Source organism: Chrysemys picta, chromosome 11, assembly GCF_011386835.1.
Source record: "Chrysemys picta bellii isolate R12L10 chromosome 11, ASM1138683v2, whole genome shotgun sequence".
NCBI classification, from domain to species: Eukaryota; Metazoa; Chordata; order Testudines; family Emydidae; genus Chrysemys; species Chrysemys picta.
The window spans coordinates 35,165,804-35,309,982 of NC_088801.1; the positions used below are offsets into that span (position 1 = coordinate 35,165,804).

Genomic DNA, 144,179 nt, shown 5'->3' on the forward strand with positions numbered 1-144,179 from the left:
AGGAGAAATTCTGGTGTTGCTCTCCAGCAGCATGAGACAGGGTCTTTTGGCCTGGATGGGACCCTAAAGCTAAGCCACATTGCAGTCAGACAAAAGCCTGGGTTGTAGGGTTTCATTCCTATTGAGTTTCCCAGAGATATTACCAGTTAACAACTAATTAAGTACAGCTGAGTCTATTTAGACTAAACTATTTAAAAGTAGGGTGTTGCTCTCCAAGCAAAGAGAGAGAATGGGTTGAATTACCCAGGGGCTAGGACAGGGTGTGGTGCTCTAGAGAAACAGAGGAGTCACCATTGATAATTTGTACTTTTTCTTTTGTATATTTGAATGCACCATTTTTGAAACTGCATGGGAAGAATGTGCCATGAGAGGCTTTGGCCTCTTTGGTACCAATTTGAGTTAAACTACAACTTCTGACGCCAGGTCTACACTATACACTTACATCATTATAACTACTTCACTCAGGGGTGTGAAACATCACCTGAGCGACGCAGTTATACTGACTTAATTCCCAGCGTAGACAGTGCTCCCATCAACATAGCTATTGCCAATTGCAGAGGTGGATTAACTACACTGACAGGAGAAGCTCTCCCGTTGGTGTGGTGGCGTCTTCACTGAAGTGCTATAGCAGAGTTTTAACTTTAGACCTGCCCTTAAATACACCATATCGAGAGAAGGTTTCCCCCAGTCACCTTTCAAACCTAATCCTCTACTGAACTCACTTTCCTCTAGTGTCTTTACACTCCAGATCAGGGGTGGGCAAACTTTTTGGCCCGAGGGCCACATCTGGTATAGAAATTGTATGGCAGGCCATGAATGCTCACGAAATTGGGGTTGGGGTGTGGGAGGGGGTGAGGGCTCTGTCTGGGGGTGCCGGCTCTGGGGTGGGGTGGGGATGAGGGGTTTCGGGTGAAGGAGATGCTCCAAGCTGGGACTGAGGGGTTCGGCGGGTGGGAGGGGGATCAGGGCTGGGGCAGAGGGTTGGGGCACGGGGTGGGGTGAGTGCTCCAACTGGGGGTGCAGGCTCTGGGGTGGGGATGAGGGGTTTAGAGTACAGGATGGGGCGCTGAGCTGGGACCGAGGGTTCGTAGGGCAGGAGGGGGGTCAGGGCTGCGGTGGAGGGCTGGGGTGTAGGAGGGGGTTCAGGTTCTGGGTGGTGCTTACCTCAAGGAGCTCCCAAAAGCAGCAGCATGTCCCCCCTCTGGTTCCTATGTGGAGGCGCAGCCAAGTGGCTCTGCGTGCTGTCCCATCCGCAGGCACCGCCCCCGCAGTTCCCATTGGCCATGGTTTCCAGCCAATGGGAGCTGTGGGGTCGGTGTTTCAGGTGGGGGCCACGTGTGGAGCACAGGAGCCAGAGGGGGCACATGGCACTGCTTCTGGGACCCATGCAGAGCGGCCTCCCACCCTGCTCCCCAGCTGGAGTGCCGGAGTGGGCCAAGCCCCCAACCCTGCTCCCCAGTGGGAGCTCAAGGGCCAGATTAAAATGGCTGGCAGGCCGGATGCGGCCCACGGGCCATAGTTTGCTCACCCCTGCTCCTGCAACACAACCCCTTTTAGATGACACAAGGTGCACTATAAAAGCATCCAGCCCTGCTCCACCACAGAAAGTTGCAGAGTGTGGAGCCTTTGAGAAAGAGTGAAAGACAAGGGGAAGGTATCTTGTGAGTTTTTAAAATGGCTCAGATGTGTCCTTTAGCAGCAAAAGAAAGTATTTCAGTTCAAAATATAGATCCTGTTTATCAACAACAAAAGGAAACACATTTTTCCTGAGTGTGAACAGCATGTGAAGAATGAGGCTAGTGGAGAAGAATCAGATGTTTCAAAGAGGCTAGAGAATATGATGTACTTGGTACAGGAATGGCTTGGTAATAGAAGTAACGGCATAGACCATGGGCTGGACAGATAGGCAGCATGGCTCGTCATAAATGTGTAGTGAGGCCATAGTTTTCCCAACCTTGAACAAGATCTGTACTTTCCAGAACAGAGTGACTGCTGACTCAGTCACCATAATCACTGTGCTTTGTGAATCACAGCTTTCACTTGCACCAGAACTTCTATTTGATTTTAACTAGATTTATAAATAACTTTTTTTAAAGCACACTTTCTATGTTCTTGGTGCCACTGACAAAAAAGGAGATTATATAAATACATAGACAAATCCAGCTGCTAACTCATCCATAAACCGAGAATCAGAGGCTGACCTGAACAGCAGGCACTCCTCAAAACATTCATTGATGGTTCCTTTGATCAACTGTCTCAGACCTTTTTCAGAAACCAAATTTAAGCCAACTTGTAGTATGGGAAGCAAAATGATTCAGACTCATCAAGCAACTATTATTCCCGTCTAAACTTGCAGCCCTAAATAACAATAGAAATTAGATCTTGGGTACTGAAATACTAGTCCTCTAACCCACTAAGCTTCTGCACCTAATTCCATGGAAAACTATTACTTTTAGTTGAAGATATGATATATAAATTTAAACCACTTTTCTCCTTTCTCTTTTTTTAAAATAACTTATTTAAGCCTTTTCTATGAAAAATAAATTACAGCAGGGATGACAGAGTAATATATATCTGAAGGGGAATGGGTTATATGCTATATAAAAGATTTAAGCCATTAGCTAGAGTTGTGCCAGAGGATATTACTTTAAGTATATGGAAATGTGGTACCAAATCTCATTTGGTATATCTTTGCTAGTTAATCTGCAAAAATTCTTTATGCAGTTAGGATGTTGTTTACAAATTAGAGATCAGATTAACATAAAGTACTATATTGAAACAAGGTAAAGAATATCAAAACATGGCATATTCTGAAAACTGAAGAGTCAGACATAACAGTCACCATTTCTCCTGTAAGATTTACGGAAAAATATTCTTTAATAGGAATAGCTTTTTTAAATGAGCATTTTGGAATAAGTTTTGCAGTAACTTCCATTCTATTGATTCCAGCAACGTAGGACAGTTATACCTGATGGGTGAAATCCTGGTCCCATTGACTTCAACATAAACCTGCCCATTAACTCCAGCAGGGCAGGATTTCACCCAATATTTTTAAAAGGCACCTAAATGGGTCACCAGTTCTAAGAAAAGCCTTGAAGTGGTGCACAATCTAAGCCATGCTTTATAATGCAGTGCTATCTTGCATACATTTCACTTGACCTAGAGTGATCTAGCCAGCATGGTATGTTTCTTGCGCATGCTTTATGAAGAAGACTTTCATTAGAATCCTGCTCATCTGTGCAAGGCTGGCAGCTGGGAAAGTGCTGTGCCACCTCAGAGTGCATTGCTACCATGACTGCTTTCAGTGCTCAAAACATGTCCTGGAAGGCATGAATTGCAGTTGCTGCTCATTGCAAAGCAGTTTTGGTAACTACATAGTTTTGACTGAGCCACATACATCTTTCGTTATCAACAAGGTTTGAACCACAAACACAACATGAAAACATCCACTAAGTGAATTTCAGCACAACGTTCTACCTCTCCTCCTTATTAATGTAGTTCAGAATTGACGCTTCACAGCTTGTAGGTTTTTCTAGCTTTAAAATTAATTCAGTTCAAGGACAGAATGAAATAGAATGGGATATCAATCCGTTTACAATGGAATATGCTATAAATTACCTCTGTGGAAGGATCCCCGAAATCAGGGACTTGTTATGAAGAGGAAGGCACTTCCGGAAATTTAAGTAAAACATATAATGGCAGGCAAATTTATAAATCTCAAACATCACTGAGAGACTCACTTTGATGAAGAATCTGGCATGTAGTTACTCCTTGAAGCAAACAGTTTAACTAGTTGTTATGAATGTGCATCCTAGTCATACATACGTTCTTTAAGAAAGATTGAAATCCATAAGTCAGCTCTCTGTGCTGACTATGCAGTCGGCCTGTCAGCCACTTAAGTGAGAGAGTGCTGCATTGTGGGAGTGTAGGTGCTTCAGTTCTGCTCTGCACGTGGGAACTCAGAATATGCTGAATAGGGAACAACGTGAATTTAAATCCCTCTCCACAAGGTATTCTTCCCAGCCAGTTTACTACTTTTTACCCAGCAAGCCTGACTTTCCAGAGATTTCTCCAGGTTATACCACAAATCAGACAGTAACACACATTACAAAATTCATATAGTAGACATCAATCTGATTAGAACCTTTACATTTCATTTGGAAACAACTTATTTTAGTTATAGATTAACAGGAAGTTTATCATTTAATAAAGAGGTAGAATTAACATTAGTTTGTGGCTTCGTGAATGCAAATTATCAAAAAGGTCTATTGTAAAGTCTAATAAAATACAAAGACATGATTTTATTGCATATTAGGACAGTGCTTGCATCCAACAATGTTATTTTATGATGTGAGAGACAAGGTGGTGAGGTAATATTGAACCAACTTCTGTTGGTGAAAGAGACAAGCTTTTGAATTTACACAGAGCTCTTATTTAGGTCTGAGAAAGGTAAAGTGTCCCAGCTAAATAGAAGATGGAACAGATAGTTTTGCATAAGTAGTTAACACATATTCTATGAAACTATTGAAGGTGAAGTGGCCAGTTAACACCTCTGCAGTTATAGGGTAAAAAAGGGGGGTTTGCAGGTTATAGATTGTTGGAATAACACATAAATCCAGTGTCTTTATTAAGTCCATGATTTTTAATGTCTGGAAAAGTTATGAAATTAAGCTCCCAGGCTCATCTTTTGAAGGTGTTGTGCTGGTGTACTTTGAGGGAGAGAATTGAGAGGTCAGATATGGAGTGATTGCTTTAAGAAAGGTGTTCACCCATGGGTGATATGGTGTTTTTGTCTTTTATCATTTTTCTGTTTGAGTTCATCAGAAGTGTAGTGATTGTCTTGTTTCACCCATATAGTTGTTATTGAAATATTTAGTGCACTGGCTGAGGTACAACACATGTTGTGATAGGCATGTATAGAACCCAAGGATCTTGAAAGGGGAGTGTTGATCATCATTGTAGCAGTGGAGATATGTCTAAAGCTTTTGCATCTTTGGTTATAGTAGGATCTGGTGCCACTTTGAGTTGGTTTGTCCTGGTTTGTGGGGAGCTTACTTTTGATGATGAGCTTGGCCAAGTTGGAAGGTTGTTTGAAGGACAGAAGAGGGGGTTCGGGAAAGTTTTCATTCAGGATATAGTCAATTGCTACTGCCTAGAGGAAACTAATAGTTCCACCTGTCCAAAGAGAAAACATAGTGACAATAAGGGCATGATTTTTGAGAGGTCCAAAACACCAGTTCACAGCACCTCTGTAAATCAGGCCTTAAGTTCCATAGCAGGCTGTTGAGCTCAGAGATAAGTTTGCAGTTTTAAATTTTTGCTTTTCTTATTATTTCTTGTTTTAAGATAGAAATAAAAAAAAGTTTGAAATAACAACCTACTCTGTCCCTGACAATAGCAATGGAATGGTCCATTAGCCATTACAAAAAACAGAATGTTCAGCCACTCTATTGGCTTACACTGGCTGAGTCTTGGGGGCTCTATAATAAACACATGAAACATGCACATTTATCTCATGTGTTAAAGGCTTTCTTGTACATTAGGTTGAATACAACAAACTTCTAGTGACTCTTAGTGCAGAGATTTTAGCACAGCAAGCCTAGAGGAGCTTTTCAAAAGTCACAAAAGGAGGTTAGATATGCAACTCCCCTTAACCACCATGAGAGATGGGTATCTAATTGCCTTTGTAGCCTTTAGAAATTCTTTCCTTCCTGTTGTGTCTTTTCTTCATTATGCAACAAAAACAGCATGAAGAAACTACATAGGCACAGCTGGGTCCCAAACAGCCATGTTTATTAAATATAGGCAAACATGACAGGCCTTGCCAGCTACTTACATATTGCTGTTCTGATTGGTTACTGGTGGCTTTTAATATCAGAACCCAGTGAGCACCCCTAGTGAATTACATCAAGTGAAACTACCTACTCCTCTGCAACAAAACAAGGTGATTTTAATAACTGGTGAGGTAGTAGACGGCTTTATTTTCAGATTATATTAATTATGTAAAAATGTGTCTAGATGCGTAATAGAAAAATAGATATTAAGGACACACTGTGCAATGTTTTCTATGCCATCTATTCCCATGACAACTAGTCTCTTGTTTGAAGATTGGTTATGTAAAATGTTTGTTCCTTATATGACTGCTGTATCCAGAGTAAGCTCAGCAGCCTTAGATGTTTGTTATATGGTACCAAAGTTTCACATGGACCTTAAGCTAGAGTAGGGATCTGATCCACAATGATAGTTGCAGCAATGCCTTTCAACTCACCTAGATGAAGAACAGCATGAATATATCTTACTTACGATAAGAGATAGGGTGAAGAAAGGTTATAAAACAAAGAATTCCCTCACTCACTATGCTCTTGGATTCAGAGACCAGGTTTACTGTCTACTTCCTGTTACATATCTTAAATGCTCTGGGTCTGGTTTATCTACCTGTAGACTAAGGCCAGATTCCTATGTGGTGGGGTTGGTCACCTCCCCCAGAAATTATGGGTCCCCTGGGATCTATGTGGTCTCCACATGATACACAGATGTCAGAAGCATCTCCTGGAGGCCATAACTCCTCTGGCTTCCACGCCGGGCCGTTTCTTTGGAGCCATTCTGCCAAGGATTCCATTGCCAGCAGCCATTCCTGGAAGCTTCCATGACAAGGGCTGTACCACACAGGTAGACATGGTGGGGATGATGGAGTTATTTCACACTTTGGGTACATTAAGCTTTTTGTGATTCCCTGAGGGAGCTTGGGGTTGGGGTTGAAGGATGGCAATGTGCAGTCCCAACTCTACCTCAAGTCCCATCCTTGACCTGCTCCCACCCCAGCTGTATATCACACCTGAACCCCACTAAAGAGTCTCTACAGTGTCTGGAACAGGGGGCAGTTAGTAGATGAATAGCCACAAACCTCACTTCCCCTCTTAAAGATCCTTAAAAACAAAAGAACCAGATTCCAACATTAACCCCCCTCCTACCAAGAGGCCTAGAAAGTTAAACCAAATATTGCAGGATCAGCCTTATCTATGAGTTATTAGTATATTTATGGGTATATTTCAAGGATGAGCAGTTCCACAGAAATGTTATGTCTGTCAACAAGAAAAAAGTTTCCTGACTCTTCTAATACTTGACAATCACTATGACCCTAGTCACTTTTCAGATTTATAAGGCTTATAAAATATTTTACTAGAAGTGTGAATAATCAGGACAGCCTCTGGATATAAAATATGACTCAGAAGAGCAAGTCTGAGCGCACTATCTTCAGCAATCGCACTCAAATATTTATTATGCAAGTTTCACCAAGGAATGATCAACAAACTTTGTCAGATAACTGACAGGAAGGAGTTCAGAGGAGAAAGCTGTCCACCAATCAACTAGTGACAGAATAAAGAGACTGCAGAAGTATGTGCATTCAAGATGGGATCTGTCAAGCACTTGGTAGTTGGAATGTCACATTATGCCACTCCCTGTGTAAGGTTTATTGAACAAGAATGTGGCAATTCATTTGATTTTCACATCCTGCACAAATTCAAGTTACTGGAGAACTTAATGAAATCTGGGGAATGTAAATGTAAATTAATAGTACTAATTTAGTAAATTCTATTGTAATTTCAGTTGAAAGTGCTAGGTAATTCAGCCTGCATTTCAGGTGCAGCAGAAAGTTGTCACAGCTTGAGAGAATTTTCAGCTGTCCTTTTGACTGCATTCCCTTTGAGAACCACAGTTTATAAACTGTTTCCCTTATTTTCAAGGCACAGGTAGAACCACCATGGCTTCTGAAAGTGAAGGAGCCATCCCTGAAAATAACTGTGCTCTGTGCCAGCTCAAAGCTTCTGTGCTGACACTGTCATATTTACTTCAAACAGTCATAAATAGTGGTTTGTGTTCACTCTTCACTAGCGTAGATGAATGTTCCAAATGATGTGCATGCCCTCTAGAGGTATAACAAGAAAATACTGCAGTTGTAGCTTTATTTCAGGTTCCCTACAGGTAGTTTATTTATCAAATCCCTAATACACCTCTATCCCGATATAACGCGGTCCTGGGGAGCCAAAAAAATCTTACCACGTTATAGGTGAAATCGCGTTATATTGAACTTGCTTTGGCCTCAAGCATTTCCATCAAAATTGTATGGAGGGCTGAGTAGGGAAGGCTGTGCCTCCCCAAACAGCCTGGCCCCGCCCCCTATCCAACCCCCACCTACTTCCCGACCCCTGACTGATCCCTCAGAACCCCCGACCCATCCAACCCCCCCACTCCTTATCCCCTGACTTCCCCCTCCAGAGACCCCTCACCCCAACCACCCCTCCCAACACCCCACCCCCTATCTAAGCCCCCCTGCTCCTTGTCCCCTGACCGCCCCCTCCAGAGATCCCCGCCATCCCTAATCACCTCCAGGACTCCCACGCCCTATCCAAACCATCCAACCCCTCCTGCTCCCTGTCCCCTGACCGCCCCCGGAGACCCTCTGCCTTATCCAACCCCTCGGCCCCGGCCCGGCCCCCCTAACACGCTGCTCAGAGCAGCGTGTTGGAGCCAGACACGCTAATGCGCTGATCCACTGGAGCGTGTAGCCCCGTCCCCCATAGCGCTGCTTTAGCGCATTTTATCCGAATTCGTGTTATATTGGGTCACGTTATATCGGAGTAGAGGTGTATAGAGTAGTGACAATTTGCATAACTGGTAAACTGTTTATAATTGTGCTGGCTGATAACTCATCACAGTCACTTCCCCACAATACACTCAGTGACCACTGGTTGCCAAAAACCACTATAGCAGCGATTCTCGAACATCATTGTACCTCAATCCCCTTCTGACAACAAAAATTACTACATGACACTGGGTGGTGGTGCAGGGAAGCAGAGCCGGAGCCCCGCTGCCCTGGGCAGTGGGGCTTGGGCTTCAGCCCAGGCCCCAGCAAGTCTAATGCTGGCCCTGGCGACCCCATTAAAATTGTCCTGACCCACAGTTTGAGAACCACTGCACTATAGTATAGTAGTGATCTCTTGCTGTCCACAGAATCTGAACAATGCCAACAAACACACATTGACTAAATAACTATAACATGTCTGAAATCCTTTATTTTCAACTCCATGGATTTGGTCTCAAAGTCTCTACACTGGAAACTTCAAAGCGCTGCTGCAGGAACACTTCCGCAGCAGCGCTTTGAAGTGCGAGGGGATTAGCTCCGAACACTGGGAGTGCGGCTACCAGCACTCGGAGACTGTCTACACTAGCGCTTTAAAGCGCTCAGACTTGCTGTGCTCAGGGGGTGATTTTTCACTCCCCTGAGCCAGCAAGTTAGAGCGCTATAAAATGTAAGTGTAGACAAGCCCTAATACTCATATTGGTCAGACCTGCCATGACCAAGATCACTAAAAGATATACATACTTTATTTAAGTAAAGAGTGAACTCATTCCCTGGCCATAGAGGAGTATGAGCAAAGCAGGGAGCAGGCTATTATGTTTCCAGGGAGAGAGTAAATGCTTTTTAAAAAAAGGACAGGAAGAGAGAATGTAAAGTGACAAACTTCTGCCAGAAGTTAATGGGGAGGAAAGAAGGGAAACATGACAGAGAGGGTAAAAAATCTGTGTCTTTCTCCAAGTTTATATTTTGTCAGTCCTGCTATTCACAGAAGTGCTTTTAAATGTCTCTGTGATTAAATGCTTCCAGAAGTTCCCAGTTTTCTATGAGTTCTTCATGTTACGTGTTACCAGTTCTGTTCAGTCAGGTTGCAAATTAACCACAACTGAAACATCAGGGTGATAGTTACAGTGTAAGAATCTAGATGGATGGATAATTGAATTATTTATAAAACACCTCCATCCCAAATTTCATCTAAGTACTTGGGGTAATGTATATAATTCATAAAATCCTAAACACATCAATCTTAACAACAACGAAAAACCAAAATGAAAACAAATGGTTGGGATACTACCTGTGCAGAAGGGGTTCTACATACAAGAGCAGAAGCAGTCAGTATTATAGGGAGCTGGGAACAGAAAGCTGTTTGATATTGTCCTCAGATTTAAAAAAAAAAAAAAGTGCAGTGGAATAGTGCTCCCATGGTGAGTTACTGAGAGAGGGCATTTCCAAAATACATCTCCTATGGATCAATTTTCCCTTCATGTCTCCAGCAACAGGGGAAGTCAGTCCATCAGTTTTTATATGGATTTGGGGTTATAATACAGGCTCCACACAGGTCTTAACTCAGCAAAGCACTGAAGCACGTGCTTAACTTGATTTTAATGGGAATTAGGTATATGCCTACATTGAAAAAGGGCCATAATTTGTAATTGTATACTCATGTCATCTAATGCAACTGAAAGATATATTTTCTTTGGAGAGTAACTGACTTGAGTCAGTTTAGAGCAGGACACATAGCCCAGGAGAGGTGTGTCTCCCAAATTCAGTAGGTGTTCTTTTCCCACTATCCAGTGGGGGCAACAGAGTAAACAAAGGGGCTGTGACTGTCTGAAGAGTCTTTTGCAAAGGTCACAGTCCTGTGCTAATGCCTCTACTCCTTGCATGGTATCTGACCGAGCCAAGTGTCTTGGGGTTTTCTCAGTGCATCTGTAGAAACATTTACAGAATGTTTTCTGGATGACCTGGGAGCATAAGTCTGTTATAACAGTAGAGTTTTATTTAATACCGTGAAAGTTTATTTTTAATTATTTTTCCTGTTTATAAATTTAGTCTTTGCTTCTGTCCAAAGAATTTATAAAGTGTGCGTCTGAAGCCATTATTTCTGCGCATATTTAGCTTGTAGCTTTTTTTTTTACATTGTAAAGCTCAGAATAAACTTGCTTTGATAATACTCTGCTCACTTTGTGTCCGCTATTTATAGTTAAAAGGAACAGTGAGATAAGGAGAGAGGAAAGTAACCTAACATGACTACCCTAAACAGTGTAGAAGAATCACAGAGACAATGCTTAGCCCTGAGGATTTCAAATAAACAAACTAACTTGGGGACAGTTTAAAGAATTTCATTACTCTTTTAGAAGAAACCCACCAAAATCCTTTGCTATTGTTGACTTTGGGTCTTTGTGACATGTAGACAATGTAGAATTTAAAAAATCCTTAAGACAAAATTCAAAATTTTGTTTCACATTGGAAATGTAGTAATAATACCTAGCTCTTCTATAGCAATTTTCATCTGTAGATCTCTGGTACCCAAATAAGCTTAATTCTGCCTTCATATACCCCCACTCGCCACCCAAAATACAGACAGCTGTGTACCTAGATTTCATAAATTTCCAACCTTACACATTCCCCTGCTGTGTAGCTTATTTGATATGTTAATATGTGCACCACCCATTATGTATTTCACCTACTTTATCAGAGGATTGCCACTAACCCAACACACACTTCCTTGACAACATAAAAAATATAAGAAGCAAGATAGTTATAAGTACCAAAGGCCTGTCACACATCTAACTCTGCTTTCTAATATATTTCTCATCTGGCAGGAGCTGGAAGCTTTACTATTATTATTTTATGCCTTTACTATTCAGAGGATAGGATCCCTGAGTTTGTCAATGTCTGAAATGAAAAACAATCAGACTATGTAACATGAGTGTTTTTCTTCAGAAGCTCCTAAATGAGTTAGGCTGACTACCAACAGAACTTGTGCTGCTAAGTCACTTCCGCACTTTTGAAAATCCCGCCCATACTTTGCTGCACAAACAAAGGCGAGTGCTTATTAAGTGTCTGTAGTGAAATAGCAAAGAATGTGGGGTTTATTAGATAGTTTGTCCAGGTGCTTTGGCAGCTAGCTATCAGTGGTAGCTAGAGTATAACTTGTGAACAAGCTGTAATACTCTCAGTGCTTGTTATAAGCAAGTATCTGCCTTACAAAGAGAGCAAACAAGGGTGGGGGGAGGGCTAAAAGTACGAAGTTAAGGTTACCATCATGCTGTACTTCCGTACTTTTCAGTGCTTGGAGATCTGTCTGTGTTTTGTTACGTGTAGTAAACTTTGAATTTCCTGGTTTTCAGATATTTGATGGTTAACAAAATGTTTATGAAAATTATGGTACATGTTTACAGCCTTAACTTCAATTCAATCAAGACCTTAGTCTGGGAATTTTGTTTTAGTTTATCTGAAGTTTGATAACTGCTTATCATCTCCAACTTCCTCCCAACAATAATATTATCATTATAATTAATTTTATGGTAAAAGATGGGGGGCTTGAGAGAAAGCTGTTGCCAACCTTACATTTGAACTGAAGCTATAGTAATTTAATCAAATAAATAATGAAATTAAAAACAAGTGCCAAGCTGGAAAATCACTAATTATTACTGACACAAAGCTAGTAACAATTCACAGATTAAGTGCTGAAAGGTGTTGGGTATTATGTGCTTCCACTTGTCATTTCATCACATTTTTATTGATTTGTGCACGTGTCTATGACATACATTTCTTTTTCTTTGCAAATGTTGATCATATTTTGAACCAAATAAAAATGATGAATCATTTTACATCCCTAAAAAAGGTTCATATTAACTCTATTAAGCCATGATTAACTGTGCACCACCTGGTGGCTTGCTCATACAACAACAGTCTGAATTTCTAAGCAACCAGCTGCACCTTGATGTGTTGCTCTATATTGATTTACAACATATTTTTGCAGCACACCGAACAAAAGATCTTGAGATTAATGACAAACATGCATTATCACTTTCGTAGGCAAAAGAATCTGTAGAAGTAGGTTCAAGTGGTTCAAGTAAAACTGCCTATCAATGGGTGCAGTGAGCTAAGAATGTGTGACATTGCAATTAAGTTTATAAATGGAAAATGTTTCTAAAAATACGCCAGAATGGAAGACAAAGTGAGATAGTTGTCATCATTTTGTAAGTACCATATATCACCCTCACCATAATTCTTATCAGCAGGGAAAGAAGAGATATCCTTGTCATTTTATTTTTGGGAGACGCTTAGATACTGCAGTGGTAAGGGCAATATAGGAACTCACATAGATAAAAACTCTGCCCCAAGTACACTGCTGCATTCATTTCTTCCCATTCTCCCTTTGCTCTCTTAGCTGAAAGGCCTGGATGTAACAAACTGTTCCCTTGTTTTCTTCTTCTATGTTATACCGGTCCCCACCTGCATTCCGCAAAGGGGGATTGAGCTCTGTATGAGGAGCTTACCCTCCATGCATAAATCTTAAAGTGGATGATCCGACCATTGGTACTTAGCAGAAGACTCAATAACATGTCACTTGTGACAGGATGACAAGCTCTATTGTTAGAAGCCTGGATTCAGAAAGCTTTACGTATTCACCAACCCCTATTTGTGGTTTGGTTCTCTCCTCCTAAAGCACGTCCAAGTTCCCAGCATATATAACACTAACACAGACACACACACAAAATGCTGTAGGATACTGGGCTGCTCCATCTTCTTACACTGATAGTCTCTTTCTTTCACGACATCCTTCATAGACTTGCATCAATATTGCATTGCTATTATTAATGCTTTTAGATCTTCGACATATAACATTATTTTCTGATGCTGCACTGGCGCTGTGAAGGAGTGTTACAATACCATTACTAAATCTAATGTGCATGAGCAATAACAAATTGTAAGACTCCATTGTTTCAACCATTTTAAAATATTGCCCATTGAGATTCAGCCAGATGCAATGGAGATAGAATATTAGACATTACAAGCAAGCGTTACAAGGGAATTGACAACATAAACCTAACTATAACAGAACTACCACAGTACTTTTTTTTTTTTTTTTTTTTTTTGCTCTAGGTTTGGCAATAGTAACCTTCAGTCAGGAATGTTAAGGCATCCTCCAACAGAGTTCCTTTCTCAGTTCCAGAAGGCTTCTCCTCTGATGTCCTGCTAACATTCCAAGATGTTTCTCTTACAATATCCTGCTTGAATTCAAAGGTGGGCAACCTTCCCCCCACATCCCTTATGAATTTCACAATATTCCAAGATAAAAACCTACCAGAGAATGTCCAAACAAGGAGAGACTTCAGCCCAATGTGAGAGGATGGGGACGCTTAACAGAAATAGCTATGAAAAATTAGTAATCAACACAATTTACTGAGCCTTTTAAAGTCAACTCTCCTCTAAGATGTCCACAATTCATTAGTGTTAACAGAGATACCTGTAAAGTCAGTGCATAAGTTAAAAGTTTCATTGCATCTCCCTGCATAAAATCATGGCTATTTAGACTCTACCTATAATGGTCAGTGAAGTGGACATAGATGACTAAAACACTTCCAAAACCAAATATTTTAATTTGATTATAGCAGGCAGACCTTTAGGGCTTTTATAAGCCAGGCCAGTATTCTGAAGAGAGGGGAGAGTTATTTGCAAAAAGTAAATAAAGTTTACAAACCTTCCTTTAGAGCACAATACTTGACACACTTTATATGTTTAATGTAAAGAAATCTTCTCTAAGACAAAAGGTTTTATATATGTCACATAAGCCATTGCCACACAAGCTCATCTCTCTGTCACTTAAGTGATTTCTTTAAGGCAGCTTTTTCCTGATCCAATCTGCAGAATGAATTTAAGCATACGGTATGAAAAATTGTTAAAAAACAACAACACATTTTACAGGTAGGATTGGAAGTACCCACAGCGGTTCCTGAAAAGCCACAGCTATATGGTTCAGGAGAGGGTTCTGGGGAAGCATATGCACTAGGCAATAATGGGTTTCTGAAAGTCTGGCAGATATTGGCACTAGACCTTTCATCCTTTGGAATGTTTTGCACTAGCCCCAACTGAGCAGCAAGACCTCAGCAAGGTCTCTGAAGCTATTAGAAGCATCAACATATTAATAACCATACTGTAACAATCAGAAAGTCAACAGTTTGTATTTGCCCTCACAAAAGCAGGACTTTGAAAGACACAGAGCAGTATATATCTAAGGGAAGATAACAGGATATTAGTTAATCCCAACCCGTCTCTGGGTGAGGTGGACCACACCACAAACCATTTGTATAGATTTAAAGTTTGTATAGATTTAAAGTTTCTTTATTTTTAGGCCAAGTCACCAGCTGAAAATACTCCATTTAATAATATGGGGATGGAGTTGGAAGTGTGGCTTCACCTGTGAAATGCCACCTCATCCAACTCTATGGTGAGGAGAAGCAATAGGAATCCTTGTGTGGCTCTGTATATGTAAGTAAAAGACTGAGCAGAGAAAATAGCTTAGGGAAGTGTAGTTAGTAAGCAAGCAGTGGCAGTATTTTCTCTGAACTCACTTGCTGATAGAGGTCAGACAAAGGATGTTCATTAGTGCAAAATATATGTATTACTTTACCTTCTGTGGTTCAGTTTTAAAACCCACATACTCTCCATTTAAAATGGTGATTTGCTCTCGCAGGTATGTACATAAACATAGGGAGGAAACTCTTAGCAGAGGTTCTCTCATTGTTTTGTGGGAGCAATATGATATGTTTGCTAGGTCTATGAATGGATCCTATATGCCTACTTCTTTCAGACTTTGTGAGACAAATTTGGAATGAATATTTGATACCCTCATACACCACCTCACTGACAAAAAAAAGCTATGAAAGCTAGGCTTGGTGGTGTTTAGAGCATAAGTCTCATGTCCCAGCCCCATTTTCCCTCCACATATTTTTCTTTGGGACCTGTCTCTTCTCTGGGGCATACCTGCATCTGAAAGCTCCTACTGGGACCAACTATGTCCATACCTCATTTTTATTTTTCATTTTGTAAATACAACCAGTGGTGCAGCAGCACAGAATATACAGAACAGTACTCTGTACTCAAACATATCCTGCAAATACATTAAGCTTCTTCTGTCTTGTTAAGTGCCATAATACTTTATAGACCTAAATCTGAAAAGGCTTTTGTGATGGTTCGCCAGGTACTCAGGACTGTGAGTCACCTTGTCATCCCCCTGCCTCTAGCAAGAGGGAGTTTTGCCTGTTGTGACTGGGGTTTAGCAAGCTAACACCACCAGCCTTTCAGCCACTCAAGCACTCTCTTCTGGGCTATGCCAGCCCCATCTCTGCTTAAAGGTTAACAAGAGGTACATCCTGGTCCCCTTGAATCATTCCCCTATGATATCCAGCCCCTCACACTGACTACTCATAGAAATCCCAGCTCTTCTGCTCCCAAAGGAGCAGTTTACTAGTTTTACCTTCACTTCTCCTGGATAAGGCACAGCACTTCTAAGCACTTATAATAAACCAAAAGGAGGTTTATTTAAGAAAGAATAGAGAGTGATGGAAACAAATGGTTACAATACAAAACAAAATAATGAAACTCAAACTGGGGCCTACACTTATCAATTGGTACCCTTTCCTAATAAAGCGGGTTTTCCTCCCAAAGTTCAGTCTATTGCAGAGCTGTCTGACCTCACAGGAACCAGGATCCAATCTTTCATGAAACACACTGCTCAACAAGATATCTTCTCAGTGACCGAATGTAGAGAGTCTTTCCCTACCCTGTGGTATACTGAGTCAGTCTTTTGTCTTTATTCCCAAACAAACAGGGTAATCACCCTTCGGTTATAGTGTTCCTTTTTACCTCCATGTGGTTTTGACGTTTATAGTTTATCTTGGATGTTTTTTTCCGTTGACTTTTTTCGTATTGGTGCAACTATGGGCAATTGAGCAAACCTTGCTGCCTGCCAGTGACGGGGGCAGAGGGCAGGCCCGTCGACAGAAATTCTGGGCCCCAGGGCCAGTGCCATCCTTAAGAGGGTGTGAGGCCCAGAGTAGAAGTGACGAATTCATCACTTCTGGGACCGACCGCGCTGGCCAATCGCACTGGCCTGCAGGTTCCCCAAAGCACAGGGCCCAGAGCAGTCGCCCTGATTTGCCATACCCTAGGGACAGCTCTACCCAGCGCAGAACAGTCAATGGGCCCCCTAGAAAGGTTTGCCTGACATTGGGTGGTGCTGCGCCTGCACTGGCTGGTGCCCAGTGAGCTGCTGCTGGGTGTGCTCTTCCAGCACGGCCAGGGCTTCCACATGCCCGCGTGGCTGCCTTCGCTGCTGCTGGTATCACCCCATGCACATCTAGGAGCCCTACGACCTGCCCGGGCGATTTAAAAGGGCCCAGGGCTCCTGGCCGCCACTGCAGTAGCGACAGCGGCAGCCAGGAGCCCCAGACCCTTTTAAATTGCCCGGATTCCTGGGCAATTGCCCCCTTAGCCCTCCCCGTCGGCGGGCCTGGCGGAGGGGAGCCCTCGGCTAGCAGGCCGAGAGGAGCGAACAGTGGGCGGGGCCGTGGGGGAGAGAAGCCAGAGTCTGGAGAGGAATCAGCGGCAGGCAGGGCCTTGGGGTGCAGCACAAGTGGAACAGGCCGGGCCAGGACCCCTTCTGAGTGTGGGCCTGGTGCCACTGACGCCATTGTAAACCTGGTACTGACATAATCAGCTGGCCAGGGAGGGGTGACAACTCCCTCCCGCTTGAATGGGCCATTACTGAGAAATACGATTCCCTGGTGACTCACTTTCTCTCCAAGACCATAAGGCATAGTTTTCACTATAGTTACATTATTCTTTAAATATTACCCATATACACATCTCAGAATTACCAGCTATCAGTAGAGACCTCACATGCTACCTTTCATAGACAAATACCAAGAAAGCAGTGTATTAGGTGCACTGAGTTTGTCAGGTCTGAGACAGGAGCTGCTTGTAAAGAACAGTGAACCGGTTGCCCATTGACATCACTAGACTTCTGTGTCACAGCTTTATAAGACAGTACTTTTGTGAAAAGATAAAATAGAGAGATGGCTATGGGAAAAGTAGTGAATGTATATAATTACATTTCTGGGGTACGTACATCCTTCCTATGTGTCCAGATATTATTGTATCTTTTCCAGTTGCTCCTGTTAGTTTCTCCATCTGTTCCATGGTAGATAATGCTCTAAGCGAGGCAGCATCTCACAGACCCTTCTAGCCAGGACTGATTAGAGCCTGCAAGCTATTCCTTGGTGTTGATTGGAAGCACTTGTTCATTTAACATCTACAGCACACCAAGGTTAGGGTAAGGGCAAGCTTTTAGTGTCCAGCATTAATGGAAGTGTTTTAAATATACAGCCCAGTAGTCATGTAACTTTTCTCCCTGTAATCCATCTATAATTGTTCCATTTTTATCCAGGCAATTAGTTTTAGCTTTTATGACAGAAGCTACTTGTCAATTTGTCCAAAAAGTCATAATTTCAAATGAATTCTGTGAGGAGGAGGTTAGCGATCACACAGCCATCATGTGATCCCCCTCCATACCTTAATGACTAATTAGGTTTCCACAGAGCCAGGACAGAATTTGAATACATTTTGTGCAGTGGTCACTATACAGCAATATCCTGTGCTGAAGCAAATATATTGCCTTTCTCACAAAAGTTCTCAGTATGCTATAAAAATGAATAAGTGCTAATCCTTTTTGCACTATCTGTTAGGGCTTTGATGACTGCTTCCTCTTCAGATAAGCTGTGAAGCACAGCACACAGAGCATGAAAGCCTCCCGGCCCGCCTCCTCCCATCCTTTTAAAAAAAATATTTGAACCACTGTTAGCAGTAAAAGCAAGAGGGACCATCTGTGATCCAGTAACATATTTCTCTCCCATCACCATAGAGCCTCTTCACAGAGATGCACTACCAGGGGCGGCTCTATGTTTTTTGCTGCCCCAAGCACGGCAGTCAGGTGGCCTTCGGCGGCATGCCTGCAGGAGGTCCGCCGGTCCCGCGCCTTTGGCGTACCCGCTGCCGAATTGCCACTGAAACTGCGGGACCGGCGGACCTCCTGCAGGCATGCCGCCAAAGGCTGCCTGACTGCAGCCCTCCCAGCGACTGGCTTGATGCACTGGTGCCTGGAGCTGCCCCTGTGCACTACAGTGGCACAGCTGTGCCGATGTAGCGCTTCTAGTGTAGACCTGCCCTCAGTCTCTCTAGTTTTGTCAACTCTGACTAGTTGGGTGAATTCTCTGGACCGTGCAAGCTGCATTTTCTTTTGAGGACTTTGGTGGGGGTGTTTGCTGGTTTTGCTTTCATGGTGTCATTACTTCTCCTCACATTGCATATTATATTATTGCATTGTGTTCAGAACCAGAACCCTTGCATGGGTGAGTGGGGAAGGGAAATGGTGGTGGAAGGAGGAGTGCAAGGAGCCTCTCTCATTTTGTACCTATTCACAACATCCAGTCTCCCTCTGTGGGGGTCACAGTGATGAGCATCAGTCACACAAAAGCAACAAGGAAGGACAAAGTTTTTCCATCCCTCACCCAAGGGGTGATGCAGCAGGCATACTTCCTCTGCAAATCCAGGAGGCACAGAGCTCCTCCAGGGTGGGAGATCAAGTGCCTCCCATAACACATACAGACCTGGCCCTTCCTCTTTTCTTCAAGGTGTTTCACAAAGCTCTTGCCATTGCATACCACATAATGGTTCTCATTGGACAGTGACTGTGTCGGATTGCTGGCTGAGTTCTGCATTTTATGATGTATTAGAACTCAGATATTAAATCTGAAACAGCAGATCATGGTTATGCCCTACAGTGAGTTCTGATTTCACACTTCTGCCAGTTACATGAGCTGCAGCTAATAGCCTAGAAGATGGAATGCTCACCCTGCTCCAAACAGAATATAAAGGGGGAAAGGAGTCCAGGAGAGCTGGCTGTATTTTAAAGAATCCTTATTCAGGTTGCAGGAACAAACCATCCCGATGTGTAGAAAGAATAGTAAATATGGCAGGCAACCAGCTTGGCTTAACAGTGAAATCCTTGCCGATCTTAAACACAAAAAAGAAGCTTACAAGAAGTGGACAAATGACCAGGGAGGAGTATAAAAATATTGCTCAGGCATGCAGAAGTGAAATCAGGAAGGCCAAATCACACCTGGAGTTGCAGCTAGCAAGAGATGCTAAGAGTAACAAGAAGGGTTTCTTCAGGTATGTTAGCAACAAGAAGAAAGTCAAGGAAAGTGTGGGCCCCTTACTGAATGAGGGAGGCAACCTAGTGACAGAGGATGTGGAAAAAGCTCATGTACTCAATGCTTTTTTTGCCTCTGTCTTCACGAACAAGGTCAGCTCTGAGACTATTGCACTGGGCAGCACAGCCTGGGAAGGAGGTGACCAGCCTTCTGTCGGTCCTGGGGCTTGTTTTGTTCAATATCTTCATTAATGATCTGAAGGATGGCATGGACTGCACCCTCAGCAAGTTTGCAGATGACACTAAACTGGGAGGAGGGGTAGATATGCTGAAGGGTAGGGATATCATACAGAGGGACCTAGACAAATTAGAGAACTGGGCCAAAAGAAATCTGATGAGGTTCAACAAGGACAAGTGCAGAGTCCCGCACTTAGGACAGAAGAATCCTATGCACTGCTACAGACTAGGGACCGAATGGCTAGGCAGCAGCTCTGCAGAAAAGGACCTAGGGGTTACAGTGGACGAGAAGCTGGATATGAGTCAACAGTGTGCCCTTGTTGCCAAGAAGGCAAACGGCATTTGGGCTGTATAAGTAGGGGCATTGCCAGCAGATCGAGGGACGTGATCATTCCCCTCTATTCAACATTGGTGAGGCCTCATCTGGAGTACTGTGTCCAGTTTTGGGCCCCACACTACAAGAAGGATGTGGAAAAATTGGAAAAAGTCCAGTGGGGGGGCAACAAAAATGATTAGGGGGCTGGAGCACATGACTTATGAGGAGAGGCTGAGGGAACTGGGATTGTTTAGTCTGCAGAAGAGAAGAATGAGGGGGGATTTGATAGCTGCTTTCAACTACCTGAAAGGGGGTTCCAAAGAGGATGGATCTAGACTGTTCTCAGTGATGACAGAACTAGGAGTACCTGTACCTGATGACAGAACAAGGAGTAATGGTCTCAAGTTGCAGTGGGGGACGTTTAGGTTGGATATTAGGAAAAACTTTTTCACTAGGAGGGTGGTGAAGTAACCAAATCCTAATTAATGATTCTGTAACATAAAGTGAACCAGGCATCAAACTTTTTAAGGGTATATTATTGAAGACTCACCTCTGAGGATTACTGCTAGTTGCTTGAGCTGGGTTCTCTCTCTAACCCACAGCATCATACAGCAACTCAGCATCAGTCTCTGTGGAAAAGATTTCAAATGGGTAAATACTGAGATCCCAGCGATTAGATAAAAGTCACCTTTCACCACCTCTCCATACGCATCCTGTGCCCATTCAAATCAATAGAAAAAGTCCCATCAGTTTTAATGGTACAGTTTAAATGAATGGGGCCAGATCCTGTAAAGCACCCCTGCATGGAACCCCATTAGCTCAGTGAGATTTCCATGCACCTGTGATTCAGGTTCTTTGTGTTTACTGAAATCACAAAGAATGGATAAGACTGCAAATGGCAATGGTATCATAAGCAATATTACTTTGATCTCAATTCTTTTCAGAGGATATTAAATGCTTCATAAAGTAGTACATTCTATGTCAAGTTGTCCATGTATAATTCAGTAACTGTACAGTTCTTCACAGCAAAAACATTAAAATGATGAATCCCAGAATTGCAAAATCAATACAAAATCTTTTCAAATATTACATGAAGTTGATACATTAAAGGAATTCTGGTTGAATTTAATAATGTATCAGCATTACAGTAAGTGCCTGTAGTGCCAACATACATATGTTTTGATGGCAACTGACAATTACTGTAATATAATGTACTGTTTAAATTAAGAATATATGCATTATGCACATAGACTGAATCACCTTGGTAATAAAAGGAAACATTTATGAACCATTCAAAGAGTGATACACTTAAGCCCAGAAATTTAGTATTTAGTTAATTCCAAAGTGACTTAGTTTCATTATCTATTCCCAATGGACAGAACAAGCTAATCTATCATTCATAAAAAGTATCCAGTAGTGAAAGAGACTATAGCCCAGATTATTAACAGTATTTAGGCTACTAAATTCCATTGAAATCAATCAATGAGAGTTATGTGCCTAAATACCTTTCAGGATCTGGACCTACGTACCTGTTTCACAGCTCTGTGTATCCTCACATTTGCTGATGAAGTCAACTGGAGTTGAGGATGATCAGGACCCTACTGGACTGAGGCCAGAGTTGGATTCTGTCAAAGGTAGACTGTAGTTTTCCACTTACCTGAAACCATTTCTGTATACAACACTGGAGGAACACAAAGATCTTAAACTTGATCTTGAACTTTACATTGAATTAATCTCTATTAGATAAAGTTTGACAACACATTTCACATACTACCTATACATACATGGTCCAGCAGACCAGGTCTCTCAAATGAGACACTACAATACCCATTAGAGGAACTGGATGTTTGCCTTGGGGCATCGAAATATAATGAGCTAAAAATTTATCCAAACTGTGTTAATCTAATTTAATTTAATAACTGGATGGAAATACCCTTTTCTCTAAAACAGTAAAGTTGACTATTCTTCATGCCATTTTGTAGTAGATATTACTGGTTTGGGTTTGTAGGTTTTTTTTTTTTAAACCAAACAATTAACCATACTGACATTTTTGTGGTTCGTGTTTATTCTGCATACATTACAAAATCCTTCTCTATGCTTATGGCAAAGCTGACAAGTTCATCAGAAAGGTACTGCCTTACAGAACTAGCTATTAAATTCTTCAAGAAAGCAAATAATAACTGAGCAGACACACAAAAATGATAGGAAGATTAATAAGTAACTGCTGACTTAAAAGCTTTTCATCAGTTGTAGGCTGAGGGAAAACAAAGCAGGCAATAACTATCTGAGTATAATGAATTGGGTGCTGAGGGAATCAAGATGACAAAACAGAGAATGTTCCTTTTATTGAAAAGTCTAAACAAAATCAGATACAAATTTAGCAATTGGGCAGAATCTAAACTGCTAAAATACATATGGTCATCCTTTGCCAAGAGATAGTAGAAGTCAGGGCCTTTCAGGTTGAGCAACACTGGGCCTGGGTATTTTCTTAGTGCAACTTATTTATTTACACTCTATACAGCAATCCGGGAATAGAGGTAAGTCACAAAAGCATGCAGGCAAATCCTCTCTTCAGTAATTTCAACCAAAACACCAATGCCTGGCTCTCATGGAGTAATTCTGTCCTCATAATTAACTCTGGATAGGGAGATTAAGGCAGTGTGTAAACTCCCCTGATTCTTGCAACAGCTTCCCACCTTCCCCATAAAGAAGCTACATTACAAAACTAACTACAATACAAAGATTTCTTCAGAGACTGAACAGTGCTCACAGAGTAAGAAAAACAACTTGTAAAACTATGTGTAACAACATCATCTAGTGCCTTCTACCATAATAGCAAACGTGTAGGTTAAAAAGTTTTGATTGAAATTGTTTTTCAAGCAATAAGGACAGTGGGCAAAATTTTCAAACCTGGATGCCTAAATTAGGGCATGGCTAGACTTGCAAATGTAGAGTGCTGTGAGTTAAACCAGCCCTCGGAGAGCGCAGTAGGGAAAGCGCTGCAGTCTGTCCACACTGTCAGATTCAAGCGCACTGGCGTGTCCACATTAGCAGCTCTTGCAATGGCCACAGAGAGCAGTGCATTATGGTAGCTATCCCAGCATGCAGGTGGCAGCAACGTGCTTTTCAAATGGGGGGATAGGGTGGAGTGTAACAGGGAATGTGTATGTGGGGGGAGAGGGAGTGGTTTTTTGGGGCGCTGAGAGCATGTCAGCATGCTGTCTTGTAAGTTCAGACAGCAGCAGATCTCCCCTCCCCCCACCTCTCTCTCTCTCACACACAGCATTCCACAGTAATGGTTTGCTTTGTCCCAGAGCAGATAAGCATGCTGGCTTTCAGAAACGGAGGTTTGAAAGGGGATATCCGCATTCCTGCAGCAATTCCAAACAATGACAAGAGTGGCCACTTGACTTAAGGGGATTATGGGACGTTTCTGGAGGCCGATCACAGCGCAGTAATGCAACACCTCGTTCACACTGACGCCCGGGCGTTTCAGCCAAGGCACACCAAGTGTTAAGCTTCTCGTGGAGGTGGATTACCAGGAGCACTCCAGCTGCAGAGTCCAGGCGCTCTAAGTGCCTTGCCAGTGTGGACGGGTCGTGAGTTAGGGCACCCGGGGCTGCTTTAATGCGCTCTAACTTGCAAGTGTAGCCATGCCCTCAGGTCCTACATCCTGATCAGAAGTTTTCTTTTGAAGTCAATGGGACTTGCAGGTGGGCTCAGCAATTCTGAAAATCAGACCATTCCTGTTTAGCTTTCTAGATATGGATTTCGAAACCTAACTTATGCATGCAGGTTTGAAAATGTTGAGCAGTATCAAAGCATCTCTGGCTGAGGTAGCATAAAGACCTTAAGATAATGCAAACAGAGATTCAGCCAAGTAGGTGATCAAACCATTTGATCTGGATGCAAAACAAGCGCTCAGCAATAAAATGGGGAGCCAGGCCCACCCTTCACATTATTTACATGTGAATTCCTAGTTCACTAGTCTTCTATAGACCTTGATATAAATCCTCTAAATGAAAGGGCATTTATATGATTCTGCCATTTGTTTCAGATGGGGTAGAGTTCTGCTGAACAAATGGAATGTATTGAAGAGAGACATGGAATTTGAGATTTTAGTTCATTGGCAGAAATCCATGGGGAAGATCAGACAGCACCTGCTCAAACTACAGCATTATCACTATCAGGTTTCATAAGCAATAAGTTCACTTATGAATTTAAGGTAAATTATGATTCCTGTAAACTACAATTTCTATTCTGTCAATCTATTACTGTCTAATACTATTCTGTCATAGTAACGATTTTAAAGCAGACTATATTGTCAGTCATTTTTAAAAATACCAATGCTATTTTATTCATATAAAATCCTTTTAATAAAAACACAGCAAACAATCTTGTAATTCACTATTCAATGAGTAAAACTGCATTTGTGCACAGACTGTGTTGGTCCTCTGCACAACAAAAGTCCCACTTAAACCCTATTTAAATGCACAGGTCTTGCATGTATTGGTCCTCTGCACCAAGGTGATTTTCACTCTAAGCCAGATACACTACAGATACACTACTATAGAAGTGGGGCTATCCCCACTTCTCAGCAAAGATTTAATAGCAGAGTGGTATGGTTAGGTCTCTTAATAAGGACTTTTAGAAAATATGTTTCAGGACTTTTAGAAAATATACTAGAGTATGTTTACTAGTATTCTGTGAAGAGTTATCAAAAGTAATTAAAACTCCATTTGTTAAATGACTAGAGAAAGTACACTTTGAGATGCCTAATCTATGTTTTTTAATTGTATTTGATTACTAATTTGCAAATTTGCTAAATTACATCCTTAGCAATTGGTTTTCGAGTTATTCATCCAATTTAGTGAGACTCTACTGAAGAGTCAGGTTTGATGCAATGCAATCTTAAAAGTCAAAGCTTAATTCTCATCTAGAAAAAGACAATAGCATAAAACACGATACACAAATATAGTTGTACAGTTTAAGATTCTTAGTCAGTACGAAAACATAAGAGAACTCTGTCCCAGTCATATTTAAATTACTATGAACTGATGACAGGCCCTTTAGACTCAGGACTGGCAAATTGGCTAAAAAGGTGGAAGTGTACTGTTGTAAACAGAGGCATTATTAGGGAAGCAGTAGACCATTTCTTTTCCATGGCTACATTCTTGGGGATGCAAGATAGTCATAACAAATCCAACTGTCACCAGTAACACACCAATAGTAAGAATCAGGCCGGATATGAGGTTATCTGAATGGTTCCATCGCTCTTCAGACAGCTTCAGATAACATGCTGTTGGGATGATAAAAACAAGTGGAGTAGCACTGAGAATCCCCTGGTAGGAGGAAACAAAAAAAACCCATGAGCACATATATTCACAACGCCAGCACAAAACAAACATTTATAATTAGTTTATATTTAACCGGTAATTAGATCTGTGCAAAAAGTTTCCTATGAGAAGAAACTAGAGTAGTGGCTTTTCTTCTGGGTGGTTTCAATCACCAAAACCCAAATCGATTGCAAAGGAGTCTGCACTATAATTTGAAATGTCTCAGGATGAAGGAAACAGTTACAACATATTCATTTTACCGTAACAGGGTGAAATTTTACCCTGCATGAACTTGCTTTCTATTAAGCTAAAAATCACATGAAAAATTTCAGCTCCAGAAGTACAGTAAATCCCACATTTTGAATAGCTTTGAAATATTTTGTCACATGAAATATTTAGGAACAATTCCTGATAAGATTTTAGAAGAAATGTAAAGGGGCAGTATTATTCATGCACTTCTTTCATGCACTATCACAAAGTACCTACTTGGATTTCCTTAAAGTTTTTACCTTTCAGTAAAACAAAGAAAAGCTTCCTGTGCATGATAAACATCAGTGCAGCAGTTTAACTTGCTCCTAGCAGCTGCTCAGAACAATATTGTTGAGCAATGCCTCCAAACATAGACCCTGAGTCAGGAAAGCATCCCTGTTCAGGACAACACTTACACATGTGCTGAACTTTTAAGGGAACTAACTACAAGTCCAGCACATGCTTAAGTGCTGTCCTGGGTAGGGATGAGGTTAAGCATGTGCTGAAGTATTTTCTTAAGTAAGCACCAGTGCAGGCTATAATATTGTTGCAGCCATGCTTCATTTGCCATCAGAGAGCTCTGCATTTCTGTGCATGATGTTGGAACTTGCCACCCTCTTAACACACGCTTTATGAGTAGTCTGCATTAATTTCAGTTAAGAATATCCATAAATTTGTTGATTAGAGAGACTGCAGGCGGTGTAGCAATCCATACGTTAATGTGTCTTTGTTTCATTCATCTGTATTTTCTTGTTACTTATACTGTCATGCTGGGAAATGTTATCGGCAGTCATCAGTTACAGACCTGGTAGAAGTCAATGGGTGTACTATGCACCCTTCATTCAGGCTACATGATGGAGCAATTAAATGGCCCTTTTGCTTAGTTATAGCTGAAACAACAGAAGCAACTGCCCAAGTCATGGTCAACCATGGCAAGACCTAGAAGCTAAGCCATGTGGCCCAAGGGGTTTCCCTAGAGTCTGACTGCAAACACAGGGAATTGATTTATTGGCAGCTGTATCTGTGTATGGATTAAAAGAAGTAGTGGTGATCATAGTGCTTGGGAGGAAACCAAGAGACAGAAATTCTTTTAGGCATAATACTCAAAGAGAAGGCAGACTGGGCTTTCTGAACAAGGAAACTGCCTCCTGTTTGTTTCTACTATGTTCAGGGAAACAGGACTTTGTGTACATTTTTGTAAATAAACATGATTACATCAAAGAGATACCAGACTCATCTCCTCAGCTTCTTCTCCCAATGGAAAAACCCTGGGAAGGACTCAAAAATTGGTTAACTGCTTGGGCTAAAAGGGACAATATTATTATATTTATGGAATGCTTACTTATATGGAAGATTATTTAAAAAGAAAACACTTACGTAGACAATTACACATAAAAATCATACCCATTTACTAAGTTTGGCAAGAGAGTGGAACTGACATTCCCTGGAAGGGCCTCAATAATATATTAATTTAGTGTAATAAAATAGTACTACATCAGGTTAATTATACAAGAGATAAGTCTTTTTGTAACAATAAAGAAAATCTATAATATAAGAAAATTCTGTTTGTGAATTATACACATGTATGAATTTCACACACACAACTTAAAAATAGAGAGAACTGCTGGAAAGAAAGTTGCCAACAGATGCCATACAAGCAGTATTGGGGAAAATGCCAAAGGGAACATCTAGCATGGCTAAACCAAGCCAAGATGCATTCTGTTTATTTTAAGCTATTTATAATTTGGAAAGGATTAATTGGAAAGAAAGTATGCAGGTAACAATGAGTTGAGAGGAGGCCAGTCAGGTAGTTTATCTGGATAGCAGAATCAGATCTCCAGTATCAGTGTGAGCACAAGCAGCTAATGTGGCTGTTATAAAGCCTCTTCTCATTGCTCAGGTGGAAATTAAACTGTAATGCGGAGAACATGTTCCTCACCAAGGCCCTAATCCTTCAAGCTGTTACTTGTGGGCAGATCCTTGCACCTGTGGTGAGACCAACTCACTTCCTTCTCGTTCACTGATTTCAATAGAGCTTGCAGAATCAGGTCCTAGGATTCTCAACTAAGGGAAATGAACAGCAACATAGAGAGCCATTTTTAGGTTCCTCTTATGTATCAGAAGCAGTGGCTCTTATTACAGGGATCTCTCAAACCCCCTGCTATTACACCCTGAAGTGTGACATACCCATACCTACTGTATTATTCATAGATTCCAAGGCCACAAGGGGCCATTGCGATAATCTAGTCTGACGTCCAGTATAACACATGCTGGAGATCTTCCCTAAAACAATTCCTAATGTGTATCTTTTAGTAAAACATCCACTTGATTTTAAAATTGTGAGCGATGTAGACTCCATCACAACCCTTGGCAAATTGTTCCAAAGGTTAGTTACTCTCATTGTTAAAAATGTACACCTTATTTCCAGACTGATTTTGTCTAGCCTCAACTTCCAGCTGTTGGATCATGTTATAGCTTTCTCTGCTAAATTTAAGAGCTCATTATTAAATATTTTTTCCCTTGCAGGTACTTATAGTCTGTAATCTAGTCACATCTTAATCTTCTCTTCGTTAAGCTAAATAGATAGACTCAAGGAGCTCAGTTGCTATAAGGCATGTTTTATTATAAATATCTGGACTGAAACTGAAGCTAGAGGACTGGTTAAAAACCAGAGAGTTACCATAAATTTAGACTGGCTAATAACACAGGCATGTTTTGATGAGCTATGTAGTCTGCTTCCTCTATTATTACTATTTCAGATTGGCTAACAAATTACATTCACATGTACATTCATAAATTACATTCACAAGACTCCACTAGGTGCAAATGTATTTACCAGAAAAAACAGTTTTCAGACAGTAACAAGTGGCCCCTCCCGGCCACTGCCTTGTGGACTCAGCACAGCCCTACAAGTGGCCCATTTCCTCAGTTTCCCTTTTGAGTCCCCAGTAACTCCATGCAAGCTTATCTTCTAGTCCCAAACAATTTATTTACAAACATGGTGTAAGTACTCCATAATATATCCCAAAACATAGTCCATATCACCCCAGTGTAAATAATACTCCCCTTCCTTCTGTGTGCAACCCTGTTCCTTCCAGTGGGGACTCCCACAGCCTCTCTGCCGGGAGTATTCTCCTTTTACTGTTCCTCTGGTCCAGCTCTCCAGCAAGGAGATGCCAGCGGGTAAGCCCCTCCACTGCTCTCCCTTCTTTCAGCCTTCTCTGGCCCTTGGCTCTGGTTTAGGGTCATCAGGCAACTCCCTCTGCTGCTGCTGCTGCTCCTCCTCCTCCTGCTTTCAGCCATCTGGCCCTAGCTCTTTGGCTTAGAGACACCAGCCAGCAAATCCCTCTTGCTGCTCTCCTACCTTTAGCCTTCTCCCAGGAAGTACCTTCTTTCTTTGGCAGTTCTCTTCTCCTACCTCACTCAGTCTGCTCTGATTCTCACTAGATCTCACCAGGCCTCTTATTGCTCCCCAAATGTTGCCCTGCTGTCTTAATTGGCCCATCTGGGAACACTTGGCCTGGAACAGGAGTGCTGAGGCCAGTTTCACTCAATGGGCCAGCTACTCCGTTACACATTCTTTAACACTTTGTGTTGTGTAAGTATTAAAGACAAGAAAAACCTTAGTATCTGTCTTTAAACTGAACCCATGGTTTTGGAGCATCTGCCTTCAAGTTGAGGCAGTATCAGAGTCTTAGGGATGACACTTTGCAAGAGATATATTTTCCCTCCTATGAGGTCATTTTTGGATCCCCCACTCTGACCTTCCCATAGTGAAGACATTGTTGGTGGCTCAAGTGCAAAGGAAAGTCCAATAGCAGTGGAAGAAATTGGTTGCAACCGCCCTTCTGCCATGAGCTTAACAGGAATCTAGGCTCAAAAGTCAGCAGCACTACCTGGGGAAGGGCCATGGCTAGAGGATGTAGTGACTCAATATGAGATACCTGTAATACTGCAGTAACTCTAATTATTTCCTAACAAGTGTCAAGATTTTAACAGGTCCCATTATACTCCACTGTCTTATCTAACTGTACTTAACTACTGATAGTCATGGTCCATAGCCATCAGCCACATCCTTTGATAAGTCTATTCCACTGTTAACACTGTTAACACTATACTATGTTACATTTAAAAGAATACTGTAGTTTTTCAGAATTCCATTTATATTAAAGAGTGATTAGTAAATAATGGAGCATTAGATACACTTACGTTCAGCTCTAAAACTATTCCAAGGCAATCATACACTAAAGAGATGCTTGTGGCTACAGCAACAACAATTACTGTCACAGCAACATGGAGAATGGTGGTAAGGGTCCCACTGAAAAACACATTGGCAATTACCTGAAATGAAAACACAGTTTGTAACTTTACTTTGGCCAATTATTTATTTTAACAGGCTGCATGTTTTAAATTCTATATGCTATGATTTATAATGCAACTGAAAGGAGCGGCTGAGAATGTTATGGCTCTCAACCATCTCAAATTCTTGACTTCAGTAAGAGGCATCCCTCCTTTTCCAGAAATTACTTCATATTAAAATTATGTAAAACCCCCCAACATTTAATTTTACTATATTTTCAGGACATAGTGGCATTCTTCTCATTCACCCGATAAACACAGTGAAACCTTCTTACCATGAAGTCATTTATTAAAAGAAAAGATTTCCTACAGATTTCCCATTAATCGATTACAGTACAGTGAAACATTCCAGGACTTTCCTTCACTATAAATCCCCTGCTCCAATCAGTTACAACCACCTCCTGCATACTATACTGTGTGAGTCACCATACTGGAGTTCACTATGTGCCAGTTCCATTACACCACACTGAGAATTTAAGCAACAGTATTCAAGAAAACAATATTAAGTTTATGAAATCACAAGAAAAAGCCCACTAACTGCTATAGCTAGCATGCACCAGACCATTAGGTATTGATATTTACATAAGATTAGTTAGTAATTGCAATTAGGACAGATCTCACCATATATTTTACAGATTAAGCATATGATTAAAAATATCATGGAAAAAGAGATAAATGTCTCACTTCTCTAGTCACAAAACATTCAATGGGGAAAGTCAGGATTATAGTGACTCCATAGCAAAACCTTCCAAATGTAGCAAGATCATCGTCTCTGCAATAGTTTTCAAATATATCTCCTAGAGAACAGGGAAAAATGATATTTTTGCAACTTAATGACAACTCTGGCTAATTATTAGCTGACATTTACATTTATGCAAATAGAGAGATAAGTCACCAGAATAACTGTATACAAAAACTTGAGATTTTCTGACCCACTTTTGGAGACATAAATCAGAAAATGATGATTAAATAATCACAAATTTACATTCAAAATTAACTTTCACCACCCCAATAGTAACAGCATTTTCTATTATTTCTTGTGTTCTCAAGATCATTTCCACTTGAGTATTTACTTATCTATCTATCTATCATACACATATTACAGGGGTAAGCCTATTGTCATCCTATTTTTTGCAGCTTTCTTTTTGAGATTACTTTGTAATGGTGCTTCTGGTGTTTGTTTTTTTAATCGGTATGTGACACAGTTTTAGAAAGAAAAACATTTGGTTAAAACAAACAGATTTCCTTTTTGTTATTCTTAGGACAAGAACAATCACATAAGGAAGACTAGATGGGTACAGCTAGAGACCTGAATTTCCTGTGTATCATATTACAGGATCTAATCACAGCTGCAACACTATACTGGGGGATTTCAAACCTTGAAAACCCTATGTAAACATATGGATTATTAACTGGTAATTCCTTTTGCATCAGTTTACTATTATACTGCTATACAATTCAAGTAAACACCTCACCTAGTGATTATAGCAAAGGATCTCTGGGGAAAGGTGACCAGGGGATCTAGTTCAGGCTGAATGACTAACTTACCATGGAACATGAACAAATCTGAAGACTATACCTAGATGGCCTACCAGGTCATTTAATATAGTGTCTAGTATATATATACTCAAAAAAATTAGGAAGGTATGATTTTCCCAGTCCTGAAATATATTTTTTAGTCATTCTGTACTCAGCCAGTCCAGCTAGAAAGATAGGTATAAGCAATGACTAGGGTAGGTTGCTTTCCTGGATAAATAAATGGGGACGGGAGGAGGAGGGAAGGGAGTGAAAATCCCCTACTCCAAGCACAGCTAAATGCTGCTGTCTGCCACAAAAAGACAAGGCAATAAACCTCTTACAGCTTTAAACTGGACTGTAAAAGAATTATGAAACAACTGAAGAAATGTCTCTAAAATTGTTTGACTGACTTGAGAAACAATGATGTATTTAACATCATTTCTTCCTCCCTTAACGCTTACCTCCCTCTTCCCGCTCATTCCCAGAGACAGAAAGAGAGCAAAATCTGTTACAAAGACAGTGAGAACCCTATGGTACATTTCTGACATTAATAATCTAGGCTGCAGTTTCAAAGAAAGTGCATACCTGAGTTGTGCATATGAAAAATGTAACTCTGTTTAGATAGAGGATCCTCAAGGCAAAAGGCTGTATGTTTTTAGGAATACTAGACAGAAAGTTGCTCCCCACACACATCAACCTCACTCTCCCCTCACTGCTAGAAGGGAAGCTGACTCCCCCCCGCCCCAACCTATGCTCTCAGAATGTCTCTTTTCCCCCTCAGCAACAGGGAATGAGGTTTTCCCCCATCAGCTGCTCGATTCTTCTACAGAGATTTGTGTGTGTCAGTCATACCAGTGAGTGGCAGCCTAGCCACCTGCACTCCAGGGTAATTTCATCCTGAAGGAGTGCAGGTAATGGAAGTATCATTGCTCCACTCTGATAAGATTCTGCTGGGCACATGGGAAACAGCTCTAAGTTAGCCACTATAAGAGCACTGCCAGCACAGTGTGTTGAGGGGATGTGTGGGAACTATTTAAGCTTTTATATGTACTCATCATATTTCCCCATCCACTCTGGCCCTACTCTACCCCTGGGCAGTGCTGTTTATTTTTGTGCTTTGCTAAACCCATGCAATCCTTCCAACAGAGGGAAGCAGTTTTGTGCTAATGTATCTCCTTGGTGTGGGCTTTCCACCAGCAGGGCTCTGCTCCTACAGCATCTTCCACAGCATAGACCCTGGGCTGGCTTCTCACCCCACTCCTATATTTTTGGACTACTAGGTAAGAAGGGTAAATCTCAGACATTCCTTTTCAAGTATAAATAAAAAGACAATGATCAGCTTGGCATTTCCTCCTCTCTATACCCTGCAGGGAGTTAACTGAACTCAAACAAAAAGGGTGGAAAGTGTCAGAAGGCCAAGATAAGCCTTAAAATAGATGTGTAGAGTATCTTACCTTCTGTGTAGCCAGTAAATGTCACATATCCACATACAGCAAACACCACACTGACAAACAGAGCGAGTGAGACAGACACATGAGTGATGCGAGACCAGTTACTCAGAGTGGGTTCTTCCAAAGAGCCATAGATTAAAAAGCTGTTATGATGGCAAACGAATGCTGAAACACACATGGCAATTAAAAAACAACATTTCATTAAAAATAAAAATTTTGTACCAAGCTAAGCTAGTGTACTCCAGGGCAGTGGAAATATAGCACAGTTTAAATCAATTCATTATTACAAATACAAATGAAGGGTGCAGTACATAGCAAACATCAAACAGCTTCACATTTTGGATATTTATCTCATTCTACATGGGTCTCCACCTTCCATTCAGCCCATGTGATTCTGATTTCTCATCCCCAACAATGCCACCTGGTTCTCCCCTACCAACCCCAGACACAGCTTCCTGCTCACAATTCCACTTCAATCTCCAGTGCCTCCTTCTGGTGCGCCCCTCAGGTTTTATACCATGATCTAGTCTGGGGCTTCTCTGTTAACTATGCCCCAGAATGTACAGATGACAAACTCCAGAGGATGTGACATTTCCCACTCTGGGACAACAGGCATGTTGTGCAGTAACAAGCAATCGGAAGACCTCCGAGTACCAGCACACTAGAGCCTACAGGGGGATATCAGAACAGTGAGAGTAGAAGTTAGAGTGGGGACTATGCATATGAGAGGAGACTTATCCAAACCTGAATAAAGGTTTAATTCTGGCTAATGGGAAAAGATTAGGGCTAGCTCTAATTTTGCCTAAACCAGCTTAACACTAAGGTAAAAACTTAAAAGGAAAATCCATATGCCATGCAGGTCCAGACGTAAAGTAAAATTCTTTCAACCATTACGGCTGACTGCAGATTGAGAAGAGATGTTCAGACACACACACACTTACCAAATGACATCACCCCAATGGCTTGTATTGCATTAGACTTTGCAAATATCCAGGCATTCTCTGTTTTGGGTCTAAAACAGAAATTTGTTTTAATCGAATGTCCCCTATAGGTGATCGATGATTAGAATTATTTTAAAATACTGTACTACACATAACACAGTAAGGCTAGGCAGACCCTTCTGAAAAGAACTCCTCTGCACATTAGATCATGATGCTTTGGTAATAAAATGCTTGTCATTCAGAGATATCCTTTTTTCCCCTTGTATTTATAAAAATATCATTTCTGGGAGTGCTTCTTATGGGAATGTGTCAGCACTTTTAATGAATAGTTCTGGTATTGTAACTTAAAAAAAAAAAAAAAAAAAGATTACCACATCTAAACACTCTGGAAATGGCAATCAGGACAGTGAAGGCCATGGTGCTGACCCCATGTGGGGTCAGGTTAGCCAAATAACACTGTAGATCTCTATTCTGAATATTAAGGGACAGATTTTTCCTCTGGATCTGCACATGTCGATCCTGAGGATTTCAATGGGCGCTCCACATTTGTTCCTAGGGCTTTAGTCCAAGTGTGACAAAATTCTGCCCTCATTCACATCTGTGCAACCCCACTGTCCCAAATAGGTCTGTTCTTCAGGGAATGATATTCCCTCTGGTAGGGAGGGTCTTGCACATCCCCGGAGCCCTGTGGTAAGAAACAAATTTAAGGAAGTACAACTAGAACAGTCCTGCATATGGAGGAGTTTAGGGTAGGATAAGGAAGGAGCCAAGGGATTCTGTATTATGTGGCTGCAATGACTCTATCAACCCCCCACAAGTTGTGTGGAAGAACTGCAGTGACTGTATGCCAAAGCAGCAGCGAGCTGGGACAAAGGAGAACTGCTGTAGCCCTGGTCATAGGTTGGTAGATTTTGGTAGATTTTGGTGGATTCCCCCCCCCCCCCCCCCCGTTATACACCACCCCTTATCCCCTGAATTTACTCAGGTTTTATACAGAGGAAATACATTTCATTTTAGGGGCTTGTCAATACATGAGATTTTTCCAGATATACTTGCATAGTTCATAGAATCATAGAATATCAGGGTTGGAAGGGACCTCAGGAGGTCATCTAGTCCAACCCCCTGCTCAAAGCAGGATCAATCCCCAACTAAATCATCCCAGCCAGGCTTTGTCAAACCAGGCCTTAAAAACCTCCAAGGAAGGAGATTCCACCACCTCCCTAGGTAAAGCATTCCAGTGCTTCACCACCCTCCTAGTGAAATAGTGCTTCCTAATATCCAACCTAGACCTCCCCCACTGCAACTTGAGACCATTGCTCCTTGTTCTGTCATCTGCCACCACTGAGAACAGCCGAGCTCCATCCTCTTTTGAACCCCCCCCTCAGGTAGTTGAAAGCAGCTATCAAATCCCCCCTCATTCTCCTCTTCTGCAGACTAAACAATCCCAGTTCCCTCAGCCTCTCCTCATAAGTCATGTGCTCCAGACCCCTAATCATTTTTGTTGCCCTCCGCTGGACTCTTTCCAATATTTCCACATGCTTCTTGTAGTGTGGGGCCCAAAACTAGACACAGTACTCCAGCTGAGGCCTCACCAATGTTGAATAAAGGGGAATGATCACGTTCCTCGATCAGCTGGCAATGCCCCTACTGATACAGCCCAAAATGCCGTTAGCCTTCTTGGCAACAAAAGTACACTGTTGACTCATATCCAGCTTCTTGTCCACTGTGACCCCTAGGTCCTTTTCTGCAGAACTGCTACCTAGCCATTCGGTCCCTAGTCTGTAGCAGTGCATAGGATTCTTCCGTCCTAAGTGCAGGACTCTGCACTTGTCCTTGTTGAACCTCATCAGGTTTTTTTTGGCCCAATCCTCTAATTTGTCTAGGTCCCTCTGTATCTGATCCCTACCCTCCAGCGTATCTACCACGCCTCCCAGTTTAGTGTCATCTGCAAACTTGCCGAGAGTGCAGTCCACACCATCCTCCAGATAATTAATAAAGATATTAAACAAAACAGGCCCCAGGACCGACCCTTGGGGCACTCCACTTAAAACCAGCTGCCAACTAGCCATGGAGCCATTGATCACTACCTGTTGAGCCCGATGATCTAGCCAGCTTTCTATCCACCTTACAGTCCATTCATCCAGCCCATACTTCTTTATGGCGGCAAGAATACTGTGGGAGATCATATCAAAAGCTTTGCTAAAGTCAAGGAATAACACATCCACTGCTTTCCCCTCATCCACAGAGCCAGTTATCTCATCATAGAAGGCAATTAGGTTAGTCAGGCACGACTTCCCCTTGGTGAATCCATGCTGACTGTTCCTGATCACTTTCCTCTCCTCTAAGTGTTTCATAATTGATTCCTTGAGGACCCGCTCCATGATTTTTCCATGGACTAAGGTGAGGCTGACGGGCCTGTAGTTCCCCGGATCCTCCTTCTTCCCTTTTTTAAAGATGGGCACTACATTAGCCTTTTTCCAGTCATACGGGACCTCCCCCCATCGCCATGAGTTTTCAAAGATGATGGCCAATGGCTCCGCAATCACATCCGCCAATTCCTTTAGCACCCTCGGATGCAGCGCATCCGGCCCCATTGACTTGTGCTCATCCAGCTTTTCTAAATAGTCCTGAACCACTTCTTTCTCCACAGAGGGCTGGTCACCTCCTCCCCAGGCTGTGCTGCCCAGTGCAGTAGTCTGGGAGCTGACCTTGTTCGTGAAGACAGAGGCAAAAAAACATTGAGTACATGAGCTTTTTCCACATCCTCGGTCACTAGGTTGCCTCCCTCATTCAGTAAAGGGTCCACACTTTCCTTGACTTTCTTCTTGTTGCTAACATACCTGAAGAAACCCTTCTTGTTACTCTTAGCATCTCTTGCTAGCTGCAACTCCAGGTGTGATTTGGCCTTCCTGATTTCACTTCTGCATGCCTGAGTGATATTTTTATACTCCTCCCTGGTCATTTGTCCAATCTTCCACTTCTTGTAAGCTTCAGGAATAAGAGTACCTTTTTTCAGTTTAGCTTGAACTGCTTCCAAAGCAACATAAGCTAAACAAAACAAAACAAAAATGCACTCTTTTATTCTGATAGAAGGGTCTGCACAGGGAGTTACACCAATAGAACTATAGCAGCTTAAATTCACCATACGAATAAGTCCCTGTGGAGGCAAACCCAAAGTGTATGTACTGAAATAATCAACAGTCAAACAACAGTTTCCACTACATGAATTCATGTCTTACTATTGTCACTGGGCTGCAGTTACCACTTTGATTTATGTATTTTTGAAATTGTGCATAATTTTATCATCTTATTATAGAGAGAGTCTTGACAGTCTAAACTGCTGTCAATCTCCATTTTAAAATATACTCAGGGAATGACGGCAGAATGCAATTTAGATTAAGGCCCAGAAACGAAAGTTTGCAACAATCTTTGTTAAATCAGATCCAGAGTTTGATACACGAAATTCCATCCTGTGAAACGAATTTAGACGCCCCATATATGTTGATTCACACTCTGGGGAAACGGAGAAGCAAGAACATCCTTTTTCTAAGATGCAATCTGTTCACATACCAGATGGAAGCTGTATACCAACTGAGAACTTCTTTTACAGAAGTTTTACAGAACAGACAAAATGGCATTACAGTGGAGAATGCTGCCATACAGCTAGCTGCTGCTAATTTGGCTTGCTTCAATTTCCACTTTGTTTTGAGGGGAAGCTGCTGCCACCTGCTGCCTCAGCTGCTGTACTCGTCCTTCATGGCAAAACAGCATGTCACAACCATCACACCACCTCTGTCTCTCTCTCCCCCTCTCTGTTACTAAGTCAGCTCTTTCAAGCAGCACTTTCCTTGGCAGGTGTTACTTTAGATATTATTGCTGCCAAACTTTTAAACCCTTTCCAAACAGATTTATTTATTTATTTTTGTTCATTCTCTCCCCCCATTCATTATCTTCCCATTTCTTGAGAGGTGTCAGGCTTTCCCTAAGAACAGATTTTAATAACAGCAATGACCTGATTATTCCAGCCTCCATCTATAAAAATGCTGGGGTTATTTTATAAATTATGTTCCTTTACTATTAAATTCATATCAACCAAATAGTAAAATCTTCATTTTCCATTTTAGAAATATGGCTTATTAGATCCAGATGCATATTTGGCCCTGATTCAGAAAAGTATCCCAACTCATGGCAGCACTTAAACTTGAAGTGAAAGAGTTTAAAGCATATGCTGAAATGCTGTTCTCTATCAAGACCTATATAAATATTTTATTAGAACTGGTTCAAGCCGAGTTCTTGGTTCACAGGGACAGCGTATGGTCTTTACTACAGTAATGGGATTTTTTAAGGATTTCAGATTATTTTTTCAGCTGAGAACTGGGAAGAGGAAGAACAGATGAGGTTGAGAGAAAAAGGAAGTTCCGTTGAAGAAGAGGATAAGCATATTCCAGCCTTTATATCCTTGTTTATATTAGCTTGTTTGGGGAAATCTCCCCCAGCTTTACTACTGCCTGCTCTGAGTGGGGTGAGATAACATAATAGCAAAAGCACCAGTGCTCTATTTACATTTGTGCTTCCACAACTGCTACCACTACTGGGGCTGCACTGCTCATAAAGGAATGGCAAGACATTAGCCTGAGGCAGACATAGATTATTGCTCACTTTAAGCTATTATAAAAATAAGCAGATAGTATACATAAGAGAAGGCTTTCAAATGTAAACAAATAAATGTTTTTATTGATATGAGCAGTACTGAGTTATGAGGCCTACTGGTATAATTCAAGGACTATATTAAGATCATGCCTGTAAACAAGAACACTGAGACCGAAAATCAATGAGCGAAAATTGGTGTGTCAGAATCCAGGCCATGGTAGACAAAATCATGAGGGAATGGGCTCACCCACTACTCCCTTTTGGATTCCTTAAAGAAAGACTTAGGGAGAAAAACTGTCTACTAGAGCAGTGGTTCTCAACTCGAGATCTGGGGCCCACAACCAGATTTCAAGGGGTCTGCTAAGCAGAGCCAGCGTTAGACTCACTGGGACCCAGGAAAGAAAGCCAAAGCCCCACTGCATGGGTCTGAAGCCCCAGGCCCTGAGCCCTGCCACCCAGGGCTGAAGCTGAAGCCTGAGCAATGTAGCTTTGCAGAGGCCCCTGTGCGTAAAGCCCCAGGCAACTGCCCTGCTTGCTACCCCCAGATTTTATATGCAGAAAATCAGTTATTGTGGCACAGGTGGGCCGGGGAGTTTTTATAGCTTGTTGGGGCGGGGGAAGGGGGGAAGGCATGTCTCATAAAGAAGGAAGATTATGAGTGTCTCATAAAGAAAAAGGTTGAGAATCTCTGTACTAGAGCAAGCTTCATCATCATGGCTTCCAGACCCTCCATCTCCTGGGACCCCAGGCCTTTCTCATCCTGATCCTGGGAGATGTCCTGACCAGACTGGGCCAGAGAGAGAGACCCAGGTGACATCGACACCTCTACCAGCTTCATCAGAATCCTACACACCACCTGGGATGTGAGACTTTGGCTCTCTCTCTCTCTTCCCTCCCTCGCCCCCACCATTTCCTTTTCCTTCCCCATCTTTTTTTTTTCTTTCCAATCTCTCTCCTTTTGCCTTCTTTTTAATAAAAGTCTGCCTGAGGCAGCCAAGACTGTATATTCTTCAATACTACTGTAAGCCTGTGACCAGAAATGCAGCTAAAAGAAATGGCTTGTAACAGCCCGATGCTGGTATAAATTTGCCAGGTTTCACAGTAGCTGATAAGACTGTGTGTTGTGCCTGTGTTTTTCTAGCAGTCATATTGCAAGTGAAAGTCAATATCAGAGACAGAAGCTGCATTTTCTATCTTTGCTGTTCTGTTCTCTCCCCTCTTGCATGTGTTCATCTTGTTTTGTCTTTTAGGAAATGGAATCAGACTTTAACAGCAGCAGCAACTACAGCAGCTCCAGCCTATCTCAACTAACTTACTTCCTACCCCCCAAAAAGGACATGTATTACCATCTTTAATACCATCTAAGACAGGGGTCAGCAACGTTTGGCACGCGGCTCACCAGGGTAAGCACCCTAGCAGGCCGGGCCAGTTTATTTACCTGCTGACGCGGCAGGTTCGGCCGATCGCGGCCCCCACTGGCCGCGGTTCGCCATCCTGGGCCAATGGGGGCGGCGGGAAGCGGCGCGGGCGAGGGATGTGCTGCCCGTGGCTTCCTGCCGCTCCCATTGGCCTGGGACGGCGAACCGCGGCCAGTGGGGTCCGCAATCGGCCAAACCTGCCGCGTCAGTAGGTAAATAAACTGGCCCGGCCCGCTAGGGTGCTTACCCTGGCGAGCCGCGTGCCAAACGTTGCTGACCCCTGATCTATAGGGTTACCATATTTCAGCAAGCAAAAAAGAGGACGGGAGGAGCCCCGCCCTGCCCCCTGACAGCTCCCCCCCAGAACTCCCACCCCCCCACCCCCCCGCTCCTTGTCCCCTGACTGCCCCCTCCTGGGACCCCTGCTCCTAACTGCCCTCCAGAACCCCACCCCCTACCTAAGACTCCCTGTTCCTTGTCCCCTAACTGCCCCCTCCTAAGACCCCCCCCCCAACTGCCCCCCAGGACCCTACCCCCTACCCGTACCCTGACTGCCCAAAACTTTCTCCACTCCCCCCAAAAAGCCCCCCCCCCCCCCGTTTCTTGACTGCCCCCTCCAGAACCTCCCTGCCCCTTCTCCTGCCCCCTGGCCCCCTTACCCTGCTGCTCAGAACAGGGTGTTGGGCTCTGTGCGAGCCCAGCCGGACACGTGGCTGCGCTCCCCAGCACAACAAAACCCGGTCCCTGGCCCTACACAGTGCTGCTGGACCGGGCTGCAGGGGAGAGCTGCCGGCTCAGAATGCAGGGCGGATCCGGCTCCTCTACAGCTGCTCCAGAGTCCAGCCCGGGACTTTCCTGCAGCCCTCCCAGCTGCTCGCTCTGCTCTGCCGGGGGAGGGGGGAAATCCCGGACATTTTGAGTGCTTTACAAATTCCCCCCGGACGCTATTTTTAGAACAAAAAGGAGGACATGTCCGGGTAAATCCGGACGAATGGTAACCCTACATAGTGATCTAAGACATTGTCAAATTGAGGGTTTTTTTCCTTTTAAAAACTCTCTCCAGCTAAAGGTTAAAGGGCTGTTCTTAAAATGAAGGCCTTATTTAATACTTTACATTTCAAATGCTCTAACTGTTTTTCCTTCTTTTCTATATCTTTAATGAAGGGTTAAAAGGATTTTTAATGGTATGTTTGGTCTTTGTATACAAACCCTGTATTTTAAGATTTTAACAAATCTTGTTAAAAATTATTTAATGTTGGACAGAGACAGGGTCTTGTTAATACCTTTGACTCTTTGGGTCCCTTTATTCCATCTAAATTAATACAGCACCACTTCACAGAACTACTACACTATTTAGCCTTATTGGGTCTCTCTAAACAGGAGGAAAAACTCAGGACCTTAACTGCATTTCAGGTCAGGATGAGATATATTGAAGATAAGGTAGGAGCAAGATTACTTGGAACATGGTTGCTCTGTTCCTTGCCATCAGATACACATTCATGAAACAAATAAAAATAATCACAAAATTTATCAACTATTTAAAAACAGCCACCACAACTGAAGCTAAGATATACCAACTAAAGCCAAGCTATTGAAAAATTAATGCCTACATTCTGTCTAAATGCATGCCTTAGTGGTGAGGAGAAAAGCAAATGAGGCTTTAGTTGGGCTTTATTTTCTTTATTGATATATGTATATATGTTAATCTAATATAGTTTTGATTTGTACAAATATAAAAAATAATAATTCTTTTTTAAAAACATTGAATCGGTTTCATCCTTGGTTTAACACTGACAATTTCAAATCAGGGACATCAGCGATTAAATTAGACATAGCTATTCATTGCTGGCCAGTTTACTAAATATGGTACATTTATTAAAGTACTCTAACATATTAAAATGTATGAAACAGAAATGGATTAACAATATTTAAACTAAACCATAATAGCATTATAGCAATTTAGTTCTATTGCCATTGGAGGTCAGATTTTTTTCAGTACATAGATATGGGGAAAACTAATTTATATTATCCTTTGACAGAATTGAGTATTCAAAAAGAATTTGTGAAATCTTTCTAACCAAGAATTATGATCCTAAAATCCTTTCCATTATAATATTAAGTGCACGTTGTGAAAGACTGACAATTTCCTGCAATATCCTGAATGAACTTGACTTAAATTAAATGTTTTTGAATTAGATTAATACCTATGGGGTCAAGTGTATTAAAAATAAAATTGCATATGTGTTGTTGTGAAATTGTATGTATTTCCATGGGAACGGTAAATAGGAGAACTGCAGTGAGTGAGTAGGCAAATTCACTCAGATTGTAATAGCTCCAGAGAAACCCCTCCCCCAGAAAAGTCCAAACATACTAGCTCAAACTAGATTCTCCATGGACCAGCAGTCAAAGGAAGGGGTTTTGTATAAATAACTTGGTTTTAAACTGGGTCAGGGCCTTCTTCCTGATTCAGCAAAATGGACAGGATCCCTGGTCCATGGAGGGCCCCAATCCTTAGGGTAGGATTGGAGGGTCTGTGTACTTGTTCTGAGCTAAAGCTATGATAAACTGGTAATCACGAGGAATAAACCTTGGGTGAGGGTTTGAAGGACTGTTCCTGCCAGAATCCATGTTAGGGTTAGGGTTAACTCTGGTAAGTTTATTAGCATGTGTGTAGGTTCTTTTATTGTTTTTAATACATTTTCTCTATAATACTTTTTACCTTAAGAATAAAGTTGGCTTGCACAGGAAGGGCTGTGTTATATCTCTGTGGGCCCTCACCCAAGGGAGACAACAGCAAGGGAGCTGGAAGCCTGAGGAAGGGTGCCTTTGTTGGAAATAAGCCTGAGGGGAATACAGGAGCAGTTGCCCTGAATTGTGAGACAGGTTATATTTATAGAACATCTTATGAGTTAACTGACCATTTAAAATGCAGCCAGAAAAATAAAATAATGGTTTTAATACCACTGACATTTAAAAATTATTGTAAAGCTCAAGCTGATTTGAAAATGGCTGTAAAATGCCTCCATCACCACATGCATTTATTTGCATGAACATTTTTAAATAAAATGGAGTTTTTACAGCTATGTTATAAACTCCTGTAATAAGAGTTTAAAAATGAAATGATGGTAGTATTCTGAACTTCAGTTACGGGGTTGTGAATAGAGATGTCTAAAGAGTCAATCTTTTAAAAGTAAGAATACTCAAGAGCCTGCAGGGGTGCTGGAACAATTTGTATAGTGGGGGTGCTGAGAGCCACTGAACCAAACTATAAACCATGTACATGATGGAAATTACTTCAAACCATGGGGTGCTGCTACACCCCCTGCACTCCTAGTTCCAGAACCTATGAGAGCCTGAGTACCTACTGTTAATAACTGGACTGTGCATTAATGATATGAAACACTAACTGCTCTAACTGAAACATAACCATCTTGTCTGGATATGTGACACCAAACTGAGATTGTGCTATTTGGGAATAACTCCAGAAAAGTAAAATCCTTAAACCTAACTGTACTCAGGAAGTGCATCCTATCCTATATTCTTAGAGTAAATAACCAAACCTCTCAGTACTGGAACAGAACTTAATAACCACAGTTTGCACTACCTAATTTCCACATAGTATCCATACAGTGCAATACCACACGCACAAAATTATGCATATATTATAACCCTTAACATTTTCCTTAACATGTAAAATAGGAATGGAAAGAATGTATCACTCAATTAAGTTGATTTTTCTGTTTTCATAGGAAGCATTATGATGTCTGTCCCTTATGGGACACATTCTTCAATTTATTCCTGAACTGGAGTTTAAAAAGCAGAAACTCAGTGGCAGTACAAAAACACAGTAAGCTGTATAAGCAAACACTAATTGTGATGTCTAGTTCACTGTTAGATTGAAAGCCAAGAGCTCTGGAATTCTAATTCGACCTCTGACATTTATTCCGTCTATCTCAGTGGGGGGATGAAGATCACAAAGGCTTTAACAACCTTCATGGAACTTAAAGGGAGGACAAGTTGCAAGAGGGAAGAGTTTTGAAGAGCACCAAGAAGTCAGTCTATGTGCATAAGGATAGCTTCAGTTACAGTGCCTTGGTAAATAGTTCTCTTAGTAAAAAGCTAGTTTAGTTTTAGAAACATGGAGTCCGACATCCAATACATTAAATAGTTTCTTCTCGGAAAGAAAGAGTGGAGGAGCTTAAATGGAAATTGATGTGAAAGACCATGGAAGCTAGCATAGAGAAACACTAAAAGTAACAACAATCACAAGGAGAAAACGCTGGCTGACATCCAGGACAGGAGGGAGGTGGAACATGAAGGACGATAGATGCATCAAGGAAGAGAACAAGTTGTAAGAAGAGCAGAAAGGAAAAATGTATGGGGCCATTTAGCCCTGATACCTGCAGCAAAAATAGGAGAGGATTAAACTGAAAGAGATCCTAAGGGAGGTTACTAGCCCAACCAACAGTTAAGAGGCCACATGAATGAAGCCAACAGCAAGACAGAATTGGCAAGTAATTCTAATTGCTTACTATAGTGAGGTGTGTGGCCTGAGACGTGTGTTTCCCAGATAAAGTAAGACCATATTCAGTCTCCAGGATACCAATAGAATGTATATCACAATAAAGGTGCTGGCTAATGCAAAGAATGCTGGGGAATCCCCACTGTTTGTAGTCCAAGAACAGAAAGGCTACAAATGCTGTTGTGGTGAAAGGTGCATCACATAAAGCTCTGGAGTCAGACCCAGACAAAATTGTTTGGTCACAATATGATCTGGATCGTTTTTGTTATTAAAATGTTAACGTCTCCATCACAAAATCCATTGTGAGGGGAAATCATTCTGTTTTTAGTGTTGTACGCTGTCAAATAAGAGACAGCGAGCCTGGTTTTTCAGAATATGGAGGAAGCAAGGTTATCTCTGATCTCAGCCCAGCCACACACAGCAGGTATAGAGAGCTCATTGAAATGAAAAAGTATTTACAAAAGAGGAACAGGAGTCACACTTTTGTACCAGATGAGCTGCATGTTTTGTACCAGCAAGAAGACTTCCATCTTCTTGAATGGAAGATCGGTGATAAAACTGCTATATTAAGGTGCAGATTGGCAATCATCAGGATGATTCTTCTAATGGAGCACCAGACAGCAGATTTAATTCAGGTTTGACTTCTAAATTTATAGACTTTATTTATAGACTAAATTTATATTAAATTGTGGAATTCCGTTTCTGTTCTGTGGCAAAACTGTAGAATTAAATAGGGAGTGTGGAATGTTAGTTCTATACTCTGGATTAAACTATTTCAAATTTAATCTTAGTCAACATTATGAAAGGTAAATTAATAATGCTTAGGTTAGCCTTTAATTTCTAATTGACAGAGGTCTTTCTGACCATCAAGGAAAATAAATAATTAAAATTAAGTGACATCATCTAAAATTCTGGCATGGCCCTACTTGAAAATAATTGGTGTATTTCCCCACTCTTTCTTAATGAACTGTTTAGCAGTGGTGTAAATATAGAGTGTCTTTGTTTTTACTTTTGGATTTCACTATATGGTAAAGTTTCTTTGGTCATTACATGATTATTAAGGAGCAAGAGAGCATCATATTCCTACTTTCATGTTGTTTTCTTGAACACTTGGTGTTTCATTACTGTGATCAGCTGCCAGATGCATAATTCTCTTACAGCTACACTTATGTGCAATCTTTAGAGGTTGCTCTCAAAATTTTTGTGATGATTTATTTATTATGCAGGCACTGACATAATGGTATTCTTTCAAAATCAACACCAAAAAAAGTTAAAATGCTCTGTCTTTATAAATGGCATTACCTATTATCCCTTTTCTATCAATGTATATTCATAATTTCATCCTTAAGACATGAAATAGCTTTATGCAATATGAATGTGTTTGAAGACTGTTACATTCTGAAGATGAGATAATCCTAACCCATTGTTGTTTTTGAATGTGTTAAAAAATTAACCCGGTATAAGCAGGTGGAAGTAAAATGAGGGAGAAACAGTCTTTTTTTACTCCACAACCTCTCAAATGTAATGAGGGCAAAAACTGTAGGCTGCACACTGGATGTTCTTAACAGCTACACTATCAGCTTCAGACTGCAGTGATTATTTATTTATATGGGTGACATGCAATGAACGCAAAACTGAAAAAAATATATAATGCCTTGATTCTACTTATGCCTGTAAGGGAAAAAAAGTCAAACCAAAAAATATCCTGATGCAAATATCAATTATTTCTGAAGCCTTCCAAAACAAAATATAATAATTTCTCCCCAGTCCCACTCCCTCACCCACCCAAAAAAGCAGATACCTTAGTTTTTAGATTAACTGAACATTAACATTAAAGCATGGTTTGGTATTGAACAATGCCAAATTACTACAGGCCTCCCAGAAGAACCTCCCAGGAGAATACAAGAAAATTGCATTTCAAATTAAATAAGTGTGTCAAAAAGGTTTACTTTAGGTCTGCCTCTTGGCACACTTTGACTGGACCCTAGGGACACCTGAATAGACAATTTAAAGCTTAGGCTAACCAGTGAGACTTTTAAATTTTCTCAGTTACATCAACAATAAAGAAAAAATACACGACAAGCTTATAGGAATACAAAAAGTATTTAAAAGAAAAAATGTCAGACTAAGTTAACAATATATTTTGGGTCCCCCAAGATATATTAGGGAGATCTGGCTTACTTTCACAGTCCCCTCTTTAAAGGCAAAGGGAATAGAAAACCCTCTAAGAGCCAAACAGAATTCAGAAGCCCAAGCATCCATCCAAAGACACTGGTGGTGAAGGAGGCTGCACCGAATTGTCACAAGACAAGGAAGGAAGACTGCATTCCATAGCTGCTGCTTTAAAACCAAGAATAAGACATTCAATATCTAATCTGGTGAAGGCAAGCTCAAATGAGGACACAAATGCAATATTTGTTGAAGATGGTTGATTTTTTTTAAAAGCCACAAGTTTATTTAACTTGAATCTAATAAACCTCTGTAAACCCAAAGTCTAGTTATGCTAGTAGCTTGGAAAGGTGGAATTCTCTCATTCCTTGTACTGGCTTCTAGTTCATTTCTATGTGAATCAAGACCTGTTGTACTGATAAACTGCTAGGACCATACCGGTATCACCACCCCTTCTCACTCAGAAAGACACTTATTCTTCCCAACCTTGGACTGATACCCATCTGTCCAAGTGGTGGATGATTTGATATCCATTCTGCAAAGAGAAACATGTGCCCCATCTCTTAAATGTTGCAAGACAGAAAGACTATTCCCTTTAACCCCCCCCCCCCCCCCGCCCCTTTAGCAGGTGGGATATTGAAATGGGACTCAAGAGACCTGGGTTCAATTCGCAGCTCAGCCAGACACATTCTCTATGGCTTTGGGCATATCATTTAATGTAGCTTCTGCCTCAGGTCCCCGACTGTAAAATGGGGATATATGGCCCCATCCACATAGTAAATACCTAGATCAGTGGTGGGCAACCTGCGGCCCACGGGCTGCACGCAGCCCATCAGGGTAATCTGCTGGCGGGCCGCCAGACAGTTTGTTTATATTTGCACAGCCGCCCGCAGCTCCCAGTAGCCACGGTTCACTGTTCCCAGCCAATGGGAGCTGCGGGAAACAGCGTGGGCCACAGGGACATGATGGCCGCCGCTTCACACAGCTCCCATTGGCCGGGAATGGTGAGCCATGGCCACTGGGAGCTATAGGTGGCTGTGCAAATGTAAACAAACTGTCTGGTGGCCCGCCATCTGATTACCCTGATGGGCCATATGTGGCCCGCAGGCCACAGGTTGCCCACCATTGACCTAGATGATCTGTTTGGATCACACACCCATCAATTAATGGCGTGAAGTTTGAGATCTTGTACTATAATAAACCCGGCACTAGCACCATTGCAAAAGCTATGCATAAAAAATCAGGGAAGTCACAGCACTCTTATAAGAAGGAAATTAAAACCTGCATGTGATGGGGTGGACTAGTCCGAAGGCCCTCTGCTAGAGGTCTTACAGCCGTGCCTCTGCCCACCCCAAAAAAGAGCAGCGTCGACGTCCTCCAGGCAGCCTAGAGTGGCTGCAGGGGAGCAGCCAATCAGGGGCCAGAAAGGCCACATAAAAGGAAGCAGCAGCAGCAGAGCAGTAAGTAGCTGCTTGGAGCTTGAAGAGGGAGGACTGGGTGTCTGGCTGGAAGAGCAGCAGGACCTTGGACAGGTCACTGCAGACAAGTTGACCCCAGGGGACTGAGCCCAGAACTTAGCCAGACCAGGCAAGGGTATCATGATGGGCCCTGCTGGTCTGATTCAAGACTGAGCCTTGGCGAGAGCTGCTGAAAGAACACTAACCAAGGGTACCGAGATGGGACCCTGTTGGGCTATTAAAGAAGGCAGTGTCTCCAGGAAGGATGCTGGAACACTGCACCACTAACACTAATTCACCTACTGGCACATAATACTGCCAAGCACCACTTTGAAAGAGCATGCAGGGGAAGGCAACAGGGAGATGTACTCAACAGCTGTGCACTGGAGAAAAGAAAGAGCTCCATGGTATACTGTAACCTAATGTTAGGGTCAACCCATAAAATAAGTCCAGCCAATCAGGTGGACCAACACAGGCCAATGGCTTCAGGCAATGGCAGCACGCTCTCCTACAAAGACATGTACCATTGGCAAGCACCATATTTTGGTTTTGTGCAAGGTAATATGGGAGCAAACTAGTCTCCCTTGTTTCCCTCCAGAATAAATAATTTTGAGATTTTGATTCCTTCCAGGCTTAGGGTCAGTCCTCACAGGCCTAATTTTGCAAACTCTTATACACACAGAGTAGGCCTTATACATGTAGTTCCACTAAAGCCAATAAGACTATTCATTATTTACTTGGTTCATTTGTTATAATAAAAAGATGGGACACACATTAGTTAACTTACATTTGTATTGCTATTGTCTCATTTTCTCATTAAGAGGAGAGAATACTAACTAAAAATGAGAAGGTTTACACAATGAAAATATGTCTCATTCTAAATATACAACTAGAAATAGATACCAGAAAAAGGTTTATGGAGCTTCTAGAAAAGTTAGTCTCTTTATTAGATTAGATTTTGAAAGTGTTAAAAAAAAAGGTGTCTCAAAGAAGCCTAAAATAATCTACCATAAAATACCAAAATCACTTTTTAAAAAATCATCATTGTTTTTTTAATTAAAAAAAAACCCTGAACAATGCCCCATGTTTTACAATACCCTATTATGATGGTGTTACCATAGTAACAAGGTCATCATCAGTAGCCATTATATATTACTTCATTTTTGACAGGGGAGTTAGAAATCTCTCTTTCAAATATGCATTTAACAAGCTCTATAAGAAACCACAGCTTACCAGATCATTCCACTGAAACAAAACAAGGAAAAACACACACAGTGCTGAATGGATCATCTTTTATGGATCATGCACATGTACGTTTGTCACATTTTCAGAAACAAGACTGCCATTCTAGCTATGTGCCAATACTAAAAAAATATGCCCTATGATTGGCTTAATTATCAGTCAGTGATCAAACAAGACAAATAAATGGTTATGTGAAGCAATGTTCAAACGGTTATGCTAACAGCTCTATGGTGTAAGAAGCTACTTCATATACAAACACTGAAAATACTGCATAAACAAATCCAATGGATAAAAAATTAATTATATGTTCAAATAAAGGCTGTTTTCCTTACTACGGGAATTTCACATACAACTGAGGACACCATTCATTAAAACAATGGATAAAGCAAATGTTTGGGTTTATGGAGGAGGAACATTAGATCCACAAAAACCTTACTGTAGCAGAATTACAAAAATGATTACCACAACAAATGCATGCAGTGAACCATCCGGAACACTGCAATGCCAAGTATTACTCGAAGTGCAGTAGAGTGCTGGACTGCAATTTCTGCCTGCTCATTCAGCTGAGAATGATGTCATGGTGTTTTTAATTTACTGTATAGTTCAGCCTTTTTTTGTTTTCCCCTACTTGTTTTCCAGTTCTGGAATTTGAAATAATTGTTTTAATGAACAGTGAAATGTCAATATTAATTACATTAATTTAATTTAACATCAGTTCCAACTTGACTGTCCCCTATGTGAAAAACAGTTAGACATGACATTTCAAGGACATCTACTCTCAGAATCATCATTTCTGAAAGTACTGTCTTCGAAGGAGAGAATGAGAAGAAATAAAATATCTGAGACAGTATTTACAAGCAACACATCCTTATGATAAAGTAGATTTAATCTAATAATTTTAAACCACTACATATTAACCCAGAAAACATGCAAAGCAGCATTAAGGGTACGCACAAATATGAGCAAGAATGCAGAATTTTAAGACTGAAACACCATCCTCAATCCATACTACTTTGAACCAGATTGGGCCATTAAGGCACTGGCTTACTTTTGCACTCATGCACCATTCCAGGAGGAATTCTGGGAACAACTGTGTCTTAGGAGCCATGATTTCTCTGCCAACACTCCACCATGCAGAGGGAGTGCCCACTGAGCATTCTTTGTACAGTTGGCTTGCTACCTAGACTAGTGCTAGGGCAGAGCATGGATATGGCAATCCTTTCCCCTTTGGAGTAATTCACACACCCAGATGCTAAATGGAAGCAGTTCCTATGTTCTTCCAAGCACACAACTGCTACTGTAAATGGTCCCTTGCTCAGGAGATGCACGAAAAGGAATGCCTCTGCTTGAACCAGGCACGATCTAGCTTTTTGTCTATGGAACCTGCTGCAATAGTGGATGATCTTGCATGCCATGTGTAAAATGTTCTAATCCCAGGAGACAGCTGCACAATATAGATGAGTTAGGGATGAGATTTCAGCCATAATCTGAGTAAACTACAGAAGAATTTAAAACACCACATATGTAGCGGCATCCCTTCCTTTTCCCTATATCATAAATTCTAATCTCAATAGAACTGAACAGCAGGTTTAAAACAACTTTTAATTTTGCTATGAGTAAAATGTATGTTATTTCCAATCCTTACAAGAGACAAGACCGGGTGTTTTACTTCTACACATACAAATGCAATATAATCACAATAGATAAAGTACATTTGATTTATAAAATTCACTCTGTGGCAGCCAGAAGTAATAAAAAATACTTACACCAGTGGGCTAAGGGTAGCTGCCCTTATCATCACGATGATCAGGATTACAGTTGTTAAAATCAGAGAAATAAAAGATACCTGCAAATTACAATTCAAATGTTTTATCAGTTCGCTGGTCAGAATTTCAGTAGTTTTAGCAATGTATTATTCTATTTGAAAACTTTCTTCTTTCTTCCAAAAGTTAAATTAATAGCAAAGCTAATTTTTTTAAGTGTCTGCCTTTCCAGAGAAGCAGGTCTTTGTTTTTAAAAAAGCATTCCAAGATTTCCATGTTTTATTTGCTGTCATTGTCTTTTAACTGCTTTATGACCAATTGAGCCTTTAGTCCACTGCTACTACAAAGAGTCTTGTCTGCAGAAATGCTGAGCATCTTTGGTTATTTCATTTAGAATTGTGAGTGCTCAGCAGCTCTGAAAAATCAGACCCACTGTAGCTATTTTATGAGTAAATGGCAAACGTAATTATGTAGGTACAGGATTGTTATTTATTTATTTTCATCAACAGCTGTTTGTGTAGCAGCAAATATGGCTCTCTGCCCTTGTATTCTGAGAATGCAGGCTGGCTAGTCTCTTCCTGTGAACAGCAATGTTTTCCTGTATCTGAGTGGTTGTATAACACAACATGATCTGAAATTATGAAACATCGGACAGATTCTACCCAGATGTAAGCAAGTACAACTTCATGGAAGTCAGTGAAGTTGCATCTGCTTAGGGCAGGTCTGAATTTGGCTTTATATCTTTTAGGACACATGAGACATCTATAAATGTTTTAAGCATAAGGTGTTATAAAGTATGCAATTGTAAAGACATTTAATACACATAGGCCTCAGTTTTGCATTCTGATAAGCATGGACACAAGTGTCTACCTGCAGAGATGAGACTGAATAACTGGAGTAAAAATTTGTCCTGATTGGCTATTGGCTGCTATTGCTTCCCCGCTGTCATCATTATACAAAAGATTTGAGCTACATTCTTAGGGGGAGATGATGATGTAAGATCAAGTAGCTGCAAACCAGATTGTGGTCGCCCCTGGGCATAAAAAGGGTTGCAGTTTGGCAGCATTGGTCTTAGAGCTAAATGCATATCACCAAATTCACCTTACTTCAGTCAGTTGAGTGGCCTTAGTAAGAAGAGGAGCTGATTAATACTCTAGGCAAGCCACCAAAATGTTCTACTTTTTCATTACAAATTAAAATTAATTTCAATATAAGCAATCCATGCCTGTGAAGAAAATGATCAAAAATTCAACAATTAAATCTTTCAGGTTTCAGAGCACAATGAAGAAAGTTCATTTTGTTGAAAGTTCCACATTAAAAGAAGAACTAGAATTTGTTTTTAATACTTTTAGAAATTAGCAATATTTGCAAGCAATCCAAGCAACAAAGATGATATTTACAATAAATGAGATTTTATTCATGCTAAGAGGGGAATATTTGCTCATTAAACTATTTAGGTCTTCTTTTATAGAAAATGAAAATTTAATAAAATTACAGAATGTTGAATTGTTTTATACTGCTAATAATTCCATCATTTCAACACTTGCTGTAAGTATATTTCATTTTCATTCAATCAAGTTATCATGAATTTAAAGTGCTTGTTCAAAATGTTTAACATGTAACTGTGATAAATCCCTTTATATTCATTAAGGACCAGATTGTGATCTCTTTCCCCGTGTTGTATAGTACCTTGCAGCATAAGTATTCCCACTGAAATTAATGTAAGTAGTTGGGAAGTAAGGTACTGCCCCATCAGGCCCTAAATTTGATGTGTGGTTTCTTTAGGAGGGCAGTAATAATTTAATCTCTCAGCTAACATGATGTTATTGGCTTGTATTCTGTTGCATTTAGGACTTCAGAACAAGTCCATCAGCACCAGGACTATTCAGTCATAATGTTAAATTCACTTGTCTGAGTCACACAATAGGACTCTTCAAATGTATTCTACTCTCCTAACATGCACTGAAAGTTCAACATCCATTAAGTTAATGGAAAGTCTCCCAATGACTTAAATGGGCAGTGAAACATGCCATGAAATCCCAATGAAAACAACTGGGAATACACGACAGAAGGGAGAACAGAATAGAGATATGTTTTGCAAAGGAAGATTTTAGCCTATCAAGTGCTTTACTGTGCTGTAAAAAAACTGTTGGAAGTGTAACTGGACATTCTCTAGCAATATAATAAGCTGCATTTAAAACAATGATTTGATATAATTGAATCAAGATAGTCATTGGCATTATGATTTACCTTTGCCAGTTTTGCTATGTCACGATAGAGAGACATAGGCAGGGTAAAGATGATAGTAATACATAGAATAATGACTTGGCGGTAAGTAAGTAAGTTATCTGGACCAACTAAAACATAAAGGAAAAAATTATATATTTAGATTTCTCTAAGAAATGGATGTGAGGAACAGATAAGTTACATTTGAAACTCTAGTAGCAATGTACCTTAGACCGTGCCTCAAACTGAAATCAAGCAAACTCCCACAGATGTCAAGGTTAGGCATTACCTGACCTTAGGACAGATACACCTGCCCAGTGCATGCTCATAGGGATTTTGTGAGAATAAGATAAGCACATGCCAACATATGCACCTAACTATGAAATTCTGACCCTACGTGTGTAGATATATTATAAACATCTGTCATGGGTGGGATTTTTGAAAGTGCTCAGTGTTGGCCTAACTACTCCCACTGAAATCAGTAGAGTTTTACCATTGACTTCAGTAGAACCCAGTTAGGCCAAAGCTCAGTGGTTTTGAAAATCCCATCCTACCTGCACATATATAGCCTACAACAGAAAAATCTAGCCCTCCAAAGCGAGGTCTGAAGCAGCATCAAAGTTTCAGCTGGGTAATCCATCAGTCAAGAACAAACCCAAGAGTGTGTCTTGGCCCATTCAGTCTGCACTTGCATATGGCAGCGGACAGAATTTGATGTGGAGCTCAAAGTGAACCCTGGTTTTATTATTGGTAGTTTGCTTAGTTGAATAGGTTGGTATTGTTTTAACACTCATGCTGGGAAGTCTGATTTTTTTCCTGTGTATCAGAGGATATTTTATTTAAAAAAAAACTTTTAACAGGGCCATGACATTTTGGATTTATCATTTTAGAGAATGTCCTAAGTGGTACATTTGTAATACATGGTCAGCTATATAGAAATGTTACTGTTTAAACAGACATTAAAGAAACAATTTGCATACAATCTAACATTGTATGCAAATTGGAATCTCCATCTCTGGAGATATTTAAGAGTAGGTTAGATAAATGTCTATCAGGGATGGTCTAGACAGTATTTGGTCCTGCCATGCGGGCAGGGGACTGGACTCGATGACCTCTTGAGGTCCCTTCCAGTCCTAGAATCTATGAATCTATGAATTGATCAACAGATCAACAACAGTTCTGGATGATTATCATAGCTGATACCATTAATACTGGAGTGCAGGATATGCACTGCACAGGCTTAAGCCATGGCCCTGTAAACATATGACCTGGCACAGGAATCTACTACCATCAGGTAGTAGGACTGAGGCTGTAGAGTGCAGGAGAAGCGCATGTAAACATTACAAATATATAAATAAGGTTCTTTTAGATTATTAGGAGACTGTACAATAGGGGATTCATAGAGGAAATAGGGGCCATATTTACTTTAGACCAGTGGTTCTCAACCCGCAGCCGCATGTGGCTCAATTAGCACACAGCTATGTGTGCTAAAGGGGGCCTATGTGGTGGGGTCTGGGTTCCCAACTGCCCGGTGCAGCGCGGTCCAGGCTGCCCCATCACCCAGCGCAGTGGGTCAAGTCTGCCAGCCTGTCACGCACGGCAAGGGACCAGGATCCCACAGGGTCAGGGGTCTGGGGCTCCCCACATGGCGGTGGTCCAGGGCAGGTGGGCAGTTGGCCGGCCCCACGAGGTCCGGGGCTCCCAGAGGGCCCCGCCCGGCAGGGGTCCAGGGCAGGCAGCTGCCTGGCCCCGTGCAGCGGGGGTTCGGGGTTGGGGTCGGGGCTGCTGCTGCCCTGCCATCTGGCCCCTGCAGCCCAGGTAACACATTGTGGACCGCAACTGCTTTAGACTGACACTCTACCTAGTTAATCTCACCCCCAAAAATTATATATAAACACTTACCTCCAGGAATTGTTTGAAAAACTTTAGTCAAAGTGTCTCCTGTTATTATGTTGTAACTAATCATGGCTTTAAAAAAGAAAGATTGCTTTAATACACATCAGATAGGATATAAAGGCTCAAACAATGCAGACTTTTAGATTGCATTCAGCTGAAACCCTTGCCCCACATCCTGCCTGCCTCTTTTTTTGGCTGGTTTTCTGATCTCCCTGTTGCATTTAGCTGCTCTTCACAGATCTCCTTCACGTTTGTTTTAAAAGTTAAATCAAGAGTTATAAAAGCAAAACTGGGCGCATTAAGTAATAGACTTGAGAACTTGAAAGGGACCCAGTCAGATGAGCAAGACAGCTGAATTTTGTGCCCAAGGACACTTACTTCAAAAGGGAAAAAAGGCTTTTATAATTGCCTCTGCTTTCAGCAGTGATTCATGGACAGTCAGACCACTTTCAACTTCTAGTTTCTATTAGAAAAAACAAATTATGTGCATTCAACAGTTCTTGTTTTATCTTTATAGCTAATCCCATGGGATGTCAAATGCATGGGGCTGTATTGCCACATACTGTAACTTGTAAAATCAGCTATTGTCTATACTTGTTCAAGAACAGTAGTCGATTTTACGAGACACAGTGGGTGCCACTAAAACTGAACATTTGTCCATCTGTAATGATGCAGTTCCACAGTGTCTTAGATTTAAAGATAAGAAGATACCAAGATTACTTCAGGTAGTTCTTACACAGACGTACATTTTAAATGGCAGTTGCTATACACTATGTAGTGATGTGTGTCTAGATAAGTGAGAGTCAGATAGGGGCAGTAAGTTAAAGGTTCCCTAGCACTAGTTCAGAGTCACTGAACTCTATCCAGTATAATGGCAGAGGGACTAAAAACGATAATGCAAAGAGGAAGCTAAAATACAGGGCTCCTCATTTAGGCTTCCATTGACTTCATTAGGAACCTGAATAAGAACTGAAGGATTAGGGTCCAAATTTACACACACACACACACACACACACACACACACACACACACTTCTGAACTAGAAAAAATACACACATGTGTGAAAAAAAATACACATGTGGTCTTTATTACCCTATCTCCATTCATTTATATACACACAAATCCTACAAACACTAATGCATATACTTAACTTTACTACTGTGACAGTTCTGTTGGACCCAATGGAATGGCTCATGATAGACATGTGCTTAAGTTACTGAGTCTTTGCAGGTTAGGTCCGTGATCTTTATTATCCTCCTCTATTTTCTCTGATAAAGCAACTATTATTTTCCATACAGAAAGATTATGGGCCAAAGTAACTTGTGATTCTGGGTTCCTCTATATTTGAATGCCCAATCTGACACCTTAAAGGGGCCTGATTTCCAGAAAGGGCTGATCACCCACTCTGTGGATTTCAGGCCCCTTTAATGTACCTCATGTGGAACACCCAAAAATCGAAGCACCTGAAATTACTACTCACTTTGGAAAAATCTTGGCCATGGTCAACAGAACAGATTTTTACATTTAAAAAAAAGAAATTGATAAAAGAACTATATATTGAAGCAGTAGTCTCACATATGTGTTCTTTCCAGCTCACCCAGACCTATCACTGGCTCTTGAAAGCACAAGGTTCAAGTATAACTAGGGTGAAGTCCTGGCCCTATTGAAGTCAATGGAAGTGTGGCCAGTGACTTCAATAGAGTCAGGATTTCACTCTTTAGAATGTATATGATAACCTGATTATATACACACTAGCAAGTTTTCTTATTTCAAATAAGCAAATATTACAAGACAAACTCTGAAGCTTTTTGTTGGTCTATAAAGATGTTGTTTATTAAAAGGATTTGTTTTCTTGGGTTTTTCGTGAGAGTCATGAAAAAAATTGCCTAAGGATAGGCAATATTTCCATTTTCCTTGCCAAAATAATCAAATACAAACTAACTCTTTTCATGAGTCCATTTCTAAGTATTTTTAACTTCAGCAGTGTCTCCCTCTGGTAATTCAAAAAGGATAGTTAATTATAAGTTTACAATATATAACTTTATAGTGATCTTACCAATAAATGGATATAAAAACTGTAGTATTGAGAGAATTAGGTATCCTATAAAACCATACGATTTATTGACCAGTTCTTGGTAGCTGTTTGTACCAGAGAGGTTTCCTCCTTTAATCAGTAATATAATGGAATAATCTGTTAAAATAATATAAAAATAATATTTGAGACTTTAATTTTTCTACGTCTGTTCTGAAGAAATAGTTTGCAAAGTATTAAAAAAAAAAGCAAAGAAAGCAATCATTAACTGAAGCAACTATAGTGAACAGGAAGGGGAAGGGAAAGGAAAACACTATGGTTCAGTGAGTGCTTATTCCCAGCTATCATCCTCTGGAAAGAGAGGGATTTGCAGGCCTATAGTTGTGGCATCCCGACTGTCAGAGATCCCTGAGAATCCAAAGAGAATTGTGTCTGGGACCCCATGGATCTCAGGGTTTCCACATGGAGCACGAGCTTCCCTGTCCAGGGAGTGTGTAACCCACCCCCACTCAGGGTGGTGCTTTCTCCCCCTCTAGTAGTGGTTATATCACATATAGAAGTTGGTGAGCCTGCTACAAGCCTGGCTAACAGAGCAAGGTCTTTTAGCCCGGGCAGTACAGACTCATGCTTTTAGGACCAGAGGGCCCAGGATCAAAAAACTATCCAGTAGCAAAGCATTACAAGTAGCAACCCCAAATAATGTGCTTCTTTCCTAACACAGCAGTACATACTGCTTACAGGCCCCTACAAGTGCCCCCACCATATTTTTTTAAAAGGGCATTTCTCTCATTATATAATTGATATAGCGATTAACAAAAAAAAAAAAAAAAAATGTTACTAAATACAAACAATATGAACCATTTCTAAAACTATCTATGCCAGGGTCCTCAAGCTTTCCCCGCTAAGCTGTTGCTCTTTCCCAATCACTAACAGATGCAAGATATCTGATCCTTTCAGTGGCAGCTGCAACTACCCATCTGGCATGTTGGGGTCTCCCTCCTCCCCAGCCCACCACTGCAGATCTTCCTGTTCTGGCAGCCGTGAAGAAACTCAGCTGCCACTCCTACCACCACTGTTCATTTGATGGGCAGGAAAAAAGGGACCCCCATCCCTCTACTATGTCACGTGGACCAGGGCCTCCATCTTCTCAGGATGGCTGCTACTTGTCTGGCTTTCAACCCTTTCCTAGAGCATTGGGCCGTATGTGGGGAGGGGCCTTGCCAACATACACCTATGAAGTAAAGGACTTTATAATATCCCCCTCCTGCACATATCTCTCTATAGGGGTGAGATAAAAGTCTCCCAGGGTGTTCTCTAGAATGGGGCAGAAGAGGTGGCAGGAGAAGCCTCCTCCCACAAGACTTTCTGCTGTGCTAGCCTGTAGGGGAGGACTCTCTTGCCATCTCTGTGAGGGCTGAGGTCTCCGTCCTGGTGGACAGACCGCAGCCCACCTGAAGAGAAGGACTGGTGGGCTCATAGAGGAGTAAAGTCCTAGATCCCCTGAAAAGTAACAGCAGCAGCAGACTAGATTTCCTCTGCTCTCTAGCCTGCCCAAAGAATGCAGGTCAAGCAGGAGAGAACCCCCAACACAGCTGAAGACTGGCACCAGGTTTCCCCCACCATTCCAAAGGGCTTTTATGCAGGTGGCATATGCCACCATTATCTTGAAGAGTGGAGAAACACGGAACTCCATGTGTGGGTGTGGCTAGAGCTCTGGATTATTTTAATCCATTGCTGGTTGATGGGTTGCGCTTTAGTTTGGGGGCTTTGGGGTGTGTGTAAGAATGACCTGTTTTTAATTCCCCTTTCCTTTTAACTTAATTTATATATTTATGTTTTGTCTTTTATATTTATTCATTTTACTAGACACAAATAATGTTTATACACGAAGATTTATTTTATCGGCGAGACCAGGGATTGAATGCACATGAAAATGAATTATGCTCTTATCCAAGACAATACCACTTCAGGAAAGAATTGAGAACACTGATAGAATTACTTCCAGACCAAACCTCAACCATTTCTGAAGTATACTTTGGCACCTGTACCAAAGCATAACTTGAACTAACACTAACAGTTGGCTACTGCTGGAACAACTTTTATAGTGGGGGAGTTGCTGATGAAAACCATGTATTTGGTGTTTGTTATTACTACTTCAAGACAGGGGGTGAGGCAGCACCCCTAGTTCCAGCACCACTGATTGGCTATGCTGAGATGTCCTGGTGAGGACTAGCTACAATGCAGAAGTTACTGCCCTAGTGCTGATAAGTTTTGCCAGGTAGTTCTGCCTTGCCTTGCCATCCCATTTCTATTCAGGTTTCAATCTGCCTGTTGTCTATGTGCAATATGCTCTAGTAGCCATAGTTCCTTTCAGTGAACAGCATCAGTATTTATCATCTCCTGGCAGACGCTAAAACTGCAGGGATTGTTTGAAACACTGCTTAGTATAGTTATAAAACATCAACTGGTAAGTGCATAATTCAGTAAAGTTTTACATATCCTTTATGAATTATTCACAATGATTAAATAGGGAATTTGTATAACATGTTAATAAGGACACAGAATCCAGAGAGATTCCCTTAAGCTTATGGAATTCACATAAAATATACACACATCCATTATAATTGGTAGCAGACAGCAGCCTTGCAGATATTCAGGGATGCACAACACTAATCACGCTGTATTCTGAGCTGCCCTGTACAATAAATGTACAAAATTATAGCAATGGATATTAGAATCATAGAACTTAGAGATGGAAAAGAACTACACTGCTAGGTTATTTAGTCTAACAGTGCAGAATTGTTCTTAGTAATTAAAATAAAAAAAAAGCCATGGAAAACAATTAAAAAAAACAATTAACTATGTTTAGTGATAATACATTTACCAATCATATCATTTTAAAACAAGGACATTAAATGCACAAGACTATATTAAAATACTTTATAGCGGATTTTAAGCAACATTAGAAATCAATAAATTCAGAAGTATAGTTCCCACCACATTAACTGTATCATTACCTAAGTAGCACTTGCTTGACAAGGGGCATGGGTTACAAAACCCAGTGAATTGAGAGAAGATGGGGACAGGTATTTGTACCTGATGGTATGGGCCCCCCTCTGAGGGTTTGAAACACCAATTGCACTACCTCCTCTCTCCACTGTTGAATGTCAGAGCTAACTTTGATTCCATTAGGAGTCTAGTTACAGGCTGCTGAGCTGAATTCACTTTGGGCCAATGGTGCACTAGCACTGGGGCTCCCCTATTATGAGCTGAAATTGCTAAGAGCTGAAATCACAAAAGAGCTAAAGTTACTAAGAGCTGAGATCACTGAGTGCTGTGTTAACTAGTGGGGGAGCCTGAAGCTATATTGCTAAGCAGCTGGCAGAGCAATTTGTGGGGACAACTGGAGGAGCAGCGAGTGGCGCGGAGCCTTTCGGGGCCGGTTGGAGCGGCCCAAGGAACAGCGAGCGGAGCTGTTTGCGGGGACGGCTGGAGCGGCTCACAGGTCGGTGAGTGGAGCGGAGCAGCTTGTGGGACAGCAGGAAGTGGATTGGCTCGTGGTGAAGGCTGTGGCGGAACCCCACGCAGAGACGGCCAGCCGGCCTCGGATCATGTGAGGTGCCCCTTAACACCCTGCGTGCCCCCCCCTTTTACTGTGGGGCTGCACTGACCAGGGACAGAGACTTTGGGGTCTGTTGGACTTTTGAGACTTTGGGTGGTTGCTGGACCCAAGAGACTTTGGGGGTGTTGGACTCTGGGGACTCTGGGTGATTTTTGGGTTGCTGGATTCAAGAACCAAAGGGAAAGGACACAGCCCAATTTGCTGGGGTGGGTTTTTTGCTCATGGTTTGTGTTATGAATCCTGTTTGTGGTGTTTTTTCCAATTTAATGCTGATGTCGTTTACCTCATGTTATTAAACATTTTCTGTTACACTCAGACTCCGTGCTTGCGAGAGGGGAAGTATTGCCTCTTAGAGGCACCCAGGGGGTGGTATGTAATTGTCCCAGGTCACTGGATGGGGGCTCGAGCCAGTTTTGCATTGCGTTATTGAAACGGAACCCCTAGATACAGAACCTGGCCCTTGTTGCTGCCAACTTAGATGGGCAGAAGGGTTACACAAATATACACACACACACACAATATACGTTTTAAACAATTTAATACTGTTCACAGTTACGATGATTGTGAAGCTTGGTTGAGGTGGTGGAGTTAGAGGGTGGAAGAGGGTGAGATATTTCCCAGGAAATGCCTTATTGCTAAATCAGTGGTTCTCAAACTTTTTTACTGGTGACCCCTTTCACATAGCAAGCCTCTGAGTGCGACCCCCCCCCCCCATATAAATTAAAAATACTTTTTTATATATTTAACACCATTATAAATGCTGGAGGCAAAGCAGGGTTTAGGGTGGAGGCTGACAGCTCGCAACCCCCCATGTAATAACCTCATGACCCCCTGAGGGGTCCTGACCCCCAGTTTGAGAACCCCTGTGCTAAATGATGAACTAGCTCTTAGCTGAGCCCTCAAGGGTTAACACATTGTTCTTAATGTAGCCTCTCACTCTACAAGGAAGCATGAATGGAGGGGAGGGGAGACAGCATAGCAGACAGAGATAGACACACACCTTGTGTGTAGGAGAGAGAGAGAGATGCACACTGCCCCTTTAAATAAGCTGACCCACTCTTAAGTACATTGTCTTTTTAAGTGGATCAGGAAGTTGAGACAGCAGCTGCTGACCCAGGCTCTCTCTGTCTCTCTCCGTCTGTGTCCCCTCCCTGCTCTATATGGAGAAGAAGGGGTAAGCGGGGTACAGGAGCAGGGGGGAGGGGGACACCCTGACATTAGTCCCTCCCCTTCCTCCCCCCCCACAGCAAGCAGGAGGCTTGGGGAGCAGCTCCCAGGCAGAGGGGAGGAGCAGCACATGGCAGTAGGGGAAGGGATAGCTGCAATTGCATTACTGAATTATATTGGCATGTTTTATCGTTATCAAACGTGCAACAAAAATTGTGGAATTATTCATGAAAAAAAACCCACTTCCATCTAGAACAGTGGTGTCCTTCCTGTGGCATTTGAATCTCTAAGTTGTGACCATTAAGGGTGACTATTTGTATTTGATTATAAATGGAGCCATACCTTCAGTCTAAATCAGTTCCATCCCCTATGCCTTCTCAACTGCCTGCCACTGCTTTGCCAGCTGAGAATTGTGGGTAGGTTTCTGCTCCCTTTGCACAACCTAAGTGGTGCCAAAGATGCGGAATAGGGAAAAGATTCGGCCTCAAACTACTAATTTTGGGCCATTGACCTCTGAGATGATATTGTTATGGTGGGAGTCATCAAATGTTGCTGTTACAGAGTTTTCCAAGGTCTTTTCCTTACCATGAGAATACTATTCAGTCTCCTGGTATAATTTCAAATCAGGACCCATGAACAGGTGTCTGAATTGAGTAGTCTCAATTACCTACAACAAATAGTTCTTTTGATATTTCCTATGGATAAATACCTGGTTATTAATGAAAGTAGCTAGGAAGCCAGCCTTTGCTACAGGAATTTTAAAAATTTGTCCAGAGCTTCTAAGGTGGCCTGGATGAATGGGTGATATTTTGGGGGTGACTTAAATTTCTGTTTAATTCAGCAATTATTATGAATAGTTATATTTGGGCTCCAGTTTTGTTTGAGGTTTACCTGGTGTTTGGATTGTCTATTGTTAACCCAGTTGATTGCATCTTTTAATTGTGATGAATAATTATAATAAGCCAAATTAGGGAAAACAAATCCATTCAATTTTGTAGTTTTATACTGAACTTTAGAACTCATCCTTTGTGTTTTATGTTTCCATATGAATTTTAGTAGTGCATCCTGCCATGTTTTTAGTGATATATCAAGGATACCAAGACGGATGAACTGAAACAAAAATAAAAACTTTGGGTGGACAATAACTCCATCTTCACCTAGACGACCCTACTATCCAAGAAATTTTATACACATCTACCCTGATATAACGCTGTCCTCAGGAGCCAAAAAATCATACTGCGTTATAGGTGAAACCGCATTATATCGAACTTGCTTTGATCCGCCAGAGTGCTCAGCCCCGCCCTCCCCCCCGAGCGCTACTTTACCACGTTATATCTGAATTCATTTTATATCAGGCCACGTTATCTTGGGGTAGAGGCGTATTTGTTCCATTCCTCCAACTCTTATTATTTTATTCCATGTTAGAGGGTAATTTGTCTTTAAAAGATTTTTGTTTCTCCACAATATTTATTCCTAAATATTTTAAAGATTCCTTTACCCACTTAAATTTATGTGCAACAGCATGTTTGGGGATCAGGTTAAAAAGGCTGGTCACAAGGCTTATTCACATGGAGAAGAACTTACAAAAAGAGTCCCATTGAAGCCAATGGGGTTTACTCAGGTAAGTAAATGCTTATCATGGGATTCTGCAATTTGGCCCTTTAATGAATGAAACCTAAGGGAATTTAGGTCAATTTTTGTTGAAATTATCATATAACAACTTATTTTTAATGTATTAGTTAAAACTTATTAGTTTCAATCTATGTTGTGAATTTGGAACACAAATGGCGTACAACTCACTTGAGGATCAGGGTCTTATATAGCATCAAAACTTTTTAATACAAACAAGTGATTTGTAAGAATAACCCTTATTTATATTTCGCACTAACATCATACTCTAGTCTAGGAAACTAGACTTCCCCCATAATGAATCTCCCACAATAAGCAGCTTTAAATATTGTACAGCATAATTCTCCACTCTTGCTAATCTGCTTAGAAGATTAATGAGGTAAGTAAAATAAATAAATAAATAAATAAATAAATAAAACCCCTCTTCCTTTAATATAAAGTTTTAATTCACAGACATTCTTATTTAGTTATTATGAAGTTCAACTGAGGCTAATTTTTGCAAGATTAGTTACATTTTCACTTTAATAGAGCAACTGCTTTCATGGTACCTGTGATATAGGCAACACCAACTAAAAGCAATACTCCTAATGGAAAACCAGCTTCCTTCATTGAATAAGGCAATCCTGTGAATAATGAAACAAATAAAAGATTAGAGAAAAGCCTTTTAAAATACTTGCTATTTATTTGTGGTGATCTTGTAAAGGAAGCAGTATGTTAAAAAAAAGTCTATTATTTATCCCCAAAACAGGAGCAAACAGTTTAAAGTTGCTCAGCACTGTCCTATATGTGTACATCAGACTTACTTCAGAGGGATCATTTCTGAGGGCAAAGGGTAGTTCAGTCTTAAGTCCAACCAGTACTTGATCTCTCTGCTGGGTCTGCTAACAAGGTTGCACGTTATTCAACACAATGGGGCCTCTGATCTCAATTGGCACATGTAGTGTTCTCCCAATACAAATACATTATAATAATACCATAGTCACAGCAGTAAAGTAATGTGAGAAAAACATGTTTTTCACACAACTGGAGATTTATACATATATGAAAGGGTGATTAGATTAAAGTGAAGAAAAGTGTAATTACCTATTATTCCCGATCCGATGATAGAGTTGATAACATTAAAACCAGCTGATGGGAGATCACTGTTTCCTCCTTTAGTCCTAGGTTTACAAACCAAGGCTGTTCTGTCATCTGTTTCTATCTATTCCAATAAGAGAATATTAGTGTTATACAAAAACATATTAGACTAATGGAGAACAATTATGTCAGACATGTTTTGAGTCTTACTAAAAAGTTACAGAAGTATCCTTTATCAATCTTCTGCAGCTTGTTTTGTTCTGACTAGGTATCAGCTTCACATAAGCGTCAGAGGATGATGAACAAAGAGCTGTTCTCAGTGAGATTTTGGCCCCAAAGGATGAAATATCATGGGATCGATCAGGTATTCTTCCAAGATTTCAGCCACATCTGACCAAGCAGTAGAAAATAAGTCACTTCTGATTTTGGATCAGCCCGAGAACCAAAATCAGAGGGATGGATTCAATTCCAAGAATTCAAATCAGAATATACCAGAATCTGAGGAAGTGCCGACTCAAGGGTCCAGTGCTGACTTTTTTCTGCTTCTAACAAATAATTTCTTTCTCAGCCAAAGGTTTAGACCACAGTGAATAGCTAATTGATATTAATAAAATTGGCTTGCCCCAGTAAACTGCCATGTGAAAGACCCAAATTCAAGGCAAAGCTTAGACTCTCACTGCAGTAGCTAGTAGTTTTACAGAGATAATGTTCTCAGCCTCTAGATGGGTAGGGAAGGGAGAAAGGTTCATCTTATTCTAAGCACACCCTTCTCTTAGAAAGGCAATACACTGGTCAGGGAAATATAGTCCCATCAACCAGGAGGTCAATAAATGCAGTGATATGTAATTAAAAGGAGGAACATAAATTTAATGCAGAAAATGGCAAATCAGAATTAAAGTATGATGATTTAGCTTGTACACACCATGATACTGAAATCACCATCTCAGAGAGGTAGGAGCTTGCTAAATATATACATGAGTAAGGCTGCAAATCTGTCACAGAAGTCACGGATTCCATGATTTTCTGGGACCTCTGTGACTTGCGCAGCCGGCAGATGCGACTGACCCCAGGGTTGCCCGAGCAGCTTGGGTGGCCCCGGGGCCAGCCGCACCAGCCTCCGTGCAACCTGTCATGGACAGGTCCTGGGCCGTCCCAGCCAGCAATGGTTGCAGTGGTCCCGGGCCACCCCCCCCTGCCAGCAGCAGCATGGCAGTCTCAAGCCCCCACCCCACCCCCAGGACCAGCGGGCTCCTCAGAGGCCCCCCTCCAGAACAGCAGCTGTATCCCTGGAGCCCCCCAGAAAACCAAATATTTAGTCAGAGGTATATAGTACAAGTCATGGACAGGTCATGGGCCATGAATTTTTGTTTATTGCCGTGACCTGTCCATGACTTTTACTAAAAATGCCCATGACTAAATCTTAGCCTTACACATGAGGCACTACAAAAAATAATTCAGCTCAGATGCCTGTAGCCAACACCGCTGGAAAAAAAGTTAAATATGACTGATAAACCAAAGATTGATTTACTTCATAGGAATCTGTGCAGTGCCATCATCTGACAAGCATGTAAGAGCATCACAACAGAATTAAGTGGCTACATGGAACTCTTCAGAGTTGCCTGCTGATGACAGCAGTGTACATCATCAGCACTTCCATTGGACTGGAACAATTTAGGCTCTCTCCTTCGTATTAGGTATTTGTGTATTTCTTTGCAATCTACCATTTCTTTGACCAGAAATATTTTTTGCTTACTCAAAAAATTGTACTATACAAGTCAGAAACTCATTCTTACTTTTATTGTCTCATTTCTGGATCGCTGCCTAATATGCAAAATACAATTTTCTACCTAGTCTTTAGAACAATTGACTTTGTTGTCAGACTGTAAAGCAGCCATTAAATATAAATCCTTATAGTCAAGCTTCGTGGAAATGAGTGGTCTAGCCTGGACGTGACCCTTTTAAACACTTTTACTGTTGTGGAACTGGCCTTCAGTCTTGGCAACAGTATCAATAAAGCATCTCAGAAATCAGTGGAATGCTAGACTGTATTTGGTACACATGGGAGAGTAAAACCCCATGTTAAGAGATATATGTCCAAGAAATCTGATTCTTTAAGGTTATCAATTTGTGTCAGATACAGCAGGATGTAGTATATTAAATTAATAGTTTATTCTAGGGCAGTTAACTCAGCTCTCTATATATATCTCCTCAATATTTATTCCACTCTATATGCATCCGAAGAAGTGGGCTGTAATCCACGAAAACTTATGATCTAATAAATTTGTTAGTCGCTAAGGTGCCACAAGTACTCCTGTTCTTTTTTCAAAAAAATAGTTGCCTATATAAAACAAAGCCCCTAATATCGGGACGGTCCCAATAATAATGGGACATGTGGTCACCCTACCTGAAAGTGAGAATAGGCATTCACATGGTACTTTTCTCTAAGTGACTGGCTGAACAAGAAGTAGGACTGAGTGGACTTGTAGGCTCTAAAATTTTACATTGTTTTATTTTTGAATGCAGTTATTTTTTATACAGAATTCTACATTTGTAAGTTCAACTTTCATGATAAAGAGACTGAACTACTGTACTTGTATTAGATTAATTGAAATATTTCTTTTTTACAGTGCAAATATTTGTAATCAAAAATAAATATGAAGTAAGCACTGTACACTTTGTATTCAGTGTTGTAACTGAAATCAATATATTTGAAAATGTGGAAAACATCCAAAATATTTAAATATATGGTATTCTATTATTGTTTAACAGCGTGATTAATCATGATTATTTTTTTAATCACTTGATAACCCTACTTTATTCTGATCACATGTTTACCACATGTCATGCATTTTCATGTTGGATAAAATGGGAACTTATTCTTGTCTTGGGATTCTTCACAAATTATCTAATAACAATGATAATACTTTGTTCTATAATAGCACCTTCCATATGAGGATCTCAGAGTTCATCTTCTCCATAAACATGTTTCTAAAGTGCCCACCACTCCAGCAGAGTTAGAAACTTTAATGAACTTGCTCCCCTTTGATATTCATGTGAAAAACAAAGACTCAGGGACTGATCTTCAGACGCATCGAGCACCCACAGCTCCTGTGAACTGTTCCAGGTGACAAAAGAAGTGTGTGTTGCGGCGTGGGGGGAGGAGCAGGATTAAATCTCAGGCCGCCTGACTTCTGTTGCTGTGTTTTATCTTTCCCCGTTCTCTATATTGCTCATGTGGAGCATGAGATGAAAAGAGATTACCAGGAGCAGTTATTTCTGGTGACTGCCCACTGAAGACTTTGAAAGTCTATTTACCAACAGTTCTGTTGCTAGCAACGATTTTTATAGCGTTTCCCGCTTTCCATTTTATTTTTCTAATCACCTCTCCTAGCATCATTTGCATTAAGACAGCTGTTTAGTGAAGCCTAATTAAATATTGACATTGACAGTCTTTTCCCAATCCTTAATCATAAAGGTGAAGGAGTAGATCGTGCCTGAGCTCGTACACTTTCTGGAAAGTTTTGCAGAGCTTATGTCGTGTCTTAAAGCTTGTTCAAAGTAAATGCAGAAAAGTGCCTTTAAACAAATAAGTGAAGGACTTGCTAAATGTGAAATGTAGCTGGGTGAAGAGCAGGCTTGGGTTCGTTTCCTCTCGCCACACCAAGGAAAGAGTTAGATGTCAGACACGGAGCTCCCAGGCCAGGCAATACTGGGAAGATTTCAAAGCGTTGGGAATGAGCACGTTGCATGTAATACCCCTCGCCCCCACACGTACATACACACCGCCCGTACCCCTCCAGTTCTGCATCTCCAAGAGCGAGCAACTTTAAACACTCCCCGCAAATTCTGGTCTGCGGGAGGCTGAGCTCGCGGCACTGCCTGCCTCCACCGTGCAAAGAAATGGGGGAGGACTGAATTTCTAGCACTGACTGACCCTAACTTCCCCGCGGTACCTGGTGAGCAGAGCTTGGCAGCTGGCGCTCCTGGCGGGCGTGCTGCTCCATCGCGGGGCGCGGACGAGCCAGGCTCAAAGAGGAGCAGCAGCCAATGGTCCTGCTGGGACGCCGGTCTGCGGCTGCCCGAAGGAGCCCGTGCGCTGACTGGCTGCCCTGCCCAGATCCTGCAGGCAGCCGCGGCACCGAGAGGCAGGGAGCTGCATACTCGCTGGGGGGTGGAGTGGAAGCCCTCCCCCCCGTTTGTACGGGAGATGTGTGAGCTCCCAGCTAGAGGTCAGGGGAGATGTGCCCTGGGGCAGGGAGTCAGTATTTTGTTTACAAACAGAGGCAGGGTGATTAAGATAAGAAAGGGCTGGTGATTAAATTAAAACTCTGGAAGTTTAGCCTGAAAAACAGAAAGGGGGGAGGGAGCGTTTTAGAGAGAACACAGGGGACTCGGAAGAAATACAGCCAAGCCCTCTGAGCCAAGGTTGCATTCAGAAAAGGGGGAGGTTTGGGGGTTTTGGTGAAAAGAAGGGGCCAAAACCCAGGGAAGGGATAGCAGTGGTACAAAGAAGTTCCCACTCAACCTGTAGTACTTATGTGGCCACATCACCGTAGCAGCTGATTGCATCGCAAGGTCTAATCTATTTCTCCTCACAGCCCCTCAGTGAGGTAGAGCAGTGCTGTTATTCCCATTGTACAGATGGGGCACTGAGGCACACACTGACTAAAGGCCAGATTTTCAAAGGTATTTAGGCACCTAGTGGGATTTTCAGAAGTTCCTAGAAGGTTAGGTGCTTTGTAAACCCCACTAGATGCCTAGCTGCATCTTTGGGTGCCTAAAAAGTTTTGAAATGCTTTTTAAGGCACTGGCCTGAGGTCATACAGGAAGTCCATGGGAGGAGTAGAACCCAGGTCTTTCAGGGCTAGCGTGCAGAGGGGCTGAGCCCACCCATGAGGAAAGCAGAGCTACTGTACCCTGAGCTTCACTATCCTCGCCCTCCTTCCCCCCCCCCCCCCCAAGCACAAGGGGAAGATTTGGGAGATACAAGCCTGAGCAAGAGCTGGAGAGAGGGTAAGGTCAGCAGCTGCACACAGTGGTGGGAGAACTAGACAGACAGAAGAGTAGACCAGAGTCAAGGTGTGTCGCTTTCACACACCCCTGGAGGATTTCCCTCAGAGGTAAAAATAAATAGCCTGCCCCCATACTCCCTGTGCAGGGATCCACTCTGGGAAGTTTGGCGCATCTCCAAATAGTTATAATAAAAAACGTTTTAAGCCCGGCTCCTGCATCTGGACCAGTGTGTAGGGATGTGCCCGTGCAGAGCCCTCTTGAAATCAAGATCTGATTGAGTTCAGGTGTGCTGCTCACAGGAGCTAAAGCCGACAGTTGCATCTCATTTCGAAGCATCAGAGCCCTAGAGCAGGGACTGTGTCATTCTATGGGTGTGCAAAAACCTTATACAAGAGGGCCTTTATCTTGATATTGGTTCCTAGATTTAACCCCAACAAAAATAATAATAGAGAGCCGGGTCCTGCGATGAGCTTCCTGGGGCCAGGTGCCTGTGCCCAGGTGGGGCTCATTGCAGCCTTTGGGCCATAGTATTCAACATTGTTTTGGAGTGGGTTTGGAAAGGCACATGGTCCCATTTTCTTTAACTTAAAATACTGTTGCACTGGTCCCTCAGAAATTAGGCTTCTGTGTGTTTCTGGGAATTTATGAAACCCTGAATTTGCAAAACTTTTGTTTAACTCTATAGTAAAATGAAAACCTACAGGGGATGTGACTAACACCTGCTATAAGGTCATATCATTTTCCTACCTGCTTCATGTAATTTATTAGGTATATTTACATAGTTATTGGATTGCTACTTTTGTTCTCCTAAAATAGGCCAGGTTAGTTTAGAGAACATCTACTAAGTATCCCATAATTCATGCAAGTCCCTGGAAGAAAAAAAATCAAAGTAAAACCAGACTAAGGATACAGTAAAACTATAGAAGCAAAATTCCTGGAAAAACACTATTTATTAATAACAATGTGGTTTTCACAGATTTTGATAGATGCTGTTCCCAAGTACAATAGACTGGAAAGAGCCATACACTCCAATTCTTGGGAAAGTGAATGAGTATAAACAATATAAATGTTAAATAATGATAAATAAATGAAGTAGTTAAACATCTGACTTGCTCACAATGGGTGTAGCAAGCACCATACTATCACAGTGCAAGAAAAATAATTGAATCTCAGTCTGCTGGCAGGAAGAAAAACCAAACCCAGGTGCTATTATTAACAAGGGTGTTATTATTAACTGACATTAAAGGGGTGTTTAGATCCTGCAGTAGTCTAGGATAACATGAGACAATTGGCCAATTTAGCTAGTGTTTCTGAAAGGAAAGTACACTTTCAGATTTAATTAATAGAATATAATGTTGACCTTTTCCCATGATGATTGTACTTCTTCAATCAGATGATAGGTTTGAAATAACAAATCACAATGCCACTGACCTTTAAACTTTCAGAAAGGTAGCATATTTTGAGGACTCATGTCACCACCCTCTGTTGAAATGAAATCTCAGCCTCCTGGTTCTTATCAAATATAAGTGCAATTCCAATATACAGTTACTTTTATTATTTGGCAATAAAATAGTACATCTCGTGAGAGAATGTAGTTGCTCTACTTGGGCCCTGGTACATAAAGTGATAAGAAAGTGAAATTGTAGTTCTTTCCTTGCCTACATGGTCAGGGAAGGAGCTAAGTGAAGTGTTGCTGGAGAGAGAGTGTATAGGACTGACTGACAAGCCTGAGGTTTTAGAGAGTTATACACAAGCATTTGGAAGATAATATATTTTCAATGTAGGAATTAAAATAGGAAAACCATTGATGAAAGTTTTTTGATACCTCACTGATGACAGAGTAATACCAGATGATTCTGGAATGGCCAGAAAACCCCAAGACATTCACTTCATGGAATTTCCAGGGAAGTGTCACTCCTGAGAAGTGGAGCATGGGGGCAATGTTGTTGATTCAAGGTGAAACCTTTCAATGTTGTACATCTGCATGATCTAAGGAGAGCCCCAACTCCATGGATGTGCAGCTGACCTGTATGGATGACTCTACTCATTCACTGGCCCTCTCCTGCCAGCAGCAAGGTTCCAAAAGAACGTATGATATCCCTGACCTCGTGTCTGTTTGCCTGCTTAGTAGTAACTGCAGAGGGGACTCTGGAGGAGTTAACACTGCTTCAAGTAATGTTAATTCCGGGTGGAAAATCTGCACAGAAACCCCCCATCTTCCTCCTTCTGCAGTTCCACACCCAACATCTTGTGAAGCTCCTTCCACATGGGAGTCCAGGAGAGAGGCTTGTGCAGAGACCCAGGAAAAGGCACTATTCCCCTTTCCCTGCACTCAGGGTGAGTTCTATTTAGGTAGCATCCCCTTCACTTATGTAAGCAGAAGGGCTTATCTGGGCTTTAGGAAGTAGTGAGTAATTCAGTACAAGACAGTAGGAAGCAGTGTGGTCTTTTGGTCAAAGCTCTGAACTAACAATCCAGAGACCTTGGGATTTATGGTCTTTCACAATAGTGTAAACCAAGAGTAAATCCAGAAGAATCAGACACTGGAATAGACTTCATCCTGGCTCTTACACAGATTTCCTGTGTGCGCTTGGGAAAATAACATCGCCTCTCTGTGCTTCAGTTTACCCATCTGTAAGTAGAGGATGATAATAGTTACGAACTTCACAGCGATGTTCATTAAACAATCTTAATCTACAGGCTTAATTCATTAAAGCTTGCCAAACATGGTGAGTACCTCCGATTGAAGGTGCAAAATATTTTTAAAGTAAGAGGCAGTATGTCTTCACTGAAGTAAGAGCAAGCCTGTTAAATTTCTATGAGAGACAGATAACTGTTATGATAACCAGCTGCTAACGTATACAAGATAATTATCAGAGCATTCAAAAGAGGCTGAATTTTCCATTTCAGCAGTTGAGAAAAGAGTCAACAAATACAGAGGAATATAGAACTAAAAGTTTCAATTCTGCAAAGAAATTGTTGGTCTTTCTCATCACAGAAAAAGGTTCTTCCTTCAGATTCTATGACACTTTGGGTAACACTTTTTTTTTGTGCAAAGTATACATGGGTCTCAGAAAAAAAGCAGATTTCTAAGATCATAAGAGTCTTTGCCACATCCTTAGTATTTTGTTTCTATCTTTTACTTTCTCTCTAATGGTGTTTCCTTCTACATCTGCTTCCTCCTCTCCTATTTTGTTCTTTTCTTTTTTGTCCACCTCCTGTCCTCCAAACGATTTTTTTTCAGCTTCTTTTCTATTAAGATTAACATTTTATATGAGACCTCACCTTGTACTCGTATCTCATACTAGAACAGTTCAATGCAGCTTCTAAGCAACCCTCCCCAGCTGCAAACTGATCTTTTAAAAAAGTAATAGTACAGTACTGTATAACTGAGTTGAGACTAGGCAAGCTTTAGAAGATACGAATTCTTTTAAAGACAAAGATAAGGATCATGCCTCAATCATGGAGCAAAGCACACAGTAGCATCAGTCCCCATTACCTTTCAGCTCCATAATCTGACCTAAGTGTGGTCACTATAGTCTTAAGCAACAAGCAGTGTGTATTGCTGGACTGAAACATTTTTGCAGTGTGTTTTTCTCCTGCCTGTAAACATCTCTGAAATAGTGAGTGCGGAATAATAATGACAAACATTATTTTGAAACTTGTAAAATACAAAGGAGGCAAAACGGGTAACATTAAGGGTCACATGCTGGCAAGAATTAATGTTGTGGGTTTATTCCAAGGGCTGTAGGATCAAGATCCCTGTTTTGTAGGCTGCAAACCCTAAGGGCTGGGAAAGAATATATTAGATTAGAAAAAGAAAATGTAAGAGACAACAAACCATAAAGCATTCACTGAGTAGCAGAAAAAAAATAGAGGACATTAATTTGTTCTCCACAGTATGAAAAAAAACTTAGACTCTAATCATGTTTTCTGTTTCTAGGGCAAGCTAGAGTGATTAAAAGAATACATATGTTGTGCATCAATAATTTTTGTTCTTAAACATTTGCAGTGCACATGATGTAATATGGGTAACTAAATCCATATAAAAAGAATATGTTACATTTTTGTTCAACAATCTAACCACATTAGGTTGAGCTGCTTGAAAAGTTTCCATTCAGCTCCCTGATAAGACAGAATCTGACATGTATTTGAGTGTGACTGGTCAGCTGACATGACTCAGCAAAGGAAACTTTAGAGGCCAGAGATGCAAAGGAAATTCTTTCTTTTGGTAGCAGCATAAGCATTTCATTTGTACAGTAAGATGAGTTCCCATTATACTGTATAAATTATATCATGTGAAAACAAAGAAATGAAGAAAAAACTGTTTTAAATAAATAGTTTTAAACCACACAGTGTAGTAAAGCTTACAGTAGACTTTGGCGATATCCCCCCAGAGCGTATAAATGATCCAAGTACTACAGCAGCTTGTAAGCAGCACTCCATTTTCTAACAAAAAACTTTTTTGTTTGAGTTTCATGGGCACTACAATAGTCCTGTTGTTTTTAATTTATATGGGCCCAAAGAGTTAAAGGTGTCTGTCTACCATTAAACAGTTTTAAACAAGGTTACAGCTTTGGTATACAGAAACTTCAGCCTGCTTTGTACCATAGCAAACACGCCATTACAAGTCCTTTTAAGCTTTTATTAAAGATAGAGAAAAGAAGGAAAAAAACAGTTATCACATTTAAAATGTAAAGTATTAAATAAGACTTTCATTTTAACAACATTCTGTGTTCCCTTAAGCAGGAGAGAGTTTTTAGAAAGAGCCCTTCTCCATCCCCATCTTTGACAGTCTCTTAGGCCTTGTCTGCACTGGCAAGTTTCTGCACAGTAAAGCAGCTTTCTGCGGTGTAACTCCCCAGGTGTACACACTGCCAAGCCACTTAGTGCGCAGAAACTGCACAGTTGCAGCACTGTAAAAAAACCATCCCGACGAGAGGCATACAGTTTTCTGCACTGGGGCTACAGGGCCGCGGTGCCAGTGTAAACACTGTGGTCGATTACAGCGCTGCGCTTGGCCTCCGGGAGGTGTCCCACAATGCCTGTTCTCACCTCTCTGGTCATGGTTTTGAACTCTACTGCCCTGCCCTCAGCTGACCAACCGTGAGCCCCACCCTTTAAATTCCTTGGGAATTTTGAAAGCCCCCTTCCTGTTTGCTCGGTGCCACATGCAGTGGTCTCCGCGCATCTTTCCAGGTGACCATGTCTGCTCCACACACCAGGTGATCCCCCGCTTGGACCTCATCAGCATTTGGGGAGAGGAGGCTGTCCAGTCCCAGCTGCGCTCCAGCCGTAGGAATTATGATACCTACAGACAGATTTCATGATGCATGACAGAAAGGGGCTATGTTCGGGACACACTGCAGTGCAGGGTCAAAGTGAAAGAGCTGCGGAATGCCTACCACAAGGCACGGGAGGCAAACTGCCACTCCAGTGCTGCGCCCATGAGCTGCCAGTTCCACAAAGAGCTGGACGCAACACTCAGTGGCGACCCCACCTCCACTGCGAAGGCCACTGTGGATACTTCGTTGGCTCGTGTGCCAGTCAAGAGTGGACCGAGCAGGAGGAGGAAATCTTGGATGAGGAGGGGGAGGGAAGGGGGACCCAGAGGCAGAGGATGACTCGGAGGTCAGAAATACATGCAGCCAGGAGCTCTTCTCTACCCTGGAGGAGGCTAGCCAGTCACAGCTGTCAGAGCTTGGTGAAATGCAAACAGGAGAGGAGGCCCCTGCGAAGTGGCTTTGATTTTGGGAATCGCTGAAACGAGTTGTTGGGGGCAGGAGGGTTGCAGAAAGCAGGCTTGTGTCTGTATGATGCGCGCACCACCACATGCCTAGTCTGAGCAGCGAAACAGGCTGTTGATTGACTCCCTCACTTCACGGGAATCTGCCTCAGAGATCTCCACAAAACTCTCATGGAGATACTGGGCAATCTGCTGCTGCAGGTTCTTTGGCAGAGCTGCTTTGTTTCTTGCCCTATTGAGGGTAACTTTCCCACGCCACTCTGCCATTACTGGGGGATGGGGGGGACCATTGCTGCACACAGGCAAGCCACATAAGGGCCAGGGTGGAAGCCGCAGTCTTGGAGAAGACCCTCCCTTGATTCCCTGCTCACTCTCAGCAGCGAGATATCTTCCATAATGAACACAGCCTGTAGAAAATGTGGGGACAGTAATGATTATATGCCCCCCCCCCCCGCAGTGCTGGCTCTCCCAAGAGCCACATGCCAAAAGTACAGTACAGTCCTGGAACACTGATTTCCCCTGCCCCTGTGGTTATTCACCATTTTGGTGGTCTTGTGGCTCATGTGTGCTTGCCTGGGGTCAGCCAAGTAGTGACAGGTATGTGAACAGTGGCTGTGTTTTAAATCACTGAATCAGTGGTCTCTGTGTTGCAAACAATACTGCTTCTTTAAAATGTTGCATTTTGGCTTCATAGAGATGACCTTGAGAGCCAAGCCTCTCTCTTCGTTATTGCCAGCTGAACAGCTGCGCAGAATTAGAAAGCGGACACGGAAAACTAGAGAGGACTTTCTGTGTGATGTCATGATGCACTCCGCAGCTGAAAAACAAGAATTGAAGGAATGGCAAGTCAGCGAGAAGAGGGACCGAAAGGAGAGCGCAGTGTGCCAGAACGAAGTGGCTCTTAAAAGTTATGGAGCACCAAGTGGACACGCTCCAGGCACTACCAACACTACAACCCCCCCTTCACCCCGCAGTCTCTGTTGCAAAACTCTTTCCCGTGTGGCCCCCAGACACTGCCAATGCACTCTTACCAACCTCCTGGCTTTAGTCTGTACTTGCTGCACTCCACTCCTTCCCCATCACAGTGCAGCCCTGCAGACTCCCACTACCCACTGCACTCAAAACCCATCCCTCTGCACTTTAGCCCTGCTGAAGTACAGTACCTGCTGCACTGTACTCAAAGGACAAGGTTGCATATGATACTTGGACATACACAAATCTTTAATCGTCCCGGGACCGGACCCTCCATTTCCCCATCCCCCACAGGGCTGATGTGTTTTTTTGTTTGTCTCTTTCCTCCGGTGGTTGTTTTTTAATAAAATAATTGTTTTGATTTGAAAGCAATCTTTAGTCCATTAATTGAAAGCAAAAAGAGCCCTGCAAAGCAATAGGCAATCTTCTTAAACCTTCCTAGTGCATCATCTGCACCAATCACAATCACCTCCTAGCATTATAAGCACTGCACTCCTGAGCATAGCAACAAATATTAGTGGATTTCAGCTTCAAATTGCTGCCTCAGGGCATCCCTGATCCTTATGGCCCCATGCTGTGCCCCTCTAATAGCCCTGGTCTCTGGCTGTTCAAATTCTGCCTCTAGGCACTGAGCCTCAGATCCAGCCCGGAGTGAAGCTTTCACCCTTCCCTTCACAAATATTATGGAGTGTACAGCATGCGGCTATAAACATAGGAATATTGTCATCGGCCAGGTCCAGCCTCCCATATAGACAGTGCCAGCTGGCCTTTAAACAGCCAAAAGCACACTCAGTCATTCTGCACTTGTTCAGCCTGTTGTTGAACTGCTCCTTGCTGCTGTCAAGTTGCCCCATGTATGGCTTCATAAACCATGGCATTAAGGGGTAGGCAGGGTCTCCTTAGATCACAATGGGCATTTCAACTTTCCCTTTGGTGATCTTCTGGTCCGGGAAGAGAGTCCCTGCTTGCAGCTTCCTGAACAGGCCAGTGTTCCAAAAGATGCGTGTGTCATGCACCTTTCCGGAGCAGCCTGTGTTAATGTCTGTGAAACGCCCACAGTGATCCACAAGTGCCTGGAGAACCGTAGAGAAATACCCCTTCCAATTAATGTACTCTGACGAGGTGGTCTGATGCCAGAATTGGAATGTGCGTGCCATCTATCACCCCTCCGCAGTTAGGGAAGTCCATTTGTGCAACGCCATCCACAATGTCACTCACATTACCCAGAGTCACGGTCTTTTGGAGCAGGATGCAATTAATGGCCCTGCGCACTTCCGTCAACATGAGTCCTACAGTCGACTTTCCCTCTCTGAACTGGTTAGCAACCGATTAGTAGCAGTCTGGAGTAGTCAGCTTCCACAGTGCAATCACCACGCACTTCTCCAATTACAGGGTGGCTCTCATTCTCATGTCCTTGCATCGCAGGGCTGGGGTGAGCTCATCACACAGACCCATGAATGTGGCTTTCTTCATCCGAAAGTTCTGCAGCCACTGCTTGTCATCCCAGACGTGCATGACAATGTGATCCCACCCCTCAGTGCTTGTTTCCCAAGTCCAAAAGCGTTCCATTTTGGTCAGTACCTCTGTGAATGCCAATCTCGTGTCGTAGCTACTACGCATGGCAAGATCAGTGTTGAACTCCTCTTGCCTTTGTAGTTTAAGGAATAACTCCACTGCTGCTCGTGACATTTTAGAGAGAGCAAGCAGCATATTGGTCAACAGTGCGGGATTCATTCCTGCAGACCGAAGAGGCAGAGCGCGCAGTACACAAACCGTTGAAAGATGGCGCCAAATGCGGACGGAAGCACAGGGATTGCTGGGATATGACGCAATGCATCATGGGGCATTGGGACAGGACACAGGATGCCCTGCCACACCCTCCACCTTCCCACAATTCTTAGCGGCAGAAGAGGAAGAGATGCTCTGTGGGATATCTGCCCAGAGTGCACCGCTCTGAATACTGCTGCAAGTGCAGCAAATGTGAACACGCTATTGTGCAGGCAGCTGACAGGGTAATACACAACAGCGGTTTCCCTTCAGCGCTCTCTGAGCGGCACTGTAACTGCCAGCGATGTAACTCTGCCAGTGTAGACATATCCTCAGATGATATTAAAGATAACTTCCCTTTTTGGGGAAAAAGAGAAGTTAGTTGAGATGGGCTGGAGCTGTCATTGTTGCTGTAGTTGTTAAAGTCTGATTCTGTTCGTTGGCTCAAAGACAAAACAAGACAAACACAAATAGGGGAGAGAAAAGAACAGCAACAACAGAAAATGTAGCTTCTGTGCCTGGAATTGACCCTCACTAATGGAAAAACACAGACACAATACGTGGTCTTATCAGTCACTGTGAGTACGTCTACACTGCGATAAAACATGGCACAGCTGCTGTTGGCCTGGATCAGCTAACTTGGGCTCAGGCTTCAGGGCTATAAAATTGTAATGTAGACATTTGAGCTTGGGCTGAAGTCTGGGCTCTGGGACCCTCCCCCCTTGCAATGTTTCAGAGCCCAGGCTTCAACACGAGCCCAAATGTCTACACTGCAATTTTATAGCCCTGCGGGCCAGGTCCCGCAAGCCCGAGTCAGCTGATGTGGATCTTTTATTGCAGTATAGACATACTCTCTGAGACCTGGCAAACTTATACCAGCATCAGGATCTTTAGGACATTGCTTTTAGCTGCCTCTTTCTGGTCACAGGCTTACAATGGTGTTGCAAAATGTGCAGTCCTGGCTGGCTAAGCCAGATTCTGAGAGTGAAAAAAACAAGAGCGATAGGAAAGAGAAGAAATAAGGTAGAGAAGGAAAAGGACACATGGGAAGTGAGGAGAGAGAGACAAAGTCTCACATTGCGGGTGGTATTTGGGATTTAGCCAGAGTCTATAGAGGTGGCAATGTCATTTAGGTTCCTTTCTCTGGCCTGGTCGGAGCAGAATCAGGATGATGAAGGCCCAGAATCCCAAGATACTGTGGGAACAGTAGCCATGAGAAGCTCACTCCAGCAGCCAATTTTTTGGCCCCGAAGTATCTTTCTTTAAGGACCCCAAAAGGGAGTGGTGAGTGGAATAGCCCATCCCCTCATTATTTTGTTCACCAATTAGGCCTAATTTTTGACATCAACACTCACTTTTTAGGTGTGAGCTCACAATCAGGCCCAAACACATGCTGTGATTTTATTTTAAATCTATTTTAGGAGTATAAGGTAATTTGTCAAGTGAAGAAAAGTTTTGTGAGAATTTCTAGTATGTCAACATTATCTATACTACATATTATTGTTATTAATTAGATAAAAAATTGTGAGGCATTTCATGAACATAAATTGAGCCAGGCTCTTGCCATGCAGTTCTTGCAATATGGAGGTTCACTTACTGAGTGCAGTACTTACTTATGTGAATCGTCATGTTGTGTTCTCTGTTGAATCCTACAGATTTCAAGCTGATATTTTAAACCAGTACTTAGCAGCATTAGTCATCTCTTCACCAGTTTCCTACTTGTACTTGTTATTTTTTCTATTGTTCCCTTTTGGCTTCATCTTCATGACCATAGAGGAAACCCTCCAGGCAATGTCTCCCACACGCTTGTCATATAAATATTTATTGTTTTCTGATTACAACTATTCTCTTTTGTTTATCCTGTTTCAGTCATATGTACATTGGTTTGTTCATTGTTACAGAGTTCACAGTAAGGTGAAAAGCTTTGTTATAGTAGCAACTGTAAAATAAAACAATAGTAAGAACATTCAAAAGTTTAGGTTTTCATAAAAATGCTAACTTGCACGTTACATACACTATACTGTCTGGAATATATAGAGTCTATATTGTACATGATAGTATCTTGTCAAACCTTGGAATTAGTTTCTATGCATAAATGACATCATAGAAATCATAGACCTGGAAGGGACCTCGAGAGGTCATCTAGTCCAGTCCCCTACATTCAAGGCAGGACTAAGTATTATCTAGACCATTCCTGACAGGTGTTTGTTCAAGCTGCTCTTAAAAATCCTTAATGATGGAGATTCCACAACCTTCTTAGACAATTTATTCCAGTGCTTAACCACACTGACAGATAGGAAGTTTTTCCTAATGTCCAACCTAAACTTCCCTTGCTGCACTTTAAGCCCATTGCTTCTTGTCCTATCCTCAGAGGTTAAGAAGAAAATTTTTTCTCCCTCCTCTTTGTAACAACCTTTTACATACCTGAAAACTGTTATCATATCCCCTCTCAGTCTTCTCTTCGCCAGACTAAACAAACCCAGTTTTTTCTATCTTCTCTCTTAGATCATATTTTCTAGACCTTTAATCATTTTTGTTTCTCTGACATGGAGTAGGCCAGCAATTGATTGCTCCAAGTGATTATGGTTTTGCCTACTTTGTAGTCAGTTTGTGCAAGTTTAGGATCACAGACCAAGAAAAACTCCAAGATAATACCATTCTTTTTTTGAATCATTGAGTCCCCATCAGAATTAAAAGTGAGCCCTCGTTCCAAATCCTGACTGGTTACTTTTAAACCTTCAGAAATTGATTACAGGATTTGGCATAGTGACCTAGACACATCATTTGATAAATCACTATCTTTATATTTTTAAAACTGTGTGTGAGTGATTCAGAATGCATTAACTATCACTTGATCTGCATACAAATTGAATCTGAATCTGGTATTTCTCCCACCCCTAGTTATTAATATGGAAACTTCCCCTTTCCCCCTCCGCTGTGCTATGAAGGTATGTTCAGCTAAACAAACCTAGTAGGTTAACTACTTGTGGGAGCCTGTAAGAAACTGAACTATACTTTGTTGAGAATAGAGAATAATCAAAGGACATAGGGGGTCATTGTTTTTGTTATTGGGTTTTTATTTCAATTATATCACAGACACTTTAATTCTTGACCTGGAAGAAGGGCAAAGAAGTCTAGGATTCTTATTTTCTCGGCGTTACCATGTTCCAAAGCTAGCTGAGATCTAAGAGTGTACCAATTATGAAGCAAAGCATTGTGGGGACTTCAGTCTGTCATGAGAACCCAGAGCCATAGCTTCACTTGAACTGGGTGCCAATGAAGCAAGAGCATCTCACACTAGAGACCACTCATCCATAAGCCTCTTCTTTTTTCCTGACAGCTCCTTCTTCCCCGTTAGCTGGTCTAGTCTTGCCCCTCTTGCATCATCTTTGAAGAGCTGCTCCAGCAGTCATCTTTGTGAAGAAATAAAGAGGAAAGAATGGGGGGAAATAAATCTGTCTCTCTCTCCTGCCTCTGACTGGTAGCTCTGGATTTATCATTATACAGCTACCAGTTTGTCTTGTCCACTTTTGAGTGATTAGAAAACCTGATATATGAGAGTCTGGAGCTTTTTAATATTCTCATGCTGGAGCTGTCTATATGCAAATATCCTCCCTCCCCCCCATAAGAGTAGGCAGGTTGTTGGCTATCCCAGCAGAGTAACATGCCACTAAAGGCATGCATGGAAACAGAACTACTCTCATCCCCTATGGTGGTCCTCCCTGTGAGTCATCACAGTTGAGACATATTGGCAGGCTATTATGGAGAAGCTTGCATTGTTACAACTAGTGCTTTACCTATTTTGTGGTTAGAGAACTTCATTTCCCAGGCCTGTCAAACAGACTGTCATCTTTCAGAAGCACTATATTCACTAAAACAAACAAACAAAAAACACTAAAGGAGGGGAAAAAAATCAATAAACTGAAGTTGTTTGCATAATATCAATCTGAAGCTGTATTCTAGAAAGTTTGAAGATATGCCTGAGATAAAAGAGATGTAAGAGATAAAGATAAGACACAAACCATGTCTGGAAATAAGTCATGGGAAATAAAAGCATGTGATGCAACTTGAGAAACATAAAAAGAAAGAGATCTTGTTTCTTTCTGATCTGCTTCTCTAAGTGAATGGATAAAATAGAAATAAATGGGTATTTTCATAGGGAATGTGTAATTATAATCACATGGTATTTTAAAGTCAAATTTGTCAGTCCTTGTTCCTTAACTTGTCATTAGCCACCTAATTTTCAACAGTAAATTAATTAAGCTGCACAGATAGGGTAACAATGAGAGGGTAGTAACTGTATTGTAACTCCTTTGATTGTAAAGGGACTCTGCTAGGGTTACCATATTTCAACAATCAAAAAAGAGGACGGGAGGAGCCCCGCCCTAGCCCCGCCCCTGTCCTAGCCCCGCCCCCGTCCTGTCCTAGCCCCGCCCCTGCCCCTTCCACTCCCTCCCACTTCCTGCCCCCTCAGAACCCCCAACCCTCCCCCCCCACTCCTTGTCCCCTGACTGCCCCCCAGGACTCCACCCCCTCCCTAAGCCTCCCTGCCTCTTGTCCCCTGACTGCCTCCTCCTGAGACCTTCCCCACATCCTAACTGGCCCCCTAGGACCCTACCCGTCCCCTGACTGCCCCAACCCTTATCCACACCCCCACCCCCACCCAGAACTCCTGACCCATCTAAACGCCTCTGCTCCCTGTCCCCTGACTGCCCCCTCCTGGGACCCCTGCTCCTAACTGCCCTCCAGAGCCCCACCCCCTACCTAAGCCTCCCTGTTCCTTATCCCCTAACTGCCCCTTCCTAAGACCCCCCCCCAACTGTCCCCCAGGACCCTACCTCCTACCTGTACCCTGACTGCCCAAAACCTTATCCACCCTCCCCCAGAAAGCCCGCCCCGAACTCCCGACACCCCCCCCCCCCGCTCCTTGTCCCCTGACTGCCCCCTCCTGGTTAGGACCCCTGCCCTAACTGCCCTCCAGAACCCCACCCCCTACCTAAGCCTCCCTGTTTCTTGTCCCTTAACTGCCCCCTCCTGAGACCCCCCCCCACCTGTACCCTGACTGCCCAAAACCTTACACTCCCAACCCCCAGACAGCCCCCCCCGAACTCCCTGACCCATCCAACCCTCCCCCCTGCTCCCTGTCTCTTGACTACCCCCCCCCGAACCTCCCTGCCACTTCTCTGGCCCCCGGCCCCCTTACTGTGCTGCAGAGCAGCGCGCTCGGCAGCGGGGGAGGGGAGCAGGGTCGGAGCTCCAGACGAACAGCCGGCGATCTGTGAATGCAGGGAGGGAGGGGGAGGGAGAGAGAGGAGGGGAGTGGTGTCAAGTTTTAGGAGAGAGGAGGGGGAAGTGAAGGAAGGGCTCTGGCTCTGGCTCTCGGAGCCCCGGCTGCTTTGTAAGCCGCGCGCACGCTCTGCATGGGGGGGGGGGGGGGGGGGGGGAAGGAGGGGAAGTCCGGACATTGACAAATTCCCCCGGACGCTATTTTTAACCCGAAAAAGCCGGACATGTCCGGGGGAATCCGGACGAATGGTAACCCTAGACTCTGCCAAGATTGGTGGACCCCTATTATTGTGCCTGGGCAACATGGAGTTAAAACTCTTTCTTTCTCAATTAGACATCCCTGCAAAGGGTCTTGGGACTGCAGGGGAATGCAACCTCCTGATGCTACTAGCTGCAAGCAATCTGCCTGCAATGCTTAATTGAGTAGCTTAATAAGCAACAAGCACCTGATCCCCAATAGAGGAGTACATAAAGCAATAGGGAAGATGCTTACAAGAACTTAAGGTTTGAGAACAATGTTTACTTAGGGTTTTGAAAACTTTTTTTTAGGGCCTTGTTCATAGGCGCTTTTATTCTTTTGTGAGTAGTTGGTGGATGAATTCTAAACAATTGAACTAAAATCATCTGTACAGCTTTACCTCTCCTTTGAGCTATATTGCAGAGTCCATTATGGCTCAGAGGCTGTTAGTTACAGATCCACAAATCTATTGATTTCAATAGAAGTTAAGAGCCTAAATACCTTTGTGGATGTGGTCCAGTGAATCTTTCAGATATTCCTCATGTGTTATTTAGTCTTTACTGCTTGTAATAAACTCTCAGAAGTTTTCACCGTGGATCCCTCTTTATCACTTGTATATAACGTCCTCAGAAATTCTGTTTAACTTACAACTTCAGTTCCTTTGCTGTGTTCAAAGGGCTGTTTGGGTATTTTTTTAATCATGAAAATAGCAGGAACAATGTATTTTTTTTTCTCCATTTGAGTTATTAGGTCACATCTTTAAAAACAGAAAACTTTAGAAGTTGAGGCTTTACTGGTGAGTGTTTCTCAAGAGGGAGTTTGCCAAGTTTGAAATTTAAACTTCCCCTGCCGCTCCAACTTCAGTCATAGGATCCGACTCTGCCTCTGGCGATATCAAAGGCACAACTCGGGGGAGTTCAGAGGAAACAGGTTGATGCTCCAAGTTTCAGATCCTGCAAGCTATTTAGGTTGCAGTGTATATATCTTCATTTTTGTGCAGGTAAAATGTTCCATTTCTGTTATTTCCTGCAGCACATGTGTGCTATTGTGGAGATAATAGTGTAACGTCTAGGGGTTTTGTACTACTTATATTGGCCCCAGTCCCACAAGTGGATCCACTTAAGAAGCCTTTGCACCTGAACAGAGCGTCTCTGACTTTAATGGGGATCCAAAATGTGTTTGTGTGTTGGGTTCACAGTGTACACTTTTGTGTGTTAAAACAAGTAGAGTTGAGCAGCTGTAGTTCTCACAATTTCATGGTGTATTGTTTTATTTTTTTCTTTTCTGCATAATTTTTTTTAAATTAAATGCAAAAGACTATCTTGCTGCAAAATGAAGGTTACAAATTTGCACCTCCTAACTTTTATGTTTAAAATATAAAGTTGTCATCGTTTTTCTCACCTAAACTGTGTAATGTAGTAATTCCATTACCAGTCAGTAGAGATGGCTGAAATATTTCTAACAAATACTTTCATTAACAATTGTCTGTTTCCAAGTATGCAAAATACCTTTGAATTAAAATTTATATAAACTAATTAGTAAAAATTCAAAGATGTATGATAACATTTCCTAGAGAAAACATTTTTTTGTTGTTGTTTTGGCTTGGGGTTTTATTTATTTATTTATTTATTTATTTATTGCAGATAAACACAATCTTTTTGTGGCCCTCCACCTCCATTTGAGCTGGGTTGGTTAGTTATTGGTCAGAAGTCACATAGTATTGGTTCTGAATCTATGATTGGCAGAGCTTACCCCATATGCTCAGGACAGTTAACTTAACAGAAGCCATTTTAATCCATTTACTTAGAAATAGTAGCTGTATATTTGTTTTGAACCAGTAAGCAACAAAACAACTGTCAGTAGCAGGAAATGCCTGTGTGCTGCTCCTTGATATAAAATGTGGGATAACTGCCCTCTCCCCAAAACAATGCTTTATTTTAGGGGCATCAAATGTCTTGGTTTCCTGGGACTTATCCAGTTTAGAGGGGCTGTTTTGATTGGTTTTAATTAAGCCATCCCAGTTTGACCCAGTTGCATAGAAACCCTGAGAGATCTATTTGTCTCTTCCCACTGGACCAGCTCCTGAGAGAGGGGGCAATCAGGGAAGCAGCTCCAGACCCAACAATCCTCCTTCCAGAACGAGAGCTTGAGCTGCTGCTATTCTCACAAAAGGTGAGGGGGTGTCAAAGTGACCATTGGGCTGCTGTATTTTTAAGGGAAGGGGACCAGAAGGCTGGAGCTGATGCAGTTTGACAGGAGAACTGTTGAGCACAGCAGTAGCTAGGAGCAGAAAGAAATGGGAGGCTGAGTGCCCCCACTCCTGACAGCGAGCATTAGGAGGGGTAAAGTCCCCACAAACAGGTAGGCATCTGATTTTAAAGGGGGGCCTACAGCCATGGATTCAGGAAGGTTACAGTTTGTGTGTTTGTTTTTGAGCAATGAGGGATGACAGAAAGTCAAGTCAGTAGCCTTGCATAAGGAAGAGGAAGTTGTTTGGTTGGATGGGATCCTCATGAGCTTCAGATAAGTTTCCAGGCTCTGAACTTTTGATCATGACATCTGTGTGCTTGGCAAGTTGAGGATAATTTACAGCATGGGTTTACATATGGTTCAGCACTGGCATTTGTAGTCTGGGTGTACTGATGCTGGGGTTTGCTTGCTGAAGTGTGCATAAATCAGTAACTTTTAAGATCAGTTGTGTTCAGCCTGCAGCCCTGGGTCACTTTGTGGCTCTCAAGGTTCTGAATTGTGGCCCTCGAGGATGAATGTAGTAAGAAGAAAATTCTGTTTGATTATGACTTGAAAATGCGCTCCCTGAGCCGCTCCCTGAGCCACACCCTGCCACTTTTAAACTTAAGTATTTGAACCCATCTTGTCACTACAGAGAGGAGATATAAGCCACCCCCTCCTGAAATGCTTATGCCAGGAGCAGCTGTTTTCTCTCCTCCTCCCCCCCCCCCCCCCATAAGTGCTCAGGTCTACTGCTGGAGTGGCCACCTGCGGCATTTCAGAGGATAAAGAAGAGAGTAGCTCTGGCTGCATTATAGCCTGCCTGGCTACAGTAGCCCATGGGACAGCAGAACAGGAACTCAACTGGCTCTGTCTGATTTTAGGGGCGCACCTACCACAGGATGGCTCCCTTCCCGGCCTAGCCAGCCACTCCTGGCAGCCCAGAAGAGGGAAAACAAGAAGCTGAGAACCAAAAGCTGGTTATGACTCCTTGATTATGGACTCAGCTCAGGTTAGAGCCGCTGTAGGCCAGCTGGCATTTTTCTTCCCTCAGAATACCAGTTTAATACTCGCTTATTGCATTATATTGAAAATCAGATCATAACCCCTTTGACCATAGACAGTGTTTTCTTAGGTGTTTGTAGAAGGGCCCTAATCCTAATTCAAGAGAATTTAAAGTCCCCAAAATTCAAAGTTCTAGTCCAAATTTCTATTATACTGAACTATTTCATTTCATTTTATTTTATTTTTGTGCATTTAATATGTTTCTTTTTCAAGTCATCCTGCTTCATACAATTACATAGTGCCTGGGCATATAATTTTGTTGTTAGGAAAAAAAAGTCACAGCATCTTGTAATTCCCCTTCACTAAATTTGAAGTCCCGATTTCTAAATAATTTTAAAAATTGGAGACTCAGAGGGGAAATAGCAAGGTATGTATTACTGATATTGGCATGTCAGCAGTCTACTGGAAGGAAGAGCAGCTGTTACTTCTGTCACTCAGTATATTAGTATCTGACTGCCAGTGAGAAATGGAGACTACACTGTGAAAAATATGGGCAAAGAGACATTTATTTGGTTTGCATATGTGGGCCTTTTTTAATTCAGGCTACTCTGGCTAAGTGTGTTAAATTAATATTCCTAGCTACATACTGTACTGTTTGAATTATGGTAGATTCAGTGGCTAAACAATTGGTGTTGGCTTGGTTGCTAACTAAACCTAAATGCCACAATTAACTTCTTCAGGTGCTGTTTCAGGAGAGTGGTGGAACCTACTAGCATTTTCTAAGTGCCAGTGTTCTGTGGAATGTGGATATACCATGTACCTGGAGCAGCACTGACACAATAGCATTTCTGTGCTACCTTAACTTGATATGGATTCTGTGCTGAAATAATTGAAGCTGTCTTCATTGCCAGTTACTTGGGTTCTTAAGTAGGGTTAAATAATTGGTGTCACTTTTATTTTTTTATTTCTATTATTAGATGTCACTGTTTTGATTCCTTCCTCCTATGTGCAATTCTTGCATGGCTTCAGAGTGAATACTGGCTGATTGCATGCTTCCCTTTCTCTGCCAGGAACATTTTTTTTTTCTTCTGATTTTTGAGGCGGACACCAAGATGAGTCTGCTTACGTTCTTCCACTATCTGGTACTAAGGATCAAATATGCCTTCCTCTAACATGAGGATCCACTGTCCCTTTATTTAGAAAAACATATCCGCTTTACTGTAAAAATACTCAGTATTCTTTCTATTTTAAGAACATTTTTTAAAATTAGCCAGTCTGAGCAGAAATGTAATTCTAAAAGGCATAATTTTGTACTATTTAAAAATCGGGGGCCTAGGGGAGTATTTTCCTTATTTTTTTTATAGTGTCATTATTTAGCTTGCTGAATATAAAAGCTCTAGTGTATGCCTCTAATTTTGACATGCATGGCCTACTTTGAATGTGCGTCCCCTACTGCACCATTTTACATATAAATCTTCTCTGAATTGTATTGCCAGTGTTTCTGATCTCTCTATGCCGAAATGTGTAACTTATGCTAACATAAAATGTTTCTGAACTATTTCACCATGTCTTGTTCAGCAAGTGCCAAGAAGCCACTGTTTTTTGCTTGGGTTCTATATTACCTTAATCCAAGCACACTTGTGCTGCAAACTCCAGTTGAGAGACTAACAATAGCTCTGCCTAGATGGTTACATACCAGAGCCAATAACTCACTAGGAGTTCATGTTGTCTTTATTCAGTTTTATATATCGATCACTAGAGGGCAACATTTGACTTCTTTTGGTGGTGAATTGCAAAGCTTTAACAAAACATATTTAAGCTCCCAATGTGGGTAGCTGAACACAGGCTAGGCCCACTACCCACTGAAGTCAGTGCACGATTCCCATTTACTCCACTAACTTTCTGTTCAGGCTACATTTGAAACGGAAAACTTAAAATAAATACTGAAAATAATATCTGAACAATATCTTTCTCACTCTGTAGCTAAGGGTTACATGTTTGTTCTGAGCTGCTGCTGCTAACTCAGCTAATTTCATTGCACTCACTGTGAGTGGTGTGATGTCAACAACCCTTGTTGAAAAAACATGTCTTAACCTCCGTATTTGGGGCCTGTAGAGGGGACTGTGTGAGTGTAAAGGCCTGCTGGGTCAAATCCATTTGCAAGATCAAGGCCTTGGCACAGGGTATTTAGAGCATGGGAGGAACTGCTCAAATTGATCTTCAAACCTAATTTGTATGATCAGATTTTCAAACATGTATACAGACAATTGTGTGCTGTTTTGTGCATATAAATACCATGATGACTTGCATGCAGTGCATACTTATGCAGGCATTTAGCCACTTATGTGTGCAAAATAGCCACTTAGAGTTAGGGTTGCCAGGTGTCCAGTTTTCGACTGGAATGCCTGGTCAAAAAGGGACCCTGGTGGCTCCAATCAGCACCACCGACTGGGCCATTCAAAGTCTGGTCAGTGGCGCAGCAGGGCTAAGGCAGGCTCCCTACCTGTTGTGGCACCGAGTGGCTCCCAGAAGCAGTGGCATGTCCACCCTCTGGCTCCTAGGCATAGGGGCAGCCAAGGGGCACTGCGTGCTACCCCAGCCCCAAGCGCCAGTTCCGAAGCTCCAATTGGCCAGGAACCGCAGCCAATGGGAGCTATGAGGGTGGCGCTTGAGAATGGGACAGCGCGCAGAGCCACCTGGCCGTGCCTCTGCGTAGGAGCTGGAGTGGAGTCATGCCACTGCTTCCGGGGGCTGCCTGAGGTAAGCACCACCTGGATCTTGCACCCGAACCCCCTCTCCCAGACCTGATTCCCCTCCTGCCCTCTGAACCCCTCGATCCCTGCTTAGAGCACCCTCCTGCACCCCTCATCCCAAGCCCCAGCCAGAGCCCTCACTCTTCCACACACCAACCTCTCAGCCCCAGCTTGTAGCCCCCACCTGCACTCCAAACCCCTTAGCCCCAGTCCCACCCCAGAATCTGTACCCACAGCCAGAGCCGTCACCCCACCCCAACCCTCTGAGCCAGCCTGGTGGAAAATGAGTGACTGAGGGTGGGGAGAGAGAGCAACAGAAGGAGGGGGAGGATGGAGTGAGCAGGGGTGGGGCCTCGGAGAAAGGGCTGGGCCTCAGAGGAGGGGCGGCGGGGGGGCAGAGCAAGGGTGTTGGTTTTGTGCAACCAGTTGGCAACTCTGCTTAGCGTACTCAGGATACTTCTAGTCATAACATAGAAACACAGGTTTGTGCTTGGAAAGTGTTTATGTACAGCATGGAAAATCTGCCCCCATACTTAATTTTGTGCATCTACACTGGTGATTATTTGGGGTAAGAATATTTACAGTAGCTTTCCAGATGAGTGTATGTGTATATATAATAATATATATTCCTTTAAATTATTTTTGTTTCATAGTTTTATTTTCCAAAATATATTAATATTATTAGGAAATATATTGGCCAGTTTATTTGATCTAACAATGTTTTACTAAAATCTTCCCAAACTACTGGAGTAGCATGCCAGTGGATTAATAATACTGTATACTTTGGATTTATTAAGCATTTAATATGATCTGAAAGCACTTTTTTCACACTCCGCATCACAGTAACCTATTTTACAGAAGAAATCAAATCCCCAAGTATTTGAATGACTTTCTTGGAATCACATGAATTAGGGGTGTCTTTGGGATCTAAGTACATTTATTGCATCTTGTGCCTGGATTAGAGTACAGAGGGCAAAGCCAAGGAAAAAATGGCTTCTATTTATGCATTTCATTTTGGTATTCTAACCTTGAGTTTGCCTTGCTAAGAGAGTGGAGGCAGATAGAATTTGACTGGCCCCAGAAGACATTTAATGTAATACTCGGATGGGAATACCCAATTGCATGTTGTTCTCAAACACATGCATATTTTATACCACTGATTCACTATTTAACTCATAATAGTTGTCTATAGGAGGAAAATTTCATAACTGAGCCAGCCAAACTCTAGCTTGATAGTTTTAGCTGGATATGGCTTCTAAATTATCCATCGATCTTCTACTTCCCTGTCCTACAGTCAGAATAAAGAAAGCATTGACAAGTGCTAGCTTTGATTAAGTTAATCATTCTTCACTGACTGGTTATAAGGTGTACTCTATTAATTGTTATTGCATAATTGCAGCATCAAAACTCTCCGTACACGTACAGTATAATAAAAACAGCAGCATCAAAACTGTCTTTATGCTTACAGTATAATAAATCATCCAGACAAGTATTGGCCAGATTTTTAATATAAACATAGTCATATGTCTTTGGTCTTATTTTTGGTTTAGTTATTGAAACCTATCTAATTGTTAAGGAGACATGATTTACTACTGTGTTTTCTTCCCCCCCCCCCCATATGACAAATTTACTGCATTTTTGAGTGAGCTGAATGCTAAGGACGGCTATCAGGCAATGAGTACTTTGTGTTCAGCAGAGCAAAGTGTGCTGATCACAGGATGATTAACAAATTTCAAAGTTGTCCAAAAACTCAACTCTAATCTGGCAACAAACAATTGCTCTTTTAATTGGCTATTTTCTGGATGGAAAACACAAATGAAAATAGGTATTAATGCTGTAATTTAATCACACATTCTTCGAAACACGTCATCTTTGCAAAATTAGATACATACAAGAAATGAGGGAAACTTTTTAGAATTTAGTTTCCCAGGTATTGGCTATTGGTTTAGGGATTACTGTGTCTAGATTTTACACAAGTCTAGACTCTAATACATAATGCTTCATGCTATCTGCCACTTATGAAATTTTAATGTCAAATTCAAACTTCTCTGAAAGCTTGTTGGCCACTATAAGGCCCCAAGGGGTGGCTGATGAAGGAAAATAATTTGTGAGACAGCTTATTCACACCTCTCTCCCTGCCAGAAAATCAAATTATAGCTGGTGAGCATTAGCATAGGGAAAAAAAGGAGGAAGCAGTAACATTGACCTAGGAACATAGTAATATCAAGTGCAGCATGGAGTGGGTGGCAATATCAGGAACTGAGCTTGGAAAAAATTATAGAATTGTGTGTGTGTGTGTGTGTGTGTGTGTGTGTGTGTGTGTGTGTGTGGAAAAGGCTTGGCAAAATATGGAATGATACTAAGCTTGGGGAGAGGTAGATACATTGGAGGGTAGGAATAGGGTCCAGAGTGACCTAGACAAATTGGAGGATTGGGCCAAAAGAAATCTGATGAGGTTCAACAAGGACAAGTGCAGAGTCCTGCACTTAGGGTGGAAGAATCCCATGCACTGCTACAGACTGGAGACGGACTGGCTAAGTTCTGCAGAAAAGGACCTGGGGATTACAGTGGACGAGAAGCTGGATATGAGTCAACAGTGTAACCTTGTTGCCAAGAAGGCCAACGGCATATTGGGCTATATTAGTAGGAGCATTGTTAGCCAGTCAAGGGAAGTGATTATTCCCCTCTATTCGGCACTGGCGAAGTCACATCTGGAGTATTGCGTTCAATTTTGGGTCCCCCACTACAGAAAGGATGTGGACAAATTGGAGAGAGTCTGGCGGAGGGCAACAAAAATGATTAGGTGTCTGGGGCACATGACCTATGAAGAGAGGTGGAGGGAAATGGGGTTATTTAGTCTGTTGAAGAAAAGAGTGAGGAGGGATTTGATAGCAGCCTTCCCCTACCTGAGGAGCGGGTTCCAAAGAGGATGGAGCTCAGCTGTTCTCCATGCTGGAAGATGACAATACAAGGAGCAATGGTCTCAAGTAGCAGTGGGAGAGATCTAGGGGAAATCAACAAACAGGAAAGATTTGTGTTGCCTCCATCTGAATTACAAGTTGTCCTCTTCTGGGGACAGATTTCAACTAATTGCACCCTTTTGGCCTTCTCCAAGCTCTAAATAATTACTTGTGAGTCATCTCTTGGTTTCTAGGCACAGTCCCTTTTCTAAGGTTTAGTCATTCATTTACTCCTCAACTCAATACCCTCCACCTCGAGGTGGCGCTTTAAGGGAACCTGGTCCCTGCAGTGACGGATTAGCCACAGGGCCGACAGGGGCCCTGGCAAAAATCCACGGCTGGGCGGCAGAAGCTCGGGGTCCCGGCTGCTGGGTGTGTGGGTGGGGAAAGACCCCATGCCCTGACCCCGCTCCCCAGCAGAAGCCACAGCATGGCAGGGTATACCCTGTCACCGGCAGAAGCCACGAGGTGGTGGGGGAACCCCCCAGTGGCCCATGTCCCTGGCAGAAGCCACAGGATGGCGTGGGAACCCCCCAGCAGCCCTTGTCTCCTCCCCCCCCCCCCCCCCCGGCAGAAGCTGTGTGGTGGTGCGGGAAGCACCCGACCCCACTCTCCAGTAGAAGCGCCTGATGGGTGGAGCAAGAGAAGCCCTAGCTCCCCCTGCAAAAGCATAGTGGGTGGTGGGGGAAGCCCCTGCATCCAGACCCCCGCTGCAACCCTGGGACTAGAGGAGTTTTACTCCCCGGTGTGCCTGGGGCCATGGTGGGGGGACAGAGCTTCTCTGGTCTTTGGGCCTCAGTGGAGGAGAGTGGCAGAAAGGAGCAAATGGGTTGCAGGGGACTGCAGTGGGGAGAGTAGAAAGAGGGACCCTGGGTGGAACAGGGGTGGGCCCTAGAGAAGGGGCAGAAAGGGGTGGGGCCGTGGGTAGGGTCGCATGCAGAAGCGGTGTAAACTCAGGGGTTGTACCATATGACTGGAGAATTGTTAACATAGTTTCTATTTTTAAGAAAGGGGGAAAAAAAGTGATCCGGGTAACTACAGGCCTGTTAGTTTGACATCTGTAGTATGCAAGGTCTTGGAAAAAATTTTGAAGGAGAAAGTAGTTAAAGACATTGAGGTCAATGGTAATTGGAACAAAATACAACATGGTTTTATAAAAGGTACTACGTGCCAAACCAACTTGATCTCCTTCTTTGAGAAGGTAACAGATTTTTTTAGACAAAGGAAACACAGTGGATCTAATTTACCTCAATTTCAGTAAGGCATTTGATACGGTTCCACATGGGGGAATTATTAGCTAAATTGGAAAAGATGGGGATCAATATGAAAATTGAAAGGTGGATAAGGAACGGGTTAAAGGGGAGACTATAGCGGGTCATATTGAAAGGTGAACTGTCAGGCTGGAAGGAGGTTACTAGTAGAGTTCCTCCGGGATCGGTTTTGGGACCAATCTTATTTAATCTTTTTATTACTGACATTGGCAAAAAAAGTGGGAATGTGCTAATAAATTTTGCGGATGACACAAAGTTGGGAGGTAGTGCCAATACAGAGGGGGACTGGGATATCCTACAGGAAGATCTGGATGACCTTGTAAACTGGAGTAATGGTAATAGGATGAAATTTAATAGTGAAAATTGCAAGGTCATGCATTTAGGGATTAATAACAAGAATTCCAGTTATAAACTGGAGAGGCATCACTTGGAAGGACCTCGGAATATTGGCTGATCACAGGATGACTATGAGCCGCCAATGTAATATGGCTGTGAAAAAAGCTAATGCGCTCTTGGGATGCATCAGGTGAGGTATTTCCAGTAGAGATAAGGAGGTGTTAGTATGGTTATACAAGGCACTGGTGAGACCTCATCTGGAATATTGTGTGCAGTTCTGGTCTCCCATGTTTAAGAAGGATGAATTCAAACTGGAACAGGTACAGAGAAGGGCTACTAGGATGATCCGAGGAATGGAAAACCTGCCTTATGAAAGGAGACGCAAAGAGCTTGGCTTGTTTAGCCTAACCAAAAGAAAGCTGAGGAGAGATATGATTGCTCTCTATAAATATATCAGAGCAATCATGCTCTCTATAAATATATCAGAGGGATAAATACCAGGGAGGGAGAGGAATTATTTAAGCTCAGTACCAATTTGGACACAAGAACAAATGGATATAAACTGGCCATCAGGAAATTTAGACTTGCAATTAGATGAAGGTTTGTAACCATCAGAGAAGTGAAGTTCTGGAATAGCCTTCCAAGGGGAGCAGTGGAGGCAAAAGACATAGCTTGATAAGTTTATGGAGGGGATGGTATGATAACCTAATTTTGGCAATTAATTGATCTTTGACTATTAGCGGTAAATATGCCCAATGGCCTGTGATGGGATGTTAGATGGGGTGGGATCTGAGCTACTACAGAGAATTCTTTCCTGGGTCTCTGGCTGGTGAGTCTTGCCCACATGCTCGGGGTTTAGCTGATCGCCATATTTGGGGTCGGGAAGGAATTTTCCTCCAGGACAGATTGACAGAGGCCCTAGGGTGTTTTCGCCTTCCTCTGCGGCGTGGGGCACGGGTCACTTGCTGGAAGATTCTCTGCACCTTGAAGTCTTTAAACCACAAGTTGAGGACTTCAGTAGCTCAGACATAGGTCATGGGGTTGTTACAGGAGTGGGTGGGTGAGATTCTGTGGCCTGCGTTGTTCAGGAGGTCAGACTAGAAGATCATAATGGTCCCTTCTGACCTTAAAGTCTATGAGTCTATGGGTGGGGAGGGGCCCCCCACTTGCTCTGGCCCAGGGCCCCAGGAAATCTTAATCCGTCTCTGGGTCCCTGATTCTATTCTGGGTCCTGGTCCCAGGAACTGAAACATGCAGTGGCTGTCATTCCACTCAGAACCCTTGCTTCAGTTTTTCCTTGGGCTGCTTTCTACATGCTCTGCCTCTTTATAGACTTCTACAGCCTCTCTTGTGCCCTCTTTTTTTCTTTTTTCTTTTTTTTTTTGTGTCCACTTTTCTGTTCATTGCAGGTTTCTCTCCACACTGAACTCAGTCATGCTTATAGAACCCTCCCACGGTCACCCGGTTCCCTCTTGGTTACCTAATCTCTGGACTCCAAATCCTATGGTTGTGAAGAAACCCGGGTTTAGGTGAAGCTGGACTTTAAAGTGGTTAGCTTATGTTCTGATGCATGACTCTCACCTGAATCTTAGACCAGCCAATATCGCCTCCAGCTTTGACAATAAACTACAGTCACAAAATGGTGCTAGAATTAGAAATTAGGCAGATCAGGATGGGCCTGTGATGAAGGCACCAGGGATATGGGTTCTGTTACTTGCTCTGGCACAAACTTCCTGTCTGACTTTGGACATGTCACTTAATGTCTCTGTGCCTCAGTTCCCCATCTGTAAAATGGGATAACGATGCTTCCCTACCCCAGAGGGCTGTTGTGAGGATAAATTCATTAATGTCTGTGAGGTGCTGAGATCTACTGTGATGAACACCATAGAAATTACTAAAAATAAACAACAAACAAACGCTATGCTTTATTTGGATATGGAAAAAGCTTATTTTCAGTAAGATTATGTAATAAATTTCCTTGTCATTTTGTAACAGAGAGTTTAATTTCCTTTCACTTTAGATCCAGTTGGAGAGATACTTGTGTAGGAAGAAATCTGAGAGAGGTTAGAACTTGCTAATGTGGGGCCTAGATGTAGTTGCTAAAAAAAGAAAGCTATGTAGGAAGAGCCTATAATTTTCAGTGCTATCTTTGGAGTTGGATTAATGCCCAGGATAGTGACAAATAGAACGTCATTGGGAAAGTCTCAGGATCAGCTCCACTGGCAGTAACAAATAGCTCAGGAAACCGATAGCTGCATAAAATTAAAACTTTAAAATCCTTATCAATAAAAATGATCAATTTTTAACCTATTCTGGGAACTTGTTTTGAAAGCAAAAATTAATTCATTAAAGAGGAAAATTTTTTAAATACCACTGAAAATAGTAATTGGACTGGAAAGCGGTTTTGTGAGTTAACAATTGACATTTTATACAGGACTTTATTAACTAATGATATTAAAGTGCTTGATGTAATCATTTACTAGATTTTAAAAATCTGTTATTTCTACAGAGCCCAAAAGTGTGCTATTTGTGTTATAGATGAATTGGAAGAGAGGTCCCTGCCCCAAAAAACTTGCATTCTAAGATTCCTTATTCACCTGAGTGGTCGCATTAATTTCTTTGAAAGTCAGTAATCAGAGGAAGTGGGCAGGGATGCAACACAAATCTCCCCTGTTTGTTGGTTCCCCCACCCCAATGTAAAGCCTTCTCGGGCGACCAGAAGCCATCTTGTCATGATAGCGTCCCTCCTTGTAGTTGAAGTAATCAGCTGTGTTTCTATGATCACATCCAGAGTGTTCATCACATGGTTTTTGGGTCAGGAAGCAAGTTTTTCCTGTTGTGCCTAATCGGTAGGATCAGTTGGGATTTTCACCTTCCTCATAGCATTGTTGCGGTGGAGTTAGGTTAAAAGAGGTAAGAACAGGGAGTCAAACATTCCTATATTATCTCTTGATATTAAGTTTGTCAACTTGCAGCCAGAGTCCAATGCCGAAAAAGGTTAGAGGGACCAGCTCTCAGAGGTAAATGAAACCTGGTATTTCGCTAGTGGACCTTTTGCCTGTAAGGAGAAGGGGAGGCCTGAAGTCATTGCAAACTGATGTCCCCCTTAATACCCTCTATCCCTCACATAGGTGTTTGTTGGGGGAGAGGGGTGGTGAGAGGCTTCAGAAGTGTGCTGAATCATAGGGGTAGGCTGAAGAAGATCTACCTTGAGTTACTCATTATGGTGAGAGCCCTATAACCCTGCACTTGACCTAGTTAAATGCCTGGTATGTGAGAGGGGGTGAGTGTATAGCATCTCCCCCCATTGTTAAATTGAAAGAGTTGTGCAGTACTGTCTACTGTGTATAAAGAGACACATTTGAATAAAATATAGTAACTATAAACATTTTAAATGTAAGAAACAGCATTTATTTTTACAGATTTTCATATACTGTATATTATATAATCCAAATATTTTAGACAGATTGATTTCACTTCTCTTTACACACAAGAGAATATGCCATATACTGAAAGTGATATTATTTAAAGTAAAAATGGAAAGTTTTTAAGAGCAACCATTTTACTAAAGGCTGTCTAACCTTCAGTGCCCTGGGCATTGACTCAGTATTAACTCAGAGAGAAAAGTGGTTCCCTACTGAAGTCATGCTGTGAATAAAACTAATTACATTGCTAAATATAAAATTTTGAAATAGCTGTGCATTTAAAGAAATATTCTAAATATTAACCAGTACGACTCTAGAGTGAAACACCTTGTTCAAGCTGATTGTTGGCACAGATTCTTTAACAACAAAAATCTGTTTGCAGGCAAGAGCAGTAGCCATGTGATAATACAGTTGAGCAAAATACAGTTCTCTGTATTATGTACTGTTGCTAAGGCTATAATCCTATCAATAATATTTCATTTTAGGAGTGCAGAGAATAAATAATAGACCTATGACTAATTATTCATGATATAGAGAAAATAACATTGTTGGGCGACAGAAGGTATAATTGTTTTAATATTAGCAGCAGCGCACGTTACCTTGCAAAAACATTAAAGCTTTTGAAGCAGGGTGGATGGAAGTGCAGCTGGGTGGGTTGTAGACAAGGAGATTGAAGGCTAATGATTGATGTGAGGAGAAATGCAATCCTGGAAGTAAATTGTAACATTAAAAATTAGGGTTGCAGGGAGTTGGGTTTCTTCAGGTTCCCAGATTATGCCTGTAGTATGAATTCTACATTAGTGGCATCATTATTTTCACAGCAGCCAATCATCGTGTTCGTAAAGAGGACTGTAAGTAGAGATCCTATTATTAAATACATTCATGGAGTGAATGCTATTTTGTATTCCTGATTATTTTTAGTTTGTTTGGCTGTTTGTGTTTTTCTCTCTCTCTCAGGTTATTTCAGTTACTGGGTCACTTGGGATCGTGTATCTGGGGACTGTTTGAGCCTTTGTTCCCTGGGTCATCTTTGATCAGCCTTGTGATCCCTCTGCCCCGTGTGATTAACGAGGGGGTAGAGCTGACCTAGGAGAGAAGGCCTTAAAAGCCAGAGGCTAAGTGACCAAGGAGAACTAGCAAACAGGGGACCGCAAACAGGGGAGTCTGTAAGAGTTGCAATAAAATCGCTATGGTTAGGAAGGGCCATTGCCAGCGCTGCTCCTGTCTCCTCCACCTGCGCCTGTATCCAGACAGAAAGCCTAACCATGGATTCCTCTATGCAGAGACTGTGGCCTGCATTTCCCAGTCTCTGAAAGCCAGGCTGGGGGGATCATCCAGTGCGAAAGGTGCCTGCTGGTGGAATCTCTCAGGAAGCAGGTGGGAGAGCTACAGGAGGAGGTGGCTAGGCTGAGGAGCATCCATGCCTATGAGAAATTCTTCAAGAGTATTCATATGGAGACATCCAAGGCTGAGGAAGCTATCCAGCTACAGAGGATTGCTGTCACACCAACAGGGGAGGAGGATATGGCTCTGTCATAGGGAGGACACTCGCAGCTGGTTACTTCTGGCAGCAGACAGTGTTCCACCCCTACTCCCAACCCACCCACCATGGTGATGGAAAACCGATATGCTGCCCTGGCAATGAGTGATGAGGAATCACCCCCAAGAGGAGGAGGAGGAGCCATGTACCCCCAAGGCTGGGAGGATTGCAGCTCCACTCTCAGGAGGAAACGTAGGGTAGGGCTGGTTAGTGACTCTCTCCTGAGGGGGATGGAGGCATCCATATGTCTCCCTGACATGGCATCCTGGGAGGTATGCTGCCTATCCGAGACCTTACGAAGGGATTATCGAGGATCATACAGCCCTCTGACTACTACCCCATGCTACTCATCCATGTGGGTACTAATGATACCGTGAGGTATGACCCTCAGAAGATCAGAAATGACTACAAGGCTCTGGGAGTAAGGGTGAAGGAGTTGGGAACACAGGTGGTATTTTCTTCCATCCTTCTGGTCAAGGGTAGGGGCCCAGGCAGAGACAGATGTATCCTGGAGGCGAATACCTGGCTGCGAAGATGGTGTTGCCAGGAGGGCTTCAGCTTTCTTGACTGTGGGATTCTGTTCCAGGAAGGACTGCTGAGCAGAGACGGGACCCACCTGTCGAGGAAGGGGAAGAGCATATTTGGATACAGACTGGCTAACCTAGTGAGTAGGGCTTTAAACTAGGTTCGAAGGGGGCAGGTGACCAAAGCCCACAGGTTAGTCAGGAACATGGAAACCTGGGAGAAGGTTCAGAATCTGGGAGAGCATGGGCTGTTATAGCAGGGGACAAAGGAGAGACAAAACAGAACTGGGGGAGGGGAGAGGAAATCAAATTAGTATTTTAGAGTCTGTATACTAATGTGAGAAGTATGGGGAATAAGCAGGAAGAATTCAAAATGCTAGTAAATAAACACAACTATGACATAATTGGCATCACAGAGACCTGGTGGGATAATACGCATGACTGGAATATTGGTATAGAAGGGTACAGCTTGCTCAGGAAGGACACACAGGGGAAAAAAGGGAGGAGGTCTTGCCTTATATATTAAAAATGTATACACTTGGGCTGAGGTTGAGATGGAAATAGGAGACAGACTTGTTGAAAGTCTCTGGGTATGGATAAAGGGGGTAGAAAACAAGTGTGATGTCATGGTAGGGGTTACTACAGACCACCTAGCCAGGAAGAAGAGGTGGATGAGGCTTTTTTTAAATTAACACAATCATCCAAAACACAGGACTTGGTGGTGATGGGGGACTTCAACTACTCAGACATCTGCTGGGAAAATAACACAGCAGGGCACAGATTATCCAACAATTTCTTGGAATGTATTGGAGAGAATTTTTATTTCAGAAAGTGGAGAAAGCTACTAAGGGAGAAGCCGTTCTAGATTTGATTTTGACAATTAGGGAGGAACTGGTTGAGAATTTGAAAGTGGAAGGCAGCTTGGGTGAAAATGTTAATGAAATGGTAGAGTTCGTGATTCTAAGGAATGGTAGGAGGGAGAACAGCAAAATAAAGGCAATGGATTTCAAGAAGGCAGACTTTAGCAAACTCAGGGAGCTGGTAGGTAAGATCCCATGGGAAGCAAGTCTAAGGGGAAAAAATGAAGACAGTTGTCAGTTTTTCAAAGAGACATTATTAAGGGCACAAGAGCAAACTATCCCATTGCGTAGGAAAGATAGGAAGTATGAGAAGAGACCACACTAGTCTAACCAGGAGATCTTCAATGAGCTGAAACTCAAAAAAGAAACCTACAAAAAGTGGAAACTAGGTCAAATTACTAAAGATGAATATAAACAAATAACACAAGTATATAGGGACAAAATTAGAAAGGCCAAGGCACAAAATGAGATCAAACTAGATAGAGACATAAAGGGTAACAAGAAAACATTCTACAAATACATTAGAAGCAAGAGGAAGGCCAAGGACAGGGTAGGCCCATTACTCAATGGAGTGGGGGAAATAACAACAGAAAATGTGGAAATGGCTGAGGTGCTTTGTTTCGGTTTTCACCAAGAAGGTTGGTGGTGATTGGACGACTAATGTAGTGAATACCAGTGAAAATGAGGTAGGATCAGAAGAGGCTAAAACAGGGAAAGAAAAAAATAAACATTACTTAGACAAATTAGATGTCTTCAAGTCACCAGGGCCTGATGAAGTGCATCCTAGAATACTCAAGTTGCTGACTGAGGAGATATCTGAGCCATTAGCGATTATCTTTGAAAAGTCATGGAAGACAGAGAGATTCCAGAAGATTGGAAAAGGTCAAATATAGAGCCCATCTATAAAAAGGCAAATAAGGACAACCCCAGGGAAATACAGATCAGTCAACTTAACTTCTGTACCCGGAAAGATAAGGAGCAAATAATTAAGCAATCAGTTTGCAAACATCTAGAAGATAATAAGGTGATAAGGGACAGTCAGCATGGATTTGTCAAAAACAAATAGTATCAGACCAACCTGATAGCTTTCTTTGACAGGGTAACAAGCCTTGTGGATAGGGGAGAAGCAGTAGATGTGGTATATCTTAACTTTAGTAAAGCTTTTGATACTGTTTTGCATGACCTTCTCATAAACAAACTAGGGAAATGCAACCTAGATGGAGCTACTATATAAAATCATTCCCAGAGAGTAGTTATCAGTGGTTCACAGTCACGCTGGAAGGACATAACAAGTGGGGTCCCGCAGGGATCAGTTCTGGGTCTGGTTCTTTTTAATATCTTCATCAATGATTTAGATAATGGCATAGAGCAGTGGTCTCCAAACTTTTTTGATCGTGCACCCGTATCAGTAAAAAAATTTTGAGGGAAGATTGAAAAACATTGGGTTTGTTTATTCTGGAAAAGAGGAGACTGAGAGGGACATAACAGTTTTCAAGTATGTAAAAAGTTGTTACAAGGAGCAGGGAGAAAAATTGTACTTTTTAACCTCTGAGGATAACCCCCTCTTAACCTTTGAGGGGGAGGGATAGCTCAGTGGTTTGAGCATTGTCCTGCTAAACCCAGGATTGTGAGTTCAATCCTTGAGGAGGCCACTTAGGAATCTGGGGCAAATCAGTACTTGGTCCTGCTAGTGAAGGTAGGGGGCTGGACTCGATGACCTTTCAAGGTCCCTTCCAGTTCTAGGAGATAGGATAGGACAAGAAGCAATGGGCTTAATTTGCAGCAAGGGAGGTTTAGGTTGGATATTAGGAAAAACTTCCTAAGTGTCAGGGTGGTTAAGCCCTGGAATAAATTGCCTAGGGAGGTTGTGGAATTGCCATCATTGGAGATTTTTTTAAGAGCAGATTAGATAAACACCTGTCAGGGATAGTCTAGATAATACTTAGTCCTGCCAGGAGTGCAGGGGACAGGACTAGATGATCTCTCGAGGTCCCTTCCAGTCCTATGATTCTATCCTATCCTAGGAATTTCAGTCTACTAGTTCTCATTGGATATTTTTTGCTAGCTTGCACAAGACGTGTTGATTTCAGTACTAATACGCAGAACTGAAAAGCAGCTGAATGGTCTACAATTAGGTGGATCTTTCAAATCTTCATTTCCAGAGAGAGGAGTAGCAAGATCACAGTATTATTTAAATATTTACTTTTGATTTAAAGCCGCTGGACATGAAATTATTGTGAAATAGCTGCATCTCTCTGTCCCTGTGCCTTTTGCAGTCAAGAAATGGAACTGCATTTCAAACTTAAAAAAAAAAATTGTTACTCATTTTAACAAACTTTCTCCCTACTGAAAATATTGAAGTAGTCCTGACCATTGTTTATGATGATTATTCCACAATCAGCTAGGTTGAACCTTAAATAGATAGTCAGGGTGTTTTCTGTCCTGTCCATTTATTTTCTAAATATATAATAATAATTCTATTGATCCTATAAAATCCCTGTTTTGAAAACAAGAACTGCACTATTGTTTAAATCTATGTTCCTTGTTGAATCATTCAGCAGCAACCAATCCAGGGTAATGTGTTTTCTTCACATGCATGCGATTGCCACGTCTTTCCTTTCCATTGTCTGTATCTGGGTTGTAAGCCAACATTCTGTTGAAACATGCAAGAATTTTGATCTGTGAGAGCAAGATTAGTGTATATTACATTACCTTGCTAGCTCACAAGAGTGCAGTGGAAGGGCAGAGTGGAGGGATATCATGGCCAAGAAGCAGAATAAAACTGCTATAATAGGTCTAATTTTAGGCCTAGCAGCCTTGACAGAGGGTTTTTTTAAATCAAAAGCAGGTTGAAAACACCCCCAGTAATGCTCAAGCACACAACACTTTACTTTACAGTGTCCTAACTGATTCTTTTAAAGGCTTATATATAATTTTATTAAAATGAGATTACAGTTCTCTATGCCTTTGCAAGCTGTAAAATGTTTCCAGTGGTTCTAGCTTTTATAGGAATTTTGGACACATGTTCTATAGCAGGGGTGGGTAAACTACAGGCCGGGGGCCGCATCCGACCCTCCAGACATTTTAATCCAGCCCTCGAGCTCCCTCTGGGGAGCGGGGTCCTGGGCTTGCCCTGCTCTGGCACTCTAGCATGTCCCTCCTCTGGCTCCCATGCATAGGGGCAGCCAGGGGGCTCTTCACGCTGCCCCTGCCCCAGGCGCCGCCCCTGCCCCAGGCGCCACCCCCGCAGCTCCCATTGGCTGGGAACCGTGACCAATGAGAGCTGCAGGAGCGGCGAATGCAGACAGGGCCGCACGCAGAGCTGCCTGGCCGCACCACCGCGTAGGAGCTGGATGGGGGACATGCCACTGCTTCTGGGAGCTGCTTGAGGTAAGTGCTGTCTGGCACCTGCACCCCTGACACCCTTCTGCGCCCCAACCCCTTGCCCCACCCTGATACCCCTCCTGCCCTTGAACCCCTCGGTGCCAGCCCAGAGCACCCTCCTGCATGCCCAACCCTCAGCCCCATCCCAGAGCCTGCACCCCCAGCTGGAGCCCTCACCCCCTCCCGCATCCCAACCCCCAATTTTGTGAGCATTCATGGCCCACCATACAATTTCCATATCCAGATGTGGCCCTCAGGCCAAAAAGTTTGCCCACCCCTGTTCTGTAGGAATGGTCTTAAGGCATTTCAGTGTCTCAGCAGTGTATTTTATTGCTATTTAATAATTTAAATGAATGTTTATCCTACATATTTAATGCAGTATTGGGCATATATGAAGCAAATCCTTAGCACAGTTTCTTTAAAAACACTTTTTTGTTGTTGATTCTGTGTTGAATGGATAACGTTTCTGAGAATTATGTTCATTTTGAAATGCCAAAATCCTTTGTGCACGCAACACTCTGAAGTCTATTGATCATTTGATGAAGAACCATGATGCACATCATACATGCATGGAAGCAAATTTTCTGAGCACTGAGTGGGCACAGCAGGACACTTAACTGGTTGTATATTCAAAATGTAGGCCACAACTTTATTGTAAACATGAAAAACTATGCAGAGAAAATCATCCAGCCATCAACTAGCACAGTGTGGTTCCAAATATTACCCAATCTAGGCTCCACCAATATAGGGCCTAGCCTACCCTTAACCTTGCCCCCCATCTGTTTTCTCCACTGGACTTGACAAAGTGTCAGAATCTTTCAAGCCTCCTGGCCTTATAAAAGGGATCTCCCCAAACAAGGGATACCTCAACTGGTGTGTGTGTGTGTGACAGACAGACAGACAGACACTCACTCATCACACTAAAAGACATAGCCTCATTTTGTCATTAGCAGTGCAAGACCTGGCCCAACTTACCCAAACCCTGTATTCGGATCAATAAACACTTCCTGCTATCAAACTTCTCCACTGGTTTCTTGACACCAAAGCTATGACAAAGCATAATAACAAGCTATACTCTTCCAGTGGCTAACAATTTTAAAACACTTGGTGTTAACTGCTATGTACCTAAGTAACTGAATGCATGATTGTGAATGGAAAGGGGCAATGATCTCATGGTAATGATCTTGATCCTCCAGTCTGTACTCAGGTTGATTTCCCATGGGTTGTAATGGGAGTTCTGCTTGAATAAGTACTGCAGGATTGAACTTGACAGCAGTTCAGCTCTATGGAGAAAATATTCTTATGGTGCCAACATTACTATGTGAGATTAAGATATAAAAAGGAAAGTCCAGCTGAATCCCATTATACTGATTTTTGTATAAGACTGATAAAATGTTTTTATGCCTTGATATAATGCCCTAACAATTTGAAAGATCTTTATTTTAAAACAGCTTCATTGCACTTCTAGATCAGTGCATGTTTGTGGAGACCTAGTTATGTCAAAAGAGAAACGTTGATAAAAAATGTATAGTACAAGGATAGCAACCTATTAAAATCCCTTTAAAATAATAGATTAATGTCACAAATTGAGGATATCAATTAAATCTGCCATAAGTCTATTAACTAATATAAATCTAGATGCTCCTAGACTTTGCAGTGCTTAGATTTTCTATCAATTTTACAGCTACAGCTGGTTGAATAATAGAAAAAACATATTCATAGTGTAACCCCTTTGGGGTTTAGAAAGCATGGCCCTTTAAATTTTTTTTAAGGGGGAGGGGGAGAGTAAAAAAAAAAAAGGGAGGAAAACTTTAGGGGGCAGTGCTGGAGCTCCAAGGAGAGGGAGAGGCAGCCTGCAGGCCCTGGAAAAGTAAAGCAGCAAAAAACCTGCCGGAAGCCTGGAAAGGACAGGGCCGATTGGGGACACCCCAGGACAGGAGCCAGAAGAAGCACTGTGCCAGGGAGGAATTGCCCGAGAAGAACAGGCCAGAGTTGGACCCAGTATTACTGCAGCTTTTCGGCCCTGTCCTTTCCAGGCTTCCGCGCTGCCCCCTAAAGTTTTCCTCCTTTTTTTAACTCTCCCCCTCCCCCTTAAAAAAAAAATTTAAAGGGCCATGCTTTCTAAACCCCAAAGGGGTTACAATAGTTTATTCTATTGATGACATTTTTTGAAATTCTGCAAATTTTATACAGCCATCTAGAGAGCTTGTCAAATAATGAAAAAAATATTTAAAATAATGTATTTGAAAAAAGCCAACATCTCATGTGTAAACTATTTGCAACAAATAATTTTAGCAATTACACTTAATACATTTTCCTGTTTTATTATTTAGTGTATTATCAACAAGGAGTAAATATGTGGCTAATATACAACTATTGGCTTAAATTCTCCCAAATAAAACTAGATAAATTGTGCTTTATCAGGGAGAAATATGAAATGAAACAGAGGTGAAATCCATCCTTCAATTCAGCGCTATTCAGGGGGATGCAGCCCCTTCCCCTCTTACCAATATGGGTACATCTACATTTCGAGCTGGAGGTGTAATTTGCACCTTGAGGTGACATACCCACATTAGTTCTAATCTAGCTAGTGTGCTAAAAATAGAGTGTAGTTGTAGCAGCATGAGTGGTGGGCGGGGCTAGTTGCTCCAAGTACATACCCATCAAAGACGGTATGTATTCAGGGTGGCTAGCCCGTCCTACCACAGCTACACTCTAGTGTGCTAGCTCAATTGGAACTAGAGTGACTCTGTCTCCTTGAGGTGGAAATTACACTTCCAGTTTGAATTGTAGATATACCTTATATCAACTTATCTGCATGAGATGCAAGGTCTATTAAGGCAAATTTATCCTGGTAAATGCAAATGCTCTGTCCTCTACCCTATTTAGCTGCTCAATACAGACCTATGTAGGAGATGCCCTTTATCATGCAGGAGTCCTTTTATCAAGCCAGTTGGCCAGGACCCAACAAGATTTAAGTGATATGAAGGGCTTGTGCTGTCTATCAGCATGAGCATGTATTTCACCCTCTACGAACAAGTTGTGTAGTTCTTTACACATGCTTCTATCTGAGGTTTTTAATAATATGTTGGGAGATCTTGAATGGAGGACTACATCAGATGCAATGGCTAGTTGTCATTACATCCAAATTTCCTTGCTTTTGAGACTAGTATATCTCATCAACACGGTATCTGATTGCTTTAAATAAACATAAAAGTTTGCCAAGTGAGAAATTTTATACACCAAACTGAGATGTATTCAAAGGGAAGACTAAGAATTTTAACTGAAACCTGAACATTTGTATTTATTATGTTTATTAAAATGTATGTGTTCAGTTTGCTGGGCTTTTCTGCCTAGTGCTAAGTATGTCTAATGTGTCCGTTTTCTGCAACAGTAGATAGAAATGTTCTGCACTTGTAATCTACTGCCAGTGGTGCAGCTACTGGCAGTGGATAATGTTTTAAGTATTTGCATCAGTGAGCACATTTGAACTACCCTACCATTCATTCTTAGGAAACATTGTATCTATTTTGACCATACATTTACTTGCAATTCTCTTTTATCAAATATCAAAAGGCATCTGCTGTCTGACAATTTAGTTTTATTTTTTTAAAGTCAACCTTCTTAAAGCAAACCAAAAGGCATCATGAAACCTCTGAAAATATATATATTTTGCCCTTGTCAGATACCCAGACGAAGAATGCAAACTTCATGAAATTCAGGGAAAAAATGCTTTCCAGTGGACAACATATTGTATCAAATTTCAGCTTCACATTAGTTTAGCACCAAGTTTTATGTACCTGAAAATTATATTCTGTGATGACCATGGCAATTAAACCTCATCTATTGCGATACGAAGGCAGTGGTATAATACCACATGATATATTTCAGAGGATGCTGTTGCATATGGTTATTGCATCCTTGCAAGCTTTAATAACAGCAGGAGACTAAAAGTTGCTTTATAATAATAATAATTAATAATAAAACCACAGAAGTTACAGAAGAAGATCACAACTATTATCAGTATCAGTTATTTGCTTACTTTTTGTGTATATTTTTAGTGTTTAAACAAGGAGCTAGGTTGATAGACTAATGTGGCAAGTTGTTTCAGGACTGCTCTGCCCCCTGCTGGCGGTGTTGCCAACCTGACATACTTGTCTGAAGGAAAATATCACCCTGGAAAAGTGAGGTAGTGAGTTTAGACCTCTGAATATTGCCTAGCGAAGCCACTGAGGAGCTGATATGGGTGCAATCAACAACACTTGATCCTCTAGCGGCTAGAAAGAACAGGAGAAGTCAGCAGCCAGTCAAGACCCACAAGGCGAGATAAAAGGCTTGCCCGCTTCTTTTAAGGGGGAGTTCTGGGTGAAGCTGAGACAGGAGAGTACCTCCCCAATCCTACCTCAAACACCCAGGCCCATCTCAGGCCTAATGAACTGACAGCATCTTCAATTAAAGCTTGTGACAAACTGTTAATTGATTGTGGAGTTTAAAAGCCCAGGTGACCATTTTGAGTTGAATTTCTGTTAACTATTACAGGACTAGCAACAGGCTTACTGCAGAAGATGCCTTGACAGCTTACAAAGCTGGAAGCCCTCTTTTAATCCTCAGGACAGCTGCTGCATATGCAGGAACATGTCAAGCCTCCTTGCTCTGCTCTGGCAGTGTATCCCAGTCCATGACCTACAGAGATGATTTTAAGGGGAGGAGAGTAGATTGAGTCTGTGCTCATTCAACTGCTGCCTTTCTCCTGTGATTGCCAACAAGAGTGCCAGTTAATCAATTGTGGTGTCTTTTGTGAAAAGATGACTGTCCTCTAGGAACTCAGAGACCACCAGGCAAAAATAAAAGTGTGTTAGTTTTTTGTCTGTAAGGAGTTGAACTGGATTCAACTCTTTAACATAAAATTGAAAGGTTATATGTCCCTTTACCAATACTTTCCGTCATCCACTTTCTTCTCTTAATGACTTTAATAATGAAAGCTGTAGCCAGGTAATATAGAGTTCCAATTACAGTACATGGGTATTTGGCCATTCCTGGAAACTCCTGGGGGTAAGAACAGAATTCAAGTCAGCCAAACCTAGATATTGTTGAGAGAGAGAATAACCAAGCTGATATAGGATCCAATGATATAGTCTGTTTTCTGCCCAGCCCCACTATCATCTCTGGTTGGGGTAGTCAGGCTTCAGACTGGACGAAGGCCTCTAAACCTAGCAGAAGGCTATGGAGGACACAAGCCTCTTAGCAATTAAGTTATAGATTTACTTTTGACTTGCTGTGAATTATTTCACTGTTTACTGTGACTTTTGCTAGATAACGGTACTTTTTGTGTGTTTTCCCCCCCAGACGCTGGAATCCTGGGAGTGAAGTTCTCCCAGGTCCGGTTAAGGTGGACCTCTCCCCATCAAAACTGGCACATAAATGGCAGCTGTGCCTAGAAGAGGGATAATTTAAAGATAGCAAGGAGTGATGTGGGACATGGTGCTGCTCATCATGGTAAGTTAATTTTATTTTTCACTGATAACTCTTATCTCTTCTATGACTTTCTTCAGTAATTGTGTGCAAACTTGTATTTAATGACTATTATTTCAGATTGGAGGAGTGGAGGAATTCCTGGGGGAATGGTAAACTGGAGAGAGGAGTGCAGTTTTATTTGTGTGTGTTGTTGTAAATTCTTAAGTAGTTTGGTAATTTATAAAGTAATTTTTTGGCTTGTACTGGGATTCAGGATGGCTACAATTTTTCACTGTTTTTCTCAGACAGTTCTGTGTGCCAGTTAGTGCTTTCCTACTTTTATATTTTATTTTTTGTGCATGAGTATATCGGGAAGGGAAAGGGGTTGGTCCTTAAAAGCAGTAAGAGGGTGCAGGTAGCAGGGGCATACTATGGATACTGACATATCTGAGCAACATTTTAAATAGCTGTTACTCATATGTATGCAAATATGACTGGGAAAATATAGGTTTGTAAAAGTGCTAGATGAGTTTCTAAGTATATCTCTTCTGAGTTGAGTAGTAATCACCTCTTTAGATAAGCCAAATTATATGAAATGAAACAATATTACATTGAGGCTAGGGATAGTTCAGTGGTTTGAGCGGTGGCCTGCTAAATCCAGGGTTGTGAGTTCAATCCTTGAGGGGGCCACTTAGGGATCTGGGGCAAAATCAGTACTTGCTCCTGCTAGTGAAGACAGGGGGCTGGACTCAATGACCTTTCAAGGTCCCTTCCAGTTCTAGGAGATAGGTATATCTTCATATATTATTATTACACTGGTCTACAATTTTTGAGAAGTCGTCTGCTTCAGAGATAAAATGTGCTATTTATTATGTATTTTGATGTGCTGAATTCAAATATGACAATTAAAACAACTGATTGGCTACTGTTTCTAAGATATTTAAGTTTTTACATTTTATGTCTATGTATATTGTGTAGATAGTAGAGTTTTAATCATAAATTGTAAACCTAGGTCTTTTCATGTATTTATGGTTGCTTTACATGATAATATTTCACCTGTCCTGTTTATGTAACACTTTAAAAATCAGCAAAAGGGTTATATAAATAAAATTTATTATGAAACAAAAGGCAAAAATCTATTATGTACATAGTTTAGTCCTATTCAGTGTTTACTCGGCGCTTCTTGGCTTGTCTCTTGTATTCATTAAATGGAGCATCTCTTGTCACTGTCCAGCAATAGTCTGCAAGCATTGATGGGCTCCATTTGCCCTGATAGCTTTTCTCCATTGTTGCAATGTCCCGGTGAAATCGCTCGCCGTGCTCGTCGCTCACTGCTCCGCAGTTCGGTGGAAAAAAATCTAGATGAGAGTGCAAAAAATGTATCTTTAGTGACCTGTTGCAACCAAGGCTTTTGTATGTCTTGAAGAGGTTTTCCACCAACAACCTGTAGTTGTCTGCCTTGTTGTTTCCGAGAAAATTTATTGCCACTAACTGGAAGGCTTTCCATGCCGTCTTTTCCTTGCCACGCAGTGCATGGTCAAATGCATCATCTCGAAGAAGTTCACGAATCTGAGGACCAACAAAGACACCTTCCTTTATCTTAGCTTCACTTAACCTTGGAAATTTTCCACGGAGGTACTTGAAAGTTGCTTGTGTTTTGTCAATGGCCTTGACAAAGTTCTTCATCAGACCCAGCTTGATGTGTAAAGGTGGTAACAAAATCTTCCTTGATTCAACAAGTGGTGGATGCTGAACACTTTTCCTCCCAGGCTCCAATGACTGTCGGAGTGGCCAATCTTTCTTGATGTAGTGGGAATTTCTTGCGCGACTATCCCATTCGCAGAGAAAACAGCAGTACTTTGTGTATCCAGTCTGCAGACCAAGCAAGAGAGCAACAACCTTCAAATCGCCACAAAGCTGCCACTGATGTTGGTCATAGTTTATGCACCTCAAAAGTTGTTTCATGTTGTCATAGGTTTCCTTCATACGGACTGCATGACCAACTGGAATTGATGGCAAAACATTGCCATTATGCAGTAAAACAGCTTTAAGACTCGTCTTCGATGATTCAATGAACAGTCTCCACTCATCTGGATCGTGAACGATGTTGAGGGCTGCCATCACACCATCGATGTTGTTGCAGGCTACAAGATCACCTTCCATGAAGAAGAATGGGACAAGATCCTTTTGACGGTCACGGAACATGGAAACCCTAACATCACCTGCCAGGAGATTCCACTGCTGTAGTCTGGAGCCCAACAGCTCTGCCTTACTCTTGGGTAGTTCCAAATCCCTGACAAGGTCATTCAGTTCACCTTGTGTTATGAGGTGTGGTTCAGAGGAGGAGGATGGGAGAAAATGTGGGTCCTGTGACATTGATGGTTCAGGACCAGAAGTTTCATCCTCTTCCTCTTCCTCGTCTGACTCAAGTGAGAATGATTCTGGTGCATCAGGAACCAGCAGTCCATCTCCGTGGGGTACTGGGCGTATAGCTGATGGAATGTTTGGATAAATCACAGTCCACGTTTTCTTCTTTGACACACCTTTCCCAACTGGAGGCACCATGCAGAAGTAACAATTGCTGGTATGATCTGTTGGCTCTCTCCAAATCATTGGCACTGCAAAAGGCATAGATTTCCTTTTCCTGTTCAACCACTGGCGAAGATTTGTTGCACAAGTGTTGCAGCATATGTGTGGGGCCCACCTCTTGTCCTGATCTCCAATTTTGCAGCCAAAATAAAGGTGATAGGCTTTCTTAACCATAGTGGTTATACTGCGCTTTTGTGATGCAAAAGTCACTTCACCACAAACATAGCAGAAGTTATCTGCACTGTTCACACAAGTATGAGGCATCTCTGCTCACTTTGGCTAAACAGAAATGTGTCCCTTTGCAAAATCAAACATTGACAAATAAGAGAGCACGACACTGTATGATTTCTAGAGCTGATATAGGACAATTTGTTCAGCAGAGTGATGTAAGCTTTGTTATGATTGCATCATCCATGATTTCTAGGAATAACATGATGCAATTCATGTCATGTATGACGCAATACCAGCTTCTGATTGCATCATTCATTGTTTTGCCTAAAAAGCAAGTACTGTCCAAACCCAGTCATAGATTTATTCATAGATCCAGTCAAAGATGTATTTTAGTCATTTCTGGTTTAAATTGAGATCCCTTCCCTTTATAACTCATTTATCCTCCGCCATTCCCAAGTCAAGGGTCATATATACTGACCCAATAGCATATCTTGAAAACTAGAGCCAATCAACAATTTTAAGCATCATTTTCGTTCTCAGTGACCCAGAATTAGTAAAGTTTGACTACATTTATTTCAGAAGCATTTTGGCTGTAGAGCAGTGTTGTTGTTGTTATTATTATTATTATCCAGGATAGATTTAAATGAGTATAACATGGCTCAGAGGATAGTTTGTAGACACGAAAAAAGATTCTTCCACGTATGATGGGAATTTCAAATCACTGGATGCAGATGCAGTTCTTAATAGTGAAAGAGTAAACTGAGATGGTTAAAATGCACTTGGCAAGCAAAAATGTAAGTGACCTGAAACTTCATCAAATGCTCTCTCCTCTTCATGAAATGCTCTCTCTTTTATTTATGGTAGTAAAGTATGAATTGCATTTTAATACAGAGAGTGTCTTGGGGACCATTTTACTATGGTTAGATGCTGAATTTGTTGAATCAAGATTTAGAGTGTGGTTCTTCTTCCAGGAAGTGTAACGATTATAAAACAGAAATTAAAACATTTTGTTTCTAACACATTGCTTATAGCCCTTGTCCTATTCAAAACAGAATAAATACTACATAAGGGACATGCATGTGACAACATGAATTTTAAAGATTTTTCAGCATTTTGTCAAAGTGAAGTCATATTTGCCTTTTTTCTTTTTATTAGTTCCATTATCTTACATGTCACTTTGGATGGAAACCCTTCAGACAGAAATATATTTTAATTCAGTAATTTAATTAAACCAAATTTTCTTTCTGTAACCTATTGGGTCATTTCCACTCTTTAAAATATTATTTTCCTTTTGAATAATAGACACTTTCCTGAATTATAAAAATATTATTGGTATGTGCAATAAGAACATGGACATTGGTTCACATGCAAAATTTATTCTGAAAATCCACCTCAGGTAATGAGCAAATAATTCAATCTTTGCATGAAGCAAAAGAAATGTAACAAGTTGTGTTTGGTATAAGAGTTGCACCTACAATAAGGGCAATAATGCAGATAATCATCAAAAAACTTGATGAAAATAAGAGAACAGAATTTGAGAGGAAATCATGGGAAGATTTTACAATTATCCCCTTTAGAGTGGTCTCTTTAGTACACTTGAGTAAGTGGATTTAGGATTGCTTAAAAAAAGTGTATTTGTCTGGGACTGCAAATGCAGGAAGTTTTTAGTTTGTAAAAATGTGAACATCTTATTCCTAAAAATTCAAATGGCAAAATCAAAAGTTTTCTTTTGTTTGACTATGTAGATTTTGCAGGATTGGTGGGGAAATGTCCACTTTATCACAATCGTTAAAGCTGTCTTCACAACTTCACTACCCTCATCTTTACCCTTTATCAATGAGAGATGCAAAGGTAACAGTAAGGATTCTGTGAACATTCAGAATTCCTTTTTAATCTCTCCCTCATTCTAAAGCATTCTAGAACATACGATTGTCAAATTTCTGATCTACAACATTTTCTTAAGACTAAAATAAAATGTGCTTAAATTTTAAAGCCTTTCACCGTTTGTTGGTAGCCTTAATTGTTTAATATTTCATTTATTTTTATCACAATTTCTATTTTATGATGGACTAGCTTGTTAGCTTTAGTAGGACCAAGATATCATTCTATCTAAGTGAGTACTTTCACCCTTGTTTGCAAAACCTTAATCCTCTCATCCAATTTTTTCATAGTCTGTCATATATCCTCTTTTCCATGGCACCAATTTGAGAACTGTCAAAATCTAACTCAGTCCCTGATAAGTCAAAGTGTAATTCAAGGGCATGGACTCCCAAAAGTACTGCATCACGTGGAGTGTCTGAAATGTTTTCCAAGAGAGACTGATAAGGTGAGAGTCTTTCCGCTGAATGAACAGCATTGTAGGTGTAACACCGACAGACCCCAGTCATGGTGGGCAGGACTGAACCTAGGGCCTCTGACACTTAGTGCATCAACCTCTACCACATGAGCTAAAAGCCAACTGGCTGTTAGCTAAGGCTGTAAAGCAGATTCATTAATCTCTCTGTCTCATCTCTGTGCCACTGGATGGGACAGAACAGCACACCCAGGAGGTGTGTGGGTTACATACTTCCCTTAGCTGAGGAAGTGCGTCCTGAGCTTCGGAGACTTCCCAGTTGATATCCCAGATGAGCCCACACTTGTAACACCGACAGACCCCAGTCGTCGGTGGGCAGGATTGAACCTGGGACCTCTGGAGCTAAATGCATGAGCTAAAAGCCATCTCAGTCTCTGTCTCTCTCTGAGTGGTCTCAGTGCCACTAGATGGGACAGAACACCAGACCCAGGAGGTGTGTAGGTTACACAAGCAGCTGCAGATAAAGAGTGCTAAAGAGGCTGGATAGATCAATAAGTCCTCCTCCTAATTCCTTTCTTTCAGGAATCTCAGGGGTAACATGTTTTCTGCATCTGGCATCTGTTTGTTCTGTTGATGCCTCTGTCAAGAAATCTTGTAAAATTCATAAAAACAGAATGGCCTAAAATTCACAAGTTTAGTGCCTGAAGTTAAGCTCCTAAAGCCATATTTAGTCTCCTAAAAAGTGGCATGATTTTTATTTTATTTTTTTCAAAAATGCTAAGCATCCACAATTCCCAGTCAAGACAAGGTGACCTGCAGGTACTCGGCACCTTCGGGAAAAAAATCAAGACACTTGTTTAGGGCTTAAATGTGGAGCTTAACTTTAGGCCCCCATGTTAGAAAATTCTGGCCAAACAAATCTACTTCCTGCACACCAGAACAATATGTAAAGTATACTGTGCTACACACCATAAGTATGTATACAGTAGTAATAACATAAATCTCATCTAGCAGAACTAATTCATGACAAGAAAACAGTCTTCAGAAAATTCCAAAAATATGCAGGGGGGAGTAGTCCTTTTTTTGGGGGGGGGAGGGGTTTCCAGGCAGTAGGAGGCTTACTGGTAAAGCTGCTGCTGTTGGATTCTGCTGTTGGCAGAAGGGGAATGGAGAGTGAAGGTAACAGCAATAAGATCATTCACTAGTAATAATTAGTGATGTATGTGTCAGAAAATTTTAGTTTGTCAATTTTGTTTTTGTTTTTTGTTAAGAGGGTATGTGTGGCAGGGTTATTTCATGTGGGATTACTGTTGCTGAAAGAAGAGAACTAGGGTTTGTAGGCATTGGTAAACAATACAAAATGTTTAAATGGTTAATAGATTGGACTGAAGTAGTTGTACATTCCCTCACAAGATTTCCTTTCTTTTTCTTTGTCTTTCCATATGCTCAGTTGTAAAGGGCATCCACCAGTTTCCACCATTTGTTTAGAGGGTATTATTTTTGTAAGGGGGAGCCTTAATGCCTGTAAAACCGACACTGGTACAAGATGGTGGCTGTGAAGTGAGCAGACCCTGACCATGAGTTTGAACACTAACTAATGTAAACGCGAACCTCTTCTAATACTTTCCATGGAAATTCTGTTTGTTGTAGATTTTTAAGACCAGAAGGGACCACAGTGATCATCTAGTCTGACTGCCTGTAAGACTCAAGCCATATAGTGTCACCAGTAATTTCTGTATCAAGCCCGTAATGTCTGTTTGAGATCTAGCATCTTTTTTAGAAAGATAACCAGTCTTGATTTAAAGACTTCAAGTGATGGAGAATTCATCATCTCCCAAAGCTAGTTGTTCCAATGGTTAAATATATCCACTGTTAAAAACGTGCCTTATTTCTAGTTTGAATTGGTCTAGACTCATTATGCCTTTTACTGCTAGATTTAAGAGCTGTCCACTATCAGAAATCTCTTCCTCCATATAAGTACTTGTAGACTGCGTGCAAGTCACCTTTACCTTTTCTTGGATAAACAAAATAGATTGAGCTTTCACTATAAGATCTGTTTTCCAGACCAGTGGCTCTCAACCTTTCCAGAGTACTTCACCCCTTTAGAAGTCCGATTTGTCTTGCGTTCCCCCAGTTTTCATCTCACTTAAAAACTACGTGTTTACAAAATCAGACATAAAAATACAAAAGTGTCACAGCACACTATTATTGAAAAATTGCTTACTTTCTCATTTTTACTATATAAAATAAATCAATTGGAATATAAATATTGTACTTACATTTCAGGGTATAGTATATAGAACAGTATAAACAAGTCATTGTCGGTATGAAATTTTAGTTTGTACTGACTTTTTAAGTAGCCTGTTGTAAAACAGGCAAATATCTAGATGAGTTGATGTACCCCCTGGAAAACCTTGTGTACTCCTGGTTGAGAACCACTGTTCCAGACCATAAATAATTCTTGCAGCACTTTTTTCTTAACCCTTTACAATTTGTTCACATCCTTTTTGAAGTGTGGATACCAGAACTGGACACAGTGTTCCAGAAATGACTTCACTTCACTAATGCAATACAGAAGTAAAACCACCTCCCTTGATATTCACCTGCTTATGAATCCTAGGATCATATTTGCTGCCTTAGCTACAGCATTGCACCGAGAGCTGATAGTCAGATGGTAATCCACCATTACCCCTAGGTCCTTTTCAGTATCACAGAGTTCTAGGAAACTGTCTCCCATCTTATAAGTTTGGACCTATGGATGGATGACCTTGCATTTGACTGTATTAAAATGTATGTGTACAAATGAGGCCACTTTATAGAAACTGATTCGGATCATTTTATAACTGACCCCAACCCCATCATTATTTGTCAGTCCACCAGTGTGTGTGTCATCTGAAAGTGTCATCAGTAATGATTTTCTATTTGCTCTCAGATAATTGATAAAGATACTGAATTACATTGGGCCAAGAACAAATCCCTGCAGGACCCCTTAGAAACCTTCCACATTTACATTTACTTTTTATATCTATCAGTTATCGAGTTTTTGATCAATTTTAATGTGGTCTACATTGACTTTGTACGGGTACTCATTTTTGTGTGTGATAACGTCATGAAAAACTAAGTGAAATGCCTTCCAGAAGTCTATTATGTCAAAACAGAAACCTTGATCAGCCAAACTAATAATCTCATTAAGTATGATATCAAGTTTGTTTGACAAGACCTATTTCCATAAAATCATGATGATTGACATTAATTATGTAACTGTCCTTTAATTCTTAGCTGATTGCATCCCTTTATCAGCCTTTCAATGATTTTGCTTGAGATCAGTGTCAGGCTAATTGGGCTATAGTTAATTGGTTCATTCTGTTTACACTTCTAAAATATTTTAAGATTAAAGAGTGGGAAAACACCTTACAGGAATGTTGTAGCTGAAAAGAAAAGAAAAAGACACCCAGAAAACTCAGTTAAGACTAAAGTTAGAAGAAACCCAAGTGTCTGAAAGTATAAAAATGCACAAAGTGTCCAAACCATCTTAACTCTGCCCCATGGCAACCCCAGCCTCCATTCATTCTTTTTTTTCTTTTCATACTCCTGAAATTAAGGGTTTAGACCAGGGGTAGGCAACCTATGGCACACATGCCAAAGGCGGCATGCAAGCTGATTTTCAGTGGCACTCACACTGCCTGGGTCCTGGCCACTGGTCTGGGGGGCCCTGCCATTTTAATTTAATTTTAAATTAAGCTTCTTAAAAATTTTAAAAACCTTATTTACTTTACATACAACAATAGTTTAGTTTTATATTATAGACTTATAGAAAGAGACCTTCTAAAAATGTTAAAATGTATTATCGGCACGCGACACCTTAAATTAGAGTGAATCAGGGCTGGCTCTAGGCACCAGCAAAGCAAGCAGGTGCTTGGGGCGGCAAATTTGCAGGGGCGCAAGAATCCAGCATGAGAGCTGAGAACCAACAGGGAGCCCTGGGAGCTGTAGTTCCTTGGTTAGCTCCCTGCCTATAGAGCCAGCCCTGGAGCAGGGAAAGAACTACATTTCCCAGCATTCCCTCGGCCGCAATTAACAGGAAAGTGGGGGGAAGGAGTGTAGAACTGAAACCTCATGCTATAGCTTGCTGTAAATGGTAGGAACAGAGACAGCTCTAGGTTTTTTGCCGCCCCCCACCTCAGCCCTGGGCTCCCCCCGTACCCCTGTGTTGCCCCAGCCCTGGACTCTCCCCTGCCCACACCCCCTGCTGCCCCAGCTCTGGCCCCCACCTGCACCCCCCTGCTGCCCCAGCCCTGGTTTCTCCCCCCACCCGCATCTCCTGCCACCCCAGCTCTGGCCCCCACCCGCACCCCCTGCCACCCCAGCCCTGGGCTCTTCCCCCCCACCCCCCCCACCCGCACCTCCGGCCACTCCAGCCCTGGGCTCTTCTTCCCCCCCCCCCCCCGCACCTCCTGCTGCCCCAGCCCTGGGCTCTTCTCCCCCCCCCCGCACCTCCTGCTGCCCCAGCCCTGGGCTCTCCCCCCCCACCCGCATCTCCTGCCACCCCAGCCCTGGGCTCTTCTCCCCTCCCTCTGCACCCGCACTCCCTGCTGCCCCAGCTATGGCCCCCACCTGCACCCCCCTGCTGCCCCACTTCTGGCCCCCACCTGCACCCCCCTGCCGTCCCAGCCCTGGTTTTTCCCCCCACCCGCATCTCCTGCCACCCCAGCCCTGGGCTCTTCTCCCCCCCCCCTGCACCCGCACTCCCTGCTGCCCCAGCTCTGGCCCCCACCTGCACCTCCTGCCGCCCCAGCCTGGGCTCTTTCCCCCCCCCCCCCACACACACACCTCCTGCCGCCCCAGCCCTGGGCTCTCCCCCCACCCGCATCTCCTGCCACCCCAGCCCTGGGCTCTTCTCCCCCCCCCCCTGCACCCGCACTCCCTGCTGCCCCAGCTCTGGCCCCCACCTGCACCTCCTGCCGCCCCAGCCTGGGCTCTTTTCCCCCCCACACACACACACCTCCTGCCGCCCCAGCCCTGGGATCTCCCCCAAAGAAAGAATTGGGTGGACTAAATGGACATTGCACCTCTCTATCTGAAGCCTAGCAAGGCAGGTACGTGGATCCCACTAGAATTGAAAATGAAAAGTAAGGGAGGGGAGACTCTACTAGACTGGGCAGCTTTAGATACAGTACCAGGCACGTAGGAGGATTTACACTTCTGAGCCATGGAAGCAGAAATTGACTTTTTTCTTTTCCAGATTTAGCTAATATTCAGAAAGGGAATCCAGCACCTGCCTTCCAGATTTGAACACCCTCAAAATTCAGGAGTGCTCAAAGCTCAATTTGGGCAGCTATTACTTCATTTCTCCCAAATCAAATATACTGATCCACTGTAACTTGCTGTAGGAAAAAGTAGAATAAATTGAGCAAAAAATGCTTCCCAGTGGTTATTAGGACTGGAATTGCTATTTTCAACAGCCATTGCTTTTTTATTATTATTATTATTTTTAAGTTTTAGTTTTAGTTGTTTAAAAGGAAGACAGTGATATTGCATTGGCAAATTCCCCATAGAAACAAAGAATGGAACAAAAGAATAATAAAGGCACCTCAACTTTTCCTCATTTATGTAGGACAGTCTTATAATATGCATCCAGATAACCTTCAATCACACAAGCTGAAAATTGTTCCACTTTACTGCAGTTCTGTAACCATATGGGAACCAATCCTGTCTGTGTCCTGTGCACATCCAAAATTCCTGCCGAATGACCCACCCTGGGAGCGAGTTACCAGTGACCCAGGGCTGGGGCGGCAGGAGGGTGCGGAGGGGCAGCCAAAATTTTTTTTTGCTTGGGGCAGCAAAAAACCTAGAGCCGGCCCTGGAGTGAATAAATGAAGACTCTTCACACCACTTCTGAAAGGTTGCCGACCCCTGGTTTAGACTATCAGGCCCCTGAATTGGAAGTTGTCATTTTTGAATCAAGGATTTATTTTTAAGTTCTCTATGCGTGGCTGTGGACACTTCAGTTTTAGAAAAGACATTGTAGATGTTTAGTGCTTATACAATTATCCTTTTCCCATCTTTCATTTGTCATCTCTTTTTATATAAGTATTTAAAGAGTTCTGCAGTCCATGGAAGCAGAAATCCTAAATTTTGAGAAGTCCCTGCACTGCTACATCTTTTGCAGGCTTATATGTATGATACCAGTTTTATATGCTCTGTCACCAAACTAACCTTTGCTTTTTCATTTCAGTGCTATATCTTCATGAGCTAGGCCTAGACAATTTGAATATGTATGCCTGCTAGTATATATTTGTTATATGACTAATCCATATTTTCTCTCCAAATTTATCATGTGAAGTAACAGCCATAATTAAGAGCTGGTCATGGTAGCTAAAATATCAGTTCACCCTAACACTCTGCATTTTGTAGCATTCAAGGATCTCAAAGTGCTTTACACACATTAATGCATTTACCCTCACAGCAACTCTGTATGTAGCCATTATCTCCATTCAGTACTTCATTTTTTCCATTTTATAGATGAGGAAACTGAGGAACAAAGTTTTAATATTTTGATAAAGATCACAAGGAGCTCTATGGCAGAGGCAAAAACAGAACTCTGATCTCTCGACCTCAGTACTGTATCTTCACTAAAGAGCCAACCTTCCTAGCAATGACTTTGGTAGATTTGTATTCATGCAGAGTAATTGGTTGTCTGAGCTGTAGCTGTACACCGACAAAAGTAGATGCCATAAGCAGGTTATCTTGAAGCAGACATTAAAAACCACATTAATTAAATTTTGTAAATGTAAAGTCAGTTTCCCTCCTTTGTCTCTCCCAGTGCATCATGGGGGACATTATCAAAGGCATAAATCGCAGATAGCTGCCTAACTTCCATGGGAATTGGTGCCTTAGGCCTTGGCTACACTTACCGGCAAGTTCGACGGCTGGAAATCGAACTTCTGGGTTCGACTTATCGCGTCTAGTCTGGACGCGATAAGTCGAACCCGGAAGTGCTCGCCGTCGACTGCGGTACTCCAGCTCGCCGAGAGGAGTACCGCGGAGTCGACGGGGGAGCCTGCCTGCCGAGTGTGGACCAAGGTAAGTTTGAACTAATTCGAAATAAGGTACTTCGAACTTCAGCTACGTTATTCACGTAGCTGAAGTTGCGTACCTTAGTTCGAATTAGGGGGGGTAGTGTAGACCAAGCCTCAGTGACCTTTGTGCCTTTGAAAATCTCCCTTTGTCTACTCTGTGTCTGCTTTGTTTAGATTGTAAGCTCTATGGGACACAGACGTTGCCTGTGTTTCATGTCTTATGCAGCACTGTGCATATTGTAACAAATAATATGCCCAAGAAATAATACTTCATCCAGCCTAAAAGTACTGTAATGGTTAAATGCCAACACAGATGTTGCCACCATGAAAAAATATGTAAGTGTAGTGAATGATAAACTAGGCAAATATAAGAACACTGGTGCAAGTTTATTCATTCGAGTACTTAGTAATGTTTAAAAGCAGGAATTCAGATGAACAGTGTTTCTAAAAGCGTGTTTTATTGTGATTCTAAGTGTTTGGATTTTTAGGTGGTCATGTGCCAAAATACACAAGTCAGTTTGCTTGATAGCTCAGATTTATTTCTTACTTGAAGGGGGTTCTGTAACAAATGATTTATGGATAATAAAAGTATTTGCTTGAATAGCTTTCATGTAATTTTTATTTGCCACTACTATTTTCATATATTTCTGTATACCTCTTGGTATTTGTGTGTGTGATTTTACTTATGGTCAATGGAAATAAAACAGAGTATTACTGTTAATTATCTTCTGTTACTTTGAATCTTGATACGACTTTGTGCTAAATATTAGTGAATACATAAGCATCTCTTGCAGAAATTCAAGGCAAATAAAAGGGATCATTCTCTTGCACTTGTTTAAATTTTAATTACCTTTTCAAGTAACAAACAAGCTTCAAGCTAAGACATGCTGATGTTGAAAACTAGGTCATCTTGTTTATGCACAAACTGTTTTCTGTACTGCAGAGTGATAGTCTAAAAGAAACGAATTAGAGGAATTTTATAGGATTTAGCAAGTCCATATAAAATGTTAGGAGACCCTCATTACACACAGCTGTATCCATTAATTTTCCTGGGTTGTAAACAATTTATTAGAATTCTTCTGTTCTGTATGGGCTTGAATTTACTTTACTTTAGCTGACTCTGAATGAATAAGTGCTCTCTTAATTGAAAAGATAGCTGATGGAGTCAGAGTAAAAATGTCTCAGGCTCTATTTAATCAAAATGATCCACTGCCTTCCATGCTTTTCAATCCCATGTAAGATTTGTAGGACTCTACTTTTATTTTATTTTTTTAACCCAGATTCCTGGTTGAACTGAAATTTGGTGATACCTTGGGAAAAAAAATTATGGGTCAGGTGAGGGAAGAATGCAAGATTATTTTAATTTAATTTCTTCTGGTTCCTTCTAAAAGATCAAACTTGGCCCTTTGTGATCGGAGGCATTTTTTTAACTTTAAAATTTAGCTCTCACCTTGGGGCTGGCTTAGCTGCTGTAGAGGCATCCTATGACCAGCTAGGTCTATGACTGGCTAAACCTGAGTAGATGATTTAAATCTCTTTTCCAAATCACTGTCCTCCTGACATTGGATGGAAAAGAACCCTGCCCAATTCTTTCAGTTTCCTAAAATTCTTAAACAGAAATGAGCAAATCTCCAAGGTCTTGTCTTTTCAGGACAATCTTACCACGTTTATACATGATTATGAAGATTCAGGTTAGCTGGCATGATGCTGACCATGACTGATTGCTAAGGCTACAATTTAGTCATGGGTATTTTTAGTAAAAGTCATGAACAGGTCACGGGCAATAAACAAAAATTCACGGCTTGTGACCTGTCCATGTCTTTTACTAAAAATACCTGTGAATAAAACTGAAGGGGGGTGGGTGGGCTGCCCGGGAGCCTCGTGGGAGCTGAAGGATGGTGGGTGGGTGGGGGAGGGGATGGAGGCAATACGCGGCCCAGGATCCCTGCTGAGGGGAGGGGGAGCGTCGCAGGCGGTGGTGTGCAGCCCGGGACACCTGCTGGTGCTGGGGGAGAGGGGTTGGCGGGGCCGGCAGGCTCCCTACCTGGCTCCATGCCTCCCCACCACCAGCAGCAGCAGAGTTTGGTGTGGGAAGAGAGAGGGGGTTGTGGCATGGGACAGGGTGAGGTGGGCTCTGGGCGGCGCTTATTTGGGGAGCTCCCTGGAAGCGGCGACATCCTCCTTAGCTGCTAGGTGGAGGTGTGGCCAGGTAGCTCTGCATGCTGCCTCCGCCAAGGGCACTGCCCCCGCAGCTCCCATTGGCCGCAGTGGCCCGAGACTGCCCTAGCAGTGCACAGGGGCTGCCTCTGATCCAGGTGCACCAGCCGCTGCAGAAGTCATGGAGGTCAAGGAAAGTCACGGAATCTGTGACTTCCATGACAAACTCGCAGCCTTACTGATTGTTGATTGTAGACAAGATAACTGAGCTCATAGAAAGGCTTCTAAGATTTTCAGTACTTCCTGATTTTAGTCTGGAAGAAAATAACATGAGAACAGCAGGTGTTATTTTTGAGCTTTATTTATTCCAGCCCTGTTCATAACCAGGAAGTGCAGAGTTACATAACAATGGGAGGACAGAGAATTGCTAATCTTTTTTCAACAGCCAATAAAGTTTGGCTCAAATTATGGGAACACTTTAGGTCACCTTTTATTCTCTAGAAACTAGTATACAAGTCTAGTGCTAGTTTTCAACTCTTATAAAGGTTCCTCCAAACAGACTGAAAGCAGGGCCGGCCCACAACGTTTTGGTACCTGGGGCAGGGAGCTCAAATGATGCCCCCATGTCCCCTCGCTTGGTGAAAGGTCTCAATTCTGCCTTCTTTCTGTTCTACTCCTCTCATGATACTGCTTTGCTGCCTATCCCAATAAAGGAGAACTAACAACTTAAAATGCCTTGTTCAAAAATATTAAGTAACGCTTACATTTGCTGTTCAGGCATTTGAAAGTTAACTTTTCTTGTCTGCATAGTAAACACTGGCATTTTTATCTGTTTGAATAATCAAAGTGATGCTTACCGTGCCTTCTTGGTTGCAAAGATTTGAACTGCTTCCTGAAGGACCACAGTCTGGGCCAGCTCATGCTCTATTGAGATGGTTGCAAGGCCGTCCAGCCTCTCCTGTGTCATTGTGGAGCGTAGATGTGTTTTTATTAACTTCAGCTTGGAGAAGCTGCGTTCTCCACTGGCAACTGTTACAGGAAGTGTTAGAAGTATGTGCAGAACAACAAAAGCATTTGGAAAGAGGGCGGTCATCTTGTTTGTGCATATATATTGCAGAACAGCTTTTGGAGTTGATCCTGCTGAAATGTATCTTGAAAGGGCTTTCAGTTTATCACCTAAATCACTCACATCAATATTGCGCATGTCATCATGTGTCAACACTGTCTCTAGTGCCCTGCATTGCTGTATATAGGTCTTCTTCAGGTATGGTGAGGAGTTTTGGAATATCATACAACATCCCAAATATACTGCTGTGTTCCTTGAGCTGCATGAAATGTTCAACTGATTGTATTGCACAATCTAGCACCTGGTTAAAGAATTCAACTTTGAATTGTTATTTGGGGTTTCTTATGGGATTATCCTGTGCCTTGTAATCAAAATGTCGTCTTCTTCGGTGACTCTTGTATTCTTGAATGGGTGGGGGGGTGGAATGAGTGGGGGGCAGGGCCTCGGAGAAGGGGTTGGGTGGGGGTGGGGCAAGTGTTCGGTTTTGTGCGAGGAGAAAGTTGGCAACCCTAATCTCCTAGGATGCACCATTTTCTTCCCTTAGGATGTAAGTGAGGCCCCTCACCTTGGGTGCATGATGGGAAACGAAGTCCAGGCAAAGATCCCAGACCATAGCAGAGAATGGGAGCATATGGCTCTCTGAGCACAATTACCATCAGACACCATTCAATTGTAAATTGAAATATGTGGGGTTTTCAACTGAAAACAGAAAAGGCTAACTTTTTGACAAAAATACCAAAAATTTCCATGTAAATCAGCTGCTTTAAAGAGATCACTGGGCTGGTCGAAACTTTCCATCAAAACTGTTTTTCAATGGGAAATTGGGTTTTGACTAAACATTTTTTTTAAAAGGTCCTGTTCCTAAAAAGGAAAAAAAACTTTTTTAGCCAAGCAAAACAAGGCACTACACTCAACCAAAACCCATTTTAGCCCTGACCTTTGTCCTAATGAAGTTTTATATGTTGAAACCCTGAATGACTTTTCTCCCAGACAAAAAGCAAACGCATAATTTACAAATTCCAAGTTATATAAGCTACAAGTTTAACTATTTACATACATCCCTGGAACAAAGGTTGATGGGAGGGTGGCACACTGGGAGCTTGTAGGGGGAAATGGAGGGACTCAAGAAGACCCTGCTGTGTACAATGTGTCTAGCCTTCAGAAACAATGAATTGTGCGATTGCTTAGTATATTTGCTCCCATGCTGCTACAAAGTAATAAAAACTGACAGGATGATTGACAACCAGTCTGTTCAGCAGGGATGACCTTACCATGAGACGAACTGAAGCGGGAGGTGTGGTCTCTGGGGTGGGGCCAGGGATGAGGGGTTTGGGGTGCATGAGGGGGCTCTGGGCTGGGGGATAGAGCCAAGGGGTTCGGAGTATGGAAGGGGACTCTGAGCTGAGGCAGGGGGTTGGGGTGTGGGAGGGGGTACGGGCTGTGGGTATGGGTTCCAAGATGGGGCCAGAAATGAGAAGTTCAGGGTCTGGAAGGGGGCTCCGGGCTAGGGGTTGAGGTACAGGGGGGTGAGGCTCTGGTATGGGGCCAGGGATGAGGGATTTGGGGTGCAGGAGGGGGCTCTGGGCTAGGACAGAGGGGTTTGGAAGGTGGGAGGGGGATCAGGGCTGTGGCAAGGGTTGGGGTGCAGGAGGAGGTCAGGGATGCAGGCTCCGGGCTCAGGTCCCAGAAGCAGCGGCATGTCCCCCTCCCCTCTGGCACCTACGCAGAGGCATGGCCAGGCGGCTCTGCACATTGCCCTATCCGCAGGCGCTGCCCCTGCAGCTCCCATTGGCTGCAGTTCCCAGCCAATGGGAGTTGTAGAGCCAGCACTTGGAGTCGGGGCAACGTGCGGAGCTGGAGGTGGGACATGCCACTGCTTCTGGGAGCCTGCCTTAGCCCTGCTGCACCGCCTGCTGGACTTTTAATGGCTTGAAATGGTGTCAAAAATCAGACACCTGGCAACTGTATGGGAGCAGAGAGACTGGCCCATCGAGAAGAATGGAAGTATAAGACACTCTACTTACAATGAGGCACCCTGGCAGCATTTTGAATGGAAATATCTGGGTTTTCAATATTCTGCTGAAAGACACATTCAAATTCATTTTCATTGTCAATTTTCAACAAGTAAAAATAACCACTCTATTTTGACCAGCTGTAGAGAGCACTCTGAGTAGAGGCATTAGTGTCACAAAGACGGCTGGAGGAATAGATTGCTCCTGAAATTTGTCAAGCTGGAGTACCACCCAAGCAGTTAGTTAATGGCATGTGCACAAGCAGTGTTACATAGCAGTGTAGCTATGAAAGTGACATCGACTATGATTTGTGTGTAGATTAACTCAGAATTTGTCAGTGTAGGAAGAGTTCCACAAAACGAATTAAAACAATTAACATTGATCTAACCCATCACAATCTGAGGGTCGTAGGATTGCACAGTGGTACCCGAGCGCAGCATTTTGCTGGAACCTTTATGCGAGGCAGTGTCCCCTAGTGGGTAACGCTTTGTGCAGGGGCTCAAGAAACCTCGGTTCTAGTTCCATTTCAGCCACTAGCATCATAGATGACCATGGCTAATTGTTGTCTCTCTCCGCCTCTATTTTCCCATCTGCAAAGTGGGGAAATTACACTTTACCAGCTTCCTAAAGCTCCATAAGATTTATGGATGAAAATCACTGTGTAAGTGCTAGGGGGCATTTCTATTTATTTATTTATTTTATTTACTAGTGACAATTAATTTTTCACAGAGAACATGTGAGATTTTGCCTGAATGAGGTATTAACCCTTCCATCTTTGACTTTCTTGATTGTATTCTGTATTTTTGTAACACAATTAATGGAATTGCTTTAGGAAATGTCTGTATTTGAGCCATACGCAACTATACACTACTGAATGAAGTCAAATATTTTATTATTTAATTATACTGTATGTAGTGTTGTGTTTGAAGGATTTGTATTACAGTACTGTAGTTCCTGTTCATTCTCCCGCCTTGTATGTAGAATGGCTATCTGCTGAGTGGAAGTTAATTTACTACATGAGCTGTTTTGATTTTTTTTTCTGTTCCAGTTGCAGGTGACTTGCCCTAAATTATATTTGGGTTTTTCCTATAAAAATTTGCTGCTAAAATGATTTAAAAAATATTTAACTATTATATTATATATAAACTGTAGTAAAGCTCTAACTAGATGCTTGGTGGATACCACCACAAGACAGAGAGTCAGTTTGTGTTTTTCATACATCCTCCTTACATTTATTTCTTGAGGACAGGTTTAACATTTAACACTTGCTGTTCAACATACAAGTTCCATGCATGTTCCATGGAAATAGGGTTTTAATATTTAAAAAAAATATTTTTGTGGCATATAATAAACATTGGACTCTACCTATTGTCTGTTTACAGAGATTTGTTCTTATCATATTTTGAGGTTAACTGACTCTGAAAGCCTCTTAAAATATTGTGGTTGATTTGTAGTTTAATAAGTTATAGTTCTCTTTATTAGCTGTTCTCCGTCTTTTGTAGCCTATTAGAGTGTGTGTGTGTGTGTGTGTGTGTGAGAGAGAGAGCGAGCGAGCGCATAATATCTTTAGTAAGGAACCACTCCAATGGTCTCATTCACATTTTGTCAATTTTCATGTGCCCATAGAAACAACAGACTATATAAATGTGCTATGAGGATACATAGAACGGATACTTTAAAACCCATACTCCCTGTGTAGACAGTAGATAAAAGTTAATCAACTCACAATGAAAGTGACTCAAGCCAGAACTCAGCAAGAGAAGTGTGTAGAGGTACAGCAGTGGTATTAGTGGTCCTGTTAATCTGAAGTTCTGAGCAAGTGTTCCATGAAGACTTAGAGCTGCTCTATACATAGAAGGCAGCTCTGTATGGTAACAAGCTGTCATAGTACTCAAACTGACATGGTCACCCACCAACAATTCAATCCCAAATGCTCTTTTTTGTCCATAGAATTTTTGCACCTCTTAAAAAACTAATCCAAGTTTCTGGCTAGCCATATGCAATAGGTTCTTTGGGGGCCTCCAAGTCCTGCAGCATCTGACACATAGGATGGTGAGGACCACTTTTGACTAGTTGGAAGCTGGAGCCCCAAAGAATTTGAAGGTGCAGTTGGGAATTAAATGTCTGCTGCAGAGGTCTGGGCAGAAATGGAGAAGCCCTTCAAGAGAAGCAAGAATTACTGAGCTAGGTGTGTAACTATGAACCAGTTAAAAAAGTTAGCATTCAAGGGGTTTTTGTCTTCCCCTCCCAGCCCAAGAGGGCAACAAAAGAATACACACCCAGCTTCTCTAGGATTGTTGGATGGGAGATATTTCTGCTGCTAATTATTATTAAAATTCATATTGAAACTAAACTCTCTGGTGATCAGAATAGAGAGACAGTCTGTTACACCTACAAGTCAGCAATTGTATAGCACTGGCTGAATACCATTCGCTTAAGGAAGAGAAACACTACAAAAGAAGATCCATAACTATTTTGGGGGATTAATTCTATTCTTTTGATTCATACAAAACCAGATACACTACCTGTTTGCCATGGCAACTATATCTTGATAAAACTGTTTTCATATCTGCATGAGTCATTCTTGGCAGGGATAATCTGACTCTTTCTACACAGAGCACTGCAGAATCCTGACTTCACTTTAAGGGATGGAGGATGATGCGTGAATATGTGTGGGTTGCAAACAGAAGAAAAGGGTTCTCTAAATCTCAGGCTAAAAATAGTTAGTGAAGTTAGAGTCTACATTTTGACCATAATGTTGTCTGTGGAAAAAACATTGCTAGAGCATAAACAAAGGTCTTGGTTGTTCCTGAAGAATGCCCTGTAATCAACACATTGTTCTCACTATTTTCAATATGAATTTTCAATCTTTTGTTTTCTACCAAGTTCTCAAAATTGCAATTAAATTTATGTACACACATAATAAACAGAAGGAAAGTGCTTTAAAATAGAACAAGATACTATCCTAACCTTCAATATCACTCTCAATGTGAAATATATTAGAATATATTTAAATTAAAATATTCCTGGGTTTTTTTTTTACCCTCAACTATGGTAAGTCATTTTCTTGATTGGTTCACAGAATTCAGTTCTCAAATCCACTTCAGTAATTAGAGAGAGGCTTGAACCAATCCTCTTGAACTTTGGGGGGGGGGGGGGAAGGTAGTGTTCAACTTGAAACCCCAGATCTAGATATCAGATTTGCGAATAGCTGTTGGGGTTGAAGTGGACTGATCCAAAACCCTGGATTGGAATTTCCCAGAATGGTCAGTTACAGGTAATTCAAAATCCAGTTCTTAATTTTGCGGGCTCTTCCCAGCTCCAATGATATTTAACTGAAGTTACCCAGTGCCCCAGGATGAACGGATTGTTAAATCAGTACCCAAAAAATCATCTAAAATATTAAACAAAATGAACCTGTAGGGATTATGCAAACCAGATATGTCATATTCTTAAACAAAAATGAATAGTATCTACATCATACAATTTTGTACATCAGTTCGATTTTTTCCCCTCCTTTGAGAAAGCAGAAAATATCTCCTATTGAGTATCTGCACAAGTTCAAGGTTCATCATATGGTTTGGGCAGAAATTTGAACCTGCCTCAGCTAGCTGGACTCTGTCTTGCTGAACTGAACCTACACTTTAGGAGATCATACACACCATCATATTGCTGCTTCTCAGAGAGAGACAGAGACTCCCTATTGCTAGATGTGAGAAGTGACCCAAAAGAGGGCCTTGATGGTCATGGTTCTTTTGTGTCCCAGATTCCACATCAACAAAAGGCAATGTCTCTCTGGGTGGAGGGAAGCTACAACCATGTCAGTTTTCCAGCAGTAATACTAGATAAAGAAGACAGGACATCTGCATCTAAGTAGTGGTTGAAGGGGGAAGCAGCTGCTTGGGGGAAGTAATCTCTTCACTTAGTAGATGGGTTCTGTAAAAATGTCTTTATTTTGTTTTCTGCCTTTGGGTTGTTGTCTGTCTTTGACTAAAGAGGCAAGAACTGAGGATCTTGTTCTGAAGGAGTTTATTTGCTCTGTCTGAAAATAAATCCTAAACCCTCCTTGTAAATTGAGATGTTTTTTCTGTTTAATTATTTTTGTGTATTTGTGAGGAGGAGTGCTTGGAACTGGGCTCTGCCACATTACCCTCATAGAGTCATCTCTTATCACACCCCGCCCCACAAGGTCATCAAGACTGTAACCCAAGAGTGCAGCAATGCGGTGAGGCTGGCCAAGAAAAAGCCAGCTGCTTTCCATAGCCATCCTAGAAACAACATATGCAGTGGCACCCCATGCCCAGAGCATGGGTTTAGAATTGGGTTTGTCATACATACAAAGCTTGGTGTCCCCCATTCAGTGTGCCCTGGATAGACATCCAAAGATTCTCTGTTTACAGATTTCCATCAACTTTGCTTTAGTTTAGAAATGAAATATGTTATAAAAGTGGTACCTTTGCATTTGAGCATGACGGGAATAGAAGAATTTCCATGAGATAACTAATCTATAACCAGGGATTTTTTTTGCTTTGTAAACTGGCTTTATGATGAGAGAAGAGGGGGTGAAGAAGTTTTATTTTGGGTGACAAGGAAAGTATCACAATAAAAAATCAACGTTGTGCAAAATAAATCCTGCTTTTTACTACTGATATGATGAAGAGCGACCATAACTAATAGTCAGAGAGAGATTTTCACAGGGGTGAAGACAAATGTTTTATTACAGTAGGCCTTTAGAGCCCCAGTCATGGAGCAGGGTCCATTTGTGCTAACCACTATATAAACACATAAGAGTACAATATCAGAAGAAAACTTGAGGTTGGCTTGATTGGGTAGTGGGGTTTGAAACTAGTCTTTAAGTAGATTGGATAATTTAAATATTGCTTTGTTAGGTTCACATAGATAAATGACTTAAATCAAAAACATTTTCAAATGCAGATTTCTTTTTCTGATCTGTCTGCTCAAGCAATCTTCCTTCCATACGCCCTTGCCTGGTGAGCCTGAGTTGAGTGAACTACAAGTCTTTCACTTGAATGGTTCATATTTTATGAAATTCCCATAAAATATTAATGCTGTTGAGGCAGCCTTTCTGATGCTAATAGTGTATGCTGATTTTAAAATGGGCTTTTCTTTGTGGCCAAGAGCCATGCAGGATCTAACCTCCACTTGAATTAAGACTTGAGTGCGCTGACCTGTTTGAAAGGAGAACTGCTGCTTTAGTAGTTCTGGATGTAACCGTTCACTGGAATCTCTTGGGAGTGAGGCTTAGGGGGAAAGTGATGTTTAGGAGAGAGTTTCTAAACAGAATGGAAGTTCACTAGTTGGAAACTAAAAATGTATGTGCAGGCATGGTTGTTGAGCCTGGTTTTGAAAGTGCAGAATAGATCGTGATTATTCTGTCTCTCTGCTTGCACAGAATGGTATGACCTTCGTGTCTGATCTGGGATCTACGCATCTCCATAGACTCTTGCTATTCATGCCCTTTGAAGTATTGTGGAAATAAACTCTTCTGACAGCATGGTACTCATTAAATCTTTGCAAAACAGCCCATGTTTGATTCATGTTATGGTCAAAGCTGTTATGAAAATAAGTCCCCAAAGTGACATGTATAGAAAGGCAGTTTGTAGGATAAAGCTGATGTGTGATTTTGACATCCACTGCAGCTTGGGATGATGTGAAATAAAATTCCTATTCACTTGGCCTATTGCTCAGATAGTATAGCCAGTGCCTTGCCAAGTGCTATCGGTGAGAAATGTCATGGAACCCAGTGAGAAATACAAGCCAATGTGCCCAGAAGTTAAAAAACAAATCCTGGAAAGCTTTAATATAAATTTCCACTATCTCATCTTGTTTACCCCCTCTCTGCCAGGGAGTTTTGTACCCTCACACAAAAGGAACTAAAGGCAATTGGAAGACATGTATATCTCATGCTGTTATGAACTGTAGTGCAAATAAGCCAGAATGTAAATATCTGCTTGGTCCTGTGTACACAAAAATTACATGGTTACCCTGCCTTTAGTTTAAATGCTTGGAAGAATTTAGATTGGATTGCCTGGAAATGACTGGCTGGTCTTGCCTTGAGTACTGTCTTGTTTCCATTCATACCAAAACCTGGATAACTGATCACAAACAACAAAATATGAAGAGGAGACTAGGGAGAAGAAAAATCCTCTAATTGTGTTATAAAACTTCCTCCTGCCTGTATTAACATAAGAATGGGTCAGAACAATGGGCCATCTAGCCCAATGGCCAGTGCCAAATGCTTCAGAAGGAATGAACAGAACCGGGCAGTTATTGAGTGATACATTCCCTGTCATCCAGTCCTAGCTTAGGGTCACCTACAGCATGGTGTTGCATCCCTGATCATCTTAGGTAATAGCCATTGATGGACCCATCTTCCATGAACTTAGCTAATTCTTTTTTGAACTCCGTTATACTTTTGGCCATCACAGCATCCCATGGCAACAGGTTCACTGTGTGTTGTGTGAAAAAGTATTTGTTTGTTTTAAACCTTCTGCCTATTAATTTCATTAGATGACCCCTGATTCTTGTCTTATGGGAAAGGGTAAGTAGCACTTACTTTCACACCATTCATGATTATCATATCCCCCCTCCTTAGCTGTCTCTTTCAAGATGAACAGTCCCAATCTTTTTAATCTAGCCTCATGTGAAAGCTGTTCCATACTCCTGATACTTTTTGTTGCCCTTCTCTGTACCTTTTCCAATTCAAATATATTGTTTTTGAGATGGGGTGACCAGAACTACATGCAGTATTCTAGGTGTGGGCGTAGCATGGATTTATACAGTGGCATTATGATATTATTTGTCCTTTTGGTTCCTAACGTTCTGTTAGCAACAGTCAAAAAAGCAGCACATTGAGCAGATGTTGTTAGAGCATTATCTGTGTTGACGCCGAGATCTCTTTCTTGATTGGTAACAGCTAAATTAGAACCCATCATTTTGTATGGATAGTTGGGATATGTTTTCCAGTGTGCATTTTTTGCCACTTCACTATTCGCCCCCTTTTCCAGATCATTTATGAATATGTTGAACAGCACAGATACAGTACAGATCCTTGTAGGGCCCCACTATTTACCTCTCTCTATTATGAAAACTGACCTACCCCTTATTCCTACCCTTTGTTGCCTATCTTTTACTAGAGACTGATCCATGAGAGGACCGTCCCTCTTATCCCATGACTGCTTTCTTTGCTTAAGGGCCTTTTGGGAGTGACCTTGTCAAGGCTTTCTTAAAGTTTATGTACACTGTATCGACTGGATCACCCTTGTCTACATACTTGTTGACACTCTTAAAGAATTCTAATAGATTGGTGAGGTATGATTGTCCTTTACAAAAGCTATGTGGATGCTTACCCAGTATTAAAGAAGGCAACTAACTTATACACACACACACTGTATGTGTGCTTGTATGCACTTATATGTGTGCTATGAAGTCTCCAGAAGATAGTGGAGAAGTAGTCCCTGGGTGTATTACCTAAAGGAGCCTGTTACTGTCCACTCTGGAAAGCATAATACTCAATTATGTTTCAAATGTACTCTGAAAATCTGGAACTACATATGCACAGAAAAAACCTAATCAAACCTTTTAGATTGTATATTTCATCACTAGATTCAGCACCTGTTCCTAGGTGTGTTTGCTCAGGCTCTTAGGAAGAAAAATGACCATTTTAAGCCTTGCTCAGATAGACATGTGAGATCTCATTATATCCTGCTGTATTATTGTCTGGGAGGTTATTGGGGAAACAAGGGTTTATTTGAGTTACTGAAGATATTATTTGCTGATTGCCAAATATTGAATTAACAGCACATGCTATTTTTTATTTTTGTTTTTTAAGGTGTCTGAGGGAACAACACTTTATGGTTTATCTCCTAGTTTTTAATCTCATAATAGAGAGAGGTTAGGGAACCAAATAGTCCAAGGGTAAAGAATGAAGGTGTCATGTGGCTCATATTCTATGAATAATAAACTGCTCCAGTTAATCTCTAAAAACATTTCTTTATTCTTCTTTATTACTTTTAGTTACTAAATGGTTACAAAGAGAAGAAATAAGGTCATGATAGCTAGACATACATAACACCTTTGTTCATTTGCAATCTGTTACCAGCATAGTACATCATCATAATCATTTAATAATTAAGGTAAATTACTTCTTATCTTAGTACTAAGATAAGTTAACTTAAGTCTTAATGTTTCAGCTTTGTTTATGTTTATAATATATCTTCTGCAAGATTTGTGGTCTGGCCTTTTAGCCCTTACTCATGTGAATAGTTCTCCTCTCTCCAGTGGGACAACTTACATTTATAAGGGCTTCAGGCTCAGCCAATAGATTTTAAGTTTCATTTAAAAAACAAACAAATGAAACTCTCCTCTTTCTAACCTCAAACTATTGACCTTGCTATGATTATTTAGAGTTAATACCATAATTTAATTCTAAAACCCTGCATACAATATGTCAGAATATTTACATTACCTTTCTCTGGTGTACTTCATCTGTTGTAAGTGGTCTAAGACCAGTGTACAAATGTCTTTCATGGACTGTTTGTTTAGCATAAGCAGAGTAACTAGAGTTGCAGAAAAAACGGAATTAGGTATTAGAGAAGCTCATGTACTTATAGACTGTATTGTAGTGCATCGCCAGAAGGTGGCAGAGTTAACTTTAGCATTTGCTGAATTTGATGTTTTTTAACCATGCAACCCTAATGTTTTATAACAGAAGGTTAAATTCTGCCTGGCTCTTAAATGGGTGCATATTGGGTGGAGAGTATAACAAGGGTCAGCCAGCCTTGCCCCTGTGTTTCTTCGAAGGGAACAGGACTGCAGCCCCGTTTTATGCTATTGAGAACAAAGGTCTGATCGTTTATGGTTCATTGGCATCAACAAGTTGAGTCATGGTTCCCCAATGGCTCCATCCCCCCAACCCATCTTGCCAGCTGTGCAGGGAATGTGAAGCTGCTTTCCACAAAGGAGTGTAGTAAAATAAAGTCTCCTGGAGCTTCCTGTGCTGTTCCCCCTTCTATTCCCCCTCCCCCATCTTTGGTTGCTAGGCACTGATATTTGATTGTAGATGTACTGACAAGGGGTAGTCCACAGCATCAAGGGGGAAACTAGCAGATGTTACCAGCCTTAGGAATATTTGAGCTGTATTAATTCCCCAGTGTTTCCCCTGTATGTTTTTGGAAGGGAGAATCTGAAAGATCCCAACCCCCTCCAACATTGCAAAGCTGCAACTTAGTGGACAGTATATACAGAGCCTTTGAGAAAGTTATTAGGGGTAGTGGGAGAAAAAAGGGATGTTGAGATGCAACTCTGCTCCCATTCTGTCCTGACTGGCTCCTTTCTATGCACAGATGCACGTGGCCATGTGGGACACTTATTTTCATTATTGTTTACTTTCTCCTGTTCTGTCAGCAGCATTGTGATATTAGTTTAGCTGTTTCAGTGTTGTTTCTGCTCTGTTTTACTTTCATGTTCCGATGCACTGGCACAATGCTGCAATGTGTGGGGTCCAAACACTGAAAGCAAAATTACTTAAGAATCTGTATTTCCACTGGAATAAGAAAACAATGTATAGCATCCTCTACTGGCCTCTAAGCTTCGCAAAACACTGTATTTTTTGTTTTGTTTTTTTACCAATGCTGCATTTGAGGCTGGTTTGAGCATACACTATCCCTTTATTTTTACTAACACGGCATGTGTTTTTGCAGAGGAACTTCAAACAGATCCCCTCTTTTATAAATTGTCACATCACTGCTGTTTGTTGTGATCTCTAATTTTCATAAGGCTTTAAAATATACCTGGATTTTTTAAGTTTTATTCTTTGCAAGTTCTTTTCTTTCTCACTTTATTTTGGTTTCTATTAGAATGAGGTTGTTTGAGAGCCTGCCACTGTATTCCGGCTCACCGCCTCCATTGCAGGGGCAGACAGGTGGTGATGTCCTGTCACCATGACTACATGCAGCCCTCAGAGATTCTGAGTTGCTGGGGGAGGGGCATCCGGCTATGCTAACACTACTTGTTGGATGTTTCCCATTGGTTGCACTATATTATGAGCCTGACCTACAGTGTGAGTGTGTGTTCTTCTGAGACAACTTTATGCAGGAGTGAAAATAAGAACACATCATTTCAGAAAGAAACAATGGGACATTGTCAGCATTCTTGCATTTGGGTACCACTGCACCAGGGCTTCTACCCCTATTACTCAGAGGATGAGCTGTTTATCATAAGCTGTACTCATTTGCTATCAGTTTCTTTCTCCCAGCTCAGTTACACCAATTCCCTGCTGTGCTTACTCATAATTTTTTTAACTCCTGAGGAACACGGCCTTTTGGTTCGTCAGCCAGAAGCCTTTAACAAGAGGCAACTCACTTATTAATTTTGATTAGATATGTTTGTTTGAAATGGTATCAAAACATAAAAACTGCAGTGAAAAAGTCAACAGATTCTCCTCTCCAAACAAACAAGTTTATAAGCCAAAAGAGGGAAGAGCCAGAAAATTATGCAAATTTTTTGGTGGTAAATTTCAGCCAGCAGATTTTAATGAACACAGCTATTCTAGAATTGAAGGAGCTCCTGTTCGGGGATGGGTTCCTTGTGTCTCCCACCCCCCTTTAGGCCTTTTGATACCCTCGAAGAGACTCCAACACAGGAGGATGGCCCCTGTGTCACTGAGCATAGTGGGTCTTCGCTGGCAGTGGTAACGGCAGGATCAGAGTGAACCTAACAAGAACTGGGCAGTTGTAATGTGATATTGTATTTGTGATTGGGCCTTTCATCCAAATTGATTCCATCCAAACTTTACTATATTTTTATCTCTGTCAATCTAGTCTGCTTCTGTTTCTAAGATGTCTAGTACTGTGGTATCTAAGACATTTAATCTATAAATCCATGAATTGTTTGAAAAAATAACGAACAGTTCATGGATTCATAGGTGATAAAACCAGAAAAAGTGATCTGGACTTTGTGTTTTTGTCTATTCCAAAAGATGACATGCTTAGCACCGTGCTTGGGCAAGAATTCAATTAAGACTCATAAGGAAGAGTGCTACCTAGTGAATTACTGGCTCTTTTTCCCTAGAGGTGTCCCAACCAGGTTCTGGCCTGGCCTGGCCTTGCCTTCTTTAAATTTAGGAGATCTGATGTGATCACAGCTTGAGTTGGTATCACAGCAGGATACTTGTCAGTTTCATTCTACTCCTCCCAGCTCTGCTTGGGGTGTGCTGTTTGTATCAATACAAGCACAGTTCTCTGCTACTGAAGGATAGGTTCTGTGGTGGGGTGAGGAAAAAGAGACATACGTTGACAAGGAAGATCAAAGCAGCAAATGGCATAGACTGAAAAATGGAAGAGGACTGAAAAACTGAAGCGAACGGACAAAATAAACAGAGGGGAGGCTGACCTGGTGGTTTAGTGACAAAGTATTGATTTAATTATTTATTTATTTGGATTTTTTTTTTACAAGCTATAATAAAAGAGCACCCAGCCAATGCTGTAGATATCCATTAAACAAACAGACCTTTCAGTTCCTCCAGATCAAATCACAAGCAACAAAGTAAATATAATAGAAATGAATTGACCCAACAAACAAGGCTCAGGCTCCCGCACCACCAGCAATCACTAGCCCTAACTGGTATCCAGGGCCGGCTCCAGGTACCAGCATTCCAAGCAGCTGCTTGGGGCGGCAATCTGCAAGGGGCGGCAGTCCGTGTGTTTTTGCCGCCCCAAGCAGGGCGCCGAATTGCTGCGCGGATGGCGGGGGCAGTCCTTGTGCTGTTAGGGCGGCAAGCGCGTTTCCGCGGCGGCGGCAATTCTGTGGCAGCTTCTATGTTCAGCTGCCTGCGGCGGCAATTCGGCAGCGTCTGTCTTCCAGCTGAAGACAGAAGCTGCCGCCGAATTGCCACCGCCGCGGAAACGTGCGTGCCGCCCTAACGGCACACAGACTGCGCCCACCATCCGGGGCGGCAATTCGGCGCGCTGCTTGGGGCGCCAAAAACAGTAGAGCCAGCCCCGCTGGTATCGATGAGGCCCAGGGGAAAAAGCTGAAAAGCGAATACACTTTGGGCTGCTATTTGACCTGGAGAGGAAATGAGTTACAAAGGGCAAGAACCCTAACTGAAAAGGCCTTGATAGCCCCTCTCTCTTAGACTGATACGGCACATGGAAGCCACATGGAAATGATATCACACAATAAAGGCCTGCTCAGTAGACATCCATCCAGCAGCTCCTTTCCCTTAAAAAATCTTTCCCAGGTCAAAATAAGAGTGAGAACAATTCCTGCCCCTTTTTTGCTACAGCAACTGGATATAATGCAAACTTCCCTTCAGGAGACCCTGATCCCATTTTAAAAGAAAAAAAAGTATGCATGCAAAGAACAGGGTAATTAATATAATGAGAGACAACAGTGAACCTGAAGATGTTACAAAGAACTTTTAATGGAGATAACATACCAATTTTTAATTTATATTCCATTAAAATGTTGTGTTCAAACCTCTGAGATGTCGTGGGCATGTGGAAACCCCTTACGATGAATGAAAAAGTGATGAACTCCAGAGGCTCAAAATACCTAACCAATATTGTGAATTTATAAAGCTTGTTGTGGAATTCAGATGCAAGTCAGATAGTAAGATTCCAGGATTGTCAGTCTGTGTGTCACTTTGAAGCCTGGAATGTCTGTTGAGTCAGTGTAAAGCAATGAAAAGAGTTACAAGCAGGGTAGAGAGCTCTTTCTGTTTGTAATATCACCAAGTTCAGTGATCAGTGGGATTTGCCATCTGTTACTGTCCAATTTTTAATTTCTCACCCATTTGTAGCTTTTTTATACTTTACAAATTAAACCTCCACGACAACATGTTACGTCAGTAAATGGTAAAATACTTGACCTAAGGAAATTCACATGGTAGTTTCCTGTGTCACATATGAAACAGTAAAACAAAGTCATTACAAGTGACTACTTAAAGTGGTACCTGGCATCCTTTGTGTGAGGTTTTTTGTTTGTTTGTTTTTGTTTTTAATGTACAAAGAGCTATTATTCAGTTCCTGGAATGAAATGTACAGCTCTTTTACATATATTTGTTGGAAATGTCCCAAAGCAGAATAATATTGGTCAAGCATTTTAAACCTTGTTATGGAGTAATAAATAATCAGAGGATCCACTTGTGCTTTTGGATTGCTTGTATAAAAAGACTTTCCTACCCCATAATCAGAGATTACCCCAACTCCACTAAGGGCTCTGGCTGGTTAACAGCCTTTCAAACCCCACACAGGCATTTTCCTCTAGTTAGCACTCCATGACTCTTTTTGCTTAGAACAAGAAACCCCATGAATCTGATATTTACTCCTTTATGCCATTTGGGCCTTTTGAGCCTGGGAATAGGTAATTCGTAGACAAAGGTCCCCTACCCAAGGTAATGCTTCAAAAAATCAGGTCTGGAGGTGGGCATTTGCTTTCCCCTCCTCCCAAGTATTTCCTAGGAAACCTACTTAACTAAAAGTTAATTCTTGTCTTAGCCTATTGTTTAAGATAGTTCTTTGAAAGTTCTTTGAAAGTCATAACACTTCCCAAGGTTTACATTAGTTATGTCTCCTAGCCAAGATACATACAATAACACATAAAAATTGCATTTTTAATATGATTAACTCCTAAGATACTTCAACTTAATTCAGTAAGGTTTGTCCAAGATATTGCAGAAAATTCCCATACCCTGTCACATAGTTTAGCAGAATTCTGGAAGATGGGGAAGCCTCTTGATTATATGTCATGGTTCAGAAGAGTATGGAATATTCTTAGACTAGAAAAGCTCACAAATGAGCTGAGATGGAGGATAAGAGTTAGATCTGATTCAAAAATAACAAAGAATAACAAAGAATAAATTAACAGAAGCAAAGACCTGGGAAATACAGGAATATTTTAATGTAAAACATTTACAATCTCTAGTGTCTGCTCTGGCAACATAAGAAATTAATAGAAATGATGGCTGTGAAACTACTTTTCACGTGTTAGCCCTACCACCAAAAATTTCTACAGTGGTATATTTTAATTTGAAATGCAAAAATGATTTTTTCTTTGTATCTGCTTAAAATCTGTAAAATATAAATAAAAAACTTTAAACAAAAACAACAGGCTTGCAAAATTGTCATGAAAATTTACCAGACCAGTTAAAAACAAAAAATGACTGTGTTGCTCTTTACTGATATTAAAAAAATATTTTATTCTACTCATCTTTTTTTAAGCAGCTCTGGTCGAGTATTTGTTATAAAATTAAATTATTATAGGGGGAGCTGCTAATAAGCTTTATATTCAGGTTAACACATTCTGTTATATCTAATAAAAGTTTTATATCTAATAAAAGTTTGAAACATCAAGAAAGGTAAGGGGCCAGAATCACAGCTCTGCTGGGCTCACTTTACACTGGTCTGCAAAATGTAAACTTGCTGGCTGTGGGCAGTGGAGGATTCTCCCATGGGTAGGGTAATCATCTGGTATCACTGGACCCCTCTGGTAGCAGTTTATATACCACAAACTCCCCAGATATAGGGCAGTGGCTGGGATGTTCTGCCTCCTTGTGCTTTTCTGGCTGCTGGAATGGCTTTATTTTATTTCAGAAACTGGGACAATGCCTGGAGACCCTGGGATTAGTGGAGTACGCAGGTGGTTTCAATCTTATCTTTGCTTTCCTTCCCACCCTGTTGGTTAGCTGAGCACAGTTTGACTGGACCAGTGAATCTGCCCCTGTAAGAGAATAGACATATGCAAAAGGAGGTAGCTACCTGTGCAAATATTACAAATGCAGTATTGAAAATTCATCCATAAGGGAAGCAATATCAAATGCAGACTATCCATGGTATCAAATCCTGTGGTCAAGTCACCCAAAATGCAAATAATAATAATAAGGTAAAATAAAAATCATTGCCTGCCCTGATTTCTGCACAAGCTCTGCAGCACATGAATTAAGGATGTGACTAGTGCAGGTGAGAGGCGTTAGGCAACATCCTTTCTACACAGCAAGCACTCATTAAAGTAGCACAGGATATACCAGTTTTATTCCTTGTCTGGAGCTATTCTGGCAGCATAGGATATTGAGAGGAGTCTTCTGCCACCCTCGGGTACAGTCCACACTGCCAAAGAGAAGTGCCCCATCAGGATCTGTGGGTCTGCTGTGTGCCATTCCAGGCAACATTCCTTGTCCTTGCCCTTTCTTTTTCTGGGGATACCCTACATCTAGTGACAACTCGAGATGCCTGGTTGAAGGAGGGGCAAGTTACACAGCCTTCAGTTTGCATACTTCCTGATGTGCTTCCAGACCTTTCTGCACTTTGCTTGGAGACCTAGGATATGGCCTTTAGTATTGAGGAGCGACAAAAAGCTATTACCTTTTCTGCATCAATTTCCTGCTTCCCTACATGCTATGCTCTCATCATTAGATCCAGCCAGGGATGTGTAAAGCATGCATAAGGACTCAATGCTCCCTGCATAGTCCTAAAATGAAGTCCACAGCCACCCTCTCCCTGTAACTGCAGGATAAGAACAAATGTGATGAAGAGCAGATTTTTGTGGCTGATGACCTCAGTCAAGCAGCTTCTGTTCCTATAGCAGAGAAGGCAAGAGCACAAGCATATATGAGAGCTGTGTGAAATTATTATTGATAAAGTTTTATAACTGGGTATGTAACTTGAGTGTGGGATGATAGCTCCTGGCACATTACTCATATGGCTCTTGGAGTTGCATAAGAGGAGCATTGCTGGGTTCGGCCCACTGACTAGTATGACCCACTCTTCATTAGGAGGACCAACTCCATCTGTTAAGACTTTACAGAGCTTGCATACCTTGTCATAAGCATGTACCTGGGGCCATGCCTTTTAAATGCACGGCTGTCATTTTCCACATTGTGAGAGTGAAGGAATGTCCAGTTACATATTGGTGCTAGAAATGGCTACAAATTTGCCACATCATAGAATCATGTATTGTAGGATTAAGAGTAAATAACCCAGCAACATAGGAGTTGTCAGGAAAAGCATGAAGTGTTATTCTATTTGTCATAGAATAACAAAAATACCATGTCAAAACTAGTAATTTAGTGGTGTGCAAATTACAGATGTCCTCAGTTGCTTCTTGTAGGACATGTATATTTCACATTAGAGCTAGGAATAACTGCTTTGGCTGACTCCATTTTTTTCTTCTTCATCCCTGAATGTATTTGTGTGTGGAAAAACTTAAAATGGCATTGGTTATACTAGAAAATGTACTTAAGTGTTGAGTGCTTGGCATGGCTGCCTGCTTGACTGCTATAAATTGTTCATGATATGTCTTTTCTTATATGCATCAACCACAGTTCTTGCTGCAGAGATGCATGTGATCTGCCTTCTCTCCTGAGAGATGGTAATATGCTTCAGTTTACTTAGGTTACTGCAGTACAATTTATTTTCTTAGACTAAGATTCACATTTCATAGCATAAGTACTGAACTATTTAATGTTGTAAGTGATGGAGGGTATGCTCTGCATCAGGGAGATAAAATGTATCTGTTCTCTATGATATCTGGTGGAAATATATCAACACACATTCACACCACCCCTCACTGAAACTGACATTAATTGTGACAAGCTAGTAAAAACAAGGACTTTCACAGTTAAAAATCAGCTCTCTCTCTCTTTCTCTCTCTCTCTCTTTCACACACACACACACACACACACACACAGGACAGTGAGTGAACTATTTATTATATTGAACTATTTATTATGTATATTTGTTATGAATTTAGCCTCTTTTTGGCTAGCAAATTTTTCATGGATCAATCCTGATCTTTTCAAATATATTCATTAATATTTGCTGAACAGTTTTAACAAGTGATTATCAGATGATGGGTTCTTTGAATTGCTTGCTTTGACAGTTATTAATTAT

At 41.8% G+C, this 144,179-nt stretch overlaps 1 protein-coding gene across 2 annotated transcripts; it reads right to left on the reverse strand.

The window, feature by feature from the left end:
* Window positions 1-24,776: 24,776 nt before the first annotated feature.
* Window positions 24,777-69,362, reverse strand: SLC38A11 (solute carrier family 38 member 11). 2 transcript variants are annotated; one of them, XM_024114810.3, is made up of 12 exons: window positions 69,093-69,362; window positions 65,146-65,263; window positions 64,611-64,685; window positions 57,669-57,803; window positions 55,619-55,684; window positions 53,741-53,847; window positions 51,494-51,573; window positions 34,270-34,340; window positions 33,332-33,493; window positions 31,044-31,156; window positions 30,210-30,341; window positions 24,777-25,757 (listed from the first exon to the last, which is right to left on the reverse strand). In XM_024114810.3, exons 1-12 carry the CDS (start codon window positions 69,141-69,143, stop codon window positions 25,509-25,511), a joined length of 1,359 nt encoding a protein of 452 aa, XP_023970578.1. In that variant the 5' UTR covers window positions 69,144-69,362; the 3' UTR covers window positions 24,777-25,508. The 2 variants fall into 2 exon arrangements, with proteins under 2 accessions (XP_023970578.1, XP_042716714.1); XM_042860780.2 differs by lacking the exon at window positions 33,332-33,493 and having other exon boundaries at window positions 25,364-25,757; window positions 69,093-69,276.
* Between the last annotated feature and the right edge of the window lie 74,817 nt (window positions 69,363-144,179).

What these genes read in the sequence shown, in the direction of transcription:
- SLC38A11 (XM_024114810.3), bottom strand. Translation starts at nt 69,143, where the DNA reads ATGGAGCAGCACGCCCGCCAGGAGCGCCAGCTGCCAAGCTCTGCTCAC. An exon ending in CATCGGATCGGGAATAATAG is followed by an intron (nt 64,686 to 65,145) that starts GTAATTACACTT and finishes CATTATTCACAG; the next exon opens with GATTGCCTTATTCAATGAAG. An exon ending in AATGTTTTGTGACTAGAGAA is followed by an intron (nt 30,342 to 31,043) that starts GTGAGACATTTA and finishes TTTTCATTTCAG; the next exon opens with GTAATTGCCAATGTGTTTTT.